At 35.5% G+C, this 144179-nt stretch overlaps 2 protein-coding genes across 2 annotated transcripts; both read right to left on the reverse strand.

The window, feature by feature from the left end:
- Positions 1-8772: 8772 nt before the first annotated feature.
- Positions 8773-9150, reverse strand: LOC148941853 (histone H4-like). The gene is given in 3 exon segments (XM_089102860.1): positions 8773-8951; positions 8954-9039; positions 9110-9150. Coding segments are annotated over 3 exon segments (306 nt in total).
- A 10721-nt stretch (positions 9151-19871) lies between these two features.
- Usp7 (Ubiquitin-specific protease 7) lies at positions 19872-121098 on the reverse strand. Its single transcript, XM_089103777.1, is given in 20 exon segments — positions 19872-20181; positions 21586-21685; positions 24936-25131; positions 29905-30134; positions 32211-32364; positions 34321-34491; positions 35715-35937; positions 42452-42740; positions 50577-50798; positions 56491-56685; positions 64427-64583; positions 67011-67203; positions 69760-69850; positions 80700-80780; positions 82534-82719; positions 88638-88781; positions 96925-97043; positions 98813-99091; positions 102462-102650; positions 120805-121098. Coding segments are annotated over 19 exon segments (3258 nt in total). The 5' UTR covers positions 102586-102650; positions 120805-121098; the 3' UTR covers positions 19872-20077.
- Between the last annotated feature and the right edge of the window lie 23081 nt (positions 121099-144179).

The raw sequence follows: 144179 nt of genomic DNA on the forward strand, positions 1-144179 counted from the left end.
TCCTACCTCCTCTAGTTGACCTGACATGGAAAACTTATTACCATTCCCAAAAAATTCTGTTTACTTTCTTTGATAGCTTGGATACACTTACACTATTTTGATTTGGTTGAATTTTAAGAGCAGAAGTAGCCTCGACAGTTTGAACATAATATCCTCAGTCGTTATTGGGATACAGCTGAGATGCCTTATTGGGAATTAGCATTATCACAGTGCATTTTGATTTAATCTTAAGGCAGCATTTAGTTTTTAAACATAATGGGCAAATGGGAGGGTGGGAGGTGAAGGGGGATTAGTTGCCCTCCAATCACTTTTGACTATTAAAAAGGGCATCATCCCTTTCTATTTTCAATCGAATGAGCCCCTTTCGAAGTTCCCACGACAACTCCTTCGATACGAAGTGCCCTGGTCTAAACAACAACAACAACAAAAAAATATTACTAATAACTTTCGACTATTAAAAAGGGCACTAACCCTTTGAATTTCAAATCGAGTGAGCCCTTTTCTGAAGTTTCTACAACGCCTTCTATAAAACCTTATGTGCCCCCAGGGCATAACTTAAAACCCTTGCCCTGAGGGCTATGGCAGAGTATCCTCCTCAAAAATATATTTTCCGTCTGTAAATCAACAACGCTGAACAAAATGGTTATCTCAAAAGTTTTTATTGGATGTGTTTGAGGGAATGATGGGCGTGGGGGGGGGAGGGGGCTAATTGCCCTCCAATCACTTTCTACTATTAAAAAGGGCACTATCCCTTTGAATTATCAATTGAATGAGCTTTTTTTGAAGTTTCTACGACAACGCCTTCTATAAAAACATTATATGTCCCCTGGTCATAACTTAAAACCCTTGCCCTGAGGGTTCTGGGGGAGTGTCCTCCTCAAAAACATATTTTATCTGGAAATCAACTACGCTGAAAAAAATGGCTATCTCAAAATTTTAATTGAATGTGTTTGGGGGAATGATGAGCGTGGGGGGGGGGCTAGTTGACCTCCAATGACTTTTGCCTATTAAAAAGGGCACTAGCCCTTTGAATTTACAATCGAATGAGCCTTTTTTGAATTTTCTACGACAAAGACCTCTATAAAAACCTTATATGCCCCCAGGGCATAACTTAAAACCCTTGCCCTGAGGGTTTTGGGGAGTGTCCTTCTCAAAAACAAATTTTCTATCTGGAAATCAACTAGCCTACGCTAAACAAAATGGCTATCTCAAAAATTTGATTGGATGTGTTTGGATGAATGATGGCCGTGGGGGGGGGGGGGCTAGGTTCCCTCCAATAACTTTCGACAATTAAAAAGGGCACTAGCCCTTTGAATTTCAAATCAAATAAGTCCCTTTTGAAGTATCTATGACAACGCCTTCTATAAAAAATTTATATACCCCAGGACATAACTTATAACCCTTTCCCTGAAGATTGTTGGGAAGTTTCCTCCTCAAAAACATATTTTTTATCTGGAAATCAACTACGCTGAACAAAATAGCTATCTCAAAATTTTGATTGGATGTGTTTGGGGGACTGATGGGCGTGCCGGGGGGGGGGGGATAGTGGCCCTCCAAACCGTTTCGACTTTTAAAAAATGCACTAGCCCTTTGAATTTACAATCAAAAGAGCCTGTTTTGAAGTTTCTACGACAACGTCTTATATAAAAACCTAAGATGACCGCAGGGCATTACTTAAAACCCTTGCCCTGGGGGTTGTTGGGGAGTGTCCTCCTCAAAAACATATTTTATATCTGGAAATCAAGTGCGCTGAACAAAACGGCTATCTCACAATTTTGATTGGATGTGTTTGGGGGAATGATGGGCGTGGGGTGTCTAGTTGCCCTCCAATCACTTTCGACTATTAAAAAGGGCATTAGCCCTTTGAATTTCCAATCAAATTAGCCCGTTTTGATGTTTCTACGATAACGCCTTCTATAAAAACCTTATATGCCCCCAGGGCATAACTTAAAACCCTTGTCCCGAGGGTTGTGGGGGAGTGTCCTCCTCAAAAACATATTTTCTCTCTAGAAATCAGCTACGCTGACAAACTCCCTATCTCAAATGTTGTGTGGTTGTGTGGGGGGAACTGCGGGGCGTGGGGGGGGGGGCTAGTTGCCCTCCAATCACTTTAGACTATTAAAAAGGGCACTCGCCCTTTGAATTTCCAGTCGAATGAGCCTGTTTTGATGTTTCTATGACAACGCCTTCTATAAAATCCTTTTACGCCCCCAGGGCATAACTTAAAACCCTTACTCTGAGGGTTGTGGGGGAGTCTCCTCCTCAGAAACATATTTTCTGTGTGGAAATCAACAACGCTGAACAAAATGGCTATCTCACAATTTTGATTGGATGTGCTTGGGGGAATAATGGACGGGGGGGGGGGGGCTAGTTGCCCTCCAATCACTTTCGACTATTAAAAAGGGCACTAGCTCTTTGAATTTTCGATCGAATGAGCCTGTTTTGAAGTTTCTACGACAACGCCTTCTATAAAAACATTATATGTCCCCTGGTCATAACTTAAAACCCTTGCCCTGAGGGTTCTGGGGGAGTGTCCTCCTCAAAAACATATTTATCTGGAAATCAACTACGCTGAAAAAAATGGCTATCTCAAAATTTTAATTGAATGTGTTTGGGGGAATGATGAGCGTGGGGGGGGGGCTAGTTGACCTCCAATGACTTTCGACTATTAAAAAGAGCAATAGCCCTTTGAATTTCCAATCGAATTAGCCTTTTTTGAAGTTTCTACGACAACGCCCTCTATAAAAACCTTATATGCCCCCTGGGCATAACTTAAAACCCTTGCCCTGCGGGTTGTGGGGGAGTGTCCTTCTCAAAAACATATTTTCTATCTGGAAATCAACTAGCCTACGCTGAACAAAAGGACTATCTCAAAAATTTTATTGTATGTGTGTGGGTGAATGATGTCCGTGGGGGGGGGGGGGCTATTTGCCCTCCAAAACCTTTAAACAATTAAAAAGGGCACTAGCCCTTTTAATTTAAAATCAAATAAGTCCCTTTTGAAGTTTCTATGACAATGCCTTCTATAAAAAATTTATATACCCCAGGACATAACTTATAACCCTTTCCCTGAAGATTGTTGGGAAGTTTCCTCCTCAAAAACATATTTTTTATCTGGAAATCAACTACGCTGAACAAAATAGCTCTCTCAAAATTTTGATTGCATGTGTTTGGGGGACTGATGGGCGTGCCGGGGGGGGGGGGATAGTGGCCCACCAAACCGTTACGACTTTTAAAAAAGGCACTAGCCCTTTGAATTTCCAATCGAAAGAGCCTGTTTTGAAGTTTCTACGACAACGTCTTATATAAAAACCTTATATGCCCTCAGGGCATTACTTAAAACCCTTGCCCTGGGGGTTGTGGGGGAGTGTGCTCCTCAAAAACATATTTTTTATCTGGAAATCAAGTGCGCTGAACAAAACGGCTATCTCACAATTTTGATTGGATGTGGTTGGGGGACTGATGGGCGTGGGGTGTCTAGTTGCCCTCCAATCACTTTCGACTATTAAAAAGGGCATTAGCCCTTTGAATTTCCAATCAAATGAGCCTGTTTTGATGTTTCTACGACAATGACTTCTATAAAAACCTCATATGGCCCCAGGGCATAACTTAACATCCGTGTCCCGTGAGTTGTGGGTGAGTATCCTCCTCAAAATGATATTTTCTCTCTAGAATTCAGCTACTCTAACAAACTGCCAACCTCAAAATTTTGTGTGGTTGTGGGGGGGGGACTGCGGGACATGGGGGGGGGGCTAGTAGCCCACCAATAACTTTAAACTATTAAAAATGGTACGAGCCCTTTGAATTTACAATCGAATGAGCCTTTTTTGAAGTTTCTATGACAACGCCTTCTATAAAAGCCTTTTACGCCCCCAGGGCAAAGCTTGAAACCCTTTCTCTGAAGGCTGTGGGGGAGTTTTCTCCTCAGAAACATATTTTCTGTGTGGAAATCAACAACGCTTAACAAAATGGCTATCTCACAATTTTGATTGGATGTGCTTGGGGGAATACAGGACGGGGGGGGGGGCTAGTTGCCCTCCAATCACTTTCGACTATTAAAAAGGGCACTAGCTCTTTGAATTTCCAATCGAATGAGCCTGTTTTGAAGTTTCTACGACAACGCCTTCAATAAAAACTTTACATGCCCCCAGGGCATAACTTAACACCTTTGCCCTGAGGGTTGTGGGGGAGTGTCCTCCTCAAAAACATATTTACTATCGGAAAATCAACTACGCTGAACAAAATGGCTATCTCAAAATGTTGATTGGATGTGTTTGGGGGAATGATGGGCTTGGGGGGGGGGGCTAGTTGCCCTCCAATCACTTTCGACTATTGAAAAGGGCACTAACCCTTTGAATTTCCAATCTAATGAGCCTGTTTTTAAGTTTCTGCGACAATGTCTTCTCTAAGCACCTTATATGCCTCCAGGGCATAACTTAAAACCCTTGCCCTGAGGGTTGTGGGGGAGTATCCTCCTCAAAAATACATTTTCTATATGGAAATCAACCACGCTGGACAAAATGGCTATCTCAAAATTTCGATTGGATGTGTTCGGGGGAATGAGGGGCGTGAGGGGGGGCTAGTTGCCCTCTAATTACTTTCGACTATTAAAAAGGGCACTAGAACTCTCGATTTCCAATCGAATGAACCCCTTTTGAAGTCTCTACGACGACCCCTTCTATATGAAGTCCCTGGTTTAAAGAAAAAAATAATAATAAACTGTACATTGTGTCAACATTGATCTTATATGCCCTCAGGGCATAACTTAAAACCCTTGCCCCAAGGGTTGTGGGGGAGTGCCCTCCTCAAAAACACATTTTCAATCTGGAAATCAACCACGCTGAACAAAATGGCTATCTCAAAATTTCGATTGGATGTGTTTGGGGAATGATTGGCGTGAGGGGGGGCTAGTTGCCCTCCAATCACTTTCGACTATTAAAAAGGGCACTAGAACTCTCGATTTCCAATCGAATGAACCCCTTTTGAAGTCTCTACGACGACCCCTTTCATATGAAGTGCCCTGCTTAAAAAAAAATAAAAAAAATAATACTGTACATTGTGTCAACATTGATCTTATATTCCCTCAGGGCATAACTTAAAACCCTTGCCCCGAGGGTTGTGGGGGAGTGTCTTCCTCAAAAACACATTTTCTCTTGAAATCAACTACGCTGAACAAAATGGCTATCTCAAAATTTAGATTGGATGTGGTTGGGGGAATGAGGGGCGTGGGGGGGGGGCTAGTTGTCCTCCAATCACTTTCGACTATTAAAAAGAATACTAGCCATTCCAATTTCCAATCGAATGAGCCCTTTTCGAAGTTTCTACGACAACTCCTTCGATACGAAGTGCCCGGGTATGGAGAAAAAAAAACAAAAAAAAAAACACATTGTGCCCACATCGTTCTTTACTTAGGCAGCGCTAGCGCGCTGCCTATGACTATTAAAATTAAGTGCTTTCAGAAAATGTAAGATAGATGCATTTGCGTTTGCAAATTCGAATTGAAATTAATTCTAAAACTCCAACTAAAAACACAGATGTAGAGCAAAAAGAAAAGCGAGGCTTCGAGGCTTGTAGGTTAAATTTGTATTTTTATGAAAATAAATTTCCTTTCCTTCTAGTATTACATTTAAAAAGACAAAAATAGCGTTTTAATGTTTGCGAGATGCGTGGGGGAGGGGAGAGTGGTTGCGAAATGGAAGTAAACTGCTTCCATTTGTTTCGATCACATTATATATAAAACGTTCAATATACGTACCGCTTGAAACACAATTATTTGAAACTTGAGAAATATTCCTTTTTAAAGTATATTTTCGAGTTTTGTCTAAAAACTAACAATAAAAATTACAAAGTGGCCTAATTAAAAAAATAAATAAATAAAAATTACAACCCTAGACATTAAAAAGCTTTACATTTATATGAATAAGTAAGTAAAGCATGACTGCCTTTTAGGTTTTTTTTTATCTAAATCTGCATTATTGGCGGTACAGCGAGGATATAAAGAGGACAGGGAGGCTTCTCAGAGCAAGCGTCTCTGACATTTTTTTTTTTTACCAGGATTCCTCTAGCACGACAGTTTAAAAAAAAGGAAAAGATGAATCAAAGAATCTCGGCTGCATTTTTTTTCGAAGCAAAGTCTTTTAATGCTTATGGAGTCTTGTATTTCATTAAATAAAAAAAAAAATAAAAAAAATTTTTCAGCTGAAATTAATGAGCGACATTAAAACTTAATACGAAAAGAAATTATTCCATATATGAAAGGAGCTGTCCTCTCCTCAACGCCTTGCTCTTTACGCTAAAGTTTGACTCTTTCTCACAAGTCTATTTTCTAAAACAATAAAAAAAATTTAGCGTAAAGAGCAAGGTGTTGAGGAGGGGACAGCCTTTTTCATATACGGAATAATTTCTGTTCGACATTAAATTTTAATGTCGCTCCTCACTTTCAGTAAAAAAAACTTGTTTTTTTATTTAATGTCTGAACATTCTTGAATTAATGCAGCTTTAATTTTGGCTCACCATACATGAATAATTAAAATCAAATTTGGATATTAATTTTACTTTTTTTGCCTAAATGGCTTTCTCGAAATTTTGATCTGGCGTAACTTACGAAATAACTTACGTAACGAACTTCTATATCCGTATATTTTTATTACGTAAATTAGGTGTTCTCCCCCTAGTCAATACCTCGCTCTTTACGCTAAAGTTCGAATTTTTTTCCAATTCTTTAAGAATGACCCCTGAATCACAAGGACCTTTAATTAGAATAGATAGCTTTTTTGAAAGTACTAAACAAACTTTAGCGTAAAGAGAGAGATATTGACTAGAAGGAAAAACCCCTCAAATACGTAATAATTTCTGTTCGTTTTAAGTTTTAATGTTGCTCCTTACTTTCAGTTAAAAAAAACTATTTTTTTAAATTTCTGATCGTTTTTTTTAAACAATGCTGAGAAATCTGGCGCCTCCTCATAGAAATGTCCCTTCCCCAATGACAATTTCCTCCATGGAAAGATCCTCCCACGTAGCCCCCTCCTCTGTCCCCCCCCCCCCCCCCCCCGCCAGAAGAAATCCCTCTTTAAATCGTCAGCATACTTCCAAATAACAAATGCTATATGTAAACAATGGGCAAAGTTCATAACTTGCAGCCCTTCCCCCGGCGACTGTGGAGGATTAATTCATCCTCAAAGACATATTTATTAGGATTTCGACTATGCTAAACAAAATGGCTGTCTCAAAATTTTTATCCGATGACTTTTGGAAAAAAAATGATTGTGGGACGGGGCCTAGTTGCCCTCCATTTTTTTTGGTCACTTAAAAAGGGAACTAGAACTTTTAATTTCCGTTCGAATGAACCCTCTTGCGATATTTTATGACCACCGGATCGATACGATCACCCCTGAAAAACAAAACAAAAAAAAAACAAATAAACACGCATCCGTGATCTTTCTTCTGGCAAAAAATGCAAAATTCCACATTTTGCAGATAGGAGCTTGAAACCTATACGACAAGGCCGTATTCAGGGGGGGGGGGTACCCGGTTTGTAAACCCCCCCCCCCCCGAAATTTTTGAACGAGTCGAAAATAAGTCGAAAATTAGTAAAACCTAGGTAAAAATCAGTAAAATTAGTCGAAAACTGAGTCAAAAATTAGTAAAACGCCCCCGAAAAAAAAGCCTGGATCCGCCCTTGCTATACGATAGGGTTCTCTGATACGCTGTATATTATGGTTTGATTTTTATTAAGATTATATCACCTTTAAGGGTAGTTTCCCCCTTTTTTTTCGAAAATAAGGCAAATTTTTCAGGCTCGTACCTTTTGATGTGTAAGACTGAATTTGATGAAACTTATATATGTAAAAAAAAAATAAAACTCCGATTCTTTTGATGTATCTGTTCGTATCAAAACTCGGTTTTTTAGAGTTTTGATTACTACCGAGCCATATCGCTCCTTGTGGAGAACTTGTTACCACGAACTGTTTGAAAAGGCCAAAAGTTGTGCTGAGACGAACCATATTGTTCAATGCTTAGAAACTCGAGTCACCCTTTTGCCACCAATAAAAGAAAAGGATAATAACTACAATATGTTCCATATGAGAATAAGTGTGTTTATGAGGGATGGGATAAGAAGGATAATGGGCTTTCAAAGACTTGAAATTTCAAGTGTGAATACCAGCTAAAAGTCCATTTATTTTAATTGACCAACCTCTAAATTAATTGTCCAACCTCTAAATTAAAGTCAGTCGGATGCCTTTTCTTATAGTTTGAAACTCATGATTTTAGGCTTCATTGCCTCAGAGTCAGTTTACAAGAAAATTATTTCGCTATCAAATATTTTTCCAGCTTTTCATACTTGTATATTAATTGCATATAATTAATGTAATACTTTTGTCCTAATTGTAAGGTCCAGCTGTAATTTAGTAAGAATAGGAACATATTTTCCTCCGTTCTTATTTGCTTTATTCAAACATTAAAGAAAGGGCTTGTGCAGTTAAATAGCAACAATTATTTCTTTTAACAATTCCATTGTGTGAATGCAAACTTTATTCAAATATGAAAGGAAAAGCTAAATACAGTAAAATAGCAATGGTAATTTCTTTGCATAATTCAAACTAGATATTGCACCTGAGACGAAAAGAAAAGAAAATATTTACTTACATTTTGAATGCAAAACAAAGAAAAGGCTCATAAAACCTGGGCTAGAACGTGTTTATAAATTTGTTGGCCTTTAAAAAGGCCGTTGGGTAGGGGGACTGGGACAGTTTTAAACGCATTTGGAAACTATTAACCACCAAATCCATACAATGTGCGACCTTGATGCTTCAGGGCGTAGACTACGTCCGATGCAGTTACAGTCTTTCTCTTGGCATGCTCTGTGTTAGTGATAGCATCGCGAATAACATTTTCTAGAAAAACTTTAAGAACACTTCTGGTTTCCTCGTAAACTAGGCCAGATATACGTTAAAACCACCTCGGCGAGTCAGTCTTCTGATAGCTGGCTTTGTGATTCCCTGGATATCGCCACGAAGAAGTTTGCGATGACGTTTTGCGTCTCCTTTCCTCCTTTTCCTCCCTTTCCTCCTGTTCCTCCCTTTCCTCCTTTTCCTCCCTTTCCTCCTTTCCTCCTTTTCCTCCCTTTCCTCCTTTTCCTGTTCCTGTCATATTTTATACGATATCGTGGTGAAATATACAGCTGTAGAGTTTTGTCAGACTTGTAAGATTTCTTTCTTTAGAAAATTATGTGAGTTAGTTTTATGGTATTGCGTACATAATTATTTTTGTTTTCGTTTTGCCAATGTTATGTTATTAACTGTTATTGGTATGTACCATGTTGTTATGAGTGTTATTATCATGTGCAATTGTTTTGTTTTTTTTTGCCATGGCCAAAAGTAGTTTGTATCAAACAGTTCTTGGTAACGAACTGTAAGTAAAGAGCGACGTGGCTCAATAGTAGCCGAAACTCTAAGAAACATAGCCTTGATGACAATAGATACATCAAAAGAATCAAATTTTGATGCTTCTTGAAAATATACAAATTTCATCAAGTTTAATGCTACCCATCGAAAGTTACAAGCTTGAGAATATTTGCTTAATTTTTGAAAGAGGAAACAGCCCCAAAACATCAAGTGATCTTAATGAAAATCACACCATCAGATTTAGCATATCAGAGAACCTTAATGGAGAGGTTTCAAGCTCCTATGTACAAAAATGTGGAACTTTGCATTTTTTGTCAAAAGAGAGATCACGGATACGTGTTTATTTGTATTTTTTCCCCCCAGGGCTGATCATATCGAACCAGTGATCCTAGGAGATCGGGAAAGGGCTCATTTGATCGAAAAAAAATCTCTAGTGCCCTTTTTAACTGGCCAAAAATATTAGAGCAGCTAGCCCCCTCCTATGCTCTTTCCTCCCAAGTTGCCCGATCAACGTTTTGAGATAGCCATTTAGTTCAAAATAATCGAAAGATCTAATATCTATGTTTTTGAGGACGACTTGACCTCCCACAATCCAAAGAGGAAGGGCTGCAAGCTATGAACTTCGTCCATTGTTTACATATAGTATTGGTTATTAGGAAGTATACAGCTCTTTGTCAGTGGGGGATTTTCCTGGAGGGGGGGGGGTGTACGTGGGAGGATCTTTCCATGGAGAAATTTTTCATAGGGTGAGGAAACTTTCGATGGAGGGGGGACGGATTTTCCGGTATTATTCAAAAAACGATAAGAAATTAAATAAAAAACTTTTTTTCAACTGAAAGTAAGGACCAACATTAAAACTTAAAACGAACAGAAATTTTAACGCCTATAAGGAGGGTTGTCGTCCCCTCAATTCCGCACTTTTTATGCTAAAGTTTTTCTTAGAATTTATAAAACAGCCTATTATTCTAATTAAATGGCCCTTTTGTTTTAGGAGTCATTGTTGAATGATTGGAACAAAAATTCTAACTTTAGTGCAAAGAGCAAGCTGTTGTGGTGGGGCAACCCCCATGGGCCCCCATATGGGGGGGCTGGGGGGGCTCTTGCCCCCCCCCCCCTGGCTGAATGATGCTGCCTTATTTTTATATTTTTGTTCTGAGATTTCTATTATATAGCATTAAAAGTAGCAATTAGACGAAGTTTGCCCCCCCTGGAATTCAGCTTATGGGCGCCCATGGCAACCCCCATATACGTAATAATTTCAGTTCGTTTTAAGTTTAATCTTACTCCTTAATTTCAGTTAAAAAAACTTGTTTTTTTATTCATTTGCATAAATATTTATCTATCTGTCTATTCACTTGACTGCATAAACGACGAGTCTGCGATAGAGTTTGTTATTCTTATCTTATTAAACGAACAATAAGTATTATTAACAATAAATTAATTAATAATTTTGATTGATTTTAATAATCTTATTAAATTTTAACGAACATGCATCTATTTATCCGTAAATGTTTTTCGAAAACGATACAATAACCTCGTCTGAAAATTGGCATGCTACCATTTACCGGCGAGGAGAAAATACGATCTAGATATGTCACGACTTCTGAAAAATTTTTTTAGGGCCTTAATTTAGAGAAAGCATTTTTCATGTGAATGACGTCATAAACATTCAGAACATTTATTATAAATTTTGCTGAAGATTAGTGTCTGTGCTAAATATTTAAAAAAGTAGTTACCGGATAAAATGAGATTAAACTTGTTTTGCGAAAGAAATTTAAAAAACAAAAAACTATTTCTTTTAAAGAGCGAAGTTCGGTCCCTTTTGTTCGGTACTTTTGTTAAGAAAGCATCTTATAATCTTTTTTGCACCCAATATCAAGCCTTTTATACGAAAATATGTCAACTTGATTTTCTTGATAGTTCATTACGACTTCGAAAACAATCGGATAATTGGTATGATAAAAATTATACGAAAGGCATAAGCGAGCCCCATTAATCCGAGCGTATTTCCCCCTTTATGATTACTTTCTACCTAAGGAGCGCCACTTCCCTTTATACAAAAAAATGTGACACGGTCGTGGAATCAAGGAGATATCTGGTAGAAGAGAGTCCACCTAGGAGTAGATACCGGAACTTAAGTAGTTCCCTCTAAGTTCATGAACCTGCTAAAAAGAGCGTCAAGTACCTTTCTTTAACGGTTTCTTGTAAAGAGACTTCTTGGCAATTCTGGAAGACTTGGCAATTCGTTAGGTAAGGTACCTTTCTTTAATGGTTTCTTGTAAAGACACTTCTTGGCAATTCTGGAAGACTTGGCAATTCGGAGTCAGGTACCTTTCTTTAATGGCTTCTTGTAAAGACTACTTGGCAATTCTGAAAGACTTGACAATTCGTCAAGTCATGTACCTTTCTTGAATGGTTTCTTGTAAAGACACTTCTTGGCAATTCTGGAATACTTGTCAAATCGTCAAGTCAGGTAACTTTCTTTATTGGGTTCTTGTAAAGACAACTTGGCAATTCTGAAAGACTTGACAATTCGTCAAGTCAGGTACCTTTCTTTAATGGTTTCTTGTAAAGAGACTTCTTGGCAATTCTGGAAGACTAGTCAAATCGTCAAGTCAGGTACCTTTATTTATTGGGTTCTTGTAAAGAGACTTCTGGTCAATTCTGTAATACTTGACAATTCGTCAAGTCAGGTACCTTTCTTTAATGGTTTCTTGTAGAGACAACTTGTCAATTCTGTAAGACTTGACAATTCGTCAAGTCAGGTACCTTTCTTTAATGGTTTCTTGTAAAGACACTTCTTGGCAATTCTGGAAGACTTGGCAAATCGTCAAGTCAGGTAACTTTCTTTAATGGTTTCTTGTAAAGAGACTTCTTGCAATTCTGAAAGACTTGACAATTCTTCAAGTCAGGTACCTTTCATTAATGGTTTCTTGTAACGAGACTTCTTGGCAATTCTGAAAAACTTGACCATTCGTCAAGTCAGGTCCCTGCCTTAATGGTTTCTTGTAGAGACAACTTGGCAATTCTGGAAGACTTGGCAATTCGTCAAGTCAGGTACCTTTCTTTAATGGCTTCTTGTAAAGACTTCTTGCAATTCTGAAAGACTTGACAATTCGTCAAGTCAGGTACCTTTCTTTAATGTTTTCTGGTAAAGAGACTTCTTGGCAATTCTGGAAGACTTGTCAAATCGTCAAGTCAGGTACCTTTCTTTAATGGTTTCTTGTATAGAGACTTCTTGGCAATTCTGAAATACTTGTCAATTCGGCAAGTCAGGTACCTTTCTTTAATGGGTTCTTGTAGAGACAACTGGGCAATTCGTTGAAAGACTTGACAATTCGTCAAGTCAGGTACCTTTCTTTAATGGTTTCTTGTAAAGAGACTTCTTGGCAATTCTGGAAGACTTGGCAATTCGTCAAGTCAGGTACCTTTTTTTAACGGTTTCTTGTAAAACACTTCTTTGCAATTCTGGGAGACTTGGCAATTCGTCAAGTCAGGTTCCTTTCTTTAATGTTTTTTTTTGTAAAGACAGTTCTTGGCAATTCTAGAAGACTTGGCAATTCGTCACGTCAGGTACCTTTCTTTAATGGCTTTTTGTAAAAGACTTCTTGGCAATTCTAGAAGACTTGATAATTCGTCAAGTCAGTTACCTCTCTTTAATGGTTTCTTGCAAAGAGACTTCTTGACATTTCTTTAAAACACTTGTTATAATCAACGCTTGATTCTCAATTAATGAATAAAGCTTTTAGCTTGCAAAAAAAAAAAAGAAAAAAAAAAGAAAGACCAAGTGAAGTTAGAAATAAAAATCTGACACGAAAGGTAAAGTTCAATAGCAATGATCTGAATAGAACATTAATATACTGTATAACTCAAAAATAAAAGGGCAGCCGTTACTGATCCTTGAGAAACACCAATATTTTCAAGGTCATTTAACACATTGTAAGCTCGCAGAAAAAAGGAGAATGAAGGGGTGGGAGAGGGGTAAAACAGACCAAAAAGAAAGAAAGTCTTAACTTTTGACGGCACCTGGCAAGTAATCGAAACAGAAAGCGATAAAAATCAAAACAGTTTTCATACTGTTATCTGAACTTTTCACTCTTTTTCTACGTAGCATAATGATGGACCGGTGATTTAAAAGGAAATGTTTAGCTAAAACTTCCTTCAAAAAGTTAGTCTCATGTGCTCTAAAATGATCAGGTTTTCGTTTAAATCACACCACCGACATTCACCACCTATCCAACCATTTTGCAACACTGTCCATCCAAACCATACGGAAAAAATAAAAGAGCAGATTCCGCAAAATTTTGTGTTCGGATTCTATGCAATGGAATAAATAGCGTGTCTCACTCCTATAAATTCTGGCCCTATTCTTGCATCTACCCAGCTATGTTCAAAGTCCAAATAATCTTAAATCCAAAAAATATAGTTTCCAAATAATCTTATAACTAAATTACTTTAACAGTTTTTACAATTAATGTATATAACTATAAATTCTACATTCCAAGAAAAAAAACATCCTTTTAAGAAAAATAAATTTTCTAAATACACAAGGAGCAGTACAGTTTCCTCTTCTTGACAGAAATGATTTCTCCTCCTTGTCCTGGGTAAAATTATAGGTACGCCATTGCTAATTAAGACTACCTGCCGAAACCCTTTATCACAACCAAGGAGGGTTGAAGTAAATATAACCTTAAAGCACTCGTGAAACTACTTGACCTAGTGCGACTACTCTGTTTGATATTTAGCTGTTTCATTTCAATTTTCCTCAACAAAGGAGAATTATTAATTAAATTATTATTATATTTCATAATGATAATATATAATGAACAAAGGGAGGTTAAGGCCTTAAAGCTAAAAACACAGAGAAAATAAAAGAGCTTTACCCTCTTCGCAAGTTATTTCTCTTCATCCCCCCCAAGGGTAAAATTAAGCCTCTGCCTATGCTGATACCCTTACTAATTACATTAGTGTTTGTTGGAATTCCTTTAATCTATTATTGATATTTAATTAATTATCTAAAGACATTTATTACTCATTCTGCATTAATTCATCTTTATTATCTATTAAGATTTATTATCGTCCTTTTGATACAACAGCTTTTCAATCGATTTTATCCTCTGTTTTTCAAAAAATAATCATCAATACAAAATAATTTAGATCATATATATATATATATTATATTTTGAAAATTTGTGTACTACCATCTTCCGGTGCAAAAAAAAATCTAGATAGGTTCTGAGGTTGGGAAGTCATATCCCCCTCCCAGTTCCATTGATATATTCGTTAATCATCTACTGACTGAAATTAGAAGCCCTAAGGGTTGAAAGCCTCGAGCACAAGTAAAAGTTTGAAAACGTAATTTGTTTTTTGACAAATTTGCTTCGACGGTATTCTCTGTACAAACGTGAGTCAATAACAATCATGTCTTTAATGTTCTTAAACTTTCTGCCCAGTTTTTCATCCACCGACTACTTAATTAATTAGCCACCTTATTTAATGCTATGTAACATAACAGGGCAACTGAACTTTTAACTACAAGAGCAAGAAAGCTATCAGTTGGAGCCATGGGCGCCCATAAGCTGAATTCCAGGGGGAGGGGCAAACCTCGTCTAATTGGCACTTTTAATGATATTTAATAGAAATATAAGAACAAAAATATAAAAATAAGGCAGAATCATTCAGCCAGGGGGGGGGGGGGAGAGGCGGGCGCCCCCCTTATGGGCGCCCATGGTTGGAGCTTTTACGTTTAGATAAAAAGTACTCACCTCATCTTGTTATCTTGGGCTGGATTTTCACCTGTCTTTCTTTTCACCGAGCGTAACTCAGTCCCACGATGTTGTAAGAATTAATGTGCCTCAATCATAGCCTATTTGTCATTGTTTTAAAGAATTATGATAATTCCGGAGACCACACTGCCTTTCCATGACGATAAAAAAAAGTTCAAACAGGGATAAAATCCTTTTAATAGAGTGATAAATTTCTCAAAATACTAGATATTTTGGTCATCAGTTTTACTACTGATGACGGTCACTGCATATGTGACCGAAATGTCTAGTATTTTTGTGAAATTTATCACTGTCTATTAAAAGGATTTTATCCCCATTTGAACTTTTTTTTTACCGTTTAAAGAATTACGATTAATGACGAATTTAAATGGTCCAAAAGCACTTTCAAGGGCCATAAAAAAGGGTTAAAATGGCGAGGGCCATCTTACGGCCCATCCGTTTTACGGAAGAAGGGTGATAGACTTTACTCTTTGGCAACCGATCGGGGCCATAGAAAGCAGGTTGTCCCCGAAAGGGATGAGTTCACAAGAAAGGATTTAAAGCAAATTGGAACTTCATCGGAGGGGGTAAAACAGACCCCCCCCCCCCAATTGACGCTACTGCGTCATTGCCCAAGATTGCATTTAGCAAACATAACCAAGTCCATACTATATTCTATACAGTATCTAACACCATGAGTTCAAAGCCTACAGATAATATTTTCATAGCCGAATATCCATTATGAGCTTCTTACTATTCGCAAGTACCAAACTATTCGCGAAAAGACGGGGAAAGACCAAGGTACGTTTCGAAAGAATATCTTACGACAAACAGCAGCAGAGAAAAAAGTAAGGGCAAAGTAAAACTGTAGATAATCAAAATTAAAAAGAACAGGATGCAAAAAGATAAAAAGAAGAAAGCAAATGAGAAAATGAAACACCATGGACACCATGCTTCACTAACCCCGTACTTTTGCCCTTCATTAACACCTTCACTAACCCAGGACAATGTACACTACAAGGAAGAAATGTATGTCTTTACTTCATAATTTGCCAGGCAATTGCAAAAATAATACCAATAGATTTTTATGCCAATCCTAATAGTCAGAACCATTTAATTGAAGTTATTCCATACCAAATAATTTATTATTTATCATAATTCATTGCCTGGTATTGACCAACGTTACAAAAACGAAAAAGCGCCTTCTAGGGCCACGATTCCGGAGGAAGAACTTTTTTGTTCGATGTTTTCAGTTGGTTATTAAATGGATTGAGAATCTCTAGGGGAAGAAGGTCGAATGACCTTGGTTGGGATGAAGCTCCTTCGTTTCGGGGTTGTTTTTACCGACAAACCATTTGTGATACCCCGTCTCAATTGCTTTACCATTCTTTAATCTCCAACAAACGTTGCTGATCCTGGTAACAGGTGCGTGCAAGAAGTTAAGGAACTAACCACGCACTCTTTAATATATATAGCATATTCACAGCATACATAATATATTTAATTATATTAAAGTTATTAAGTTTACTGTTACTCGTCAAAAGTAACGAGCCTGACAAAATTTGCCGGATTTTCGAAGAGGGGAAAAACTCGTCCTAAAAGTCAAGCGATCTTAATGACAATCACAAAATCAGATTCAGCATCTTAGAGAATCCTAATGTAGAGGTTCCAAGTACCTATCTCCAAACTATGGTAATTTTTTTTTGCCAGAAGAAAGATCACAGATAGGTATTTATTTCATTTTTGTTTTCCAGGGGTGATTGTATCAAACAAATATTCCTAGAAGATCAGGAGGGGCTCATTCGAATGTAAATCAAAAGTCTTAGTGCCCTTTTAAGTGGCCAAAAAGATTGGAGGGCAACTAGTCTCCCTCCCGCGCATTCCCCCCAGAGAAATTTTGAGACAGCGATTTGATTCAGGATAGTTGTAAGGGCTAATAACTATACCTTTGAGGATGACATGGCCCCCTATAATCCCTGGGGAATGGGATGTAAATTACGCAATTTACCTATTGTTCACAAATAGGATTTGTTACTGAGAAATATGCATATATTTTTAGGAGGGGGGGATTTCCATGAGGAGTTTCCGGGGGATCTTCCAGGAGAAATTCGACACGTAGGAGGAAGGAAGTGTCCAGGCATGATTTGAAAAACAGTAAAAAATTAAGTAAAAACAAGTTTTTCAACTAAGAATATGGAGCAACATTAAAACTTAAAACAAAAATAAATTGTTTCGTGTATGAGGGGTCCATCTTTTCTTCACCCCTCGCTCTCAACGCTAAAATTTGACTTTTTTCGAAATTATTTTAAAAATACTGCTCAAACACAAGAGCCATTGGTTTTGAATCAGAAGTATTTTTAAAGAGCTTTAAGACTTTGGCGTAAAGAACGAGGGCTGAGGAGAGGGCAGGCCCACCTTTTAATGTTGCTTTTTACTTTTATTTGGAGACTTGTTATTTTTTAATATTTAATTTGAAAATACATAAATTATGGTAACTTCTATTTCAAGAGAACCCCTTGCCATGTAGCGGTTTACAGGACAACAGCGCACTAACCAATAGCGCTATAATATTATGCTGGCACTCGAAATTGGTAAGATTACCGTGCTAAAGCGCAATCAGTATCTTCAACACGTATAATTTCTAAAATACGATTAACAGCTTATTTTTTTCTATATTGGTTAATCTCAGTAGCAATAAGAGGCGCTCAAGTCAGTTATTCTGATTCTTGCATTAGGACATAGAAAATTTCCAATCACCTCTTTACTTATTGTCACCACTACACTGTTGAAAGTAGTTCAACACTCAAAAATCACAATCAAAGCCGAGGGGTAAGGGGGGCAGGTTGCCCAAAGGAAAGCTTTTGAACCCTATTTTATTAATTTTCCCGAAAGAAGGGGGTTGTCTAGCTTTAAATATACATAAGAAAGCTCCATTATAATAATTGTTTTTTTTGTGCTTATCTTTTAAAAATCAATTTGACGCAATTCAAACATTAATGCCAAAATTCAAAATAATCTTTATGCTCCACATATATATATGAACCAAAACCGAGCCAGGAAAATAATCCCTTCCGTTGGCTGTCAAAAACAGTAATTATATTCTTTATCAATGTTCTCCTTTTTTCAAATCAGCTTTGTAAATGATTAGGATATATAGCTACGGCTAATTTGTGAAAAGCTGGTATTATTAATATGCGTTATTTATGATATAAGATATATTCATGCTTCAACAGACGTGTTGGAGGGTTAAATACATCAAAATAAAAGCACTTTTGGCCCCCTGGAACACAGCTAATTCCAATCATCAGGGTTGCCAAATTGTACACTTTTTGTGGGAAATGCACTTTTTTTTACCTCAGAGGGGATGCGGAAGAGTGAAAATCGATCTTTTTGGGTGTCAGTTTTCATTCGCTTCAAGAGTCAGTAGTTGGCATATTCGTCAAAAGTGCATTTAACCCAATGAATGGGGTCGCCGACTTGTACGTTTTTCGTGTGAAATGCACTCTTTTTATACCTCAGAAGGGGCGCAGAAGAGATGCTCAAATTTTTTGTCTTGCACTCTTTTTGAGCAGAAATCACTCTTTTTTGCCATTGATTTGCACTCTTTTTAGGCGTGGGCAGTTGGCAACCCTGCCATTCATGCATGAAACCGTGATTTTTCAAGATGCAGCTTTTGGTTATTTCAAAATTATGAAGTTTTAGGGCAGTATCACATTTTCATCAGTGTTGTTACGTTGATCAGTGAAAATATACATGCGAAACTAATTAGCTAAATTTGGCAACAACTTTTCGACCATAAAACGTAAACACTGTCGATTCTCAAAGCTCTTAATCTTCAAAGAAAATCTACGCTTTTTTAAGCTGTTTGGTGTAGTTTATTTTTTTAATGGTTTTTCAACCATGCTTCTTTTTTTTCAAAATTGACGCCCATGAATACAAATAAGCATAACGACAGCAGTACAACAGCATAAGTACAAATATACTTATTACAAACCTAATTCCTGATTTCTATATATTTTTTTTAATATATATGATTGTACAATTTTTTTTTCGTTTCACTGTTCTTGGTATTACAATTTCTTATTATTACACAGTGCTTCAAAGTGGAGGCCAGGAAAACAAGGAGAGGGCCTTATGTTATTGTTACGTGTTACATATGTATGCATAAATTATTTGTTACATTATATGTTATTGTTACCGTGAGTGCCCGAAATTGGTGAATGTCCGAAATACCTTTTTTTCTCCTTGGACTTAGTCAGCCTAGCCTGTCAACTATTTCATTTTATGCAAGGTTTGATGATGACAGGTTAGGTTTTTAACCTATTTCTAAGATTGATAACCTAATTTAACTTAACCTAACTTTTACCATCAAGCTTGCATAAGACTGAAAAAGCTGATTCGCATTATATATTTTTAGATGAAAGTTTTTTTCATTTAATTGAAACTTGAAACTATTGAACTTGAAACTTATCATAGGGAGACAGCTTCAAGCCATAGAAGACGGGTTTCATAGGATTCCTTTAGGAAGGGAGGGGGTTAGAAATGAATCTGTTTTTAGACATAATGTACTTCTTATTGTATTTCCTGGACTTCTGCACTTCCAAATGCAGAAGCTGCCAATTCAATTTTGTAATTTTTTTACGAATAGCTGTGATTTATTATTCATTCCTATGTTACAACATATTAAAAAAAAAGACAAATATTCAATACACAGCCATATATAGGCGGCTTTTTAATTCTCTAACCTATTTAAAATACAGCTAAAAAAAAGAAGTCGCAGGCTTATGTGGGAGAAACCACGGAAAGTTGATATACAAGCTACAGAGACTAAAAAAAATCCGTCATAATGTCTACCAGCGTGTTTCAAAACAAATTAAATTAAAACAGTTTTTCTCTTTTCTTCGCTTTCTAATTATAGATCTTGATAGCCTTCTCCAAGTACGAGTACCTTGACCTCTTTTGAGATTTGTTGATGTGTTCGAGTCCAAGCCAAGCACGAGTGTTGTTAGTCCCTGAGGAGAAAAAAAATACGCTAAAAACTAAGCATTTGATTCTAAAGAAAATGCCATTGTCACTAATTTTAATATCAGCTGATGGCTGATTTTAGCCTATAAGAAAAAAAGTATTTAACCTGTTTTTTTAACAGCTTGTTTAAACCTATGAAGCCGAAATTGTGAAAAAAATTAATATTAAAAATTTGAATTCATATCTGAATTTTAATATTTTTGAATCTTGCAGAAACAAATATAAAATACTAAAAACTAGGCATTTCATTATTTAAAAAAAAGCTCATAGAAGGCACATACTGACAGACTGATCTCCATTTCATGGCCTTTCAGACATGAAGTGCAATGGGGGGGTTGGGGGCCATCCATCCTTTGCTTTCGTACGCTTCCTGTTTTAACTTACCACGATTTCTCCAGGTACCCACTTAGAGCAGGGTCGACTCTGGCTGATATTAGAGTCAAGCCAGTGACACCCTATTTACGGACAAAGGATTTCAAGTCTAGCACGCAAACTACTCGGCTAGAACGGCTTAACTTTCAGAAGGGGAGGGGGCATAAACAAAGAAATTTAATTTAAAAATTTAAATAAGAAATACCCAGTAATTCTGAAGAACTAAGGATTTTCAGGGGGCTGCAAGCCACAAGGTACCTTTCCTCCTGCGCACGTCCTTGACCGATAGAAGAACAAGATATGTCGGTAGAGATTATAACCCGAAGTTCATATTATGACCTTGTGATAGTACATTGGGTGAAGCTGTGTCTGAAAACTGATCCCCCGGGCCGATTCCCTTTTGCAAGAAAATTCAAACTATAATTAGCCTAGTGGGCCAAGCCTCAACTATGGACTTTATAAACAATAGTACAAACCTGCCTGTCGCAAGACGCTCAAGGAGTGGCAAGCCTCGAGGTAAATATATCCCTGGTAAACTGACATTTACGAGGTAAATATATCGAGGTAAACTGACACATGAGTATCAAATGGTTTTGTGCTGTGGTGAGTTTTTTTTTTATATCAAGTTCTTTTCGGACACTTAAGACCCCCTTACCCGAGGATGCAAGTGAAACATTGTTGCCAACTCTGTTTTTTTGAAGATTTTTTAGGCAAATTCTGCTTTACTGTATTCTGTCCAAACTTAGCTTCAACTACCTTGCTTAATAAAATCCAATAAAGATCAAATATGCCAAGTTAAAAAAGAGGAAGAAAAAGGGATGGAAGGGAAACATTGTTGCCAAGTATGTTTTTTTCTAGGAGGAATTGATCGTTTTAGTCAAAATTTACTGTCTTCTGTCAGAGCTTTGCTTTAACCAACTGGTCAAATAGAATTTGATAAAGATAAAATCTGTCAAATTGATAGTTGAAGACAAAAACAAATGAGAAGAAGAAGAGGAAAGGATAAGAGTGAAGCAAACCTTGTCCACTGGGAGACTTGAAATCTGCCAAGTCGACTCGTTGATCTGGCTCTTCTCCAACTAAACGAGTTCTACCAAAAACAATCACAGTCATTTTGTACTAAAAGATAAGAGAAGGCATTAGAATCGACCTAAAGGAACAAAAATGAAAAAAAAACATTCATCAGGCTTCAATTACCCCCCCCCCCGAACAAAAATCCTGGATACGACCTTGGTAGGGGTCAAGTTTTTAATAGACATTTTTTGTCCATTAAGTGGCCGAGAACTTATACAGTTTTCAAATTCAAATAGACTGTTCATTTCCCGCCAATACCCCCTTCTCCTAAGTACGACCCTTCCAAAATCTTGTACCAACGTTTCGATACATAAACAGAGCAAAATCTTTAGTATAATAGCTTCGTAGTCGGTCTCCGAGGTGCGAAAGCCCCAAAACCTTGATTCGGGGGTGAAAATGTTCTAAGTGCATGTGTCTTACACCATTTTGGCTTAACACAGCTACAATAATCACATTTATTAAATTTAAACCCTTTTTTTTATCATAGACAACAACCTGACATAATCCACTCAACCTGTTTCTTTTCATTACAGCCATAGAAATAGACTTTACCTTAGCTCCTCCTGTACCTCCAGAGGCGTCCGTTAACAGCCTCCAATTATCCCGCAAATGAGCTGTGGCGTAGATGCCCTCCCACTCTGGGATTAAGGATGCATGAAGGGCTCTCCTGTCCCACTCATATGTCCTGCAAAGCGTGTTTTTGGGCCTTCCTCGTCGACGCGTGTCATCTGGTTGCCACTGGAAAAGCATATCGGTAGTCTGGATCCTGGCATGCGGATAACATGGCCAAGATAACGCCATCTTCGTTGTCTGACTACATCAGCAACATCAAGCTGGTTTGTGTTGTGGCAAATTTCCAAGTTTGTTATCCTATCCTTCCATGGAGTGTGTACTGGAGTGAATACTTCGCTGATCTCCAGACTGGTCGAAGTCGTTGAAATGCCGAGCTTGCTAGGGCTATTCGTGTTCTCAGCTCTTTTTCGGAATCCCCACTAAACGAGACGGTGCTACCAAGATATCGGAAGTCGGTGACTTGATCTATGATTTCAGTCCCCAACTGGATATTCATCGGTGAGTTAGTGGTTGACATCGCTTTGGTTTTGGGGGTGTTGATATGTAACCCAAACTGCTTGGCTCTTTCGGCTAAATTGCATAAAAAGTCTTGAAGTTTGCTTTTGTCTTTCTCCATCAACCCGACATCGTCTGCGAGGTCGAAATCTTGGACTAGTGTGCTTGCAATTTCGATCCCGAATCCATCAATTTGTCTGAATATGTAGTCCTCTATGAGAATAAAGAGGAATGGAGACAATACGCATCCTTTTTTGACACATTTCATCACTTTGAAATACCTTGTATTTCCTTCGAAAGTTCTCACGCAGCATTCCGTGTCCTCGTACATTGCTATGATAAGGTGAGTCAGCTTTTCAGGAATACCGTAGAAGATCAGGATCCTCCACAGTATTGGGCGGTCTATTGAGTCAAACGCTTTTTCAAAGTCGACGAACAATATATATAGACGTTGTCTCCACTCGTTTGATTCTTCAAGCATGGTGCGCAGTGTGAATATCAGATCGGCGCAAGATCTTTTTGGTCGGAAACCATGTTGCTCCTCGCGTAAATGCAGGTCTAAGGCAGCTTGAAGTCTTGTCAGGATGATTATGCAGAAGTTTTCCGGGTATCGAGAAGAGGTTGATGCCTCTGTAATTACCACAGACTGTCGTGTCTCCTTTTTTGAACAATTTAATAATGGTTCCTGCTCTCCAGTCTTTGGGGACGTGTTCTTTTTGCCAGAGGAGGGAAAAGAAGAGTCGCCACACCGAAAGGACCGGCGGATCGATGACTTGACCATTTCTCCAGATATACTATCCTGATATAATTTCTCTGTGATATAAAGAGCATTTTAACCTTAAGCTTTTGCGGCACTGGCGTTCCAGAGCCAAACTGTTCTTACTATTATTTCCGACATCATGATCCTAGATACGACATTACCTTAAAATCGTCCAATATTTTTCTAACTTCGAAAAAAATATATGGGAAAATGAGAATATTCTACATGGTCTCGCCAAAAATCAGTGAAATCAGTTATATAAAAAAAGTACAAAAGTTACGACAAAAAAACAAAACGAACGCCGTCTAGCCTTGGGCAACACTTGGCATTTTCCCAAGCTTTGTAATTGTTTTTATATCACGAATTGGGATCATACACTTAATCACTACACTAGTTCTACCAGCTACACAAATTAAATAAATTACTCTAATCATTGCACTAAAAATAAAATGCTAAGTGCCACCAAATACTAGGCATTTTCCCAAGGTTTGTAATCGTTTTTATGTTACAAATTGAGATCATACGCCTAATTACTACACTTGTTCTACCAGTTACACAAATTAAATAAATTACTCTAATCATTGCACCAAAAATAAAATGCTAAGTGCCACCAGATACTAGGCATTTTCCCAAGGTTTGTAATCGTTTTTATGTTACGAATTGAGATCATACGCTTAATTACTACACTAGTTTTACCAGCTACACAAATTAAATAAATTATTCTAATCATTGCACTAAAAATAAAATGCTAAGTGCCACCAGATACTAGGCATTTTCCCAAGGTTTGTAATCGTTTTTATGTTACGAATTGAGATCATACGCTTAATTACTACACTAGTTTTACCAGCTACACAAATTAAATAAATTATTTTAATCATTGCACTAAAAATAAAATGCGAAGTGCCACCAAATACTAGATGGCATTGAGGGTGCTTTTGTCGACAATAGCTCCAGTTTCTACATTTTAAGTTACCCGTCCTCTTGGGCATATACATTAAAAATTATTTTATAAGAAAAAGTTTTCTATCAAAATTTTTAAAAGATCGAATAGGCTATCTCTGAATAAATTTTTAGGAAACCAATAACACGTAACAAAAATAAATTTATTATTAAAGAAACCAATAATACAATAATTTGCTTTCTGTAAGAAATATTAGGAGTAATAGATTCTCTATGATTCTTTATAGCACAGAACAGAGAGTATGGTTAACTTACAAGAGTGAAAATTGGCACTAGTGTCGGCAAAAAACATCAACGCCATCTAGTATTTAACCTATTGTAGCACAGTGGATTGATGTTCTGCTTGCCAATATGGAGCACTAGGTTTCGAACCCCGCTGCAGCAAGGTTGGGCGACAAGCTTCCTACTTGCCCCTGTAAAAACACCCAGCAACTGACGCGTCAACTCGACGGCTCAGGAGGATCCTTTTTTTTTCTAGCCTTGTACCGAACAAGAGTTATGACTTACTTTTTCAAACTCCTTATCAGGAATGTCCAGTTTCTTCTGGATTCTCATTCGAACCTCCGAGTACAATTCCCCATCTTTGATTTTCAGGTAGAAAGGGATGCCAAAAGTGGAGAAAACTTCTTTAGTATAATGAGTCACTGGGACTAGCATCTCATCATTAGCCAATTCCATTTCCTCCTTTGGAATCTCTTCAATCCTGAAATTACAAAATTTAGTAATAATACTGCTGAAAGAGGAAAGGTCGTACCCAGACGCAATTTTATGGGGGGACAGAGGGGGCTCTGGCCCCGAGCGCAGGGAAGATAAATTTCACTTAAATAATTTAACGGATACAAAAAGAAAAAAATTATAAAGGTCACGGGAAGGAGGAAAGTTGCCCAGTTTCGACCATTAAAAAAGGCACTAAAACTGAGAATCAGATGTTAATAAATGAAAATAATTGATAAACTATTAATTAATTTTTATTAAAAAACAATTAAAGAATGAATTGCTGATTAATGAATAAACTGTAAATGATTTTGTTAATAAATAAAAATTGTGTGGGAGACAGGGGAGAGGGGGCACTAATCAAGATTTTACCCCTGGCGCAAGAGAGGCTAGAACCGCCACTGGTCATATCGGATGGAGAAAGAGTGTGCATAGCTGTGTTGGCCTCAGGTGGCTTAGTGCTACAGTGAGTTGTTCGTAGCAGTAGTATTATTCATGCATAAGTATTATCCCAAATTAGTTCCGAAATTTGCTTACACGATATGCTAATAATGTAAGAACACCGTAAGTTACGAGTACTAGGGGTCTTTATTTTATGTACGTCAAATTGGGCCGAATGTTTGGAATAATTCGCCCCAATCTTTAAAAAAGTCAGTGAATGTGTGTGAATCCCGTGGCAATCTTATAATAATTTATCTCCGGTCGTTTAATTTTTGTAGTGCCGTTAAACTGAAACTTATTTGCTCTCAAGTTCCCCATACAGAATGAAAAAAATGTGTTTTTTTGTCAGATGGAAGCAGGGGTTGCTGGGACAAGGAGCCGATTTTTTTTTTTTTTCGATTTCTTTGTTGAGGTTAAACATTTTTTTGAATAATTAATCTACTAGTTAATATTTTATAATTAATAATAGTGAATAATATTATAATAATAGTTAATCTATAATTAATAATGATCTATTAGTATTTAATCTATGTTAATATGCCGACAACCTTCGTTAAGCTGTTCATGTAGGGAGTATCAACAGAACCATGTGGATCAGGGAATCGAAGCGTGACTCAACATATATTACTCTATTAATCCCCCCTTTGAGAACGGCTTGGCAAATAATATTTGGCAACATAGGGAAAGTGTGAAAATATTAGATAATGCCTTTATAGCAACATGTACAGGTGAAATCAACCGAAAATTAACACAAGAGAGATTAAACCTATGTTTACAATATATATTTAACAGGATGAGGGGGTAAATAGGAATCTCCAATTTTAGTTAAATCTTTGATTTCAACCACGCTACAACGCCAAGTGAGAAGAAACTTTGATTCCTTTTATGGAAGAACTAATGCTCAAAGCGGCAGACGCTCAATAACAAAGAAGCTTCCACTTCAGTTCTATTTGAGGTGCAATCTTACATACATATATATATATGACGGTATTGGGGGAGGATGAAGATGCCTGGTTTTTACGACTGAAATTTGGGGAAAAACCTCTAATGCTACCAGAGGAATTTGGCGGTACCCCAGAAGCAACTCTAGCTCTTACGTACGATGAATGTCGGCTTGTACTGTTCCCGGTGGTTTAAACAACCGTCAGGTGACGAGTATACTTTCCCCGTGGTTTCCGTGTGCCACACTATTTGGCCTCAGGTACCATAAAGATCGAACTCCCCCTCAAGGAAAGATCTCTGGCTTAGTATTCGATTCTTTTTCTATACAATGCTATTCTAATCTCAGTCTCGCTGTAGGTTGCCGACCCTACCTAGGCCAAGTAAAATAGGTCAGAGATATAAAGAAAGATTTCTTATCTGTATTCACAACCACATATATCAGACTCAAAAACGGAACTAAAATCACACTTCTAATTTTCCCCCAGATGGCTCAGCCGGCCGCGTGTCTGCGATGGGTGGTAGGTGGATTTTTCCAGCCAATCCTAATGCCCAATTACTGTCTTACTTCAAATGAATCGGCTTTATGCACCTTCTTTCACCCCACGACAATTCGGACCAAACCTGTTCTCTGAAAGTAGCTTTTTAGCTATGGCGAATCATCCCTAACTGCGCAATCAAAGCCTCGTGGTTTGTTTAACCAACTACGCAATTAAAGAAGGAAAGAAAAAATGGCGCAGCCAAAATTAAGGGAAAATTAATTATTATTATTGGGGGGAAAGGGAATAATTAAGGGACCAAAAAGAAAAGAATCTGGGAAGGGCATTTATCTGAAACAAACTAGGACCAACGGTCCCAACAGACGATATATGACAATATAGTGATATATGACGATATATAGTGATTTATGACGTCAGTATCATTGCTGATCCTGTATTTACCAGGGCTATGGAGTAAGTAATTTTGACACACTCCTAGTCACTTTTATACTAATAGTCCATACATTTTATTTACGGAAATTTAGATATTTATGGTTTTATTTACGGCAAAAATAGCTGGATGGCCTAAGAATCGGTCGTGGATATATATGTTTATGACAACTAGGGATTTGTCTTGTTATTAACAGAGAAATTTCCACTCCAGTCCTCTGTGAAGTGATATCTTTAGGTTATACGTGACGTCAATCACCATAGCTGATCCTGTGTTTTTTCTAAGGTTATGGAGAAAGGAATTCTGAGCCACCCCTAGTCTATTTTATGAAACAAGTTCAAAACAACTGGAAAACTCTTTACTGTGTTTCCAGATATTCTATAAAAAGTATGCTGCCTAGTATACCACTTTCGAAATATTGTAGCCAATCTGTTGCCCCAATAGTGTGCCTAAACGTCTAAAATGTATTATCTTCTTGGATAAGTGCACTACAACACACTGAAACGTTCTCGATTAATTTTTACGAATTACACAGTATATTACGAATACCGCGGCGTTTCAGTGTTATACATATATATATATATATATATATATATATATATATATATATATATATATATATATATATATATATATATATATATGTCTCATCTAGCCATTGTTATTTCCTATCAGACTCCCTCATACTAACATATATCATCGAAGGAGTAACCTAATATTTTTCTTTCATAATGAAAATCCTTTATCTGATAGAAAAACCCGCGAGGCATACGTACAGACTGGCCCGACTGATGGGAGGGGGGGGGGGGTGAGAGGACAAGGTGGGGAGTACCAAGAAAGCATATTTATGGGCCGCAACTTACCAGGAGAGTCATTACTCGAACTACTTTTTGGGTGAGACTACCTTTTTTTCCCTGTGTAGGGTCAGCCATTAGTTCTCCACTCCTCGTGAGTGCACCCATGGTATTCATTAAATTACTTAATTGCTAATAACCAGGGCCGTATCCAGGATTTTTTTTTCGTTATTTTTTTACAAAAGTTTTTTCGGGGGGGGGGGGGACAAAAAAAAAAAAAAAAAAAAAAAAAAAAGTTTTTTTTATTCATTTTTGTTACGTCGTAACATACGTCGTAACGTTTATATTCATTTTTGTTACGTCATTTTGTGAGTCGGACAAACATTACGAGGGGGAGAGGTTCAAACCCCTAACCCCTCCGCCTGGATGTGGCCTGCTAATAGCACAAATAAATAGGAGAACGAAGATAATTAATTTCTGACGCTGACTTGTATATACTCGGCTTTTTTATCATAGTTTACAAGGCGTTATGTGGAATGTTTTGTCAAATGGAGTGTACATTAGGTCACTCAGTATGCTCTATCAATTAGTTCAGTCTGTTTTGCCATAACCTGTAGACACAATTTTTATACACTGTATAACGTTATTGCAATACCATTATTTATCTTTCTTGCTTTTCAAATGCATTTGAATGTGACGTCAGGCACACGAAAGATATTTTTTCAAAAATTTAGGCTAAAGTATAATAGGCCGAAGGGTACATGTCTTGTCCTCAAAAAATACTGTCATGCTCCACCGATGGGGCCTGCGACCCACGTTAAAAATCATGGCTGTAGATAAACTGGACGAATTCTCAATCTTTAATAGTCTAAAATAACCTTTAAAATATTGGCCTAAACATATTGGTTTGAAATATTAATTTGAAACAATTATTAACAAAAAAAGGTATTGAAAAGATAAAAAAGAAAAATTTACTTAAAAAAAAAAAAACCAAAAAAAAAAAAACAAAAACACATTGTTCCTCAAGACAAAGTCAAAGATCAATAAAAGGACATGCAATCTAAAAATACTGAAACTACTTAAAATAGCCTACAAGAAACTCATTAACAAAAAGTCAATCTCCCCTTGTGTATATCTGTGCAGACAATTTTCAAATGGTGGAGAATGTATTAAAAAGAGAACTTTTAAAAAGGAATCAAAGAAGGACGTAAATAGCCTGTTGTCCCAAGGTAACGATGTCAGGGTTGTTTTATTAATGTTTTTGCTTTTAATTTTCACGGTTTTCATCGATAGGAGTCGGATTTTATCTTTTTTACTTTACTTTACATCTTTTTTTCATCTTTTTTACATCTTTATTTTACTTTACTGTTTACTACTTTACTACTTGACATTTAACTGTGACGGTAATGAAAGTTCATATTATTTAAACAGTTAAAGGTCAGATATGACCTTTAGCCATGAAGGTTACGAAAGGTCATACTATTTAAGCAGTTTTTGAGTTTGTTTTGGAAGTGGGGAAATGTTAGATATGGCATTTAGCGGGGATGGTAACGAAAGGTCATATTATTTAAATAGTTAAAGGTTAGATATATCTTATCTTTCAAAAAATGACGAAAAACAACTGAAAATAACCTAAAAAAAAGTCTATCAGTTCTTACCTGTAGGTTTTCCCAGTGCCCATATTGATATCGTCAACGGGTCTATCAGGAGGTAGAATTCCCTGAATTTTGCAGCCATGAATCTCCAAAAGACGCAATTCTCCCGATCCGTTCTCAGACAAGGGTACCTGGCGCTTGGCCTCGTCCAGCATTTCACCAATAGTTGCCTGCTTGTTTGGGTACAACATAATCTCTCGCTCTTCTTTGTATTTTGGACCAACTACCAAACACTTGAAAAATTAAGAGAACATTAGAAGAGAAAGAAAGAAGGGGATACAAGAAGAAAGAAAGGGAAAGTAAGAGAGACAAGAAAAATGGAGAGAGAGAGGGAGAGCGGGAGAAAAAAGATAAAGAGAGAAAAAGAGGAGAAAAAAGAAAGAGAAGGAAAAAAGGCGAGTGAGAAAAAGATAAAAGGAGAAACAGAGAGGGTGAAAAAGAGAGAAGGATAGAAAGAGAGAGAAAAAGAAAGAAGGAAAAAAAGAAAGGGAGAAAGAGAAAAAGAAAGAGAGAAAGAAAAAACAGATGGATAAAAAGAAAGAGGGAGGGAGAAAAAGAAAAAGAGCGAGAAAAAGAAAGAGGGGAAAAAGAAAGCAGGGGAAAAGAAAGAGAAGGAGAAAAATAAAGAGAGGGAGAAAAATAAAGAGATAGGTGAAAAAAGAAAGAGAAGGAGAAAAAGTAACAGAGAGAGAAAAGGAAAGAGAGGCAGAAAAAGAAAGAGGGAGAAAAAGAAAGAGGGAGAAAAGGAAAGAAAGGGAGAACAACAGAGAAGGAGAAAAAGAGAAAAAAGATAGACAGCAAGTGAAAAAAAAAATGTGTAACACGTACTAAGCATTTCTTGAAGATAGTGACGACCCGAGGAGACAAACACTACAGCTAACAAGTTGTTGCACCATCAAGCGGCCTGAGGCACACTCCTCCACTCCAGTTTATTCATAGCTGAACTCTCTACCCCTTCCACGCAGTTCCAATTTCATGCAATTAATATTAATAACCTCTTCTGCCCCACTCAGATACGACCTATTTTCGTTTGTCGCCAGATCAATGGCCGAAATTTTGGCGAGGAGACTCATCACCTCGCCACACACATGTGTGGCGCCATGACACCACTCCATAGCACCACACACACCAAGGATGAATTAGGCCCTGAGGTAGCATTGTCAGTGGAAAACATCCTAAGGATAAAATGTTATTCCATTGTTCTTACTTTAATTCTGAACTACAACAGAGGATAATTTGTTCTTTTCTTCGGAAATATAATCTTTTCTTTACACAATATAATATTTTGCTCTCCTATTTCAAAGAGTAAGAATAAATTGTGATTACAAAGTAGAATTGTCGAATGGGAAGTTGTCGGAGGCAGTTTAGTTTTGTGCGGCGAAATCTTTTCTTTTCAAAATGTTGTTCTCCTTCTGTTATAAAAAGGCACGAATAAACAGTTAAATTTATAATTAAAAAGTTTAGACTTTTTTGGAAACTTGACCTTTCCAACATATGAATTTAAACAATCAAAATTTGACCTGTCGCAGCCTCCCCTCCACCCCCCCCCCAAAAAAAAAACCACGCCGCAAAAAAATGTGCCTATCATATTTGCACAGAGATAGGGGACTGTAACCACCCCCCCGGTGGGGGTTTAATGTGCTTTGAGACGGGGGGGGGGGGGCAACTGTCTCTCTCAGACCTCGGTTCTCCCTCCTTCAGGCCCCAGTCGCCCAAGATGAATTTAGTTTCTTGGAAAAATCTTGTCTAAGATAAGGTTACCTATTTCCAGCATCCATAGAAACAGGTCAGTTGTTTTTAGTATATCCTTAATTTTAGGGTACTATATGGCTCAATTTTCAGTTTTCAGACATTTTCACTTGCTTTAGGAAAGGGGGTTCCAACCTTGCCTCTCAACCCCCCCCCCCCAAGATTTTGACGAAATTATATCTCTGACAACCCCCCACCCACCCACCCCGGAGTTGATCCAAAAGAGCCCCCTCCAGAAGAAATAGAATTAAAAAATCAGATGTTTCATCCTTTCTTTTCCAAACATAATCTTTAAGAAACAAATTTAAACTACCGTAATTTATTTTCATTTTCACCTTACTACCCTAACTGCCCTTTGGCCGAAATATTCAAGATTTATTTGATGACCAAATCTGGTAATACAGCTAAATTGGGACTTTTGACACCTGGACGACTTTAATTCGTCTTCAAAGGACTGATTCTGTTCTAAATAAGTTTATTGAAACAACTGAATTGCAACATTTGTGATGTTTTGACAAGTTTGACTTACCTTTGGCTTACCAGCTTTGGCTTTAACTTACCTTTATCTGTCTCTTATTTTCAAGTTCGTTAATAGGAATAGAGAGAAGTTGGTAGTAGAGCCTCTTGGGTTGGCGTGATTTACACCCCGAAAAAATGTCTTTTAGTGTCCCTTCAAAAGTGCAACGTAGGGCGCTGCTCGATACATCACGGTGGCTGTAACAAAAAACAAATCCAAATGAACTATAAAAGAGAACTAACTAACATTGAGTAAAAATAAGGGATGGATAGAAAAGGGGACAGAAAAATTCCCGCTTGTTCATAAAATTTGGTAAAAAAGACTGAGTTTATTTTTAGTCGGGTGGGGTGAGTGGAGGGTTAAAATGGCAAAAACAATTTTTAAATTCGTGGTTTCTAAAAGTTTAAAGGGGGGGCGGGCATCAGAAGAATATTGAAATGGGGGGGGGGGGTGCCTGGAACAAAAAGTATGGTTAACTTAATATGAGTGGAAACTGGCGCTAGTGTCGGCAAGACAACTATCAATGCCATCTAGCGTCTGGCGACACTTGGCATTTTATCAAGTTTTCTAATCGTTTTCTGTCAGAAACTAAGATAAGACACTTATTATTACCCAAATTTTAACCAACTACACTAACTAAACTAACTATTCTTATTATTACAAAAAAAGGCAAGTGTCACCAAACGCTAGATGTTAATGATATTTTTTCGACACTAGGAACTCTCATAATCATTTCGACACTCTCATAGATTACCCACAGTCTTTGGGCTGCGACAAGAAACATGGATTTATTAGAAAAAGCCAAATGAAACTAATTAACCATGAGAAAATGCAAGGAAGTGAGCGCAAAGTGGACAGAGAAAGTAAGAGTTAAGGAATGAAAGAGAGTAGCAAATGCAGAAGTAGGTGGGAAGAGAGTAAGGACAACATGGATGCATATAAAGGCTAGAAAGACAATGGACGGAAAGAAAGAATGTGACTCAAAATATATCTTGTGATAAATGAGTTGCACCCGATAAGTTTAAACGAAAGAATGACAAATAGGGGAAGTACCGAGAAAAGAAAAAAGAAAAATTCATTCAGAAAATGACAATTTAAAACTACGACCCTACATGGCACAAAATCAAAGAAAAGGGTGTTATAACACTAAGTTCTTGTTTGTTCGTAAATTTAAAAACAAAGAAACAACAGTCTGTTAGGAAGGAACTGAATTCTTTTTGGTTTATGAAAATTTATACATATTTACCAATAGAACTATGAGAATACATACTGTCAAAATTGAAGCGATATGGGTTTTTAAGATTTAACTGTGATATTTTACCTTAAAAGTTGTTAGGAATTAACTGAAGTCTGTTAGAAAGGAACTGAATTCTTTTTGGTTTATGAAAATTTAAACATATTTACCACTAGAACTATGAGAATACATAGTGTCAAAATTGAAGTGATATGGGTTTTTAAGATTTAACTGTCATCTTTTACTTTAAAAGCTAAGCAACCAATTTTATAAACTGACTGAAAGCAGTTCTAAAATTTAAACATATTTACCACTAGAACTATGAGAATACATACTGTCAAAATTGAAGCTATATGGTTTTATAAGATTTAACTGTGATCTTTTACCTTAAAAGCTAAGCAACCAATTTTATAAACTGACTGAAAGCAGTTCTAAAATTTAAACATATTTACCACTAGAACTATGAGAATACATACTGTCAAAATTGAAGCGATATGGGTTTATAAGATTTAACTGTCATTTTTTAGCTTAAAAGCTAAGCAACCAATTTTATAAACTGACTGACAGTAATTCTAAAATTTAATGTTCAGAGCTCAATAGGGGAAATAAACTGATTTCAAACATTTTTATTATAATAATTATTGGTTTTATAAATAAATTATCTATGTTTCTATTTACAAATTTCATTTAGCTTGTGTTCTAGCAAAGGTTTGTTCACTTCTACAGACGTGTAACTATAACTTATAGATAACGTTCTTAAAATTATTAATTGAATATTGTAAATGAGCATTTATTGTAAAGAGCATTGGCATTAAATGAAAACCATTAATTTTTAGGGGAGATTGCAGTGAACCCTTTTTCTGTTCGAAACTCGGAATAAAGGACCCAGGGATAGGAGGAGGCACTGACTGAGACTTACTTGGGCTGACTTTTGAAAAACTGTAAGTGATAGGGATCAACACCGAGGTATTCAGCAACAGCTCTGGCTAGGCTATCGTAGTTCATCTTCTGTGACAACTCTAAGGTAAAGCCAGGGTCATTCGGATTACTCTTATCGCTAAAGGTAACATCCACTCTCAGAAACAAGTCCCTGAAAATAAGATTTATACTTCAAAATACAATAAATATTATATACAATTATATGTAATCAAATTTATATACAATCAAACAAAATGAAATGACAAAAGGAAAGCTTAACACCTCTACGCAACCAAGGACATAGGAAGAAAAGAGGTCGGTGCAGGACCTAGATACCTGGAACTCCTTTCTACATACTTTAATCTCTCTTTATTTTTCTGTTTCTCCCTATTTGTCTATTTGTCTCCATATTTTTCTGTTTCTCCCTATTTGTCTACTGCATTAACACAATTGTCTTGTTTTGTGTCGGTTTGACGACTTTGGACGATTTGACGTAATGGCATGGACCTTAAGCATAAATTTACATTTGTTGTATCTTTTGCATGCCCTAAAAACACACACGTCTCTTTTTTACTGCGAATCTATTTAAATAAATTTCATTTCTGATACATTTACAATATTTTCTTACGCACTGCAAAACAATACGTAAAGAGCTAGAGAGAAAGAGAGAAAGAAAGAGAGCATCATCCAGCAGAGAGAGAGAGAGAGAGTATAGAGAGAGAGAGAGGGAGAGAAATGTTAAGCCCAAGCCCAAGAAAATGTTAGCCTAATTTGTCCATTAATGCTTCTTGCATAATTCATTACTAATATTAAATTAAAGTATATAAAGCTGAAACAAACATTCAGTCCTCATGCAGCGAGCCAACTAGAAGGCTTGGAAAGAGCGAATTGCCAGAAGAAGAAGAAAAGGGCAAGAAAAGTCCTAAAAACAGACACCGAGAATCCATTGAAAAAATAGACGGAAAAAATGTAGTTATAACCTGGATTCCTTCCCTTACAAATTTACACGTGCCTGTGCCGAACTACATAGGACAGCACATCTCAAAATAGAGCCAAGTGTACCCATGAAAGCGTACCCATCTCTAAATAATCTGTACCCTTCATAGGGTACCGCACTTAAAATGGACCCAGGAGTACCTATACTCGCGTTTATAAATATGAGGCACAAGTCTGCAACAACTTCCCCGTGGGAGATTGGGAGATGGGAGAGCTAGTTTGAGCTTTCTACCAAATAACGTCATTTCTAATCCGAATACTACAAATACTGTACCTTTTATAGAATGTGGGTCTTCTAGGGCAAGAGGCTAAAGCCCCACGTACCCTCACGCATTTCAATTGAACCACTATATCTTACCGAAATAAATACACATTTTGCGCATAATAGAAACGACTAACCTGTAATAGTCCCTAGCAATCCCCAATTCCATTTGCATATCATCTGCGTCTTTTTTCTGATAGACAATAATGTCTCCATCCATCAGCTCTTCAAGGACACTCTCAATTGGACCTTGGAGATCATCTATTCGCTCCACTAATGATGGCCGAATCTCTTCAAATAATATTAACTCAGTATCGTATGGCAAGTCTACTCGCTCATTCAGCACTGGTACAACTGACTCTACAAAATGAAATAAAATAAGAGAATATAAGGAAATAAAAATAAGGGAAGTCATTTTGTATTTCCGTATAGTGGGAACCACACACTGAAAGCTGTCTTCAGACACGTAGTTGAAGTTGGTTCCTTAGAAATTTCTTAGAAATAGTCCGGTTACTTAGAAATTCCGACTGTAACATTACTGTGGTTAATTAAAGTACACTTTGGTATCGTACATCAGTGGCGTATCTAGGGGGTTGGGAGTGGATTACCGGGTTTGATCCCCTCACCCACAAATATTCATCCCACTCCTAACTGGTCTTAAAAATGAAGGGGAAAAAACTGTGTTTTTTCTCTTCAAAAACAAAAAATGTTTTTTCGATCCGTAATTTGGTCTAAATCATGCAGGAAAACCCTTTTCCTCCGAACAAAATCCTTTTGGCATCTCCCCTCCTTCCAAAAAACAAAAATCCTTTTTGAAAAAAAAAAAAATGTTTTTGTTTATTTATCAAATATTCATGTTATATTTCTTACCACAAGAAATTTATTGAATAGAATTTCCGTACCACAAATATGAGCTCTTAAAACGGTACTTAGAAGCACGTACATGAAATACTTTTCTGAACCCTAGGAAAGGATTATTATTGGTTAAAGACAAAAGTCTTTATGTGACTATAGAGGATTCAATACCTTAGAAAATCACATCTCGTCCATTGTAAACATTTTTAGTTTGTGAGGCCAAATTATTCAGAATTAATTGGGCAGTTTTGCCAGATTGTAGGGCTTGGATCCAGAAAGACAGAAAAATAAAAACCGATGCCTGCTTTTCCAAAAACATTAGAAACACCATTTAATTTTTCCCGTTTTGCGCCGGAGATAGAGATATTCAGTTTTAATGAAGCTTAAATCATCAGAAAGGGTGAATTTCATTTTTTTTTTATTATATTCTTCTTAAATTTCAGGGAAGTCCCTAAGAACGTCATTAAAATTTTCTAGCCCACCTGATAGGAAAACGCTTACGATCAGCCCAGAGGAAATACCATTTGAGCGATTTGGGAGTTTCCTGTGGTGTTACACACTTCGATTGCAAACCTTGATGGCACGGGGGACATAAATTTTCATTATCTTTTTAATCAAATTCCATAAGCAAACCACAGACTCGTTGATGGCTAGTCCCCTTGGAGAATTCGCTAATGTTCCCTTTGTCTTTTAGACGATCAGCTGACGCTGAGACACGCAAAATGATCTTACGGCATCAAATCCCCTTAATGATCGTTATCATAAGAAGTGGGCCATAAGAAACAATGAGCAGCGAAATGTGTCACCACACTCAAGATGTTAGTTTTTGCTCAATTAATCCTTAAAAACTCAGACTTTCTGTGGATCTCTAAGGGCTCATGAAGTTCACTATACTATACTTTGTGCCATATGCATGCATTTACGCCTCCTGGAATGATTTTGGAATAACTTGAAACTATAATATTTTTTTTTAGTTTAATCTCTGTATTAGATATTCCAGAACCATATCCAAGATTTGTTTTCTTTTTTTTTGGGGGGGGGGGATAAAAATACTTTAAAAAAGGAATAAAAAAATTATTTATATGACTTTTTGTTACATTGTTATGAGTCGAACCAATTTTTCGAGGGGCGACTCAAACGCCCTAGCCCACCTCCCTGGGTACGGTCTTTTATTACCTGACGCTTTTTATGGTTTAGAACCATGCGAATTTTTGTAACTTTGTTATGTTATTATATCTGTCAATTTTTAAAACGGTGTTGCTCATGGACAAATATTCTTTACCAAAAACTTAAAGTACCAAAAATAGTGAAAACTAGATCTGATTGAACTGGTTAAATGGAAATTAACACAATCAGAAATATCTTTAAAAAAACTTCTAATTCAGTAATGCAGTTTTTGTTAATGGCGGTTGGTAAATTTAAAAAGAAAACAACTTGGGTAAAAAAACAGCAAAAAATTAGCAGCAAAAAAACAGCAATAAAAACACATAATAACAAACAGATGTAGCTTTTCTTTGAAGATTGTTTTTAGGAATCAATATATTATTAATTTAAATCAATAAAAAATCAGCTAAAAATCGCCAAAAAATCAGCTAAAAACACGACAACAAACAAATGTAGCTTTCCCTTGAAGAGTTTGTTTAGGAATTAATAGATTATCAATGTTTGAAATTTTACGAGTCAAAAGCGTTGGCAAATTAAACTAATTAGCTTGCTAATTTATTTTCACGATTCAACGTGACAAAACAGACGAAACTTGGTGATACGCTAAAAACTTCATAATTTTCAAACAATCAAAAGAAAATTCGTAGAAAACCGCGGTTTTCAGATAGACCTATGATGGGTCCAGGGGAAAATAAACTTTTTATTTTGTATGTCCTTGGTAATTCAATACATTTTTTAAATTTTTGATTCTCTGAGAATTTCAGTAATACTACATAAAACGTGGCATCAATTAGTATCTTATTATGATAAGCCCCGAAATGCCATCAGCGAGCCTTTGAACTTCGCCAAGTCAATTCGTTGTATCGATGGATTAAAAATAAAACTACAAAACACAAACATCAAAACACAATTAATGCAAAAAAGGTTAATTAAAATCAGTGTTAATTAAGATTAAAAATTTAAATCTCAAAAATACAAAAACCTTAAAAACGTAAAAAAAAATAAAAATAAGCAAGACATGAAGAGTAACTCGCCGTAGCCTCACTTATACTGACTACATTCACAGGAAAGCTTCTTTTTTAGCATCTATGAGAAAATTTTATAAGTTGCCAGGTGGAATAAGGTTCCGGAAGAACCATTCCAGAAAAACCACTTTCGAACTACTTCAAGAGAGGTTTAAAAGTTTTATAAGTTAAGCTGAATTAATAATTGATGAGGCCCCCATCAAGAAATCTGGGAGAAAGACTCAGGAAGCGTCGGGTGATTTGCCCCCAGCCAAACTTTGCACCCCCTACCAAAGACAGGTATCAGATGATTAGCACATATGCTATGCGGACTATGTGGACACTATTTGCCAAGACTGATAGGGCATCAGCTTTCACTGGCACCAGAAACATTGTAATACCAAGTAAAAGTTTAATAGGTAACAAAAAGTAAAATAAATATTAATAATCATATTCAATCACAGATAATACATTACTCTTACAACGAATAACATTTCTAAAAAATTAGGAAAATGATAACGTATAAAGCAATAACCGTAAAAAAATTCCACAGAACATTGTACAATACTATAGTTTTAGGACAAAAAACTTTTTTTTTAGTCTCAACGAGACAAACTGAAGGTTCGTTTTTTGTAAATTAAACTGGTAAAGTCATACTACTCTATGACAAAAATTGATTTTAAATCTCATAAGAGAATTAAACGCTTATAGCCTTCAGACTAAGCGTTTCAAGTCCATGATAACAAGAAAATGTTTCTACTGAATTATTAATAAGTGAGCATAAATATTAAGGGTGCTTTTGCATTATATTGGCCTTTACAAGGAAACCAGTCACGAAAAACCCATTTTTGACGGGTTAACCGCTATAGAGTAATACAATGATAGCGTGGTTTTATTGCGTATTTGATATTTAAACTGTTGTTTTTTGGGGTTTAGGAAGGGGAAAAGGTACCTAGGTTAGGTTAGGTTACGTATTTAATATACGCTATGCTTTACTCCCCCTCCCCCTTATTGCAAATATATAGCCCAAATTTGTTTCTAAACTAATATATATTCATCCTATTTTATTTTATTTCATTAGCATTAACCAAACTTGACTTTTAAGAAAGGCCCATATAATGAAAGAGTACCATATTAAGTATAGTACTGTAAAGAAAAGCTAAGATGCCTCCTTAAAGGGGCATCTTACAAGCAACAAATTACAAGCAACAAATCGAAAAATTCAAATGGCAGGTCATATATATTTATATATATATATATATATTTATATTATATTATATATATTTATATATTATATATATATTTATTTATATTATTTATATATATATTTATTTATATATATATATTTATATATTATATATATTTATATATTATATATGTTATATATATATATTATATATATTTATATATATTTGGAATCTGAAAAAAAGAAGATGCACATTTTGATTATCAGGATGAGTTGAAAAAGAATTTACCCTGGTCCTTATTTTTATCCCTTACTTAAACTAAATCCCGTATGAATGCGTTATTATGTAAGGTTCCTGGACAAGGCCGTATCCAGAAGGGTTCATTAGTCCCAGGTCTATCCATTCACCCAGCCAGAAGCGTAATATTACTTGTACTTTTTATTGCAGAAGGATCTAAACTTGCTTAAAATATGGGAAAGTTATCCTTTTTCTAAGATTTTCAGGCAAATTTGTACTTTTTCTAAGATTCTCAGGTAAATTTGTACCTTTTCATTGACAAGGATCTAAAATTGTTAAAAAAAGAGAAAAAAATATCCTTTTTCTAAGAGTGTCAGGTAAATTTGTAGTTTTTTTGGAGAAGGATCTAAACTTGCTTAAAATATGGGAAAGTTATCCTTTTTCTATGATTTTCAGGCAAATTTGTTCTTTTTCTAAGATTTTATGGTAAATTTGTACTTTATACTGGAGAAGTTAATTTCGGAGACCACACTGCCTTTCCATGATGATAAAATAAAAGTTCAAAATAGGGATAAAGTCCTTTTTAATAGACAGTGTATAATAAATTTCACAAAAAATACCAGATATTTCGGTCACATATACAGTGACCGTCATCAGTAGTATATGTAGACCGTCACTGTATATCTGACCGAAATATCTGGTATTTTTTGTGAAATTTATTATACACTGTCTATTAAAAAGGATTTTCTCCCTATTTTGAACTTTTATTTTATTTACTGGAGAAGGATCTAAACTTGCTTATAAAATGGGGAAATCAGTCTTTTTCTAAGATTCTCAGAAAAATAAGAAATCATTTCAATATGTGAGCTATGAACTTGGAGAATATACAGCTTAAGGCTTTTTTTAAAGCTATTTCTGAAAATAATAGTCATTTTAGCCGGAAATTCAATTTTAAGCCGATTATGGATCCTTAAATATGAATGGTTTACGGTACGGTTTCCGGTACACATATTTAAATAGGAACGCCAACAGCTTAAGTAAACAAGACAATTTTTAAAAGATCTATTAATTGTCTCCAAGTTGATCATGATGAATCAATGTCTTGAACAGGAAAATACTTTTTTTCAATTTAACAAAGTTGATTTATAATCTTTTCTTCAAGATTTATAATCTTGATTTCGATATGATCAAGAAGGGGTTGATGGTCTCTGTGATATGGGGTTGTGATAAACTGTAATATGAGTTCTTTTTAATTTGTTTTGGTTATTTGTTGTATTTTTATTACTTTTACCAATCATGACTGGGCCTGATCAATTCTCTATTTGTGCATTTTTGTCGACAATTTTCTTGGAGAAACTTTGCGAGAAATTTGCTGAGTAACGTACAAATGGAACAGCTTGTGTGAGTTCAGCAGTAGTGTTCGGCTGGGAAAAAATTTGAAAATAAATACCCGAGAAAAAAAGGGAAAATATTGTAACACCGTAATAAACAAGAATACTGGAAATGGTATAGAACGCCAGAAAACTGGTGTATTTTATCTATTATTTAAGACTTTTTTTTAATGGTTGAGATCTATCGCTTAGATATCTTTCACAAAAGAGGATTATAACCAAATAGTAAGTTTTTAGCCCATATTTTAACTCTTTTCTAAAACCAAGAATAACAGAAAAAGGAATATGGGGCTTAAAATTCAATTTACGAGTATAATGACTATTATATTTGGAAAGAGCTGTGTCTCTCACTCAGACTCCCAACTGCCTTGGCTTTTTCTCCAACTAGCCATGGATTGATGGCAACTTGATTTTAGTTTAAAGATCAACGAACTCGGTCACGGTCTTCGACATTAAAATCAAGTTGTCACCATTGGAATTAAAATCAATTAGCCATCAATCTATGGATAATTGGAGAAAAAGCCAAGACAGTTGATGGTCTGAGTGAGGCACAGTTGGCATAAGCGTTTTAAGGCCTTTAAAAAAAAAGGCATCAAGTGGTATGCTCACCTAATTCACGGCTCAGTACTGAAAATGTCTCCAAATTTACCGATTTTCAACCCATATTCAACGTATTTTGAATATAAATAAACATATAAACCGAGTTTCAAAAATTAAATTCGGTAGATGGATACAGCTGAACCCGAGCTATAAAATAATAGCAAAATTATTGTCTTTCGTCATATATTAAAGCTACAGGAGAGGAGAAACATAACACGCCAAAAATTGCTAAGCATAATTTTATTAGATTTGATATTTTTATTTCTCAATGAAAATGTTTACTTTAATTTAGAGGGATTTTCAATACAGCAATCCATTCTGCGAGAGAACCAGATTTTTTCCTGGAGGAAGGAGATTCAGACCAAAATGTAGAAACAGAGGAATGTAAGAATAGCAACTCAGAAATCCATGAAGATCCGAGGAAAAGATTACTTACGTAAATTAGCTGTGAGGGGAACATAGATATGTCCAGCGTAGTGGAGCTTCCGTATCCTTGGATCATAATACTTTAAAAACAGGAGGACATCCGTCTGAGGACTGAAAGACTGGAGTCCAGTCTTTGAATCTGGAGGGGCCATTTCACAGAGCACATACCACGTGCTCCCTTGGTCACACACTTCGGACACCATCTTGGAATATTCTTCTTGATTCAGGGCTCGAGGACGAACGGTGTTATTGTTCCGTAATTGAATCGGCCACAATCGGATTTGATCCGGTGGATAATTCTGGAAATAAATAGTAAATAATTTCTTAGGCCACAAAACCTTTTCCTGCCTGACCACACTTACAATTTTCTTGCCTTTCAATCATACAGGGGTCAGCTCCCATTAATTTTGGAATAACATATCGCTAATAATTTTTTTCGGAGGGGGAGGGGGAGGGTCTAGCCATGGAGGGCCAAGGGTCAGCTCCCATAGGGTTCGGAATACAATATTATTAATCATTTTTAGGGGGAGGGGGAGTTGGGCCACGGAGGGTCATTGTATCAAATCAAACAGCCTTTCCTGTTTCACCAAACTCACGATTATGGTGAACATTATCATATTTGACACTATTAATGTGTGAGTTTTTTTATTTTTGTGTTTTTTTCCTTTCTTTATATTCTATGTTTAATTTAGTTAGGTTTTTTTTCGTTGATGAGGGCTTTCGGACGTAAGGCAGAAATACTCCGACTTTTTTGTTATTTTACATTGTTTTAATTTAAATATTATACCCGTTTTCTACATTTTCATCTCGTTTAATTTGGAAGTTAACAGCAATCGATTCAATGATTGTTTAACAGAAGTACGAAGCTTGTTCTTTCCTCTACAACATACAGTAGGGACAGAGAAAAATTAAATGTAATAGCATGGTAAAGCAAAGTTTAATAAAAAAAAACGTGAACAAAAAAACTACTCATAAGCAAAATGAATGAATAGGCATATTTACTCAACTCAAGACAATACAAGACAGTAGCAAAATAATACAATCCCAATTGAAAGATGAGGTAGTAACAGTCGGGTGTAAAAAACAGAAAAAAAAGTGTTTTTTTTGTAATGACTAAATGACACATAAAGTAAATGACTAAATAAAAGAAACCAGATAGGAGAAGAAAGACGGAGCAAGCAGTTGGCGGAAGGCAACCTTGACGTCGACAAAAATAATGTCTCGTCTCAGTTCCTGATAGAGAAACAATTACAAAACTTGAAAAATGCAGTGTCACTAAATACTAGATGGCATTCATGTTTTTCCTTGTTAGAACCAAAGCCTGTTTCTGCCCTTGTAAGTTATCCATACTCTGTGTACTGAATTTCAAAAAACTTTGAAAAATCCTCTGCGAACTGAATATAACCTTAAAAGACTTAATTTGCTGTTACTATTATACTATTGGGCAAATATTTAGCAATTGGCTTCTTCTGAATAAAAAATTCTATACCAATAAAATTAGTATTGCTATATACTGTTTTTTATGCAATTTCCAAATGTCATATATATATATATATTCTACTACTACTACTAACAACTCACTTTGCCACCTGAGGCCAACACAGCTACACACGCTCCTCCTCCATCCCAATCTATTCAAAGCCTCCCTTTTTAAACCCGCCCTTGTCACTGGTTTGTTAATAGTCAAAATTTAATATCCAGTGTTCACTCAATGAAAGCTAGATTGATACTGGAATTTTCCCTCTTAACTTGTAGCGTCATTCATATCCGACATCACTCAGGTTCAATTTCTCACACAAGTTTAGGCGAACAACTAGAGCAGAATTTAGTTTGAGACATATTGGCCCAAAGGTGTGGAATTCTATTCCCCTGGATATTGGAGAGTGCGCTGATTACCCGCAGTTTTGCAGATTGGGGAGGAAGTTTATCTCTGAAAGTTGACTTTGGTTTTACTTAACTTGTTTGTATCTGGGCAATTGTCCAAGAGGCTTGTTTTTTTTTTTTTTTCATTTAAATTGCTAACGGTCTTTAATAATTTGTTGTAATTCTTAATTCGCTCAATTATGCTACTAGGCATGTTGGCAGGTGTATTTTATAGCGTTATGTATATTTCATAAATAAAATATCTATCTATCTATCTACCTATCACTGCAGCACCAAGCCGCCTGAGGCCAACACAGCTACGCACATTCCTCCTCCATTTCAATATATTCAAAGCCTCCCTTTTTACACCCGCCCATGAAGTTCCTATTTCCTTTAAATCTTTCTTTATGACGTCCTCCCACCCCAGACGAGGACGACTTGCTTTCCGTTTAGCCCTAGACGGTTGGCCAAAAAGAACAATCTTTGGCAATCTGTCATCTTTCATCCGCACAAACCCGCACAAAGTGCCCTAGCCACCTATATATATATATATATATATATATATATATATATATATATATATATATATATATATATATATATATATATATATATATATATGCAATAACCGGACAACCTATCTAGATCGTTTTTTCACAACGGAAAACGAACAATTATCTTGCTAGGAATATTAATCATCGAATGAAGCTCGTTTTCTGGTATAAAAATTATTGTTGCAATTTTTCTGAGTAGGCAATGCGTAGCTTTAATGGGAGGCAGTTAAGAATCCGAGACTTACTTCACAGCTATCAAACGGATATCTATTTCTCTAAAAGCTTGGAATTAACTGATTTATCTTATTTATAATTTCAATCACCGGGAAGTTTTTAAGAAATTTCAAGGGGACCGGGAGGGGGAAACAATTTTTACCAAAGTCGTGACCCGCCTAAATATTTTTCACACCAGAGTTTGGAAGTATGCGGATATATAAATATACGTATATGTATGTATATGTATGTACGTATACATGTAATTATTGCTCCCCCCGTCTCCTCCTCTGAATAACCTTTGTCATTCCCACTTGAATATTTATAGTCCTATAATTTTTTGATTTATTGCTGAAACGAATCAATCATTCGATCTCACATTACTAACAAATTATTATTTTCTTAAATCCAGGAATTCGGGAAAAAGGGTCACAAAATGAAGCTACTCCAAACACAAAGCGTAAGTAAGGACCATCCATCATACTAGAAACAGCTCTTGAAATGAACAGACTCACCCCAACCCTCCCCAAGTATTTTCTTATTTTCCGAGTGCCCCTACCTGATATATACCACCTAATTTCTTCGCTGAAAAAAGTTGTATGAATCGACGTCTTTTGGCTCTTGGGGGTATATGAAGCGTCGAATTGACGTTTCAGTTCTTGGGGGTATATTACAAGGGCAGTAATTGTCCTTTTAATCCTAGGTGGATTTTTAACATCGTCTCTACAGCCATTTTAATTTGCTACATACTGAAGATACACATAACGTGTAAGTTTTTTTCACTAACTATTCATTGATAATTGATTTCTTAATCACTTTTGTCAATCCCTTCGATTACAGTAACATTACAACTAACGATTACGATTACAGTAACGATTACAGGGTTCTGATGAACTTGACTTAAATACATTTAGTTTTAATGAGTTTCCTAGTCAGGTGAATTAAAATGATGTATTTCTCTTACAGCCGCTGATAGAAATTCTTTTCATGCCAACTGCAAATTTGCAAAATTTCCAGAATTTTTTTTTTCACTAACTATTCATTGATAATATATTCGTATTATAACTATTAATTACAATAACTATTCATTCATGATTTCTTACTCACTTTTGTCAATCCCTTGTCTGTTCATTGATAATATATTAATATTATAACTATTCATTATAATAACTATTCATTCACGATCTCTTACTCACTTTTGTCAATCCCTTGTCAATCCCTTCAAACAAAAATTCTTTGATCTTGGCCTATGTACCACTCAATTTTTGTTCTCAAAACCAAATCAATTTAGCTTTAATTACATAGTTTATTTGGGCAGTTTATAAGAAAACTGATTCATCAACGAAACTTACAAGCTAATTTAATTTAGTTACACTGCAAAGTTTAGTCTGATCGATTAGTTTCGAAAACTAATTCAATGAAAGCTAAAAAATTGGGATTCAAGGTTTTTATTTACCAAATTATAGGCAAAACAGAATTAAATAAGGGTAAAAGTCACATAAGCTAAACCAAGGGTCTGAACGTTTTTTGCCATCTACAATCATAAGAATATGCAATCGCAAGGAAAAACACGGGCTACTGCTACTAAAAAAAGCTGTTCGAAAAATGGGATTCGATTCCAAATGTCTATGGCTAATGGACAATGGCTATTTTACTAATGAACACTGGCTAATGGACAATGGACAGTGGTAAATATGGCTACTCAAAAAAGCTGTTCGAAAAATGGGATTTGATTCCACTGTCTATGGCTAATGGACAATGGCTATTTGACTAATGGACAATGGCTAATGACTAATGGACAATGGACAGTCGTAAATATGACTATGGCTAATGGCAAAATGTCTACGGCTAAGATGAAATAAACCTTAAGATGGTTGGTTCAGGTTTTGCAGATAAAGGAAGGATAAGTTCCCAAAGAATATACCTCTTTACAATCCAGCTGGGGCCAAACAGAAAGTAGGTCGCCCTCAAAGGAGGGAAGGTGTCACAAGAAAAGATCTAACGGGAGTAGGAGCTTCATGAGAGGGAGTAAATAGTTAAACTGTGCAGGGTGGGGCGGAGAAGGAACGTGCGTAGCTGTTTTATACATTAGGTAGGCTGGTACTGCACAGAATTGCTAGTGTTACTAGCAGCAGCATAAGAGTATCAGCCCGCCAACCATTTCGAGTTGCAAGTGCTCAAAAATAGGTAAGAGTACAACATTTGATACAATATTGAAGTTTGGTAAAGAAGACCCCTCGCCCCTATTAGATTTTTAACAGGGCCATACCTAGGTCATACTTACACCTACAGGAGGGAGGCACACTGCCGTCCTTCAATGAGCATTCATAAAGCCAAAAGATATAACCAATCTGGCTAAAAATTAGCTGAATTTGGATTCATAAGGAATGGATCCATTAAACACAGAGATGGCCGTGTCCAGGCTACAGACAGGACCTCTAAATGACTTATAAATACATTTAAATTTTTGAATTAGTTTCACGCACTTGGCAGTAGTCTTTAAAATACCAAGGGAATCTAAATCAAACATCCCCCCCCCCACCTGGACCCCCGTAGGTCTGTTTAAATTTGGAAACATCGATTTTCTTTTTTTTCTTTTGTTGCCATATTCAATCGTGAAAATAAATAAGCAAAACTAATTAGCTAAATTTGCTAATCCTTTTCGTCTAAATATTCCCGCTAGCAATCTGTCGATTCCCAAAGATAATTAAATCTTCAAAGGAGAGGTTTTTTTCCGATTTTCCTTCCAACTTTGTTTTTTTTTTTAATTTGGCACTCACTACACCGAGACCTACATAACTGCGTGTCGAGGTCCTTTTCGTTAGAAATTGAACTGGGAGGGAAGGTATCACAAAAAAAGATCAAAGGGATGTAAGAGCTTCATGGGAGCGAGTAAATACTGAAGCTGAGCAGGGTGGGGCGGAGAAACGTGCGTAGCTGTTTTAAATCAGGTAGGCTGGTACTGCACTGAATGGCTATTGGTATTAGAAGCTGCATAAGAGTATCAGTACGCCTACCTAAGTTGCAAGTGCTCAAAAGTAGATAAAAGTACAATTTTCGATGCAATATTCAACTCAGGAAAAGAATACCCCCCCTACTATATTTTTAACACGACCATATCTAGCTCATACTTACACATAGAAGAGGGGGACACACTATCCTTGAATGAGCAACCGAGGACATCCTCCATGAAAAAAGTCAAAAGATACACCCAATTTGGCTAATAATTAGGTAAAAAAAGCAGGTTCATTCGGTGACAGCAACCCCTACTAGGAAAATGGATTTGACCATATGGGCGTAAGCCTGCTGTCGTTCTTCAACAAATCGTTCTGACCCAGGAAAACTGCAATATTCACGCCATCACCGAAAAAGCGTTTAACGTGACAAGTATCTAACTATGTCTATACTACAGCTGTTGGAGAACAACCGTAGCTAACAGAATATAGACGAGGGTTTTCTCTCTCTGTAACACACTGTACAAGATTCTTTTCAACATATCAATTTATCTGATAAAATATATCAATATACTGTTTCTAGAATTATTTCAACCTATAACTATTACTAACTATAGCTGCATCTAGAACTGCATTGAACAGAGTAAAAACACATCTCAACTAATTGCTTTGACCCAGATATTCACACCCAGCAGACAGTGTCTAATATAGCACAGAACATGGACAAAAGTCCCCTTTCCCTAAATACATTCTGAGCAAGAATTAACAAGACATTTCAAAATTGAACGACTTTAACTACTAAGACATCATTCTGAGGAGGCCCACAGGGACCACCTTCCGCTGGTTTTCGAGGAGTGGTAAGAAATTTTTCGAAAAGGGTTATTTAGTGGTCAATATGATTAATATAATTATATAATCATGTTATATAACTCTTCTGATGATGATGACCGACTGTGTCATCGAAATATTTAGAGTCTTTGTTTTATATTTTCGTTTCACTGTCTAATAAAAGGACCTATCCCTATTTGGAATTATTATAATTATAAAATAATTTAATTATAATTATATATGACTATAATTAGATTATATAATTATAATTAAATTATATATTATAATATATAAATATATATAATCTGAGCAAGAATTATTAAGGTGCCAATAACAAGACAATTAAAAACTGATTGATTAACTATTGAGACATCATTCTGAGGAGGACCATGGGGACTACCTTCCCCTGATTTTCAAGGACTGGTGAGAAAGTTTCTGAAAGGGGTTATTTGGTGGACAAAATTAATTTGTCGAGTCCTCGACAAATTATTTTTTAATTATTTTCTTATTTTTTAGTTTTTTAACGTCTAGATGAATTATTTTTAGTTTCATATTAGTATTATGATAGATAGATAGATATTACAATAAAAGCCGCTTTGGGCCATGGCAAAAAAATGGAAAATCATACAAAATAATAGCACATGATTATAACACTCATTGCAAAATATAGTACATAACAATAACAATGCAAAATTATAAAACAAAACGAAATTATAATAAAGCACATAATACCATCAAACTAACATACATAATTACGCAAAATCTCGCACACATGATATATATAGATAGAGAGATAAATATTTAATGATCTAAAGTCACAATGATGGGATGGACGTCTCTGGACCGGGTTCGACTTTTTATTCCGAGTGGCGTTTGTGCCACTGAGTGGTGTCAATGCCTTGTGCACAGCATATCTTGTATTTTATTTTCGGCTAAATTTAAATGGCGGGCAACGGTTTTTCATTTGAGTTTTTTTTTGTGTGTGTGCGTATTGATTTAGTTGTGGGACCAGATGTATGGATTTTTTTTGTATATTTTTTAATTGTTCCAGTAGAATCTGTTTTTTTTTATCTGGCAATATCATATAGAGAAAAGAGTTACGTTATGTTTTATAACTGTTTGCCCAGGCAATGGATTTTTTTTACTGAATTAGATACCAGATATCATAGAAATAAAATATAGCAACACGCCAGCAGGCATCTAGCATGTTTGATGTTTTTTTTTTCTGAAATCTTATATATTTTATCTTTTCCCCTTTCAAAGTTTCCAGTCAAAGGCGTACCTTATTATAGACATATATTTTTTTTTATTATCAAGTTTAGATGAAAAAATAAAGAAAAACCATAGAAACAAAACAGAACAAATGTGGCATTACTACAGACAATGATGAAGTTCCTTGTCATCGGAAGAATGGGAGAAAACATGAATGCATCAAAATGAGGTGTCAATCAACTCATCCCTTATCCCTCCCCGTTGATTTTGAATTTTAGTTATCAAGTATTTTGCAGTAGGTTGCATCAAGACATGGCTAATTGTAGACAGAGAAAAGCCAAGACAGATAGTCCAAGCAATTGAGAGGCAAATGTTTAAATGGCTGGGGCACGGGTAAATGGTGGGAGTAAGTATGACTCTTATTGGACACATACCTGTTAGTTAGTTTTGGAAAGGCATGACTGCCTAGAGGGTTCATTACTAAAGAGATAAAATGGTATTTGGTACTTACCAGAGTATCTGCAATAATTTTGATAGTTTGCTCCACAGTTTGAGTTTTCAAAACTCGGAACATTCTGGGATTGAGTCGCTCCCCATCATACAAATCAAATCCTTGATAGCCATTAAATTCATCTTCGAATATAACATTGACACTCATATACAAATGAGCTTCGTTCCTTTCTTTCCTTCGTGCCGCATCTTGCTTTCGTTCCTCATTTAACCGCTCCACCAACTTAAAAAAATGATATAGAATCAATAAATGGAAACATTTTACAATCCGAGGGGGGGGGTCCAAATAAATGACGTACACCATGTGGCGCGTGCCAAGCGTTTCGGGGATTGTGCCAGGCGAGGTGGAACTGTGCAGTACACATATCACTCCAAAATGTAAACAAGTGGCGAAAAGCTGACGGCCCCTCGTTCCAATCAACTACATTTGGGTGACCAGGTAGATAAAATACGCTTAAGTGATCAACAATTTTGAATTGTGACTATGAACATCTCTCTTTGATGTTGCGTAGGTGCTAAATCCAGTGTTGGCAATACAGGGGAGGACTGCGCCAGTGTCCCCTAGGTTCTTGTCCCAGCCTAAATTTGGAAAATACAATTTTTGGATTATATTTATTGGAAAAGCCCTTATTTGGTATTTTTGATGAGAAAACTGGAAAGAAACTCGAAGTTAATTTTTTGGGCTTCACATGGCACTTCGATGGTGTCATAAAGTTGAATTTATAAAGAGATTAAATGGGAAAATTAGTTTTTAAATGAGCCCTTAAAAAGCTCACCAAACTGATGGTCACCAAGACTGATCGAATAAAAGACCCAACTGACAAGCCATGACAGAACAAGAAGAAAGAAAATCTCAAAATGAGGAACAAAAGTTACAAGACTACGCCAGTAGAATGAAAAGACAAACTAAACAACGCGAATATTTTGTCTGTATAAAATAAGGTGTCTAAAATCTAAAATAATATAAAAACCTAAAATAAAAACAAATAAAATCTAAAACTAAAAACAATAAAAACATTATCTATATATATATATATAATTAATACTCCTGTGATTGATCACCATAAAGCATTTCTATAGAATATAGAGCACAGAATAGCATATATATATATATATATATATATATATATATATATATATATATATATATATATATATATATATATATATATATATATATATATATATATATATATATATATACATATAGAATATAGTATAGAATAGTATAGCATGATATAGTATAGAGTGTAGTATAGAATAGAGTATTTCTATACTATAGAAATAGTAAGGAACTATTGAGTTTCTTCTAGATTTAGAGCTGAAGACGCCTTGTTTTATACAGGCAAAATATCCGTCTTTTAGTTTGACTTTTCCTTCTACTGGCATAGTCCCCTTTCTTTTGTTCTTTATTTTCGAGATTTTCTCTCTCCTTGTTTTTTTTATTAATGTTCGATTCTCAATTGTGACAACCCGCAGGTATTTTTGGGTCACCAAGACCCCTACCCCCTGTAAGAAAAACCCTCTTACAAAGCTTCATTTGTATGCGTGAGTACCTATAAATGTTAAAACTTAGTTGCAAATCAACTGCTAATGGGAAGGACAAGCGTTTTTCTTGGAGGGGGGAGCGCTTAAAATTCCAAAAAAGTTATTTTTAGGCCCAGATTTTTCTGCCCTTTTCGACAAACTGTCCAGATCTATTTTTATCTCAGGCGTACAAACAATTGAATTTAATTCAACAGACAATCCTCGTCAAATCGTATCATAAAAAGGGGCGTGACTTCTACCAGTTTGTCAGTCTTTCAATGGTGAACCGTCAAACTTAGAGCCATAGTCAAAACGGTTTCACCGGTTTCACGGTTCACATACTCAAACACCTCTCTAAAGGAGGGCAGTTTGACTGGGTTTGGACCCACTACCTCTTCCGAGGTAGTGTTTGGTTGCCAACCTCTATCGAGATTGGCAACCCTCTACCAGAAAAAAAAACGGCGTACAGGCCTAACTATATATTTCTACATTAATTTTAAGCTAGACATATTTGTTTTCAGAATTGAGTATTAATAGATAAATCTTAAACATATATATGTTTGGCTGAGTGTTTGTGAATAGACTTACATTGGACTTATCTTAGAAAATTCCATAATTAAGAAATAATTAGCTCCACAAACTTATCCACTACCTTTTTTGTAGGGGCGGAGAGGGGGGGGGGAATTACAAAATCTCCAGAGACGGGGCTAATTATTTCCCAACACATTTTTAAATTTAGAATCCAAATCTGCCAATATAAAACCTTTTTTTTAATTTCAATCTTTTTGGCTTTTTGCCCATAAAATTTAGACTTTAGCAAGCCCTTTGTATCTCTATGTAACTTGAATTTTTATTGGATTTTTGCCAATAAAATTTTTAAGCTTTAGCGAGTTCTCCATTTGTGAGAAACACTCCAATCTTTTATGTGTTGCAATTACTAATGTGTTTTTTGGTGTAATATTTGAACCTACTTCCATCCTGCCCTTCCGTAATTCCATAATCAGCCATATTTACCCCACCAAAGTCCTCTGGGATTTAACCTTTGGAAAACCTAGAAAAAAATTTCCATATCTAAGTTTCACTGCCTCTAAGTTATCCTTTTTAATTAACTATAGATTGAAAAAAACTATTATATTTAATTGTTTCAGAATAATCTATTTAGGTTACATGGCCAGTTTATACATCCTGGAAAATAACTTTTTTCTTCGCGTTTATTTAATTGATTTAGCTTTTTTAATCTGTTTATTTTTATAACTCGGTTGAAATTATTGAAATGCAATGATTGGTTAAGAATGAAATGGCTTATTTATGCTATTAAGTAGTTTTTGGCAAAAGTCGATTATATAAGCTGAAAGTATTTTCTTCTCTTTTCTCGATATCTACACTGGTAATACATTAAGTGAAAAAAAAAAAAGTGGAAAAGAATAAAACAAGACATAATAGATATTTCAGAACTCCGCTAAACCACCATCTACCCAAAAAAAAAAAGAAAGAAAAAGTAGAAAAAAAAGAAGAAAAAAAAGTATAAACCAAAAAAAAAAACCTTTTGAAGTAAACTCCAATGCGACCAGTGGCGGTTCTGGCCTCTCTTGCGTCCAGGAAAAACATTAATCAGCCCCCCCCCCCCATCTCCCCAAGAATTTTATAGCTTTGTTTATATTATTTTATATAGTTTATATAATCTGTTTACTTTTATCACTATTTCAATTTAATGAAATGGGTACTCGTATGATATAAGCCCTAACTAATGTTCTTCTAATATGTTTTCTGCCGCTCAAATCTAATCAAATATACCAAAGTAAGATAAAAATATAATACTTTAGAAACATATTTGGGCTATATGCACATTGAGAGTGGGAGGGGGTAAAGTATAGCGGGTCTGCATGCCTAATGAGTTAGGTACAATTATTCTGCATATTGTGTAGTAAGACTACACTGGTAATACATGAAATTAAAAAGAAAAAAAAACACGAAAAAGAAAAAAAAAATTGTGAAAAAGACGCAAAAAAAAGACACAGCAGATATTTCAGAACTCCGCTAAACTATCCTCTGCCCTCAAAAAATGGGGAAAATTAAGAAGAAAAAAGAGAAGAAAAAAAGTATAAAAAAAGCCTTTTGAAGTAAACTGCAATAAGACCAGTGGCGGTTCTGGCCTCTCTTGCGCCCGGGAAAAAATATCAATTAGCCCTCCCATCTCCCACAAAATTTTCAGGCTAAATTGTGAAAAAAATCATTTATTAACAAAATTTTTTTCATTTTAGTAATATATTTATAATTTACGTCTTCATTATTTTTTAGTTTATTATCTAAATCATTTAATTATTTTAATTATTACTATTTTATATTTTTTAATTAGTTTTTCTTTTATTAAATAATTAATAATCTATTAGATTATTTTCATTCATTAATTGCTCTCCTACTTTATTAAAAAAAAAAATGAAATTAAGGGCTTTATCTATCTCAGAAGAGTCTTTTCTCTGTATCTTTCCTTTTTTTTGTTTCATATTTAACTTTTCTTTCCTTCACTCTCTTTTTTCTGAGCGCTCGGCTCGGATTGAAGAAGATCCTTGCCGGAATATCTGCTTCAAGTTTTCCTTGCTTTTTTTTAACCGACAGGAAATCATCATCATTTGGTTTTTTAATTATTTTATATTTTACATTTTTTCTCTTTCTTTTTGTCAAACGACATACAGAGTCTCTGATAGGTGAGAGTCGTGATCACTTAAAATATAACTAATCTATGTAGGCAGAATGGTTTCGTCCACGCTTTTGCATTTTAGCCAGTGTTTTAAAGAAGAAGGCAAGAAGAAGAAAAACCAAATATTCTAGTGTCAGTAGAGATATCTAGACAATACGATCATCTCCTATCTCTGCCATTAGACAAAGCCGCACCGAGATTCAGTCCCTCTGGAGAACATATAACCAAGAGAAACATAAGTGACATTACATTTTCTCATGGATAGGTATGCGTATGGCATCGGTATTCACAGCCTGGAGAACGGTAAAAGAAATAAGACGAATCGAGCGTCAATGGGATAAGGAAGAATGCAAGATGTTGAAGAGATAAAAAAGAAAAAGGAAAATAATTGGTCTGGAAGTAATAATGTAAAAGGTAAATGTAATCCAAAGCTCCAATAGTTAAAACTGAGAATTGTTGTAAGTCCTTGAAATGCCAGAGGCGGATAAGACAAAGATATTCAGAAGCAGAAAGGAGCATTATAAAATTCTGTTACCTACCCCTCAAACCCTAAACCAGAAAATTTTTCTTAAAAAAATAAGCTAATTATGTCAATACAGCTAAACCAAAAACTGAATATAAAAAAAAAAAAAAAAAAAAAAAAAAAAAAAAAAAAAAAGAAAATCCCAGAAATGTGCATAAAATCCTTTGTTTTGGCATCTGCAAAAGTCTTTTGCTATGTCATATTAAAGCTTAATAATTAAACTACAGAGAATTATGCAAGCAAGGCCATTGGCGGATCTAGTACGTAAACTCGAAAGAAACTCAGAGGCGGGCCCCTAAGATGATTTCTTATCTTCTAATCTTCATAGTACCAAAGGCTCTCGAAGTTCCTAATTCCTTCCCTCTATCTTTACAGGAGGCGCACGGATTGAATTGATGCTCGTAGGACTATTAAGGGGATTAATAATATAAGATTCTTACCTATTATACTAACACTGGTAACATCCAATATAAAATTTATCCTAATAAACCAAAAAAGACAATTGACCAGCACTCATTTGTTTATTGGGCCGTTGACATGGGTGCCCATAAGGGGGAGGGAGGGGGGAGGGTGCCCCCCCCCTCCTCCCTGGCTGAATGATGTTGCCTTATTTTTATATTTTTGTTCTGAACTTTCTATTATATAGCGTTAAAAGTGCCAATTAGACGAGGATTGCCCCCCCCTGGAATTCAGCTTATGGGCGCCCATGGCCGTTGAAGAGTGGAAGCCTGCCATTAGAGGTAGTAGAGCCCCCTAATATGCAGGGGCATCAATTCGCAAAACCGTAGGTGAGGGGGTAAAATATTTTTTCAAAGCCAAGGAAGGGGAAGGGGCAATTTCGTTTTTTTTTATAACTGTCAAAAAAGATACTTCTCAAAATAAAGAGAGGCGATTGCCCCCTGCCTCCCCCTCCTGAATTGAAGCCCCAACTAATATGCAAGTATTTAAGTGTAGACTGATCAGCACACCATTTTATAAAAGTTTGTTTACAACCCGGTAGGCCGTCAATTATATTTGCGTGTTTGCTTGCTTATCTCTTTTTCATTTATTTGGATTTTCTATCATTTCTTGTTTTGTGATTATTGCAGTAGGTATTCTTAGACAAACATTGTGCTTATTATTGTTTACATTAATCACAGATAAATTTACAAATAAAAAAAGAAATACCTCCTCAGGAATATCAGCTTCTGCAACTTCCTGGAGAACAGTTTTCAGTTCACTATCCCTAATATACACAAGCATATAGGCGTTAGTGCATTGTTTGGCTGTCAATGGACTGTCCTCATCTGGTCCACCGAAATTATTATCAACTGCTTCACTCTTAGTGCATTTGGACACGACGTCATCGTCAAACTTACACCACTACAATAAACAACTGTTTTTTAAAAATCAATATGACAGAGGCAGAGACGAATATGGGTATTAGGTATCTTAGAAAGAGAGAACTAATTTAAAAAAAAGAACAAAATATAGAACAATAGCTAGCCATTAATTTCTAGATTAAAATGGCTAGCCATTAAGCTCTAGGGAGCCTGCGAGGCTGAAAATAAGCAATGAATCAACCCAAGGGGAAAAACAAAATGGGCGAGGGGGGGGGGGGGTCAGAGATTTCTGAAACAATCTAGCATTAATAGTTGGGTAGTATCCAGGATTTTTGAGGGGGAGGGGGGTTAAAAAATATTTTTTTTAGCCACACCGGCCAGCCATAATGTAAACAACCACCTCCATTTTCAGCGCGAACAGAAAGTTTCAAGAAAATGACAATATTTCGGTTGTCTTTTCGGATACGGTCCTGATTAAAGCCATTTTTACATCACGTGGTAGCACGGTTACTCGGTTAAATATAGTATAACAGTTATAATGCCACTCTTTAGAACATGATCTTCAAACTTACATTGCTAAAAGATAAACTTTAATTAAAATCAACGTGGCAAAGACGGATAGAAATATGGAAATTAGACACTGTGAATGAGGGCTAGGTCTTTTCCGAAGCCGATTTGGTCAAGTCGATTTTTTTAGGTTTTACCATCAAAACCGTTGTTCAGCCTCGTATGGTACAATGGTTATTCAGTTTAAACATCACACCATGGTTACTTTTTTCTATATGTAAAATATAGCCTCTTGTACCGGGTAATTATCCTGATGATTTGAAATAGCTGACTGGACATACTGTTTCACATTTTTCGCTAATACTTCGCAAAATATGCAAATACTTTTTTTTACGCACAAATTGTATATAACGCACTACCAAAACTTGGGTATTCGGCTATTCATCCTTTCGGAATCATTGAATTCAGTTGGCCAATTTAAACGTGTTAGCTAAATCAGCAACTTAATTTAGTTCAAAATTAAATTTAGGTTCAAATTGCCCGATTAGGAGACCAACGTCATCTATAGCTTATCTTGGATTAAAAGGGGATTAATTCATTGCTATTCAAGGTGATTTTCCCCTTTCTTCATATTTATCAATAATGTGCAATTATTGTATACCGAATTTCAGCTTTTTCATGTTTATTATCGTTAGAAGAAAAAGAACAAATGTCTTCTCAAAATCTTGAGGGAAATTATCTTCCTTATATACAGGGTTTCCTCCTATAATCCTCCTTATATAATATAAGCTTTCGTCAGGGTCTTTTCCATTAAACATTCTGTTACTAACTTGCTTTAATAACTGAGTCCATTTTAATATTTAAACTCACTGCGTCTGAGCAGGTAATTATCCCTGTTTTTTTTTTATACTTTTATATCCCTGTTTTTTTCCATGCACCATGTTTGAAAACAATAATTTTATTTGGTTGTTTTTGTGCCTAGTCAATGTCAAAAATCTTTTGAAATTTGAGAAAATAGTGCATGTTAAAGCGTTGAACATGCTTCCACAGGAGCTAAATGTAGGAGTGCCTTTGGGTCTCTCAAAAATAATTTAAAGAAATATTCAGTTAAAGGTCAAAAAGTTGGAGATAATTTAGATTAAATAAATTTTTTAATTTTTCCTTTGAATATTAATAAAATTTTTGTTAGTTGAAATAGGCGACATGATTATACGTCCGGGGAGGAACCCTATTATTAAGGTTAAGTGAATGCTGAGAAAGCATGTGGTTAACTCAAAGAGTGAAGTGGGAGCCGTGCTATAGGTTTCTGAAGAATATTTATTTTCATGGGTTTCAGCATGTTTTTTTTTGTCACTGAGCAGTATATTTTAAGTTTTTTTTGTTATTAATTAAACTCGAGTTGTATAATATACTGTCATTATTATCAATCAAACCAATCAAGAGTTGCATTCTTTTTACAGGCCAAAAATAGTGCCAACCATCAGGCTATCTGATGCATTCCGGCAAGGTTTTTCAAAGAAATAGGTTATTTGTCTCTCCCTAGATAAGGAATTATAGACCAGCTTTTAAATTATGTCCCAGAAATAGGCCAAAACAGTTAATACAGCGTCTTTTTTAACACCGAAATATAGGATATTAATCACCTAAGCTTTGATAGACCTTGCAGTATACCTAGAAGCCCTGAGTAAAAAATCTAGTGAAATGAATAACTTGGTGAGACTCCTCAAATCTTTGTATGTAATCATTTGCAAGGGCATCTCATTATATATATTGTATTTTCTTAAACACATAAACAATTTTATTTTTGTCACAGAGCAGTATATTTTAAGTTTATTTCTTTTTCATTAATTAAACTCGAGTGTCATTATATATTGTCATTATTATTAAATATGTTAAAATTTATGTCATTAATATATTAAATTTATATTAAAAATTATTAAATTTATGACAAATAACGAGAAAGCTCATTCTTTGTTAAGACAACTATTTAAATATTTTTTTTTTTACAAATTATTTTTGGTCCAAAAACCTACAGGTTAAAGTCTCCATCATCACTGGTTGGATGACTTCAGTAATAAATTATAACTACTACTACTATAACTGGCAACTCACTGCAGTGTCAAGATGCCTGAGGCCAACTCAGCTGCGAACGTTCTTCCTTAATACCAACGTACCCAAAGCATTCCAATTTACACCCTCCCAGAAACTTCCCATTTCTTTACGTTTTCTCCGTATGGTATCCTCCCTCCCCAGACTGTTTAGCCCTAGACGGTTGGCCGAAAAGGACAATCTTCGGCAATCTGTAAACCTTCATCCGTAGAGCGTGTTCTAGCCATCCCAAACATCCCCTCATTATAGCCCTAGAAAGCAGGGTAGAACCACATTTTTCGTACAACTTATTGCTTGAAATAGGGTCAGTAAGACGGGTGTCCAAAACAATCCGTAGACAATTCCTCCGGAAAACATAATAAATCCTCCTCCGTCTTTCAGAGCAACCAAGTTTCCTAACCATATTTAACTCATGTCATCACTGCAGCTTCCAATGTTCTAATCTTGTTTCACGGACTTGTCTTCCCATTTTTCCATATTTTTTTTCAATTGTGAAAAACATAAATTGGTTATTCTGCTTTTAGATTAGACGGATTAATAGATTAGACGGACTAAAAACAAGGATACATTTTTTTTTTGAAATTACTGCAATGTGTAACATTTAATAATACAAATTGGGAGATGATGAGGGTAAAAAAGGGGAAGGGGGGACAAATCTTTAGCGATTCTCCCTTTCATCACTATCATCACTGGTTGCATGACTGTTGCAATAAATTAAAGAGAAGAAAATAGCTTTAAAGATAAAACCTTGACGAGATGTAAAAAAAAGTTTAAAAAAATACTATGTAAAAAAATTCCAAAAACGGGGGGGGCCTTTGGGGGCACGGGGGCCCTTTGGGGGCACAGGGGGCCCTTTGGAGGCACCGAGTGGCCCTTTGGGGGCTTCGGGGGCTCTGGGGGGCGCTTTGAGGGCATCAGGGGTCCGGGGGCCCTTTGGGGGCATCAGGGGGCCCGGAGGCCCTTTGGGGTTGGGATAGGGGACCTTACAACACTGTTCAAATGGAACTTGTGTATTATAACGACCACAGAGTTTCCAAACCAAAACGGATAAAACTTTAAAGACCAATAGAACTCTCCTGAAAAATGAATTTTTCTTTGACATTACTATAAAGAGTAACATTTTATTATAGGAACTGGATTCATGAGGATATGAAAACGTAAAAGGAGGGGAAGACTAATCCCAACTGATCAATCAGTGGCTCTGATCTCGAGCTTCACCGAAGTTCAACCACGAAAAGTGTCCTAGTTGAACTTCCCTGAAGTAAGGATGCTGGGACCGTTTTAAAATTTCTCATTTTAATTTTAATGGTTGAATGTTATTGTCACTCTCTTTCCTTTTATATATTTATGTTTTGCAAAGGACGACCCTTGGACGTAGGATCGAAATATTCATTCAAATATAGGATTCCCCTGTCTTGCCAAATTAATTCCCTATTGTTCTTCTTGTTGTTGATGTTTATGATGGAAAGGCAGTGTGGTCTTCGTCGCTATTTACATCACTTGTAACATAACACGTCCATTGTTTTGTAAAAAGTGACTACAGCAATCCAATACAACACAACAAATAGCACAACACACCATAATAAATATCAAACAGAGCTTTTAACGGCAGGTTCCCATTTGACTAGCCGCTTACTTATCGTGATCTACCTACCACTGGCAAATGAAGCGCATTTTTTTTTTTGGGGGGGGGGGCTTTTTAGAGCTTGTTTTTCTATTTTTTTCGATTTATTTCTGCATGTCAAAGGCAAATTAAGAATCTTTTTTATTGTCTAATTAAGCGGGTTTTTTTTGGCTGTTTTTCCAATTTGCTACTACGTAATAGTGGCAAATTAAGTGCTTTTTTTTTTTTTTTTTTTAGCTATTTTAGAGTCTTATTTGGGTTATTTTTCCAATTTACTTCTACATACACCTGATAAATTAAGCGCCCTTTTTTGGCTATTTACCGCCTTATTTTGGGTATTTTCCAACTTGTTTCTACCTGCCACAAGCAAACTGAAGGTCTCTTTTTTGTGTATTTTCCCAAAGTCACTTCTACCCACCACTGGCAAATTAAACACCTTCGTTATAGTTTTTTTTGTCCTTTTTTGGCTATTTTGCCTATTCACGCCTACCTACCACTTGCATATTAAGCGCCTTTTTGGCTTTTTAGGACTTTTTCTATTACTTTTTCGACTTACTTCTTGCCGAAGTAGGTCTTAAGGTTTTCTTATTGAATCGTTTTCCATCGAAATGACGGGTAACATTTTCAAATGGGTGACGGGTAACGTTTACAAAAAAAAGTACAAAGAAAACGCCATCTTGCATCCTTCGATGCCAGATGACAATATCTGTACTTGCTTTGGAAACAAATGATGGATGGTTCAAGTTTTATATTAATAAATAAAAAAAAACAAGTTTTTTAAACTGAAAGTAAGGAGCGACAATAAAACTTAAAACGAACAGAAATTATTCCGTATATGAAAGGGGCTGTCCCCTCCTCAACGCCCCGCTCTTTACGCTAAAGTTTTTTATTGTTTAAAAAAGTAGAGTTGTGAGAAACAGTCAAAATTTAGCGTAAAGAGCGAGGCGTTGAGGAGGAGACAGCCCCTTTCATATACGGAATAATTTCTGTTCGTTTTAAGTTTTAATGTCGCTCCTTACTTTCAGTTTAAAAGACTTGTTTTTTTTATTTAATTTTTTAACGTTTTTGAATAAATGAAGGTTTTGATCTTGGCTCACCGTACATGAATAATTAAAACAAAATTTTCATATTAATTTACTTTTATTTAGTTAAATGGCTTTCTCGAAACTTGTTTAATTATATTTACGAACATTTTTATTAGTAATAAATATACGTAGCTTACGAATTAACTTATGTAACGAACTTCTATATTCATATATTTTTAATATGTTTATTAGGGGATTCGCCCCCTAGTCAATACCTTGCTCTTTAAGCGAAGTTCGAATTGTGTTCCAATTCTTTAAAAACGACCGCTTAATCACAAAGGCCGTTAATTAGAATAAATAGCTCTTGTGAAAGTACTAAGAAATCTTTGGCTTAAAGAGCGGGGTATTGACTACGGGGTGAACCCAATCATATATGTAATATTTTCTGTTCGTTTGAAGTTTCGATGTTGCTGCTATTGCAGTTGAAATACTTGTTTTCTTATATTAAATTTCTGATCTTTTTTTAAATCATGCAGGGAAGTCCGGCGTCCCCTTCATAGCAATGTCCCTTCCCCCATTAAAACTTCCTTCATTGAAAGATCCTCCCACAAACCCCCCGACCCCCCCCCACACTACCAGGAAAAATCTCCCCTGAAAACGTCTGTATACTTCCAAATAACCAATACTATATGTTAACATTGGGTAAACTTCATAACTTTCAGCCCTCCCCCCGGGAATTTCGGGGGATTAAGTCATCCTAAAAAACATAATTATATTATTTTCGAACGTGTTGAACAAAATGGCTATATCAAAATTTTGATCAGGTGACTTTGGGAAAAAAGTTAGCGTGGGAGGGGGCCTAGTTGCCCTCCATTTTTTGGTCACTTAAAAAGGGCACTAGAACTTATAATTTTCATTCCAATGAGCCCTCCCACGATATTCTAGGACAACTGGGTCGATACAATCACCCCTGGAAAAAAAAAAAACAAACAAAAAAAAACAAACAAACAAATAAACACCCACCCGTGATCTTTCTTCTGGCAAACAATGCAAAATTCCACATTTTTGTAGCTGGGGGCTTGAAACCTCTACAGTAGGGTTCTCTGATACGCTGAATATGATGGTGTTATTTTCATTAAGGTTCTATAACTTTTAGAGGGTCTTTCCTCCTTTTTTTCAAAATTTTGATGGGTACACTTAAACTTAATTAAACTTATATATTTGAAATCAGCATTAAAATCTGATTCTTTTGATGTATCTATTTGTATCAAAATACCGTTTTCTAGAGTTTCGGTTACCATTGAGCCGGGTCGCTCCTTACTTACAGTTCGTTACCACGAACTGTTTGATTTGCCGTTTCGGCAGTTTTCGGCCGTTTAATAGGCGGTTGCTGTTTGGCACGCTGATAAAATCAAAAAGCTGTATGTCGTCTTTACAACTGAACACGAAATACTCTTCATATCGAACAGTTCGTGATAAAGAACTGAAAATAAAGAGGGCCCAATAGTAACCGTAACTCTAAAAAAAGATTTGGTAACAATTAATGCATCAAAAGAACTGGCTGAAACTAAAAGCATGAAAACATTTACCTGATTTTCGAAAAAAGGGGAAAACACCCCCTAAACGTCCAACAATCTTAATGAAAATCACCCCATCAGGTTCAACATATTAGATAACCGTATGTAGAGGTTTCAAGCTCCTATTTACAAATATATGGAATTTTGCATTGTTTTTTTTGCCAAAAGAAAGATCACGAATGCATGTTTATTTGTTTGTTTTCCCCAGGGGTGATCGTGTCGAACCAACAGTCCTAGAAGACTCATTAAGGGAGAGGGGAGAGGACTCTTCAGATTAATTTCTATTTCAGAAAATTGCTAGAACAAGCTCCAAAGGGCCGAATTCGAATTTCGGGGTCAATTAATAAAACACGGCAAACAAAAAAGCAACAAAAACTAAAAGACTGGCAAAAGAAAGCCGTAACATATTAAAAAGATATAAACAAGTAAAATTCCATAAAAAACAAAAAAAAATATAAAGAAATTTTTGAAAAAAAGGGATAATGAAAAAAGTAAGGGAAAAAAAACAACAAGGGAATAAATTAAAACATGGGCAGCACCAATTAATAAGAAAAAGGACACTAGAGGAGTGTTTTGCTTATTTTTCCGTAGTGTATTTTTTCATATCTGCAGGTAAAGCCGTGAAGGGTGGTACAAGACAGGAACAGGCTGAGAAATGGTCCGAGGACAAAATCTGGGTAGGGAGTGTCTTTTCGAAAAAAATATGCTCCGCGGGTTTTTTTTTTGATTTTTTTTTTCTTTATAACGGCGGCACAACATACCTCTCATGTAATCAAACGCTTCTTAAAGAAACTGCAATAGTATGTATTTCTCAAATTTTAATGGCGGAGCAAAACAAACTATCTTAAGTCAAAACCATCATAGCAGCTGGTATTTAGAATTTACCCTTAGACCTGGAAAGTTTCACCCTTTCAACTTAAGACCAGTACAGAGACTTACCTTCCCGTCCCCTTTTGGGTTTATGAACACAACATAATGACCCCCATGATTATCACCAGAGTGAACAAGAACTGCATGAAGAGTATATGTTGCTTTAGATTCTGGATCAGGACTCTGTATAAACTCCGTTAAATCTAACTTCTCATAAAATTCAAACCTGGAAACAATTATATTTTTATTTACATTATAATTATAAGAATAATTATATTATTGGTTTGGTACTTGTATAATATACCCACTGCCTAATATTCTTCTAATATGTTTCTCTGACGCTCAGTCCTAAAGAAATATACAAAAGTAAGATACAAATATAATACTTAATAAACAAATTTGGGCTATATGTTTGCATATGGGGTGGGGGTGGGACGGATGATACAGTATAGCGGGTCTGTATGCCTATTTTGTTAGGTACAATTATTTTGCATATTATTTACTGAGGATTATTTTCTAACTTCAAACTGTCCAGATACTTTACTCCCCCCCTAATGTGCAAATATATAGCCCAAATTATATATTTTCCATCTATTCTGTCACTTCTCTTTGTCTCATGCTAAGCTGAAAGAAACTAACAAACAAAACCGGTTCTATAATGCGTCAATGAATGAACAACTTGAGCGATATTGGGTTTATCATCCAAGTACCATTAATTTTTTGAAAAAATTAAATCCAGCACACAAAACACAAAAATCAATCGACTACTTCCACGAATAAAATGTTAAAAGCAAAAAAAAAAAAAAAAAATATTTCAAGAAAGGGGGAAAACAGACCCCAGAAGAGATTTAATCTTGTCGAAATTTACATTTTACATTCTAATAGTTATAATTCTATAGAAGTATTCTAATTAGAATTGTTTATTATTCTAATTTATTCTATACTACTATTTAAAAATTCTATACTACTATACTAAAAATTCTATAGTAGTATATAGTATATAGAATGAATTATTCTATATATTGAATTATTCTAGTTATAATTAGAATTATTTCTGTTATTGACCCCTTAGTTTTCCAATATGATACTGGTTAAGTTGTTTTTGCTCTTAGCATTATTTATTGTTTTTTTTTTCTTCTGTTTTTTTCTTCTTTTTTTTTTATTGTGCTTTGTGTTGATTATCAAACAGATGATTATGATATTGTGTGATATGATGGTCGTGATATTGTTGTGTTTGTTTTCTTTTTTTACTTTTCACAACTCCACAGTGTCATTCCCTATGTTCATTTGTGGGTTATGAATAAATAATTAAATTATCCGTATCTGAGGCAGCATTATCCACTGCGGTACTGAAGCAGCGCTGTCATAATTTGGAGTACGCTCTTACTACAGAGTAAAAAACCAAATAGAACGTAAAAAAAATCAAAAAAAAAAACGTGCCAATTGGACCCATATTCGGCCTAATTATACCTGAAAACAACCAATTTCTAATATTTTTCTTTATTATTTTCTCAAAATTATAAAGTTTTTGGGGCAGTATAACATGGATTACATTTTCATCAGTGCTGCTACGTTGAACCAAACAATAAATAAACATAACTAATCTTTTAAATTTGACACCGCTTTTCGTCGGTATAAACTAAAAAAAATAATAATCTGTTTATTCCCAAAGGCATCTACACCCAAAAGGGAAACTACATTTTAAGGTGTCTGGTGCCACGTGTTTCCCCCAATTTTGCACCTTTGTTATTATTTTTACTGCTATTACTGTTATTTTATAATATGATTTTTTTATAAATATGATTAATTTAATTAGCATAATTGGTAAAACTAATATAATAACAAGTGTCTTATCCCAGTTCCTGACAAAAAAAAAAAAAAAAAAAAAAAAAAAAAAAAAAAAAAAAAAAAAAAAAAAAAAATGAAGCTTGTAAAAATGACGACGACTGATTAACAGAAGTCGTGGTGTTTGGAGAAATGTTTGCTGCTGTGGTGGCGTCAGGTGGCTCATCTTGCGATGTCCACCCATCTTGCGATGGCTACTCATCTTGCGATGAGTAGCCAGTAGGCGTAGTATAAAGCGACATACATATGTCATATGTCATTTCCTGAACAGAAAAATGATCACGGAGCGGAAAAAAACAAGTGTTGCCAAACGCTAGGTGGCTTTGATAGCTTTTTGTCGACACTAGCACCAGTTCCAACTCTAGTAAATCACACAAACTCTTTGCATAACGCACCAAAGCAGATGAAGGGTAGGGGGGATTATGCCCTCAACTTACCTATCATTCAACTTAACTATAAACTTACCCGACTTCCCTATCATCGCTATTTTGCTATTTGAGCTTAGTTCTTAGCTAAGTGGGTTCATTTTTTTCAAAATATTTCAGCTTATATATGATGCCAAGTTAATTTTATAGATAAGGCTATAAAGCGGATGGAGGGGGGGGGATTGTGCCCCCGACTTACCTATCATTAAACTCATCTATGAACTTACCAGACTTCCCTATCATTGCTATTTTTTATTTGAGCTTAGTTCTTAGCTTAGTGGGTTCATTTTTTTTCAAAATATTTCATCTTATATATGATGCGTTATTTTATACATAAGGCTATAAAGAAGATGGGGGGGGGGGGATTATGCCTCCAGACTTACCTATCATTGAACTTAACTGAGCAATCAGTAATTGGATCGTACTGAAAGCGCATTAAATGCAGATGAAGTACAGGTGGGAAGGTTTGAAATATCACACCCTTTTCAGCCTCTTGAAGGCCATGCTCACCGGCATCATATTTATTATCCCCGTCTAGTGTTTCTGTGGTGATGTAGTCTTTGAATGACTCGTAAACTGAAAGTACGTAAAACGTAAGTTACACACATTACGTGAGTAAAACGTAACAGACTCTTTTCAAACTGGAATTACGAACAGCTAAATAGCTACGATATATTTTTTCATTGTAAAAAATAGTTGTAGACAAGTCCAATATTCAAATATTTGATAAAGGGGATGGGGGTGTCTGAGGACTTTTATGTGGCAGATATGGAAAAAAAAACATCATCTTGAGCCAAGCCAATTCTTCAAGGTAGGGGGTTCTCAAGCCCAGCCGACATGAAGAGAAGGGGGTATACCCTGTGTACAGGTATACCGTAACCGTTATTTCGATATATTGTAGCCTGATAATTTTATCTGATAATCTTAATAATTGCCTGAATATAGATGGCCGGACATGATCCTAAGGAGGTGGCCCAAAAAGGCGTTATTTTGTTTTCTTTACGCTTTTTTTTACACACTATTCTTGCGAGGTCCGCGGAGCCAACCCCAGGGGGAAGATCCTCCACTTCCCATTGTCCTGTGTCCCACTGTGTCCATTTATTTGGACACAAGGGACACCGGCTAAGCTTTTTACAACAGAGTGGGGGGGGGGGGGATTATAGAAATTATCCGGGATGGCTAAGGTCTAAAAAAAAAATGTTTAAAAAACTATCATCTTTAAAAAACAAACAATAAAACTGCTAATATTGCATTAACAAAAAAAAATTTCACGTAATTGTGCCTTATGTGTTAAAACTTATGGTACTTCCACTAGGACAAACATTTCCCTACTACCTTGCCTCAATATCTAACGGAATAGAGCCAGATGGATGAAATTTCCGGTGATATAATAAAATCACAGTTAGTGCCCCTTTCAAAGGGATCACGAGGATTTGGAGGAAGCAAGCTTTCCTCTCCTAGCCTTTTCTGCTCAGTTTCCCCTGTAAGGGACCTAAAAATTGTGATAGTCATTTTTTTTTCAAAAATTTGTTTTCAGAAAAGCATTAGTTTTTCAAAATTCTACAAATAGCCAATAGGAAACTATCATGAGTTGGCTTAGATGAACTAATTTGGCAGAAAACGCTAAAAAAGGATTGGCAGAATATACTTAAAAAGCGATAATTCTTTTCATTTTAAGTTTTTAATTATCTTTTTACTTCCATCAAAAAAGCTAGCCTAAAAAATAACAATGTAACAAGGGTTAACAAAACTTTTTAGTACCAAAATGTCAAAATGAGCAAAAATTGATATTTTTTGTATTCCATCAATCAACTGGAATCTAAAAAATATTTGACTCGTGTTGCTCCACAGCACTCATGTTTTCATCCCCCATGGCCCAATTACATGATAGATAAAGCCTTACTTTTTTCCCTTGCAGATTATATCATACATTATTTGTGTGGATTTGGCAATGTTCTCTATGTTTTCCATTTAAAAAGCAAATCATACAATAATTTGAAATAGACATTGTCAGAGCCTAGACATTATCATTTTCAATAAAATATTTCTCAAGAGGTAATGAAAAGAAATAGCCTTTCTGTATTTTATGCATAACATAAAGAAAGAAAAACGAGCAAAAATGGGGTTTTTAAAGGCCAAATGAAAATACTGGAAAAACATAAAAAAGCGAATATTTCGAGGGGACAAACGCCTCTATTCTTCAGCGCGAAACGAAAAATATAATCAATGCGAGTGCCTAAGAACAAATAAACAAATAAAACGCGGAAAGTCAACGTGAATGTAAAAAAAAAAAAAATTAAAAAAAAAAAAAAATTTAAAAGATGAATAAAAATCAATAAAAGCCAACAATATTTAAGAATTAAAACCAAATACCTAACAACAATAAAAGTGAGTCATTCACCAATATCCGTGATTTGCAAAGAAATTCAAAATTGGACCGCCTTTTTTTGTTCTTGGTTTGTTCTTTGGCATTCGCATTGATTATATTTTTTCGTTTCGCGCTGAAGAAGAGAGCGCTTGTCCCCTCGAAATATTCGCTTTGTTGTGTTTCGCAAGTATTTTCATTTGGCCTTTAAAAACCCCATTTTTGCTCGTTTTTCTTTCTTTATGTTATGTCAGCCAATGTGGTTTAAGAAATTATTTTATGCATCGTGTCATCACATTATGAAAATAGTTAGTTCAGCAGAATCTGAACTGAAATAATTAGCGGGAGGAGGGTGGGGCAGGGAAAAAAAATTTGATGTCCACGGTACTTTCAAGGGAATTTTCTCATAGATCTACAAGTCTCACAATATTTTTTTTTCTAAAATGCATGTACATTAATTATGTATTTTTTTTTGTGTTTCACTATGTGGCATTTTTTTTTTACCAGAAGTTACTTTTTTGTACTTGCGTTTATTTATGTTACCTTTGTTTGTTTTACTATGTCAGTTTTTTCTTATTCTACTATGTAACTTTTTCCTCCATTGTTTTATACGAAATACCTTCGTCACTTCATAAATTTACGTCACTCGGTTGCTTTGACGTAAAAACTTCACAAATATTAAAAGTGGAGAGAGTTATATTGACTTCAGAGGGGCATATTCCCTTTTTTTGGTTGGATAAAATCATTAAAAAATAATTATAACTTACTATTTTTCTTTCCTTTGATATTTAGTTGGATGTCATAGTAACTCTCGGCTCTTGATGACGTATAATTTACATGCTTACATTTGATGAATGACTGGAAAAGAGGGAATAAGCTATGAACAGCATGGAAGAACAAAGAAACAAAGAAATAAAACGAATAAAAAAAAGAAACAGAAAAAGAAAGATAGAGGAAGACGAAGAGAGAGGGACAAAGAGGAAAAGAGAAATTCGAGAGTGAAAAACAAATTATCAAATCGTGCAGAGAACAAAATAGTATATTTCTCCTTTACAAACATTTTTTTTACAATGGAGGGGGGGGGGGGGAGTGTAGCCTTCATACAATGTTTGAAATTAGTTATGGTACTTGTGGGATACACCCCCAACCACTCAAGTTGTTCATTCATTGACGCATTATAGAACCGTTTTTTTCCGTTAGTTTCTCTCAGCTTAGCGTGAGAAAAGACAAAGAGAAGAGACGGAATAGATGGGAATATATAATTTGGGCTATCTATTTGCATATTAGAGGGGGGGGGGTAAAGTATTTGGACAGTGTGTAGTTAAAAAACAATTCTTAATATATAATATGTAGAATAATTGCACCTAACACATGAGGAATGCAGACCCACTATGCTTTACCCCCCCCCCCCCTGATGTACAAATATATAGCCCAAATTTGTTTCTAAAGTATTATATTTTTATCTTACTTTAGTATATTTGATTAGGATTAATCGTCAGAGAAACATGTTAGAAGAATATTAGGTAGGAGGTATATCATACAAGTACCTTAGCTATTTTCCTGTTGTAAAACTTTCAAAACTAATGTCATTACTTATTGATGACGAAATTTTATCTTTTCATGTATAAACAATACAAAATTTTAAATTCGTATAATACAAAATTTAAAATTGTTCATAAAACAAAAGGGAACATCTCAATTCTTTCAAAAACTAGTTTCAATGTGATAAAGATCTACCTAATGTGTTAGCATCTATTGTTGCAATTACAAAGGCGCTCATTTTTATAGAAGGAGGGAAGGCCATCTGTGCTGTGGGGGGGGGGGGCAATGTCGACGAGATGGGGGGGGGGAGCTCAGGGTCTTGAACCTTTTGAAATCTAAGAATTTCCTAAATTTCTGGGCGCTTCTTATAGAAATTATCAAATTAAATTTGACTGAGTCAATGGGGGGAGAAAGCACAGAGTCAATAGAAATGAATTGGTCTAAATGGGGCAAATCGGTGTGGGCAATTTGCACTGTATACATAACTGAAGCCATTAGTGTGTCGACAATAATTTTATGACAAAGACTTCTCGAATGCGTCTGTATCTACCATTGCACTTGCAAGAGCATATTTATTCCCATAGAATGTATAGGCTATATGACTAACCAAAGTCATAACTATTCAGTTATACATGCTTGCTTGTACTTCAAGCAGGCCGCAAGCGTTGGCTCCGCCTGGTGTCCAGCGATTCCGACATGGCAGAGTCCCAGTTTTGTGTGAGTTTTGCTTGAACAGTCTCAGTCCAGTCCCAGGTCAGTCCAGTCCGGGTCAATCCCACGAAGTTCCGGTTTGGCTTGAACAGCTCAAGCACAGACTTATCCTCTCATGGCTTCTGAATCCACCGAGCGCTTCTAGGTCGGCTTTAACGACACTTGTTCAGGTTTTCTTCTACCTCCGATGCTCCAACTGCACTTGGGTAGGCTTTGTGGCTCCACTTAGTAGTTTTGGGGACAATTGTTTTCAGACCGTCTCAGGGCTGGGTCGAACTACCAGAGCCGTCTTTGTTTGATCACAGTACTAACATTAAGCTCAAGCTGGTATTTCTTCTGCAGCTCCGTATTTCCGGTTCGATCGTTAAGTCGGATCCCTGCGATTTGGCTTCAAAAGGTGTGCGATTTGGCTTCAAAATCAGAAATTGGATGTTGGCTGTTTTCACACTTCCTTAGCAATGCATTTATCGCCTGAATTTCTAGTCAGATTTAAGCCATCTGCTCAAATAACGATCTGCTCTTCCAAGTTTAGGTCTCGCTAGAGCTAAACAAAAAGACTATTCATTTCCAACATTGTCTCTAAGATGTTTGCATATGATAAAAAGTTAACAAATGTTTGATAGGGTGCCGTGGACTAGACACTTAAAGTTCGACAGGTTTTTCCTTACTTAAATCCTATTAAAACAAACTGTTTTCGCAATAGATTTTAGCACCAATTTTAAGTAAAGGATGAAAATTTGACATGCGCCTTTTCGTTCTGAGCACAACAATGTAATTTTATTACCTAAAATAAATAAATAAACTAAAAATGATAAAAAAAAAATGGACAAAAGCGTGAAAATTCCCTTAAGTTCTGATATGAGCATCATTATTATTAACATGTGTCTTTTTGTTTTAAGCACAGTAATATAATTTTATTATCTAAATTAATAAATAAACTAAATGTAAAAAAAAGCTGATTTGAACATGACTCTTCACAGGAATCACAGAAATACGGTAAAAAATAAAACAGATCTCAAAGTCAAATTTACGATGGTGCTTGTTAATTACAGAACACAATTAAGAATTTGATCTGAATGTAAGATATGAGAAAACCAGTTACATAGCCACAAATACAAGCGACTGGTGACAGAATGCATTGGACTTGCACAATCTGGGATATATATTTGCACATTAGGGCGGGGGGGGGGGGGTAAAGCATAGCGGGTCTGCATACAAAATGTGATAGCTACAATTATTTTGCATATTATGAAGTAAGAATTGTTTTTAACTTAGCGCTGTTCAAATACTTTACCCCCACACAGGTAATGTGCAAATATATAGCCCAAATTATATTAGTCCAATAAATTCTGTCAAATTAAATAAGTCATGTGGCTATGAAACATGAAACCGGTTTCTACAGATCTACATGTCAGAATTCTTGAATATATCCTGAATAATTAACAAGTACATATATGACAACTTATTTAAGTCATTAATATTCATAAAAAATCATTCGAAGCTAGTTGTTTTGAATGATATAATATTTTTATTTATTTAAAACTAACTTCTTTAAATTCTCATCAAGGAGGCACACTTGTGCCTCTATAAAGAGGCGACCCACCACAATGTTAAGCGATTTCAGGTCCTAGAGGTCGCAGAGAGACGGCGGTAATTGCATTTTGTAGCCCAAGCTCAAACTAAGAAACTTGTAAAATTTCATCCTCCTCCGACTTTATCTTCATGGGTTAAACTGGGCCGGAAGTTTCGACCCTCCCACCATAGCCCCCCTTTAACGTGGTTCAATTGGGCTGAAGTTTAGAAGTTGAGATTTCCTAGGGCCCGGGAACTTATCCTCGAAATTTCAGCTCAATCCGATCACTCCTTCCCTGTTTTCAAAAAACCAAATATAGCCACTTAAAATTCATCTCTTTTTTTTTTCTTAGCCACGCCTACAGGCCACAGTTGGCAACGGATCCGGTTGAATGAGGACTCATTCGAAGCAGAATTCGACCTGTTAGGGCCTTTTGATATTTTCAGACCGAAAAAATTATCCCCCGAATTTACATTTACGAAAAACCTCGTTTTCCTATATTAGCCCATGTTAATTTTTCCCTCCACAACCCCCCTTTAACGTTGTCTGATCGGGCTGAAATTTAGAGGATAAGCTTTCCTGGGGCCTGGGAGCTTATCGTCGAAATTTCAGCTCAATCTGATCACTCCTTCCCTGTTTTCCAAAAACCACATATCAAGATTTTTGGGAATTTGCTTGCGTCGAAAATACCTTCTATTTGCTAAACAACAATTACTATTGTGTTTGTATAGTCCAGCGGCTAAGACTTAAGACTTTCAGGCGGAAAACTCGGGTTCGATTCACCATCAGAGCAACTTTTTTATATACTTTGAAAAGAAACTCAGTTTCTTTTTTAAATTATTTGAAAAAAATTACGTTTTCTAAAGAGTTAAAGAGGCTGAGTTACAAGGTCGACCCTTAAAACGTACAGGGATTAGGAGGCACAGTTGGGGGGCTGTTAAAGAGGCTGAGTCACAAGTTCGAACCTTAAAACGTACAGGGATTAGGAGGCACCCTGTACGACGTGATTTGAGTATTCAGGAATTAAAAGCCTTAACACAAGAATGTTCAAGAGCGGGGGGTTTGGGGGGCGGCAGCCCCCAACTTTAACTCCTGACACGATCAGCTAACAGTTAGTCAAGCAATAATAAGTAATAAACTGTACAAAAACGTGCAGAAATTATTTGAAAAAAACTACGTTTTCTAAAGAGTTAAAGAGGCTGAGTTACAAGGTCGAACCTTAAAACGTACAGGGATTAGGAGGCACAGTTGGGGGGCTACCACCCCCAAACCCCCGCTTTCGCAGCCTTTAAATATAAAAAAAAATTTCTTTAAACTGAAAGTAAGGAGCGACATTAAAACTTAAAAAGAACAGAAATTATTCCGTATATGAAAGAGGCTGTGCCCTCCTCAACGCCTCGCTCTTTACGCTAAAGTTTTTATTGTTTAAAAAAAGAGTTGTGAGAAAGTCAAACTTTAGCGTAAAGAGCGAGGCGTTGAGGAGGGCACAGCCTCTTTCATATACGGAATAATTTCTGTTCTTTTTAAGTTTTAATGTCGCTCCTTACTTTCAGTTTAAAGAAATTTTTTTTTATATTTAAAGGCTGCGAAAGCGGGGGTTTGGGGGTGGTAGCCCCCCAACTGTGCCTCCTAATCCCTGTACGTTTTAAGGTTCGACCTTGTAACTCAGCCTCTTTAACTCTTTAGAAAACGTAGTTTTTTTCAAATAATCTATGATATAAGTCTAAAAAAAAAAAAAAAAAAAAAAAAAAAAAAAAAAAAAAAAAGCTTTGCCTCCTGAACTGGTCTTAGATTTGTTTTCCTATCAAGTCTCTTATAGAAGTAGTAAGTTTAGAGAGTATATTTCTTCATGTGGAAACAATAACTCTTTTGAGAGGAATCGGGGCTCCATCAAAATGGATCATGCTATGTTGTACTATGGATGATCCATTACTATGTATGATACATACTATGTGTCTCACCTCAATATCTGGTTAAATAATCTTGTCGTGCGGATCAAAGGCAGCGCAATAGCACTGCCTAGGTAAAGAACAATGTTGGCACAATGTATTTTTTTTCCTCCGTACCCGGGCAGTTCGTATCGAAGGAGTTGTCGTAGAAACTTCGAAAAGGGCTCGTTCGATTGGAAATTGGAGTGGCTAGTGCCTTTTTTAATAGTCGAAAGTGATTGGAGGGCACATAGCCCCCTCCCCCATGCCCATCATTCCCCCACATACATCAAGTCAAAATTTTGAAATAGCCATTTTGTTCAACATAGTCGATTTCCAGGTGGAAAACACATTTTTGAGGAGGACAATCCCCCTCAACCCTCGAGGCTAAGGTGTTGAGTTACGCCCTGGGGCCATATAAGAACGATGTTGGCACAATGTATTATTTATTTTTTTTCCTTTAGACCAGGGCAGTTCGTATCGAAGAAGTTGTCGTAGAAACTTCGAAAAGGGCTCATTCCATTGGAAATTGGAGTGGCTTGTGCCCTTTTTAACAGTCAAAAGTGATTGGAAGGCAACTAACACCCCTTCCACACCCACCAATTCCCGAAAGACATCCAATCAAAATTTTGAGATAGCGATTTTGTTCAGCTTAGTTGATTTCCAGATAAAAATTATGTTTTTGAGGAGGACACTCCCCCACAGAATTCAGGGCAAGGATTGTAAGTTATGCCCTGGGGGCACATAAGGTTTTTTATAGATGGCGTTGTCGTAAAAACTTCAAAAAAGGCTCATTCGAATGGAAATTCAAAGGGCTAGTGCCCTTTTTAACAGTAGAAAGTGATTGGAGGGCAACTAGCCCCCCTCTTACGCCCACCTTTTCCCCAAACACATCCAGTCAAAATTTTGAGATAGCCATTTTTATTCATCGTAGTTTTAAGTTCTGTAAATTAGGTCTTTAAGGATGACAACCCCCTCACAGCCCTCGGGGCAAGGGTTGTAAACTATGCCCATACAACGCGTTGTCGTAGAAACTTCAAAAAGGGCTCATTTGATTAGAAATTGAAAGGGCTTGCGCCTTTTTTAATAGTCGAAAGCAATTGGAAGGCAACTAGCACCTCCTCCACGCCCACCATTTCCCCAAACATATCCAATCAAAATTTTGACATAGCCATTTTGTTTAACGTAGTTAAAAGTTCTGGAAATTAGGTCTTAGAGGATGACTACCACCCTCACAGCCCTTAGGGTAAGGGTTTTAATTTATGCCCTGGGGGTATATAAGGTGCTTACAGAAAGTGTTGTCGTAGAAACTCAAAAACGGCTCATTCGATTGGAAATCGAAAGCCCTAGTTCTCTTTTTAATAGTCGAAAGTGATTTGAAGGCTTGACATTTTTATAGTAAAGATCGATGTGGGTATAATGTATTATTTTCTTGTTGTTGGTGTTGTTTAAACCAGGGCACTTTGTATCGAAAGAGTTGTCGTAGGAACTTCGAAAAGGGCTCGTTCGATTGAAAATAGAAAGGGCTGATGCCCTTTTCAATAGTCAAAAGTGATTGGAGGGAAACTAATCTCCCTCCCACGCCCACCCTCCCATTTGCGCATTATGTTTCAAAACTAAATGTTGCCTTAAGATTAAATCAAAATGCACTGTGTTAATGCTAATTCCCAATAAGGCATCTTAGCAGTATCCCAAGAACGACTGTTCTTGGGATGTTCGACTGTATTATGTTCAGACTTTCGGGGCTACTTCTGCTCTTAAAATTTAACCAAATCAAAATAGCGTAAGTGTATCCAACCGATCAAAGAAAGTAAACAGATTTTTTCCGAATGATATCGAATCTTCTATTTCAGGTCAACTAGAGGACGTATGAAACTAAATTAAAAACTGCTATTTGTGTCGAGATTCTTAAAAGGGTGCATGTTGTTAAAAATTGCAGAAAATTTTTCTCCAGCATACAAATAGCAGGCCAACTATAAATTCTTAAAAAAAACGAAAAGATTTAAAGTATGATTTCATTTTTCCCTGAAAAGACTATGTCAAAATAAAACGAACAGAAATTAATTAAAAAAACTTTTTCCACAAAATAAGTTTTTCAAAGAAAAGTAAAGAACTCCATTAAACGAAAAATGAGCAAAAATCAGAATCAGAATCATTTATTAACATAAAAGCTTTCGTAGTCAGGGTTTAAATCCCGACTAAATCGCGCTATTATTTACAAAGTAAACAAAGACACAAAAAATTAATACACATGTCACTTATTGTAGACAGAAACATAAAAAGGCACAAACGAATTGCTGAAGCGATTAGTGCGACACTTGGGCTGGGCTAGCTTTGTTGCTTTTGATCTTGTAGTTACTTTTTTTGTGAGCATTGAGGGTAATATATTTCTGTGTTTATCACTTGTCAGAAGAAACTGGCCAAATTTACAGATAAGTTGAAAACGGCGGTCGTGAAGTGACGGCAAATTTAGTTGACAGTGCTGATTCGTAATCGGTACATAATCTACCAAGCGTGAAACTACCACATATCAGCATCGATAAATAAATGAAACCCAAAACGAACAGAAATTACAATAAATAACCGAGTCAAACTCAAAACGAGCAGAAATTAACATAGGTTGGGCTCAAAACCCCTATGCCTTCCCAAGGCCAGAACATAATTTGCACTTTACTGTAAAAATACAAATGAATGTGCATTGTCAGTTTAATATACATATACTGATATTTAATAATCAAAATGTTAATATTATTTGATTTATTAAAGTTATAAAAGTAAAAACATTTATATTTTTTTCAGTAAAGGTAATTAATTCAGTAAAGGTAATTTTTTCAGTAATTAAGGAAAATTTTCAAAGGTTTCTTTCAAGTGTTTTGAGAGTTAAAGGTTTTTTTTTTTTAGTTGCTGCAAAATTAAATCTTTATTCCAAATGCTTCGAAAGGCAAGCATATACTTTATTTTTGATACACCGTCTTATCAACTCTGCACTTCTAACAACTTACACGTAGGAAAAACCGCGATTCTCATAATTGTTATTTGGTTCTTTCACAGCTATGATGTTTTTCAGGCAGTTAGACGTTTTTGTTATTGTTGCCACGTTGAATTGTTAAACAAATAAGCAGAACTAATTAGCTAGATTTGACAACACTTTTCATCCGAAGAAATTAAACACTAACAAACTGTTAATTCTAAAGATAACTACATCTTCAAAGGAAAGCTACACCTTCTTTCCTGTTCCTTATTTTTCATTCCTTTTCTTATTTACCTTTGTCCTTACTTTTCACCCACATGTCTTTAAATCTGACAGCCAATGCTACCAAAAACTAAATATCTGCATATGCAGATCTTTTTTCCATTAAAAATTGAACTCGCAGAATTTTCCTAATTATTAGAAATTAGGAAAATTTTAAAAACCTTATTTCCTTTTCCTTATTTTTCACCCACATGTCTTTTTTAATATGACAGCCACTGCTACCAAAAACTACATATCTGCATAAGCAGATCTTTTTCCATTAAAAATTGAAATCCAGAATTTTCCTAATTTTGTGAAGGTTTTAACGAATTTAATATTCAATCTTCACTGTACTTCACAATTTAAGGTGAAACCAAGAAAAACTAACTCAATGCCTAACTTTTTGAGGTTTTATTATGCCCTTACATCAGTAGCTGTTCTGGCCTCTCTTGCGTCCGAAGCAAAATGTTAATTAGCACCCCCCCCCTGTCTCCTGCTAATTTTCGTCGCTTTTTTACAGACCTTCTTGGCTGTCATTAACGTCCAAGGAGATCAGGTACACCAAACCTATGAACCTGGGCCACATTTCTTAATAAAGAAGTAGCCCCAAAAAGAACTTAAAATACCTTCAGAATACCAATATCACACTCTGTATATCAGTTTTATTCTGCTTTTCAGTTAGCAGGGCCGCAATTCTCAATAAAGAGATAACCTCAGAAAGAACTTAAGATACTTGCAGCATACCAAAATCACACTCTGCTTATCAGTTAAAAGGGCCATAATTCTTAATAAAAAGATACCCTCGGAAAGAATTTGAGATGCAGCATATCGAAATCACACTCTGCTTATAAGTTAGGAGGGCTACAATTCTTAATAAAGAGGTACCCTCAGAAAAAATTTAAGATACTTGCAGCATATCGAAATCATACTCTGCTTATCAGTTAGGAGGGCCACAATTCTTAATAAAGAGGTACCCTCAGAAAGAATTTAACATACTTGCAGCATATCGAAATCACACTCTGCTTATCAGTTAGGAGGGCCACAATTCTTAATAAAGAGGTACCATCCGAAATAATTTAAGACGCAGCATATCGAAATCACACTCTGCTGATCAGTTAGGAGGGCCACAATTCTTAATAAAGAGGTACCCTCAGAAAGAATTTAAGGTACTTGCAGCATATCGAAATCACACTCTGCTTATCAGTTAGGAGGGCCACAATTCTTAATAAAGAGGTACCTTCGGAAATAATTTAAGATGCAGCATATTGAAATCACACTCTGCTAATCGGTTTGTAGGACCACAATTCTTAATAAAGAGGCACTCTCGGAAAGAATTAAAGATACTTGGAGCATATCGAAATCACACTCTGCTTATCAGTTAGGAGGGCCACAATTCTTAATAAAGAGGTACCCTCAGAAAGAATTTAAGGTACTTGCAGCATATCGAAATCACACTCTGCTTATCAGTTAGGAGGGCCACAATTCTTAATAAAGAGGCACCTTCGGAAATAATTTAAGATGCAGCATATCGAAATCACACTCTGATTATCAGTTAGGAGGGCCACAATTCTTAATAAAGAGGTACCTTCCGAAATAATTTAAGATGCAGCATATTGAAATCACACTCTGCTAATCGGTTTGTAGGACCACAATTCTTAACAAAGCGGCACTCTCGGAAAGAATTAAAGATACTTGGAGCATATCGATATCACATTCTGCTAATCAGTTGTGCTCAACCAATCCCAGAGCAGAGACAAACAAAGCATATGGTAAAGCAGTAGACTGGTACAGATTAGCCACTACACACCTATTAAAATTCTACACTAAACAAACAAGTTTAGCACATCCTGCACGGATATTACTCGTGATCTGATCACAGAAAAGTAGACACATGCTTCTCAAATATTAACCGTAAGTAAAACCTAAGTAACGAAGCGAAAGACTTGACCTTATTTTTGTATAACCCTGTAAACATGTGGTACCAGGGCTTCTGGGAAGCTTACAAAACTAGTAAGGAGGCTTATAAAAACTAAATACAAGGCACTCAATTTTGATACATGTTCTTATAGGCTCAGCCCAAAGAGTATGGGTAGCTTGGAAGCGTGGAAACTGGCGTTAGTGTCAACAAATACCATCAATGCCATCTAGTTTTTGGGACATTTGCCATTTTCTTTTTATGATTATTTACAATAATTGTTTTTCTGTCAGGAACCGAGATCAGACACTTATTACTACACTAATTTAACCAACTACACACATTAAATACATTATCCTTATTATTACACTACAAAATACCAAGTGTCGCCAAACAAAAGATGGTGTTGAGAGTTCTTTTTGTCAACACTAGCACCAGTTCCCAGTATTTTAAGTTACCCCTGCTCTTTGGCCCATTTATAGCTAGAGAAAAGGTGGTCAAGGATCGACTACAGTGGAAATAAATTTTGATTTATCAGTAGGGTGTTGCCGACGTCAGAAATTGTGCTAAAATCGCAACCATCTACAAAAAGCATCCACGGATTTTTTCGTCACTGAGTCTCGAGAATACGTCCTGAGAGAAAACGAAAAAAAGTCCCGAAAAAACAACTATGCCTAATTGTAGGGAAAGGAATTAATACTATTCATGTAATGGAGGCTGTGTGAGACTTGAAATAATTAACAATTTAAATAATATCCTATTTATCAACTTATATTAATTTATTAATAACAATATAAACCTCTTACCAATGTTTTTCCTTCAAAAAGTTTGGGAACTGTTCCTTCAACACACGTACTTTTCATTTTGGACTCCAATTTATCAAGAAGCTGGAACGACAAAAATTATTTAAAATACATAGTCTTTACATTGAGTAGCCTTACTTTAAATCCCTTGTATCATTTTTTATTATATTTATTTTAATATATTTATTTTTTTTTACTTGTTTTCAAAATGGAATAAAGAGGTAAATATTTTTTTTCCCGAGAACCTACGAATACAGGTGAAAACAAGAATCACAAAACAAATACAGCTTTAAATAGCATGGACGTCAAATTGATCTAAGTTATCAATGCATCAATAAAGAGTCGGTAAGTTGATGAAAATCAGTGAAAAAGATCAAGTTATTCAAGTCCCAATCCGTTTTCTGCCCATCACTTTCACATATATTCATAGATTCTCGAGAAAAAATTACTTTATATTTTTTAGTCCCTTTTATTCAAAAAGGACCAAGTTATTCCAATCCCAATCCGTTTTGTGCCCATCACTTTCACGTATATTCATCGATTCTCGAGAAAAAATTACTATCTATTTTTAGCCCTGTTTGAAAACAAGTTTAAAAAAAATTTAATTATTTTCAACTTTTTAATCTTCTCCAAGACAAAAATTTGTCTGATCTAAGATTTGAACCTTACAGTTTACGTTTCCTGTGCTAGTTTTGGTATGTTATTTTCCTGATCTCCTGCAGTTTTAATATATCAACGGAAGAGGAAAGTTTTACTATTACTCCATAGCTGAGATTCAGTTCTATCCATCTACTGACTTAAATTCTTGAAATTCGGTGTGTGGAGTTGTTTAGAATAAAAATACACTGAAAATTGGTTTAAGATTGCTGAAAAAAGAGCGATTTTTCATTTTTTTAAGCTAGTTTACATCCCTTTATAAGAAAAAGTTTAAATAATGAGAATTTTTTTTAAAATAGTTTTAATACTGTCTGCAACTCTTCGTAAAATAAATTTTCCTTCACTTCCAAATCGTCAAAAAAATTCCAGCCTCTGTTATATCAGTTCTTATGTTTCTCCTATATCGTTTCTATCGTTTTTGTCCTTCGTCCAATAGCGTTGGACAACCCACCAAAATAGCGGTAAATCTTATTTCCATTATAGCGTCACAGAAATAATAAGTAGCTAATAATTGTGCTTTATGGCCATCCATTTCGGGTCAAACGAAAAAACCGGACGTCCGGACAAAGAGATAGTTTATAGGAAATTGGAACTTTATGAGAGGGGTTAAAAAAAAGAAGCTTTGAACAGACTGGGGTGGAGAAGCGTGCGCAGTTGTGTTGGCCCTAGGCAGCTTGGTGATATGGTAAGTGGGTACTAGAAGTAATAGTATAATAGAAACATTGAATATTAAGTGATAATGTAAAAGCAAGAATATAAAAAAATAAAATACAAAAGAAGAATAAAGAATACAAAATGAAAATACTCTTGAACACCATGTTGCATAAGAGTTTCTAAAGCTTCCTAATCTAAAGGAGCGTCCGCAGTTGTGTTAATCCCAGACAGGTCGATGCTATAATAAGGGACTACTAGTAGTATTAGTAGAACAGGAACATTAAATAAAAAGTGACAATATAAAAGGGAGAATTAAAAAGAATATAAAAGAAATAGAATAAAATTAAAAAGGAGAATCAAGTGTACTTGTTAATTAAATGAAACATCCCCAAGAAGTGAAGTTAATCCTAATGAAATATAACCTTTAGGTTTCTCAAATCTTACATTCAGCAAACTTCTCGACTTTCTTTTGTTTAATTAAAAAATACCAAAAAAAAAGAATATAAAAGAAGAACAAATGACTTACAACTCGAAGAAACTCTTGAACATCATGTTGCATAAAAGAGTCTAAAGTTTCCCATCCAAAACTTTTTGTTAATTTTTTAGTACCAACTGGCTTGTCGCTAAACTGTAGTTCGTAAAATACTCGCTGTAAAGCCAACGCTACACTTCGAGTCGAGTCATCACTCTAAGTTGGAATTTTGTAAACACCCTAAAAATACACGAAAAAAAAAAAAAATCTAAATAGACAAAAAAAACATGTTAAAAAAAAATAAATAGACATAAGGATAAATAAATAAAATAAACGAAATACAGACTTCACAGACAATAAAACATGTAGACTGAAAAATGGCAAAGTGAAAAAGAAGGTAAAGGATGCGGAACTAGACCCTTAAGGTCCGAATCGGCGGTGCTGATCTACGTCTCAGGGCCCTTCAGCCAGGAAGTGCAATAGAGGGATGGGGCCAGCCATCCAGTGCTTTCGTACACTCTTCCTGTTTATTTTCCCCGGATATTTCCAGGTACCCATTTAGAGCTGGGTCAGCTCTGGCTGAGCTTACAGAGTCACGCCACTAACCCCCATCCCAAACCAAATAATAGGGTACACCAGGATTCGAACCCTCGCCTTTTTCCTTTACAAACTCTTTCGGTACGCCGTGATGAATTGCGTTTCAAGTTTAGTGTCGGTATTTTGGCAATTCCGCGGCTTCGTGAAATTCCACCCTCTGAGTATCTCCCTTCGCGTCACGGGTTTCCGTGACAAGCACCTGAACCGGTGCCTAAAATTCAGGCGATAACAGCAAGCCATGTGCGTTACGCCAATAGTTTCGTTCCCTCGTTTGTCAAGGTTTTTAAACTACTCTCACTCGTCAATAATTGTATATATTTATTTGTTTTAGTTCATTATTCTTTTTATTCGCTGTTGATTTTAAAAGTATCTTTATTTAATTTGAGCTTACTTTTTTTTCAGATAGTTGGATATTTAAACACCCTAGGTTTTAATTTGACCCTGTTTGTGATATTTCGAGTTACCAAATAAATTTGTATGACGATGGCTATGGATGTGATTTTTATAACTTTAGTGCCTTATCTTTTATTATGAAAATGAACTGCCACCCATCGACATGACAATGTAAGGCGTTTGACAATGAAAACGTTGAATTTGAGTGCAATTATATAAACAATATACTTCAAAATCAAAACAAGTTCTTATGCGAAAGTAAGTTTTGAGCAACTGACAGCTGATGTAACAGCTGTTTGCACGGATGTAAATGCAAATGTTGTGTTTCGAACAGGGCTGAATAAAAAAAAGAAGAAATTTAGCGATTTTCCAGACGCCACCAATCGATTCAGAAGGTCAATTGCTATAAATGGTGATTCTAGCTTAAGATATCTTAATAGAGAATTTATTTTGATTTTATACAACCAAGGAGTGATAAATTGTGCTACTTTTTTCTACCACTACTACTACTAACAACTCACCACAGCACCAAGCCACCTGAGGCCAACGCAGCTACGCACGCTCCTCCTCCACCCCAATCAATTCAAAGCCTCCTTTTTACACCTGCCCACAAAGTTCCGATTTCCTTTAAATCTTTCTTTATGACGTCCTCCCACCCAAGACGGGGACGACCTGCTTTCCGTTTAGCCCTAGATGGTTGGCCGAAAAGAACAATCTTCGGCAATCTGTGATCCTTCATCCGCACAACGTGCCGTAGACACCTCAACCTTTCTTTCATTATAGCCCTAGAGAGCGGTATTGAACCACATTTTTCGTACAGCCTGTTGTTTGAAATAGTGAAGTATTTTCAGTGAAGTGAAGTTTTTCAGTGAAGTATCCAGATTAGGAGAGTTGTTTGCGATAGTTTCGTTTTTAACAAAGTAGCCCTACTAGTTCTGCCCCTTACAGCTCTGTTTTCGGGCAAACTACGCCTTACCGAAACTATGTACAGTTCAATTGGAAGGGCACGAGGTAAATGGACAGCTATGGTGAAGTATCATCTTATGTATTGGTATCAGTTTAGTGGTTGGTTGGTATACAAATTCCTTAGAGAAAACGGTATTTTAAGGCATTCCTTTAAGTTTATTTTAGCTCTTTGAATACAAGGTTTGAGTAGGGACATATGGGCATACGAGTATACAGCAATGGAAAGGACAGTTTCTCGCTCGATTTACTATTTATATGAAAACTTGGTAACATGCTTGTTTTTCGGTTGTATTTTTAATTCTTAGTGTGGGTATTTCTAAGGAATACCCACTTTCATAATTCCGTCAATTTTACCTCTTCTGCATTCAGTGTTTGATAGATAAAGCTCTTTCTTTGTGTTCGAAGCTCCAGTAATACAATAAAGTTTTCGTTTATATGTCTTTATGTGTTTTCCCCAGTCGTCTAGGAAATAGATAGTGTATAACTTCGTAACATTTATACATAATTAGAGATATTCATCTCTATTATTATGACGTTTAATAAACTAGTACTACTAACAACTCACCACAGCACCAAGCCATCTGAGGCCAACAAAGATACGCACGCTCCTCCTCCATCCCAATCTATTCAAAGCCTCCCTCTTTACACCCTCCCAGTAAGTTCTCATTTCCTTTAAATCTTTATGACGTCCTCCCACCCTAGACGACGAGGAACTGCTTTCCGTTTAGCCCTAGACGGTTGGCCGAAACGGATAAAAAAACACGAATTTTTTGATAAAAAACGAAGAAATCATAAAAAAAATAAAGAAACCAAGAAACGAGGGTGACGTTCAGCCAGTTGAAAAACCTATATTTAGAATATTTTATAAATTATCCGCTTTTTGGAAATGGTAAGGATTAACGTGATTTGCTTAAATTTGACGCGTGGGAACTCTGAACAACCGTATTCGTAATTCCCACATTTCACAATCTTCATACTTTCATACGTTATAAATAAATTTTTTTCACAAGCTTCATACTTTCATACGTTACAAATAATTTTTGTTTGTGCAAGCCACTGTATATAAATAATATACAGTAGAATCATTCCTTATCTCAACCATTACACAAAGCCGGACCGAGATGCTAGTGCTCCGTAGAACGTATAAACATAAGCGACATTAGATTTTTTTACGGGTAGACAAGTCAAATTTCTCTTGAACACAAAACTTGGCTTCAACTTTGTAAAACTAAATTTTAAAGAATTTTAAATTAATTTATTCCAATACATATATATAAATCGGTAATTAGTAGTGTAATGTTATTATTAGATGTTTTTGAAAATTGCAAGTAGTTTTCGAAGGCATTTTGAGGAAGTTTCTGCGAAAATCGGTGTTCCAGGGTTCTCATTTGATCTGCCATCAGCGGTCCAATGGACGAGGACATACGAGTATATGGGCGGAGCTTTTATACGCACAAAGACTGTAGTAGCCAAATATAGCTCAGACGCGATCCTACTGTATATTATTTATATACGGTGGTGCAAGCTCAGCATCATCTAGTCAATTTATAGCCGCTAGCATATCGTTTTGTTGTTTTTTATTACTCATACGTGGCAACTCTGAACAATCATAATCGTAATTCCCACATTTCACAATCTTCTTACTTTCGTACGTTACAAATAATTTTTGTTCGTGTGAGCTCAGCTCCTTCCAATCAAATTACAGCCACTAGTTAACAGTTTTTTTATTATTATTATTACTCATTTTTGCATTCGTTACAAATAATCATTGGGCAGAGGAAATGAAAGACATATAAAACATAAAAATAATAAAAAAAACTAATAAAATACTTAAAAAACTACAGTTTACACTAATTAAAATTTAAAATAATTATGTAATTATATTTAAATTAATTATTAATAATAAATAATTATAAATAACATAAAAGCATAAAAATCACTTATTAGCTTGAAAGGAAGAAAAAAATATTAGCGGGAAAAAAAGATATAAGAACGACTAGAAGAATAATATAAAACAACCATAAGAAAAAAAGACCAAAAACAGAGATACTGAAAAGTAAAATCAAACTATTTACTTGCTCAGAATAAAAATAGCGGAACTTAGTTTTTTTAAGAAGGGGGTGAGGTTGTGTTTGGGAGTAGGAGCAGTGACAACTCGGTGCATTATGTAGAAAATGTGTAATTCCCCTTATTGGCGTCCACGTATTGACATTTCCCTTACTTTTAACTCAGAAAAAATAAAATTGAAGAACGATTAGAAGAATAATATAAACAACGATAAGAAAAAAAACACAAAAACAGAAATTTGGAAAAGTATATTCAACATATTTACATGCTCAGAATAGAAAGACGAATGATCGGCGAACTTGAAATTGACAAAATTTTTGCTCTTGTCTTACCTTTTTTAGTAATGAGGAGAAAGGGTCTAAAAGAAAATCTTGCTCTTGTCTTACCTTTTTAGTAATGAGCAGAAAGGGTCTAAATAAAAATCTTGCTCTTGTCTTACCTTTTTAGTAATGAGCAGAAAGGGTCTAAATAAAAATCTTGCTCTTGTCTTACCTTTTTAGTAATGAGCAGAAAGGGTCTAAATAAAAATCTTGCTCTTGTCTTACCTTTTTAGTAATGAGCAGAAAGGGTCTAAATAAAAATCTTGCTCTTGTCTTACCTTTTTAGTAATGAGGAGAAAGGGTCTAAAAGAAAATCTTGCTCTTGTCTTACCTTTTTAGTAATGAGCAGAAAGGGTCTAAATAAAAATCTTGCTCTTGTCTTACCTTTTTAGTAATGAGCAGAAAGGGTCTAAATAAAAATCTTGCTCTTGTCTTACCTTTTTAGTATTGAGAAGAAAGGGTCTAAATAAAAATCTTGCTCTTGTCTTACCTTTTTAGTAATGAGCAGAAAGGGTCTAAATAAAAATCTTGCTCTTGTCCTACCTATTTAGTAATGAGCAGAAAGGGTCTAAACAAAAATCGTGCTCTTGTCTTACCTTTTTAGTAATGAGCAGAAAGGGTCTAAATAAAAATCTTGCTCTTGTCCTACCTTTTTAGTAATGAGCAGATAGGGTCTAAATAAAAATCTTGCTCTTGTCTTACCTTTTTAGTAATGAGCAGAAAGGGTCTAAATAAAAATCTTGCTCTTGTCTTACCTTTTTAGTAATGAGCAGAAAGGGTCTAAATAAAAATCTTGCTCTTGTCCTACCTTTTTAGTAATGAGGAGAAAGGGTCTAAATAAAAATCTTGCTCTTGTCCTACCTTTATAGTAATGAGCAGAAAGGGTCTAAATAAAAATCTTGCTCTTGTCTTACCTTTTTAGTAATGAGCAGAAAGGGTCTAAATAAAAATCTTGCTCTTGTCTTACCTTTTTAGTAATGAGCAGAAAGGGTCTAAATAAAAATCTTGCTCTTGTCATACCTTTTTAGTAATGAGCAGAAAGGGTCTAAAAAAAAATCTTGCTCTTGTCTTACCTTTTTAGTAATGAGCAGAAAGGGTCTAAATAAAAATCTTGCTCTTGTCCTACCTTTTTAGTAATGAGCAGAAAGGGTCTAAAAAAAAATCTTGCTCTTGTCATACCTTTTTAGTAATTAGCAGAAAGGGTCTAAATAAAAATCTTGCTCTTGTCTTACCTTTTTAGTAATGAGCAGAAAGGGTCTAAACAAAAATCTTGCTCTTGTCCTACCTTTTTAGTAATGAGCAGAAAGGGTCTAAATAAAAATCTTGCTCTTGTCCTACCTTTTTAGTAATGAGGAGAAAGGGTCTAAATAAAAATCTTGCTCTTGTCTTACCTTTTTAGTAATGAGCAGAAAGGGTCTAAATAAAAATCTTGCTCTTGTCTTACCTTTTTAGTAATGAGCAGAAAGGGTCTAAATAAAAATCTTGCTCTTGTCCTACCTTTTTAGTAATGAGGAGAAAGAGTCTAAATAAAAATCTTGCTCTTGTCCTACCTTTTTAGTAATGAGCAGAAAGGGTCTAAATAAAAATCTTGCTCTTGTCCTACCTTTTTAGTAATGAGCAGAAAGGGTCTAAATAAAAATCTTGCTCTTGTCCTACCTTTTTAGTAATGAGCAGAAAGGGTCTAAATAAAAATCTTGCTCTTGTCCTACCTTTTTAGTAATGAGCAGAAAGGGTCTAAATAAAAATCTTGCTCTTGTCCTACCTTTTTAGTAATGAGCAGAAAGGGTCTAAATAAAAATCTTGCTCTTGTCTTACCTTTTTGAGCTGATTTGTGAAATACAGTGTTTGCAGAAGACTATTCATATAACAGGTGGCTCCTTGATTTTTCAAACCTACATAGCCAGTATGCTTCTTCGAATCCCAACTGACACCATGAGGGGCTTCGGCTGCCACATGGACCTGTAAACAAGGACCTTCTCATTAATCACTTATCTTCCACTAGGAACAACTGGTCCCATCTTCCAAATTATAAGGAGTAAGATGGTATTTGAAAACACAACTTTCAAATTAGTACACACTGCTTAATATTTGTACAAAAAAAGGAAAAAAAGTCACTAGCAACTCAGTACGAGGTTCAAGGGCTATATTGCCGACGCAGCCAAATAAATATTTTCTTCCGCTTTATAGCTTTTCTTACAGATTGTGAACATTAGAAATTCGCATTATATTTGAACTATCTTGTATATCCAATAATTACAAACCATTCCTTCAGCTGAATATTTTTGAAGCTAGATTTACTCTAGAATTTATTTGTTTCCCACAAGGGCGATATGTACGAGATTGTGGGAGAGACAACGGCATTAAAAAGTTTTAAAATAATAAAACGATTGAATGACCTCTTGCATTTGACAGTTTTCCCATAAGCCGATCGGACAGACCTACAGATTGATTCAGTCAATAGCCTCAAATTGATCTAAGCGTCTAGCCGTAAGTAATACCAAGGTATTTACTCAACATTAATTTGATATCAGTTTTGAAGCCACACAAAATAGTTTAGCCCAAAACAAGAAAACAAAACACTAACGTCCTAAAGCGGGTAATTGCCCTACTCGATAATATTTTCTTTTAGATTGTCAACGTCAGAATTTCATATTAAAATTTGATAAACATCAAATTTTAATATTCGGTATGTTGCATAACTACCAGTAATTTGTTTAATTACTGTAATTAATTATAATTTGTTTAACAAATTACTGTAATTATTATATTAATATGACTATGCTAAATCTAACGAGACTATGCTAAATACGAAGGAAAATATTATTCAAATGTGTGCTCGTCAACCAGGAAGGCCTAGTCTTGGCTCAAAGAAACGAGGTATTTTCATTAAAAACCTGTCAGAAATATATCTTAATATTGCTAATATTTACTTCTAATGATTGCATAAAAAATTACATAAAACGGGGAGTGGTGAAATATGTAATTTTTTACCCAAATTGTATTCAACAGATAAGAACAACTGCTAATTTGAGGAAGATATGTTAAAGGACAACATATTGACTTACTTAAATATAATCTTGTACTTGGACAGTGTGAAGGTAGAAAATAATTCTTACTACATAATATGCAGAATAATTGTACCATTAGGGATGAAGACCCGCTATACTTTACCCCCTGCCCCCCTAATATGTAAACTAATAGCCGAAATTTGTTTCTAAAGCATTATATCTTTATTATACTTAGGTATATTTCGGTAGGATTATTTCGTATAGGTATATTTCGGTAGCTCTAGGACAATAGTATTGAGTTTATTTAGGAGTAATTTTTTACTCAATTTTTGAAACCAGGTCAAATTGTTCAACAAAAGAAGAAATACACTAACGGCCTAATTCGAATTGTAAGGGTTATATTGCCAACACTGCCCCGTAAAAATATTTTTACAAAACACAACAAAGAAGACTTTTAGGACGGACGTTTAGAGGACGTTTTAGGAGGAAGGGAAAGAGGGTGGACTTACCGCGGGCGCAGAAATTTGAGAGGCGCAAAATTTCAAATAATTAATCTTACGTTTATAATCATTTTGTGATATTCGAAATTTTATTTTATTAAAATAAAGTAGAGGGCGCAGTTGGTAATATCTTTAAGCAAATTGACTATGAAATTTTGCTTAATACAGCAGTTATTTCAAGATGACACGAATGTTGATGATCAAAGCGAATTGTCTCAAACTTGGAAACAAAAAATATATGATTTAGATCACATTCACTTGTTCCACGAACTCTAAGATACGATAAAATAATCCAGCACTGATACATTTTCTTAATGAAACCTATAGATGTGTTAAAACGCAAGAATGCGCATTGTAAACGCAAGAATGACCTACCAAACACTAGTAGCGATTGCAGTGTTTCTAACGATGAAAGGGTCTTCTTTCTTTAAGTTTAGTGTTTGCTCTAAGGTTTGTGACTTATCTGCATTATTTGATTTTGTATTGAAGACGATTGAGCGGTCTCGACCGAAATATTTGCATAGTTTTCTTTTATTTTTCACAGTCTGTTTTGTCCTCATTTTCTCTTCTTTACGAATACTTTCTTCTTTGTTATCTCTTGCTTAGCCAGTGTGGTCTCAGGAATTACATACCTTTACGCTAATTTGGGTCAAATTCATCTCCCCCTTGCCAAAAGGACACACTATGCAAAAAAGGACATGAGAACAAAGAGTAAAAGGGCAAAGCACTTAAATAAAGAAAAGAAAATATTAAATATCAAATAAATATTAAATAGAGAAAATAAAGAAAATATTAAAAAAGAAAATATTAAATAAGGAAAATTTGATGTGTTGATTTTATTTGTCGATTTTTTTAACCTTTCAAGCAAAACATATGTATCTTGCATTTTTTGAAACTACCCTATAATATGCTGATCTATGTCCTATGTTCACTAGTCTGCCCTTATTATTTTACGATCAGGAAAAAGAGCTAATTAAAAAACGTGAATATTTTTAGAGAATTTTGCCAGGGCTCAAGAAAACTAAAAAAATTGTTATATATATTTCATTTATCACATTTTTACCTTGCTTCATACGGGCTAAAAAAATGAACTATTTCTCAAAACTACAGTGATGACGGTGGGCAAATATGGTTGGGCACTCCGAAAAGCGGATAGAGATTTGCTAGATGTTTTCCAGAGAAATTGCCTACGGATTGTTTTGCTTACCCGACTGACTAACCGTAACCGCTAAATGGTCGAAGGTGCAAAATTTTTGTTCCTAAGGGAATAGGATAATTTCGCTCTAAACTAGCGTTGTGAATTGGGGCTCATGTGTATGATTGAAACCCAATTTCCCAATAGTCAAAAAAATCCTTTAAACACTCAAAGAAATACAAATTTTGAAGCATTAAATGTTTCTACTGTATAATGCAATATTCTTTCTTTATTATAAACTAAGCTTTGTTTGTCAGAATAATAAATTTTAAGAAAAAAGACCAAAATACTTGCACGGTTTTCTTCTTATTTTTCATCAGAGTCGCACCAGAGTCGGAAATCAGAACACAATAAGTGCATATTTCACAAATGATGTTTGGTTTCCATCTAAGTTAACACTCATGGATTTCTGAGCTCGCTGATTACAAATCTGAGGCCAATATTGCAATGTAGAGTTTCAAATTCCGTAAATGTTCAGTAGCTAATTTCTAAGGTTTTAAAGGTTTTGGTTTTGAGGAATTATTGATTCACTATTTGGGATTATTACTGACTTAATCAGTTGCCATCTGGAAGTTTGAAATTGTATTCAGTATTGTATTTTTTATTCAGCTACCCTTTCATCGTGCCTGGAAAGTGTCTTCTTGTTTTAGTTCTACGGGGTCGCTCGTAGAGTGATCGGTTCATTACAAACCTTCTACATTTTACATTAGCATTCACAATAACCCATCTATAAGGATATTTTCAGATTATCTTGGTACATTATTCATATATGGATACAAATTAAACTAGCTAACATTAGTCTTCTCCTTCTTCTAAGGAATGCTTTAACACCCGAAGTATGTACGCGAGGATATCGATATTTTATATCGGTTTTTATTTTTCACTGGCTGTTTTATCCTCGTTTTCTCATCTACGATTGTTATTTGTTTTGTCATGCATAGCCAGTGTGGTCTCATAAATTATCTATAGAATTTATTGATGATTTTTTGGGAACGTTGCCTTGTTCAAGAATGCCTTGTTTTATTTGTTGAGGTTTTAATATTGATTTAAATATGGTTGACAGAAATAGTATGGTAAGACATTTTGTTAACAGAATGTTAAGTTTTGATTTTTATCCTGCAATTAATGTACACAGATAACAGAGAATTCATTCTACAATTGATAATGTTTTCGTAAATCTGAGCCCTACAGTAGTTATTTAAAAGTGGATCCAACCATTTTGGTATAAAATGTATAAAAAGTGCGCCACTGCAGGCTCAGCATCTGATAAAGAACATTATAAAGCATTAAATAGTTTTTGAAGAAAAGCAAAAATGGATTACTATGCAAAGTAAAGGAAGTCCGGCTAAAACTTGACAAAACGAAAGAATCGTAAACAAGAGGGAAACGAGGATAATAACAGCCAATGACAAAAAAGGAGGACTAGATAAATATTTCGGTAAGATCTTCACTTGACCGTCTTCAGTGCAGAATAATAAAAAATATAGCGAAAAATCCAAAGGATAATATAAAAACCAAACCTCAAAGCAAACACTGAAAATGGGTAGACACTTTCCAAGCACGAGGAAAGGGTAGCTGAATAAAAAATACAATACCGAATACAATTTCAAACTTCCAGTCAGGGTTGCAACCCTGGCCTGGAAGAATTTACTAAATCTGAGAGGAAAAATTTACTAAATCACATCTGTTTTTATTAAATTCTCAAAAAAAATTATTTTTTGAGCAGTTACTAAAATGGTGCTTGGTGTGCACCACCAAGCATCGATTTTTAATATAGGGGGATAATTAATAGGACTTCCAGAATCTTTTTCCCTTTTTTCTTCTTTTTTATCTCTTTTCCTTTTTTCTTTCGTCTTCATAGTATGATTGAAAATTCCGGATAACCTAGAACTTCAAAAATCCTTTTTTTGATTATTTGGATGTACTACTGGATAGGATTCATATTCCAGATGCGGTATATTCAAGACGTCAAACAATAGTCTGGAATCTTGGATTCTGGAAATCCTGCTGGTGAAGTCCTGCTTTAAATTTATCTTAGGTCATAAAATTCAGATATATTGAAAAATTAAAAAACAATCAACGAAGAAAAACAGCTACAACTCATATTCACGAAGCAATTCAGGCGATGGTGCTTAGAATCTGAGGTGTGTTTGAAACTGACGGCTTTTGAAATTGGTTCCCTAGTTTCCGCTTTTAGGTTTGAAATCTAAACCCTTCAATTTTGCATTTTTAAGAGGAAATTTGCCAGTTTTTAAAAACTAATTGGTATGGTCTTTAAATAAGGGATAAGCTACTTACAAAGATTTCTGGCAAATTTTAAAGCAATTAATTTAGGATTTTTTTTAACAAACTTTTTCTGGATTCTCTCTCGTTCGGATTCAAGGGAATCAAAAACCAATACAATCCATGTCCCTTCAAAACGGAATTGACGTAATCAGCTACCGGTCTAGTTGTAAAATTGTGTAAATTAAAAAGTGCACCTCAAATTGGACAAGGGCCAAGAAAAAGAAAACTTGTATAACATACAATAATTAGTTTAAAAAAAAAAATATTGTGTCAATAGTCTTCAGGTCAGGCAAATCATACAAATTGAAAAGTAAGAAGAAAAATATGTAGTCACAATTAAAAAAAGTCGCACTTAAAAGGCTTTAATCGTCCTCGGCCTCACCCAAATTTAAAGTATCGACTAGTGTCGAATTCTGACTGAAGGGATCTACTTGTATCCATTTCTCGATAGCCCGAGTCAAATTGCTGGGGATCACCCAGTCATGCACTCCACTTGACGACCTGAGGACAAGTTGCTTCGTTTTCAATAGGGATCAAACATTCGAGACACTTAGTCAATTCCGGTTTCTGGTTTTTTTGACCAATAATATCAAGAACTGTCTCTTTACTCCAGAACCTGAATGGGCCAAGCAGTAGAGACTCAGAAAGTATTTTAGAAAGTGTGAAAAAAGTTTGTTTCCAGCAGCGTCTTCAAAAACGTTCAAGGCTAACTAACAAACGTAGCAGCTGTTATGAGAGTCTGTGAAAATTTTCTGAAAACAAATTAAGCCGGCATACCAGTCCTGATTTTAAATAGTTTGCCTTTCAAAGCGAGTATCAAGAAGAAGCCAAGAGAAAAGTAGAAAGTAAATTAGAGAAAAGAGAACAAGAGGTTTTTAAGCGCTAGGGTTGACGCGAAATCGCAAAAATGAGAGCAATAGTAGCCATAATATCTAAAGTAATCGAGATCAGATTTTGTATTGAATGGACCCAAATTTTTCCCCCTGAATTCATGGAAAATAACAAATGTTTTGTTTATGCCTACTACAAATCACGACTTTTTACTATATTTCGGGAAATTTACGAGATCCTTTAAATTTACTAGATTTTTTTTGCTAGATCTAGTGAAATCCTACTGACAGTGGCAACCCTGCTTCCAGTTGGCAACTGATTAAGTCGGTAATAATCCCAAATAGTGAACCAATAATTCCCAGCCTTGAGAATCAGACAGCGATGTGGCTAATAACTTGTGTACCCACTTTTCAGAGCTAGGAGTATCGACATCTGTGGATTGTGAAAGAGGTGATAATACATCCCAGTTTGCTTTCTGAAGCAAGTTTTACATCCGTTAATCTTCAATTAGTGAGATCACAGACATTTGAGGATACTTTGAAAAATATGAAAAAAATCAGGAGCTGGAATGGACTTGATATCCTTTTAAAAATTACCCAGTATTTACCAAAATTTACCCAATATGCAGGAAAAATTTACCAGTTATATCTAGTCATTTGTTGTGCCTTTTTAATCGATGTTTGAGTTTGAAGTGTACCCTAATCGCTTGAAAAGTACACTGGTTATTCCTCTGTTTAAAAGAGACGACAAAGAAAATAATTTTATAAGTTTTATTAAATAATTTATAACTTAATAGTTTATAAGTTTTATTAACAAAGGGATATAAAATTAACAAGGGATATAAGTTTTTATATCCCCCTTTTCTTTCTTCAACATTCTTTCAGCCCACTTTTGTGGAGAGCTAATTTTCCTGCTTTAAGTTAAAGGAAGTCTTGAAATCGGAACAGTTTAGAGCTTAAGGTCCCTTAGTCCCATCCCTGAATTCGATCCACATTTGAACTTGTTTCCCAATGAATAGCATCTCTTCTAGAAGTAATTTTTCCTTCTAAACTTCTGATCGGACTATTACTATTACAGATGTTGAGTTACACAACGTTGTAATTGAACTCCTGAAATCCCATACTACTAATATCACCAAATTGCCACACTTGTTGAAGTAAAATAAATATAAAATAAAATATAAAACATGAATCTAAATATATAAGATGAATCCAAATTTTCGAGAATTACACTTTTCGAGGAGCTAAGAGCCTGCTCTTAGCTCCTCCCTTTTATTGGGAGCTGAGAGCCAATCGAAAGATGGGCATAATGAAAACAAATCGAATAGTTCAATCGAATAGTTCAATCAAATAAATCGAATTGTTCAATCAAACAAATCGATTAGTTCAATCAAACTAATAGAACAAATTGAATAGTTCAATCAAACAAATTGAACTAATCGGCAAAATCGAATAGTTCAGTCGAACAAATCAAACAGTTCCATCAAACAAATTGAACAAATCGAATAGTTCAATCAAACAAACCGAATAGTTCAATCAAACAAATCGAACTAATGTGAGCATCAAAAATCAACTTATTCTTTTGTACAAAACTGTCATTGAATAACTTTACAGCTTCGGACGCTTCCTGTTGTGCTAACCACCTTGATTAAATCTTTGCCGACATAGGCAAAGACATAGGCCGCATATTATTACATAGGCAAAGACATTGGCCGCATATTATTTATGTACACTGAATAGACAGCGTTTTGCTTAACAATTATTAAGATATCATAATTTTTCTTTGATTTAAACTAGCTTCTCATTAGCTTTTCAGACTATTGACACATTTAATCTTTATCAATTTTTACCAAACTCTTTGCAAGTTTCCTATGGTGCTGGGAAAATTCGGTAATAGGCCCTTCGTTTTTGAGACAGTCAGCCGAGGCTGAGAATCGCAAAATAAAATCGAATGTCCTGAATCGTATTGTGATTTTGTAAAATAAATATTTTATTTTATCTCCTATCTTTCGGGGTAATATCTTAAGAGTTTTTTACTTGGTAAACTAATTTACTGTTGAATATAACAGTAGAATAGTAAATGGCCAAATCCTCTAGGATAACAGAGCCATCCTTAATATGCGCTCTATGACAAAATCTTAATATTTGTTTTTTATCAGACAACGTGAAATTAGGCTGACGAAGTAAAATTTGACTCCAGCCAGAGGCTTGATTTAGGGTCGAATCCTGCAGATTCTTACTCTTAACATTAAAAAAGGCTTTAAAGTAGGAAAATGACCTCACCTCTAGGATAACACAATCATCTTTAATGTAGCCTTTATCCGGATCACAGATGTCAGCCCACGACATAAAATGGCTAAACCCCCAATCGTTTTCTTTTGCGTAGAACAGGTGTTGAATTTCTGAATAAAAAAAAGTATTACAAGTATTTAAATTAAAATATCTAAATAACATATTACAATATTTAAATAACAGTTCCGTAGGGTGCTGGGAACATTTTCTTATGGGCCCTTTGTCTAGGACAGTCATCCTATTTTGAGACTCAAAAAGTGACATTTATGGTATAGAACGTCCTTAAATGATACTTGCAAATGACTATTTAAAAAAAATTGTACAAACAGTAGCGGTATCTCAAAATTGGTTCCGCTCAAAGATTTTCAACCCTGGGAAAGAAACGCCATAAAAAAAGGCTTGGCCTTAATAATTTACAAAAAAAAAAAAAAAAATGTAAACATGCAAAGAAGCACAATAAAAGAGTACTTAGTTTGGTTACTATGCGGAAGCAGGGGGAAAATTAATTGTATTAAATATAATTTAGATATAACAATATATAAATAAATTAAAAATATATTAAAATAACTTTAATTTAGCGACTAAATTGAATATTAAATACTAAATATTTAAATAATTCAGTAAATACTAAATAAGACTTAATTATTCAACTAAAGGATTTGAATTATAATAATACTTATATAAATACTTAAATATAGAAATTTGAATCAAGTATTTAAATACCAGATATTTAAATATTAGAATTAATCTTAAATGCTTTAATATTAAAAGTATTTAATATCAAATTGAAATGTATTAGAATTCAAACAAGAACACTGTGCTAATATAGCTTTATTTTTCAGGTTTTTTACTCATTTTTCGACAGCTGATTTTGAGAGTGAAATGTCATCAATATCTATCAGCTTTTAGATTTTATAGCGACTTTATTCCTTAGCCCTTATAGAAACTTGTTTTGAAGAAATTAAGTCAACCAAAGTTAAATAGAGAGGAACTTACTCAATTAAGAAGTTCTGATCACTCCAAATGGAAGTTGACTAGATTAGACAGGTGAGGATGAATTCCTCAATAAGACGTTTAAAGTTTCTAATGAAAAGTTTCGAACTAGATTAAACTTCAATGGAGGGCTTACTAGGAGTCCTTAATAAAAAAAAAGCCAAAAATCATTGCAGGACACATTGTGACCATTTGTCAACAATGGCAAGACGCCAGCTCAATTACACTTTGTAATTGCATTCCCTAAACGAGAGCCCAAGAGCTTTAAGAAATAAGCTCCCTCCCCCTTCCTGTTCCTGATCTACAAGCAGTAAAATATCATGATCCCATTTTCTTCTTACAAAAGCGGACAAGAAGGCGATATTTTGAATTACATCAGTGCTTCAAAAAAGTGTTTATCCAGCTAGAATTTCAGTAGCACCCCCACCCCACCCTCCTCTCATGGAAAGACTTGTGGGCTATAGTTCCCATAACCTTATTGTAACCCTTCCTATGCAAAGGCACAGATAGATAAAAACAGAAGTAACAATTTCTATAGATAGAAGAGAATTGTATATAGATTGTTAGAAGGTAGAATATTTATAAGTACAGAGAAAATATATTGAAATCTTATTGTCGTATTGTAGTAGCCCTATTGTCATAATTAGCCCCAATGTCTTACGTTATAATGTAGACCTGCCCTGTCCGAAAAAAGATAAATAAAAATATACAGAGATAGAATAATAATGCTATATAAATATATATATATATATATATATATATATATATATATATATATATATATATATATATATATATATATATATATATAATATATATATATATACAGAAGCGAACTTAATCATATATGTATATAAGAAAGAAATTAAGTCATTGGTCTACTTACTTCTTGTGAAACTTTCAACCCCTTCCTTCTGGCTGACAAGTCTTAGCTCTGCTGTTGCCTGACAGCTCCAGCTTGCGGAGTCACTGTCTCCATTACACTGAAGAAAAAAGCCCAAGCTTTTCTGTTGGGTCCTCTCCTGTTGGTTCAGTACATTTCTAGGCATTGCCATAATTTTCCATGGCAGATTCCTAACAATTGTGGCATCAGACAAACTGCTTTCCCGCAAACGACTAAAGTTGGGTATCACATACCTGAATGTGGCCTCTGGTCTTGCTTCATCTGTAATACAATATAACTAATACAGGCAATCTAAAAATATTTAACTGCAGTCAAGGACCTGATAAGATTTATTGGGCAAAACAAATCTTTATCAAAACTTGACAGAGCAAACTCGCATCTTCAAGTTTCAAATAATACTGAAAGAACAAAAAAAGGGAGACGATCAAAATAAATACACCAAAGTTCAGTAAGAAAAATAATATATAATGAAACTCATACAAATAAAAAAAAAGTCTACAAAGTTCGAAGTTCAGAAAAAAAAAAAAGAAAAATGTGGTAACGTCATTATAGTTAGGTAAAAGACAATGGAAATAGTGTGAATCAGACTTCAAGAAAATTTACACACACTTCAGGGCTGGACAGACAAGGCGTTTAAGCAAAGAACGATCATGTTTACGCCAGCTCTATAACCAAGATTTTTCTTCAAGATTTTGAGTGATTTTCACCCTAACTTGTTTAGAATTAAGATGCCTCTAAGACTCATCAATTACATGCAATATACCCCCAGATGCGTCAACTGTGATGAGAACCACAAATCCTAAATTGAAAATGGGGGGAGAATCCTCAAATAAGCTAAAAAAGGAAGCCTACCAGTATCTATTACAGTTAAGCAATAAAATGATGCTTCTAAGCAAATCAAGCCAATCATCAACTAAGAAACCCAAGTAACAAGCCAATCCTCAACTAAGAAACCCAAGTAACAAGCCAATCCTCAACTAGGAAACCCAAGTAACATTCCTAATTCCTGATTTCCAAATCAGGCCAGGAATTTCGAAATCCTCTTCTAGATCTTAAAAAAAAATCTTCTGCTAACAATAAACAAGCACCAGAGCTTCACCTGGCCACACCAAGGTCCCTAAAATAAAACCCAATTCCCAAACCAGTCATCTACACTAAGATAAATTAGTCTACACGTCTCCAGTCTTCTACAAAAGGGATCTCGGATACGCTGAATCCAATGGTATGATTTTCAGTAAGATTCATAGACTTGACTTTCACCCCTTTTCGAAAATCAGGCATATTTTCTAAGGGTCGTAGCTTTTGATAGGTAACACTAAACTTAATGAATCTTATATATTTGGTATCAACATAAATAGCCGATCCTTTTGATTATCTGTTAATTTCAAATTTCCGTTTTTTAGAATTTCGATTATTATTGAACCGAGTCGCAGTATGGTAGCCGTTACACTTTGGACCTCGCTAATTCAGTCATCAATTTGCATTCCTCCACTGAAAATCCGAAAAGATAATTAGCTTCAATATAGCTTCTTTCCCAATGCAATATCTCACAGGAAAATCGTATGTCATAAAACCCTCTCTCTTAGTCCTTGCGCTAAGGTTTGACTTTTCGTCACAATTCTTTGAGAAAGACTACTCAAACACAAAATCGTTGAATTTGAATTAGAGGTATTTGTAAAGAACTTTATGACTTAAACCCCTTCATATATCTTTTCATTTAAATTTTAACGTTGCTCCTTCCTTTTGGTACAAAAAAAAGCCTTTTTTTATTTAAAAAACTCTAGGATCTATCTGCTTGTATATGTTACCGTGAACGTCCGCAAATTGGTTAATATCAACATTCACTGGTGAATGTCCAAAATACCCTTTTTTTTTTCCTTGGATTTAGTCAGCGTTGCCAGTCAGTTTTTTCAATCTAATGCTAGGTTTGATGATATGGAGGTTGGGTATTTAGGTTAGATTAGGTTTGGTTAGACGAGGTTAGGTTGGTTTAGGTTAGCTTTAGTTAGGTTTTTAACCCATTTCTGATATTTAAATTACAAATTTAACCTAATCTAACGTAACCTAACCTAACTAACTTTTACCATCATAGGCTGCACAAGACTGAAAAAGCTGACTCGCAAAGCTAATTAAATCAAAGCAGAGAAAAAGGAATTTCGAACATTCACTGGTGAATGTCGACATTATCTAGATTTTGGACATTCACGGTAACATATACATTACAATAGCATAAACGTGTCTGTCTTCAGGAAACTAACTTTGTTTTATTTTTAAGTTTCCTTACCAGGCTTCATGTGTTAAAGATGACTTGAAAAGAGTGTTGAATAAGGAATTAAATGGGAATACTATTTTGTTGTTTTTCTAGCCAGTCCAGAAAATTGCACCAAGGGATTATTGCACCTTGGGAATATTGCACCAAGATTGTCAAAAAATTAATTTCTCAACCCAAAAACCTCAGTCACCTCCCATTGTAATTCAAGTGGGCTTTCCCAGTAGGCAAAGCTCATTTAATATGAACAATCTCAGTGGCCCACTTGCCAGCAAGTCCTGTGGACATAGTCAGTCATAAAGCTTTGAATCATTTTTTGGTATCCAATTGCCTTCAAATGGCTCACAAAACTGATAAGACTATTTAAATTATTCTTACTCTATACCTATCTACCTTAGTTCTACCCTAAGATAGATGATAGACTACCATTAACAAGTGAAATTAGTCATTTTTATACAACTCTGAAAAAGTTATGCCAGCTTTGCATCTCACAGACACTATCTTTCGTGGCTCAGAGAGACTATCTTTCTTGGCTTTACTCTAATAAGCCATGGCTGTTAAGTCTTTTATCACTTCCACCATGTTGATAATTCAAAAGGGCCAAAATCATAGTGAAATTATAGATGCGTTTGTCTCCTTATAAAATAGTGGAGTGACTGAGTAAAATAGGGGAGTGAGTGGAGGGAGTGAGTGAAACTTTCAGAAATGGACCCAGATCCAAAACTTTAACATGGGAAGCTTATTTGAGTTATCTACCTTCCCCCCTCCAAGGTGGGGGGGGGCAACAAAGAGTGCAAATAACAAATAAAACTAGATACAAAAAGAAAATTAGAAAAAAAGAACAAATATTATAAAAACTAATCTGAATAATAGGGAAAAACCAAAACCAATTAGAAAAAAAAAACTAAAATTAGAAAATACGCATTAACAAGGGTATATACCGTAATTCCTTTCTGCAATATTTTGTACGTGATTTCAATTCTGATTTTACTGTTGGTGTTTCCTTCAAGTGAACTAATTTAAATGACTCACTGCACATTTTAAAATTCCCAAACCCTCCAACCCCCCTGGATAATGCCTTACCTGAGACCCCTAAAAAGCATAGGATTGAAACAAAAAGTACACCATTGGAATTGCCTTGGCCAAAAACCATGTACAGGAAACTTACAATCCCTTGGCTTGAACAACAAGAATTTTTTTTTATTGCATTGGTTAAAAGAAAGGAACAGTATGTTCTCTATGAATAAAAATATAAAAAAAAATATATGTACAAAAAAAATACAAATGTATAAAAAAAATACAAATGTTCTTTTCCTAAATATCAGCTAGAACCAGCTACATTGCTAGATAAAAGTGATTTACCATCATCTGATCCAAGTGATGGCTGATCAATCAGCATGTCATCTCCATCATGTCGTTCATCACCTGAAGCATCCATTTCGATGTCCTTTGGCTGGACAGGCGGATTTGGGTTCTCTATTTCCATCCTCGCCACTTCTGGGAATTCTTCTAAACTATCGACACTAAAATCACCGTCTGGTTCGTCACTGCCTAAAACAAGAAAAAAAAAGGAAAAATACCATAACTAGCATATATAGCTACCATATACCATAGCTCTTTTTGCCATAGCTAGAAAATAGTTTATTCTTCTAATAAGTCACATAAAAAATAGAACCAACACATAGGTACAAACATGTCTGAGACTTAGCACTGGCTGGAAAGCACCTGATTTTCTTGGGGGATGGGGGGATAAAAAATATTTTCAAGTTATGCAACTTGAAAATATTTTTCTTACTTTTTTACACCCCCCCCCTTGAATCTTTTCACTGCTCCTCTCCCCTAGGCACTGGAGAATAGACAAAAGAGTCGCGCATGGACGCAGATTTTTTTTTGGGGGGGGGGGGGGGAAAGAGTGGAGAGGGTCGATTTGTCTTAAGCAAATTTTTTAGCAAACATCTTAAGCAAAAAAATTTTTCCAAGTTACCATTTTTTTTTTATCTTTACTGAGGTGTGGGAGGGGCATTTTGGCTTAATCAAGGGGTTATTTTTATACTCATAAAAGCAGACAAAGTCATTAAAAAGATAAAATCCTCAAAATGTTGTCATGTTCTGTTTCAAGATTGTTAACATGTTAAAGTATATGAATGATTAAATTAACAATCTCGCATAAAGATTTTTGGTGTTAATATGGAGAATTCTATTTAGAATTTTCAGCATAAAATTTTGCCAAACAAGATCAGCCCTACTTACAGATGACCCCCAGCCCGATTCCTCACCATCATCAATATTTGCCGAATTTTTAGAATTGTAAACTTTTTATAGTTTCTCTCAAGTTTTCCACATTTCCTTCAAGACTACCCCTAATTTTTTATACCCAAAATTTATTTCTGGCATATGAATTAATACAAAAATTGCATGACGGTACACCTAGTATATGAAAATTATGTTGCATATCTGGTCTATGAAAGAAAGTTGTTAAGTAAAAAACAGGAGATCATTAGAAATTGGAGATGATTGGAGATGATTGGAGAAATGGAGAAATTGGAGAAATTGGATCATAGGAGAAAATTAGAAATTTATGCACACAGTGGCTGATAGACTGATTTCTAAAAAGAATATTCTGAATCTTAAAATTCTATAACAAAATCATCTTTCAAGATGTCCTCTCAGTAGAGCTAGTGATTGGCATGTGTTGTTGCTAGGTATTCTTCTTGATACAAATTGCTCCTTTAGGCGTCATATTTGTCTAATTAATTCATTTATGCCATAGAAATGTTAACTAGACTAATAAAGACCATTGACTCAAGGGTTTAACTTAAGAAAAACAGAGATAATTTTTTCACGGCCTCTCCCCTTGAATTTTTTTATTGCCTTCCCTTCCCCCTTGAATTTTTTACACACACCCCCCCCGTGAATCTTTTCACTAGGGTCTCCCACTGCCTAGGGGAGACCCTAGGCAGTGAAGAATAGACAAAAGAGTCGCGCATGAATTCAGAATATTTTTCTTTGGGGAGAGGGGGGGAAGAGTGGAGAGGGTCAATTTATCTTAAGCAAATTTTCTTCTTAATTGTAATGACCTTTTTTTTGCTGATAAGGCTTGAATGCTTTGTTTAATTTTTGGCATGATATATAAACTATAATAAAGCATTTGGGGAGGGGGGCTGAAGACCACAACTCTGCATACTTTTTTGCCTAGTAGCATCACCCTTCCCTAATAAAATTCTGTTTAAAACAAAAACATAGAATCTTTCCTGAAAAAAAGTAAAAACATTTCTAATGGCAAATTGTGCATTTCCAGTTAATTGAAAAAATAATTAGCAAGTAAATGAATCTACTTAATCACAGTAAAACATTTGAAGGCAACATGTTGCTCAAACTTAAAAAAAAAATACATAAACCTGATTAATCACATTACAAATATAAAGTCAAGAGACCTGTTTTCCACTAAGCCAAAACAATGGCATAATAGAATAAAAATTATTTGATGGTAACCTTAGAATAATATTGATTTCTATCTCTATGAAGAGCCCTTAGATACAGCTGATAATCTGAAGAAGTTCTTTTCCACAGTACAAAGCCGCCATTCTCTCTTTTGATACCCTATATAATTTCACTTCTCTCAATTTCCCCTTAGACATAGAGACGAAAATCAAGAACATAAAAAACTACAGCACTTGCCCACTAGTCAAACAGACTGACCTAATTAAAGCCTTTGCTGACAATCTTTCAAAACGTTTGTCTTTACTTTTTAATTTTTACTTTTTACGTTTGTCTTTTTACTTTTACGTTTTAACTTTAAATTTTACGTTTTACTTTTTACGTTTGTCTTTACTTTTACCTCGACTGGTGAGTTTCCAAAATTTTGTAAAAATTAGGTTTAATAACTCCCATGAAAAAAGGTAATAAGGTAATGGAAAAGGAAAAAAGGAAAAAAGGTAATGGAAATGGAAATGGTAATGGAAAATGGTAATGGAAAAGGTAATGGAAAATGGTAATGGTAATGGAAAAGGAAAAAAGGTAATGTGTCCAACCAATTACACACTTGCTCCTGTTTCCTCCAATAATATGCAAGCTTTTTAGCTGAGTGGTTGAAAGTAACGATAATTCCAAATGCTGGCCCTAGCCAATTTGGTAACTTATATTTCACAACCACCACCCACTTACATTGGCACAGAAACTATTAAATGGATAGAATAGAGGTTGTCCAAAAAATATACCTAATTAATAATATTAATTAAAGAGATTAATAGGAAGTAATTAAATATTATAACTAAAGAAATAATTAAAAAATGAATTTATTAAATAAAAAATATATGCATATTAAAATTAATTGGATAATTAAATCAAATAATTTAGTTATTAAATTAAAAATTAAATAATTTAATCAAAAATAAATTAACAATTAAATAAATGCTATTCAAAAAAATACAAGAATAATAAATAAAAAAAAAAAAAAATTAAGATTAAAAAATTAATTATTAAAAGAATAAGAACTAGTCTAATTAGTAAAAAGAATTATCTTCCATGAGGATAAAGTCTATACAACCCTTCTTCTGAGAGCCAATCTGGTCACCCTTAAGGAAAGAGAAAAAAAAATCCTTGCTACACTACCCTCCATAGCCCCTAAAAAAAAGGCCCCTTCCCTTGTCAATTTCGTCTCTCTAACCTTGCTTCCTTTGTTCTGTTTCAACAAATACTTCCATTTTCAGCCCTAATAAAAATTTCCACAGAAAAAAAGAAATATTGTTCTATACTCAGTTGATATATTAAATTAGTGAATCTTCCCCACCATCACTCCCTCTTTATCATGTAATTTTTGATGGTTTTTTTTTTTTTTACAAATTTTGAATATTCTTTTCATTGTCTTTGTTTTTGCTAAATTATGTTTTGTATTTTTAGTCAAAATTTTTTATTGGGCTTTCTCCCTTTAAGTTCCCTCACTTTTGACTGTTTTTATCCTCTTGGGAATTTCTTGTTTTAGAACTTATCCTAACCAGTTCTAGTATATTTGATTACTTTTTTTGTTGCTTGTTGTAGACTCTGAAGCACAAATTCAGCTTGTGAAAGCCAATTTCTTGGAAATAAATTAATCTTATAACCAGTATTTTCTTTGTTTGGTGGTATCTTGTGATGGTTAGGTATCTTGTGGTGATGGTATCTTATTTTATAAATATTATTTTCTTTTCCTTCCTCTTTGAATTTCGGTCAGAGAAGTTTTCCTGACCATGTTGAGTCTCAAATTGTAATAAAGGTTTACTACCCATTACCAATTTTTTTCTCAGACGTTTCCTAATCATTGTGATGCTCATTCTCAGGTCTTTGGTGAATAAACTTGCCAGCCACAGCCATAGGCTAAATAAAAAGTTTCGCTAATTTTTGCATTTTTTTTTGAATTGGCATTATGAACCAATTGTTGATGAGAAATAAGGTAATATAAAAATTTGAATGGGGGGGGGGGGGTCTGTGATGCAGTTGTCATTATATATGGAAAGAATATTTAAGAAGAATATAAGTTTTACTCTTTTATTTTGTTTAGATTATAAAAGGAACAAAATCATAGGCTTCACAATAGCACTGCCTAAGTAAAGAACAATGTTGGCACAATGCATTATTTTTTTTTTCTTGGTTTTAGACTAGGGAACTTTGTATCAAAGAAGTTGTCATAGAAACTTCGAAAAGGGCTCATTCGATTGGAAATTGCAGTGGCTTGTGCCCTTTTTAATAGTCAAAAGTGATTGGAAGGCAACTAACACCCCTTTCACACCCACCATTTCCCTGAACACATCCAATCAAAATTTTGAGATAGCCATTTTGTTCAGCGTAGTTGATTTCTAGATAGAAAATATGTTTTTGAGGAGGTCACTCCCCCACAACCCTCGGGGCAAGGGTTTTAAGTTATGCCCTAGGGGCATTTAAGAACTATTTTGGCACAATATATTATTTATTATTTTTTCCTTTAGAACAGGGCACTTTGTATCCAAGAAGTTGTCGTAGAAACTTCAAAAAGGGCTCATTCGATTGGAAATCAGAGTGGCTTGTGCTCTTTTTAATAGTCAAAAGTGATTGGAAGGCAACTAATACCCCTTCCATACCCACCATTTCCCAAAATACATCCAATCAAAATTTTTAGACAGTCATTTTGTTCAGCATAGTTGATTTCCAGATAGAAATTATGTTTTTGAGGCAGACACTCCCCCACAGCCCCCAGGACAAGGGTTTTAAGTTATGCCCTGGGGCATATAAGGAATTTATAGAAGGTGTTGTTATAGGAACTTCAAAAAAGGCTCATTTGATTGGAAATTCAAAGGGCTAGTGCCCTTTTTAATAGTCAAAAGTGATTGGAAGGCAACTAATACCCCTTCCACAACCACCATTTCCCCAAACTCATCCAATCAAAATTTTAAGATAGCCATTTTGTTCAATGTAGTTGAAAGTTCTGGAAATTAGGTCTTTGAGGATGACAAACCCCCCACAGTCCTCAGGGCAAGGGTTGTAAGTTATGCCCTGGGGGCATATAAGGTGTTTATAGAACGCCTTGTTGCAGAAACTTTAAAAAGGGCTCATTTGATTGGAAATTGAAATGGTTAGTGCCATTTTTAATAGTCAAAAGTGATTGGAAGGCAACTAACACCCCTTCCATGCCCACCATTTCCCCAAACTCATCCAATCAAAATTTTGAGATAGCCTTTTTGTTCCGTGAAGTTTAAAGTTCAGGAAATTATACTTGTGAGCAGGGCACTCCCCCCACAGTCTTATAAGTTATAAGACAGAGCAAGTGTTATAAGTTATGCCCCGGGGGCATATATGTCTTTATTGAAATCTTTGTTGTAGAAACTTGAAAAAGGGCCCATTTAATTAGAAATTCAAAGGCCTAGTACCCTTTTCAACAGTAAAAAAGTGATTTGAAGGCAACTAATCCCCCTCTTTCGCCCCCCTTTTCACCTAACATATCCAATCAATAATCTGAAATAGCCATTTTGTTCAGCATAGTTGATTTCCAGATAGAAATTATGTTTTTGAGGAGGACACTCCCTACAGCCCTCATGGCAAGGGTTGTAGGTTATGCCCTTGGGGCATATAAGGTTTTTATAGAACACGTTGTCATAGAAACTTCAAAAAGGGCTCATTTGATTGGAAATTGAAATGGCTAGTGCCCTTTTTAATAGTCAAAAGTGATTGGAAGGCAACTAATACCCCCTCCATGCCAACCCTTTCCCCAAAAACAGCTAATCAAAATTTTGAGATAGCCATCTTGTTCCATGCAGTTTAAAGTTCAGGAAATTATACCTTTGATTAGAACACTCCCCCGCAGTCTTCAGGGCAAGGGTTATAAGTTATGCCCTGGGGGCATATAATTTTTTATTGAAATCTTTGTCGTAGAAACTTGAAAAATGGCTCATTCTATTGGACATTAAAAGGGCTAGTGGCCTTTTTAATAGTCTCGGAAGTGTTTGAGGGCAAATAACTCCCCTCTCACGCCCACCTTTTCCCCAAACACATCTAATCAAAATTTTTAGATAGCCATTATATTCAACGTAGTTCAATGTTTTGGATATTAGGTCTTTAAGGATGACAACCCCTCCACCCCCACAGCCCTCAGGGCAAGGGTCGTAAGTTATGCCCTAGGGGCATATAAGGTTTTTATAGAAAGCAATGTTCTAGAAACTTCAAAAAGGGCTCATTCAATTGGAATTTGAAAGGGCTAGTGCCTTTTTAATAGTTGAAAGTAATTATGCCCTGGGGGCATATAAGGTTTATATAGAAAGTTGTTGTAGAAATTTCAAAAACGGCTCATTTGATTAGAAATTGCCCTTTTTAATAGTCAAAACTGAGTGGAGAGTAATTAACCTCCCTCTCATATCCAACATTTCCCCAAACACATTCAATCAAAGTTTAGAGATAGCCTGTAAGATAACTACCTTATAGGCTATCTCTATAAGGTAGAATAGAGGTAGTTAGAGATAACTACCACAAATCAGCATCAATAAATATATGAAACCCAAAACGAACAGAAATTACAATAAATAATCAAGTCAAACTCAAAACAAGCAGAAATTAACATAAGTTGGGCTCAAAACCCCTATGCCTTGCCAAGGCCAAACCATAATTTACACTTTACTGAAAAAAATACAAATGAATTTGCATTGCCAGTTTAATATACATATACTGATATTTAGTAATCAAAACATTAATATTGTTTGATTTATTAAAGTTATAAAAAGTAAAAACATTTATATTTTTTTCAGTAAAGTGCAAATTATGTTCTAGCCTTGGGAAGGCATAGGGATTTTGAGCCCAACTCATGTTAATTTCTGCTCGTTTTGAGTTTGACTCGGTTATTTATTGTAATTTCTGTTTGTTTTAGGTTTCATTTATTTATCGATGTTGACTTGTGGTAGTTTCACGCTCGGTAGATTATTTGATTTTATTTTTGCTCATTTTTTGTTTAATGGAGTTCTTTACTTTTCTTTGAAAAACGTATTTTGTGGAAAAAGTTTTTTAATTAATAAAAGAAAAGAATAAAAGGAATCTTGCAGCAAGGTTACACCCAGCTCAACTACACCAAGATGCTTTTTGTAAAATACTATGAAACTTTGTCCAGAAAATGACTTGCACAAAATTCTAGATGTTATGCTTTTCATTTTCTTTATGCAGAAGTTGAGGAAGTTATACAGAAGTGCAGAAGTTGAGGAGTTAGTGCAGGAGTTAGCAACTCTATAAGAAAATTAAATAAATTTTCTTGTGAATTATTATCGCTTCTAATCAGCAATTGTACCAAACCAATCCTGCTCAACTCATCCTCAGGGCTATACTGTGGTGTTTCTCATCCCCATAGTATAGTGCAGACGGTTTGATATCATTCTATTTTCCCTTCTTGTTTTAGTTTTGTTTTTTTTGTTGAAAGCTTTTTCCAATAGGCAATGTTTAGAAGTCCTCCAAAAAAAAAAGTCCCCCCAGATCCCAAATCAAATTCCAGTGAAAGTGTCATAGTGAAAGATACCCATCTTGGCTGGTCAAGCACACTATCTCAAAGTTCAAATGATAGCTCCAATTTGGAGAATAGGACAATGATAAGTGTAGGGGCTAATGTAACCATGAATGATGATAATGGGTTTCAAAAGGTCCTTTGTATAAACTATAAAAAAGGAAAAAAATCTCCACAATGAAAAGCATTTCCACTCTCCCTTCCCAATATCCTCCCTCCAGAAACTAAGAAATTTACCTTAAAATTACTCCCACCACCTCCTTTGAAATAAAAATGATCACTGCAATAAGAGTTGCAATTTTTAAATTGCTAAAATCAATGTTCTCTCTTAATATTAACCGTGATGGATCTCTGCTAATAGCTGTAGAAGATCAGAAATTAGCAGATACAATAATTAACCTAAAATCCCTTCTGAATACCCCAATTATTGCATCTAATTGGAACCCAAAACAATCACCAAAAAAAATAGTAGTTTATAATGTTCCCCCAGAGATATCCACTCAGGAGTTAAAAGAAGGGCTCTCAGATAGGGCTGGAAACACAATCTCAGTTGAGGATGTTACCCAACTTGGCAAACCTAACTTTAATGGCCTGAAAACTAGTAGATCCTTCTTATTCACACTGAAGGAAAAAATTAATATCCCAGAAAAATTATTCCTATTTGGGCAAATCAAACCAGACAAGGAATACAAACCTAAGCCTATCCAGTGTCAGAAGTGTCTCGAACTGGGACACACAACAAACAAATGCAATGAAATTCTCCGAGAGTGTAGTAATTGTAAAGCTTTCCATCCTAAAGAGTTGACAACTTGCAACAACACCCAACCTACATGCATCAATTGCAAAGGCCCACATGAATCTACAAATAAATCTTTATGCCCTGCATACAAGAAAAGAGCTCTAACACTCCAAATATCAACAGAGAAGGCCATCCCATACCCCTTTGCAGCAATGGAAGCAAATGCTGCGCAACACTACCAAATAAAGCCTGTAATGAAACCAACCAAAACCCCCAAGTCAATCGCCCCCAATGCATCAAAAACCCCATATAAAACACCATCTTCTAAGCCCCCTAGCTCAAATCCCAATCAGAAAAAATCACCAAGTCAAAAAACGTCCTTTTCCTGTTAGATAAGGTCAGCCTGCCCCCCCCCCCTCCCAAGAAGAAAAAAACCAGAAACACTACCAGGAATCAATCCCTTAACTAACGAATGGGATGCACAACCAAAAATGCAATCTCCAATCAAATGCTTATTCATTCTAAACTGTAATGCAGTTTAGGCCATGAACATACATCAACTACAGAAAACAAAAATCATTGCAGAATTGGCAAAAATCTACATCCCAGATGATATGCTCATTCAAGCAAAAAAAGATCTTGCTTTTCTTTTAACAAAGCTGAACATTGATACACACTCATATGAAGAATAAATCAACAACACAACATATATCAATACTCCAATGGAATGTAAGATCACTCACAGAAAATAAGGTAAATGAACTAATATCTTTTATGAATAATAACCCCATTAATATTGCTTACCTCCAGGAAACTCATTTAACCCAAAATCAACAAATTAAGTCTCTGGGATATACTATCCTCAGAAAGGATAGATATTCAGAAAGAAAAGGAGATAGGATAGCTTTATTAGTTAAAAATAATATAAAATTTTGTGGCATCAATTTTCCAGATTTTGCACATGATGTTGATGCAATTGGTATCAGTGTTTGGCTGAATAATTTAAAAACCTACATAATAAGCTTTTATAACCCTAATGGCCAAACTACAGATGCCAAGGATTTCTTTAGTTATATAAATAATTCTAATATGTTAAAAAATATCATTATTTGTGGAGATTTCAATGCCCACAGCCTTTTGTGGGGGAGTAAACCAGCAAATAAAGCTGGTAAGTTCATTGAGCATATGACTTCAAATAATAATGAGTTGGCTGTTGCTACCCCTCCAAACGTGAATACATATTTCAACCCCAAAAGTAGTAGATTCTCCACAATTGACCTAAAAACTGTGTTATTGAATTTTTTGAATAAAATTTATTTAAATAAAACTGATAGTCTATGTACTGACCACTTTGCTGTAGTTTTCTACCTAAATGAACCTGCTGAAACTTCATCTCATACCTCCAAATATATCAACACTAAAGCAAATCGGTCTATGTTCCAAAATAAGCTAAACGATGAAATTACAAGTTTCACCCAAATTTCATGCATTTCTAACACAACAGTTGACACACATGCTGAAGCCTTGACATCTTTGCTAATAAATACAGCTAATCATGCTATCCCCAGTACAACACATAAGAAAACATTCACTAAACAAATTCCTAAAGCATGGTGGACAAATGAGTGCCTAAATAAATGGAGAATAAAAAAGGCAGCTAGGACAGATTTCATAAAAAAAACTATCACTTACTACATATTCAAAAAAATTACAATCATAATCTAATCCAAAAAGGACCATAATAAATGATAAATATAACTACTGGAATAATTTTGCAAATAATCTCTCCAGAGAAACACATGAGCCAATTATACATAAAGTCATAAGCCACATCTGTGGGAAACAGACTTCCCCCAATCCACTCCTGTATGAGCTTATACATAATAATACCCATTATGACAATGATAATGAAAAAGCTAACCTATTTGTAACTCTTTTTGTTAATAAGTTAACATCAAATAATCAAAGCAAACTGTCCCCAATTCCTATGAACCCAAGTTACCAACCATGCCCAGGATCCGAGTACATAACTAATCCATTTTCAATCCAGGAATTGAATAATGCAATACATCATATTAGGACCTAAACTAGCAGCAGCTATGACAATATACATCCTACATGGATAAAGAATCTCACACCTTCATACAAACAAGAACTGCTAAATTGTTATAATCACGCTTGGGCATCTTCTATGTTCCCCAATATATGGAAATGTTTGTCCCTCCTACCAATCCTAAAGAAAAATAAACCCAAAGATAACCCTGAGTCTTATAGGCCCATAATGATTACTCCTGTGATGGGGAAAATAATGGAGAAAATGATCTATCACAGACTCCTCTGGTTTGTTGGAAAAAATAATACGATCCCTCACACTCAAACTGGATTCAGGAAACACCACTCCTCAACAGATGCTGTCATTTTGCTAACAAATGCAATAAATGAATCTTTCTCAAAAAATAGTGTCCTAGTTGGAGCTTTTCTAGATTTTGGAGGGGTATATGACAATGTGAACCACCAAATCCTTGTAAAAAAACTTGCAAACCTTGGAGTACCCCCTAAGCTAGTATCTATTATTAAATCCTTCATAGAAGTGCCAAGTTTCATCGTTTGTGTTGGTTCAGCCTCTTCACCCCAAAAGACAATAACCAAAGGCCTACCTCAGGGAGCAGTCCTCAGTTGCCTCCTATTTGCCCTATATCTCTGGGACATGAACCTCCCCCACACGAATCTACAATATGCTGATGATCTGGTGCTATGGTCATCTGGCAACACCTTTCAGATAGCACAGTCAAATCTGCAAAAGTCACTTTTCCAGTTTAAAAAATTCTCTCAACATTCAGATTTACCCATTGCACCCACCAAGTCAAAAATAATCCAATTTCACTGGAAGCCAAACCATGTTAATGCAAAACTAACTCTAAATAAAACAACTATTCCAGAAGATAATCATATTAATTACCTAGGTCTAATGCTTGACCAAAAACTTAATTTCCACCACCACATTTCAAACACAATAAAAAAAATGCTATAGAAAAACAAATATACTAAAAAGACTTCTTTCCAGACCCTGGGGTTCTAAGGAGAAAACCTTACTCCAGTTTTATAAATCACATATAAGACCCCATATTGACTATGGGCTCATCATCTATGGTGCATGTGCAAAGGCCCATGTGCAAAATATTGAAACAACACAAAATGATACAATACGTCTCATATTTGGTCTTAGGAAACTCACAAGCACCAAGTTTCTGCTTATGGAGAGTGGTTTAACAACAATAAGGGAGATACGTAGCTTTCTCTTGACAAAACATCTTACAAAAATTTAATCAAATAGCTCACACACACTACATAATTGGTTAAGAAATCCAGCCATGTATAGAGACATTGCAGATGAGTATGCCAATATTCAGAAGAAGTTCCCCATACCAGCAAAGTCTATTGCACCCACTTTCCCCTAATCACCCCCATGGAATTGGTCAAGTCCCATAATAAATAATGACTTCTCAAAGTGGAATAAAGATTTAACCCCCATTGCTTTTGTCCAGAAAAAATTTGCAGAACTTAATACAATTACCTATAAAAATCACTTCCAGATATTTGTTGATGGATCAAAATGAATGAGTAGGTTCCAAGTGGTGTTTTCCTTCCTCACCTGAAAATTGCAATGGGCGAAAGATTATTTAGTAATTTATCTGTAATGTCTGCTGAGTTAAATGCTATAATCATGGCATTAGAACACCTTAAGGAAAACCAACCTTTGATTGCAAATTCAAATAATATTATCATATATTCAGACTCTCTATCAATCCTTGAGTTGCTGGCCTCAGCTCCTCAATATAAGTTGGACATTGACACTTATCATTGTATCAGTATTATAGATAATGTTGCTTCAAGTGGCATAAAAACTTATTTTCAGTACAGTCCTAGCCACTCTGGCATAAGTGGTAATCATCAGGTTGATGAAATAGCAAAAAATGCTATAAATATTGACCAGCCAAGTGGGAGACCAGTCCCGACTAGAGATATTTACCAATGGAGGCTATCAGATATTAATTTTAATAAGAATAATCCTATCCTTTCCCCTTTTCCAAATACGTATATTTCTCAAATTTATCATAGAATTGGTTGTGGAATAAATGGACTAAAGTTTCTTGCATTGTAATATAAGTTTTCTAATTAAAGTGGTTCAATCCCCCTGTCCCCGCTTTGCAGGCATTGTAATATGAATAATGAAACAATTAACCACTGCCTATTTGAATGCAATATGATGATGTCTGCACAACATAGCCTACCTTGCTTTGTAAACTTTTAAAATGCTTCAAACACCACAAAATCTCACTATAATCCAAGAGCCTAGCCAACTATACCTGCACACAGAGCACAGAAATCGATATCTATCATCTTATATTTGAAATCCTTGAGTCAAAAGATTTACTGAAAGATATCTGAGAATATCTAATAAATAAGAGACGACCAAGCCAGTAGCTCTGTCGCCCACAGAGTGAAGCAAAAAGAAAAGGGCTAAATAGTACTAACTGAATAGCCCGCCTGCTGTGAATTAGAAGAAGAAGAAGAGGAAATAAAATGAAAAACTTATTTTGTGGAAAGTTTTTTTAATTAATAAAAGGAATCTTGCAGCAAGGTTACACCCAACTCAACTACACCAAGATGCTTTCTGTAAAATAGCCTACTATGAAACTTTGTCCAGAAAATGACTTACACAAATTTGTAGATGTTATACTTTTCACTTTCTTTATGCAGAAGTTGAGGAAGTTATGCAGAAGTGCAGAAGTTGCAGAAGTTGAGGAAATAAAATGAAACTTTCACAATAAAAGTAAGCTCTGGGAAGCTATTTACAAAAGCCTATTACTACTTTTTTCCAATTCCTAAGACTTAAGACAATGTACAAAACACTGGTCTAGATCAATGTATGAAGAGGTGACTGTAGCTGACTCTAAACTAAACCCAAATATGTTTTGGCACCATGTCTTAGCAGCTAGCCCATTAAGACAAGATATCACAGACCTAATAAGAGAAGATGGTAAAAGAACTTCAGATACAAATTCTTTTCAAATAGAGTTGTCAGCTTGTGGAATTCCCTCAGTGAAAAAACAGTGACATCTACCAGCATGGAGGCATTCAAGTAATCAGTGGATAGGGAGTGGCTAATTCCATGGAGCACTACTTGGGACCCCACAGAGGACAAACTATCATCACTGAAGCTGGCCGACACAGGATTCATCCTATTACTAGTAAGTCTGATTTAAGGTAGTATGTTTTATTTTAACTATTCATTGATATATACAACTCTTACCAACTCCTCTTTGGTAACAAGGTGTGATGGTTTTAGTTTAACATAATTTTGCTCAATTGGATACTGGTTTTTTACTCTATTCAGAGAGTTAAGAAACAAACTTACCCCTATACTCAGAATTACATCTTGAATCCAAATTTCACATTCATTTGTGTCAAAAATGAACTTTACCCCCACCCTATATACCAATTCAGGGTATACATTTGCACATTAGGGGGTGGGGGGTGAAGTTCACTTCTGACACAAATGAATGTGAAATTTGAATTAAGGATGTAATTCTGACTGTACAGATAAGTTTTTTTTTTAGCTATCTGAATAATCTGTTAATATAAACATTACCCATTTCTTTTTCTCTGGTTTTAGATCTGAAAATGCAATTCTTTGTATTTGAGTAGAATTTAAAGCCATATCAATAAGTTTTTGGTAAAATTCTACTTTAGCTGCTTTTGGCTATCTTGGAAAGGGGTTAGGTTAGGAAAATGAACCTTTCAGGGATGGGTCTACAGGCTAAAGATGTCCCACAAAGGCATTTTGAAGTACCTACCTTAACTCCTTCTCTTTCTAGATGGTCCTAAAAATTGCCTACATGACAGGTCCTATACATATTGACATTTTGACAAAACAACATTTTACCTTAATTTTTAGTTATTAGTTTCTTTTTCTCTGGCTTTAGTTCTGTAAATACAATTCCTGTTGATTGAGTAGAATTTCAAGCCATATCAATGATGTTGTTTTTTTCAAAATTTAGGAAATGTATTTGCATATCTTTAAAACCTCATAAATTAGGATTGAGCAAAGTTGTGAAGCTGGAAACAATTTTGTTGTACTTCATTTAAGCAGAAGATCTATTTTGCAAGGTTTCACTTTTATAACACACAGATTTTTAAAGGTCATCAAAGGTTAGGACCCTCTAGAGGGAGGAATGGGGGTAGGTACTTCAAAATACCTTCCTGGGACATAATTACCATGGACCACTGCTTGGGACCCAACAAAGGACTAACTATCGTCACTGAAGCTGGGGGACACAGGAGTCATCTTATCACTAGCAAGTGCAATTTAAGGTAATTTAAGATAAATTTAGCCTGTAGACCCATGCCCAAAAGTTTCATTTTCCTAACCCCTTTCCAAGATAGCCAAAAGTAGCTAAAGTAGGATTTTATCAAGTTTTTTTTTCTAATTTTAGGAAATGTATTTGCAGATCTTTCAAACCTCATAAATTGGGATAGAGCAAAGATGAAGCTGAAAACAGTTTCACTTTGCACAAAACAGTGCAAGGTTTCACTTTTATAATACAAAGACTTTTAAAGGTCATCAAAGGTCACTGCCCTCTAGAGGGAGGAGGAATGGAGGTAGGTATGCTAAAATACCTTCCCAGGACATTCTTTGGTCTGTAGACCCATCCCGGAAAGTTTCATTTTCCTAACCTAACCCCTTTCTAAGATATCAAAAAGTAGCTAAACTAGAATTAGGCCTATACATTTTCAGCTTTAATGTCAAAATACTTCCTGAATAATTATATCAGTTGGGCTTTCCAATTTTCTTTGAAATTTCCATTAGCAGTTTTTAACCATAAAATTTGCTGAGATACCACCAGATGGATAATTTGACATTGTACATATATATATATATATATATATATATATATATATATATATATATATATATATATATATATATATATATATATATATATATATATATATATATATATATATATATATATATATATATATATATATATATATATATATATAGATATACAAATCTTTGAATTAGCCAACTGGTCAATCAGTCTTTTAGGCCTAGGAGCCCATCTGGACATAAGGAAACAATTCTAACTGCATAATATGCAGAATAATCCTATGTAGCATATTTTTTATGGGAAGATCCTTTCTCTTCACTTCTTTCCTTGTTTTTCCAGTTTTTCAAAGAAATTCATGAATTTCTTAGAAATTATATATTCACAGAATGTATACCCCACCCCCCCCCTAATGTGCAAATATAGGTAATTTTTTGCAAATCATATTATTGACTTAGGAATTAAGTAAACATACCACTCAATGCCTTTTTTTTATACTCTTTCCAAATATAATAATCATTTTTGTTGGAAATGAATTTTATCCCCACCCCTATATATACCAATTCAGAGTATATATTTGTACATTAGGGGAGTGGGGGTAAATTTTATTTCTGATGTAAATGGGATGTAAATTTAAACTTTCCCCCCATCTCCCTAATGTGCAAATATTTACCCTGAATTGGTATATATAGGTATGGGGGCAAAATCCATTTCTGACAGAAATGATTATTGTATTTGGAAAGAGCATAACAAAAGGGCATTGAGTGGTATGTTTACTTTATTCATAAGTCAATAATATGATTTGCAAAAACTTTACCCAAATATATACCTAGAATTGCGTCCTCAATCTGAATATAACATCCATTTGCATCACAAATGAACTTTAGGCTACTCCCATATTAGACATGTGGTGGATGTCCAAATGGTAAATATTTACCAAATCATATTATTGAGTTATGACTAAAGTGAATATACCACTTGATGCCATTTTTTATGCTCTTTATGAATATAATAATCATTTTTGTCAGAAATGAATTTTAGCCCCCACCCCTATATATACCAATTCAGGGTATATATTTGCATATTAGGGGGGTGGGGGGAAAATTTAAACTTACCTCTCATTTACATCAAAAATAAAATTCCCCCCCCCCCCAATGTGCAAATATACACCCTGAATTGGTATATATATGGGTGGGGGCTAAAATTCATTTACAACAAAAATTGTTATTAGGCCTAAATTTGTAAATAACAAAAAAAAAGGCATCAAGTGGTATATTCACTTTTGTTGTAACTCAGCAATATGACTTGGTAAATACTTACTGTCCAAATTTGTTGGGATACCACCAGATGGCTAACTTGAAAATGTATATATACCCAAATCTTTAAATTAGCCAACCAGTATTTTAAACCTAGGAATCCAGCTGGACAAAAAGAAACATATTAAGAAAACAATTCTTACTCCATAATATGTAGAATAACCCTAGTTAACACATTTTGCAGGGGGAGAGCCTTTATCTTCACTTCTTTGCTTGTTTTTCCAGTTTTTCTAAGAAATCCATGAATTTCTTAGAGCCTATATATTCACAGAATAGGCTATATACCTAGAATTGCATCCTCAATCTAAATATAACATCCATTTGCATCACAAATGAACTTTACTCCTATATTAGCCATGTGGTGGATGTCCAAATTTGTTTGGGGCCAGAGGATAAGGTCTGACAGAACATTGACTGAATAGGATCTCTTGGACAAAGATTAGGCTACCAAGGATACCTAGCATACCAAGGAAAATTAAGGATAAATATTTACCAGATCATATTATTCAGTTGAGACTAGAGTGAATATACCACTTGATGCCTTTTTTATGCTCTTTACAAATATAATAATCATTTGGTAAATTTCTACCAAATCATATTATTGAGTTAGGAATAAAGTGAATACACCATTTGATGCCTTTTTTTAATGCTGATTATGAATATAATAATCATTTCTATCAGAAATGAATTTCAGCCCCCCCTATATATGCCAATTCAGGGTTAGGTTAGAAATATATACCCTGAATTGGCATATATAGGGGGGCTGAAATTCATTTCTGATATAAATGATTACTATATTTGTAATCAGCACAAAAAAAAGGAATTGAGTGGTATATTCACTTTATACGTAAGTCAATAATATGATTTGGTAGAAATTTACCAATAATTTTTGTCAGAAATACATTTTAGCCCCCACCCCTATATATACCAATTTACATCAGAAATAAAGTGAATATAGCCTAGGCCTACCACTTGATACTTTTTTTAGGCTCTTTATAAATATAACAATCATTTTTGTCAGAAATACAAGGCCCGTTTTTTAGGACTAAGATCTTACATCTAAGATCTTACATCTTTCTGTAAAGATTATCGTTTTTCAACTCATCTTTGTTCTAAAATCTTACAGCTCGCTGATTTTGGAAAAATATATGAAAGACGCCATCTTTCTGCCATATAGAAAAATGATGAAAGAACTTTGATGATCCACTCATTATTTTTTTCATACCACTGATCAAAGCAGAATGATGAAAGATGTTTTAATAAAAACGGCCAAAGATGTAAGATCTTTCTTCAAAGATTTAATTTTTAAGTGTTTTTTGACAAAAGATGTAAGATCTTAGCACATTGATGAGTGAAAAAACAGGCCTACAGTTTAGCCCCCACCCCTATATACAGCCTAAATTTGCACATTAGGTGGGTGGGGAGGGAGTTTAAACTTACCTCTCATTTACATCAGAAACAAAACTACTCCCACCCCCCTAATGTGCAAATATATACCCTGAATCGGTATATAGCCTTTAAGGGTGGGGGCTAAAATTCATTTCTAACAAAAATGATTAGCCTATTAGGTATATTTGTAAAGAGCATAAAAAAAAGGCATAGAGTGGTATATTCACTTTAGTCATAACTCAATAATATGATTTGGTAAATATTTACCAAATTAAGAGTAGTCTAAGTGAAATCACTGTGAGTAGGCCTAACTTAAGTGGAGAACACATGAAGATAGCCTGGCAAAATTATTTCAAAGATTTTAACAAGTATTAACAAAAACCTTCTATTTTGGGGTTGGTTTCTTTTACTGAGTCCTGCTTATCAATGTTTTCCAAGGATACCACAGATGTAGGTCTACTTCCTTTCAAATGTTTCTTTTTATTTGCACCAGGCCAATCTGGCCCTTTTGGCTTAGATTTCTCAGATCCCACGGCTGAAATATTTTGGCCAAATAGCCACAGTGACAAAGCCTGTGAAGGCTTTTATCATTTGCTATCCAGAAATCACTACTGCACAGCAGTAAACATATAAATATGTTTCAGATAATTTACAATTCCAACTTTTGTTTACAACAGTTTTTCTTCTTTTCTTTGATAAGAAGTGATCAGTTATGACATCCCTGCGTCTTCAAAATGAAATTCCTGTATACTGACCAAATCCCTGTCAAGAAATTCAAAAAAAATCTAGTACTAGAGACGTAACTTCAGCTGGTTACAGGGGTTACCCATTATTATTTTCACAATTAACCTGAAAAATTCAAGCTTCCTTCTTGCTTGACATAAAATTCACATACAAAATTGACATCAAATTGGTGTGCACAGTAGCCAATCTCAAGCTTGGATAAAGTGAGGAGGGTTGGGCTGTGGGCTTGCGACCCACACCCAGGACCCTGAGGGGAAATCCTTTGGGGAAAAAGCCTTGCAACTGAAACATCTACAACTGCCACAGATACAACCATTATTTCATACAATAACCTCTGCTTGCCCCTCGGACTCGATTTTGACTGCGAAAGAAACAATGAAGATGGGTTTTGGGAATGTGAGAACCATTGTTGTTTTTGGCATTGTTTGGCAGTTTTTTAGTTGTTTTGCTTTATTTATGATTTTTTTTTTTTGGTTTTATGACTGTGAAATACGAATTCGGCCCTTCAAGGCTTGTGATAGACATTTTTTGAAATAAATATCTCATCTTATGAACCAGATTTCGAAAACAGAGCAAGTTATAAAAGAGATGAGACAGTATCTGATTGATATACTCATTTTCAGTGAGATAAGGTGGACTCAAAGTGGTTTGGAGAAGGTTGTTGCTGGATACACTATGGCCTATAGCGGAGACTCCTCAATGCACCGGCCTGGTATGGGAGTTATGATGTCTCCAAGTGCACACAAGGCAAAGGCGAACTGGAATTCAGTCAATTAACTTTTAATGAGAGTTCGCTTCGTCTCCAACCACACAAAACTGACTATAATCGCATGTTATGCACCCACAAATGAAGCTGATAATGACGATAAGGACACTTTCTACGACTAAGGATGTTCCCAACTACGATATAATGTGTGTCGTTGGTGACCTAAATGCCAAAGTTGGTGCGGATAACCAGTGATGCCCAAAAATGCTAGGCTGTCATGGCATAAGAAAAATAAACGAAAAAGGTGTAATTATTGTGGATTATGCCCTGATTAATGATTTTGTAATAGGTGGGACTCTGTTCGAGCACAAGCCAATGCATAAATACACATGGATGGCCCCAGATGGTCGAACGAGAAATCAAATCGATCACTTCCTGATATCAAGATTTTAGAGAAGTAGCCGGCTTGATGTACGTGGCTTTCGTGGAGCGTAAGTGAACTCAGATCACATTCTTGTGGTAGCTGAATTGCGAGTTGAGCTAAAGGCTCCGAAACAGGAAGCCAAGAAAGTTTCCAAACAATATTACAGCAACAAGTTGGAGGATCAGGATACACGCAAAGGTTTCAGCATATCTCTTCAAAACAGATTCGAAGCTTTAAAGACACTTGACAATGTCACAGATGTGGAACGTATCTGGTCCGCAATTAAAAAAACTTACCATGAGGTGGCCGAGACAACCATCGAATTCAAGAAAAGAAAGAAAGAAGAGTGAATATCTGATAAGACCTGAGAACACATAAGGAAACAAAAGTATACCGAAACAGCTACCCTGAGATCATTGATCCATCATAAAAAAGAACAGCTACAGCTTTGCTATAATAAGGAAGATAAAACTGTCATGAGAAGTGCAAGAGGAGACAAGAGAAAGATGATTGAGGAGAAAGCAGCATTTGCTGCTTTCTGCTTTCCAAAAAAGGAGACTCGAAAATGGTATATCGTTTGACAAATGGCACAGTCGGTAAGAAAGCACACCGGTCGTCTCTGACAAAGGACGAGAATGGAGAGCTTGATGAAAGAAAGTTGATGAAAGATAGGTGTTACAGATACCTGGCAAACCAGAAATAGTACCTGAAACACCATTTTTACACAATTTACCGCTACGAAGAAGCTGAAAAATGGGCGTGCACCAGGAGTCGATGGAATCTCAGCAGAAATTCTAAAGGTATCCCTTCGAGCCTGTGTTACTATATGGACCGCCCTTCCAGTGAGTATCTGGAATAGCGAGAAGATCCCAGTCGACTGGACTAGAGGAATTCAAGTTAAACTCTTCAAGAGGAGAAATGCCCTAATATGTGGCAATTGGAGAGGTATCAATATAACCACAGTCATACTGTATCATACTGCACTAAACTATTAACCATAGTCATACTGCATCGCCTAAGAGCAGCCCTTGGCTCGCATCTCAGAGAAAAGCAGCATGGATTCCAGCCTGGTATATCCTGTGCGTATCTAATTCTTATCCTCAGACTAATGGTGGAGAAGTCTAGAGAATGGAACAAAAAGCCCTACGTAATGTTCATTGATTTTGAAAAAGCGTTTGACTCTATTGACCAAGATATTCTATGGAAAATTATAAGTATCATGGAGTACCTGAGAAACAAGTTTAAATGATAATAGCCCTATAGAAACATAGAGAATGCTGTGTTCGAACTGAAAATGGGGAGACGCGGTTCTTCAGGATAATGTCTGGTGCTAAGCAGGGATGTGTTTTTATCTCCGTTTCCGTTTGTAATCATAATGGACTACGTTCTATGGCAGTCAATAGGTTCTGGAGTAAAGATTAACAGCAGACGGATCTCAAATCTCGACTTCACAGATGACGTAGTCCTCATAGAAGAAGTGAAACAACGACTACAGCTGCTACTTGACACCATAGCTGACAAAGCCGAGAAAGTGGGACTGACCGTAAGCGTGGATAGGTCAAAGAGCATGGCCACATATAACTTACCGCTGATACTGAGATGCAATCATAAAGATATTCAAAAAGCCCAGGAATTCAAGTATCTCGGGAGTTGGATTGAACATGATGGTAAAATCACGAAAGAAATAAAAAGGACAATAGGACAAGCAACTTCAGCTTTCAACAAACTGAAACCAATTTGGCTTAGTAGTAAATACTCACTACACTTAAACCTACGTTTTCTAAATAGCAATGTGATGTCCACTCTACTTTACGCTAGCGAGTGCTGGAGACTAAATATACAGCTAGAAAAACGTGTCCAGATGTTAGAGAATATGTGCATTAGAAGACTCCTGAACATAACCTGGCAGGAGAAGGTCACGAATATAGAAGTTCGCCAACGAACTGGTCAGCCTCTTATTACCGATCTCTTGAAAGCGAAGAAGATGGGCCTACCTTGGTCACATCCTTCGAATGCCTGAGAACCGGCTTCCAAAAACAGTTTACGAGTGGTGCCAGGAGGAGAGGTGTAGAAGAGATCGACCGAAACATGCCTTGAGACGACAGTACGACCAAGACCTGAGAACAACAGAACTGTCACTTCGACCGCAATTTCAGGACGTCACTGCCGCGGCTCCACTCCGATACGTCTGGCGAGGCTCTGTAGACGCCCTATATACTAAACCTGACCCTGCAGGAACTATGGTCTAAGTAAATCAAACTACTAAATATTATAGCTTCGACCCTGGTGGCGCTGGCTATTTGGTTTGGAAGGGGGGTCAGTGGTGTCGCTCTAAGCTTAGTCAGAATCAACCCAGCTTCAAACAAGCACCTAGAGGGATCTGGGGGATAAGCACAGGAAGTCTCAGGTTTACCCCTAACCACGCATTGCAATCACGGCCTAAGGCAGAAATTCAGGAAATCGATACATACACTACGCAGATCATTGGTCAGCATGTGAAAAAAAAAATTAAACATTACAACTGCAAGGTTGCCACAAGGAATACCAAAGTACTATTTTAAATCTTTTTAAATACAGGAGTGCTTTTTAAATACTTTCTGCGAAAATAATACTTTTCCCATACTTTTTGTTAAAAGAAGTAGGAGCGATTTCTTTTTTTTGACAAGTATTCGAGTAACGAGAAGTAAGACATAACATACTAACATAACACATACTACCACGCATAACATACTAACATTTTCATTTATCGATTATTCTTTTATTATGCTAACAAATATACGTTACATTATATTACAGGCTAAAAACAGATAGCATCTGGGGTTTTGTTGAGTCATTCTTAAGATAGACATCTAGAAAGAAGAATGATCGTACAGATAGACTAAACATAAGTAAATATTATTTTGAAAAGGAAAGGTGATAAAGATTATAAGAATATATTTTAAAATAAATCACTATAGTATAGGCGCTTCATTATTAAAGTACCAGGGGAGGGGGGCTTCGATGCCCACCCTCTTCCTGATATCCTATACAGGATGCCGCAGTTTTTTTCGTTGATGAATGTTATATAAAATATTTTATACATTAATTAACCAGATAAGTCCCTTCTAGTTTAGCCATTTACTTACCCCCTAGCTTAGTACTTGAATATAATCTAAGGTTACAAACAAAAGTGTGGTGTTTTTGAATGGCACAATGAACAGCTATTAGGTATAATTATAAATAAAAAGCAAGCCCATAAGAAGGTTTTAAACGTGCCCCTGTTTTAAACGCAGAAATAGGAATGTTTCAAGCGCATCCCTAGAAGACACATTCCCTGGATTTTAAATGCATCCCTGTTTTAAACGGTCAGCAGGTGTTACGTCACCAGGAGTGTTTACATTTGGGAAGGCATACCCCCAGGATTCCTACGTCAGCCCTGTTTTAAACGGTCCGCAGGTGCATGATACATCATAGGGAATGTTTACCAACATAATTGGAGTTAAGAGACATGCGTGACTTTCAAAGAGCATTTTGGCAGTTTCTTCATTTGAAAAGTATGACTTAGGATATTTTTGTAGTGTTGTGTCATGGTTTATCTTGTCTGTGTTACCTCTGTTGATGTTTCAAAGAGCATTTCTGAAGTTTCTCGTTGGAAACGTATGACTTAGGATGTCTGTGTCACCTCTGTTGATGTTTCAAAGTGCATTTTAGAAGTTTTTGTTTCAAACGTATGACTTTTTGTAATGTTTTTGTAATGTTTTGTCAGGGTTTATCTGGTCTGTGTTACGTCTGTTGATAGGGCTTTGTCGTGGTTTATCTTGTCTGTGCTACCTCTGTTGATGTTTCCAAGTGCATTTGGAAGTTTTTTTTTTGGTTGAAACGTATGATTCAGGATAACTTTGTATTTTTGTGTCATGGTTTACCTTGTTTGTGTTACCTCTGTTGATGGTTTAAAGGGCCTTTCAGAAGTTTTTCGTCAGAAACATTGACTTAGGAAATTTTTTTAGTGTTGTGTCATGGTTTATCTTGTCTGATAAACCTCTGTTGGTGTTTCAAAGTGCATTTGGAGAAATTTTTGTTTAAAATGTATGACTCAGGGTATTTTTGTGCTGTTATATCGTGGTTTATCTTGTCTATGTTACCTCTGTTGATTTTTTAAAGTGTATTTTAGAAGTATTTTGATTGAAACACAGGACTTAGGATATTTTCGTAGTGTTGTGTCGTGGTTTACCTTGTCTGGGCTGTTTCTGTTGATGTTTCAAAGAGCATTTTGGCAGTTTTTTCGTTTGAAACGTATGACATAGGATATTTTTGTACTATTGTGTCATGGTTTATCTTGTCTGCGTTACCTCTGTTGATGTTTCAAAGAGCATTTCTGAAGTTTTTCGTTGGAAACGTATGATTTAGGATGTCTGTGTTACCTCTGTTGATGTTTCAAAGTGCATTTTAGAAGTTTTTTGTTTCAAACGTATGACTTTTTGTAATGTTTTTGTAATGTTTTGTCAGGGTTTATCTGGTCTGTGTTACCTCTGTTGATAGTGCTTTGTCGTGGTTTATCTTGTCTGTGCTACCTCTGTTGATGTTTCCAAGTGCATTTGGAAGTCTTTTTTGGTTGAAACGTATGATTCAGGATAACTTTGTATTGTTGTGTCATGGTTTACCTTGTCTGTGTTACCTCTGTTGATGTTTCAAAGGGCATTTCAGAAGCTTTTTTGTTTGAAACGTATGACTTAGAAAATCTTTGTAGTCTTGCGTCATGGTCTATCTTGTCAGTGTTACCTCAGTTGATGTTTCAAAGTGTATTTTGGTAGTTTTTCATTTCTAGCGCATGACTTAGGATATTTTGGTTGTGTTATGTAGTGGTTTATCTCTACTGTGTTACCTCACTTGATGTTTGAAAGTGAATTTGGAAGTTTTTTCGTTTGAAACGTATTACTTAGGATATTCTTGTAGTGTTTTGTCGCTGTTTATCTTGTCTCTTTTACCTCTGTTGATGTTTTCAAATGCATTTTGGAAGTTTATTCGTTTCAAACGTATAACTTAGGTTATTTTGTAGTGTTGTGTTCTGTATTATCTTGTCCTTGTAACGTCTGTTGATGTTTCAAAGTACATTTTGGAAGTTTTTTCGTTTTAAACGTATGACTTAGGATATGTTGGTAGTGTTGTGTCTGCAGTAACCTGACAAATTAAGTCAGAAATTGGTTTTAATAAAAGCAATTAGAAATGAAACAACGCAAATTAAAAGTTATAAAGAAGTTTGGAAATAATGGGTTTGCGATAATGAGTTTTAAAATTGACCAGCAAACTAAGAGCTGACAGAATTTCTTTGGAGACACAGGATTTTGTAATACCCACTTCCTTGTTTTTAAACAGGACTTGTTTTTAGACGGGACTTAAACTCAAAGGACTTAAACTCATAGTTTAAGTCCTCTACTGTCGCCTGCTGCAAAGTTTAATAAAAGTTATCATATTTTACCAAATCGTCCTATACAACATTATTTAAGCTTCTCGTCAATATTCAGTAGGTACACTTCAGATAATTGGTCGGGCCAAACCTAAGCACACGCTACCCGCGTTTTCATCCCCTTAGGACCGTAGCCATACCCACTCCAAGGGCATGGTTTAATAACCCATTATACCCCACAGAACATACTTTACTACAGCTGGTGGCATGAGGTAAAACTGGGTCGAGAAGACCAAACAAAGTTGTAGCTTAAAACGAAAATGACTTTACCAGAAGACAAAATGACTTCCCTAACAACGCTACTTGAAATTGACAAAATTATACCAGAATACGCAGGAATTTCGGATGTTAATGAATTCCTCGAAAAACTGAGTATTTTCGACAATTTAGCAGACACATTTGACGATAAAGTCAAAGAACAATGCGTAGCAGCTAGATTAAGGGGAAGAGCTCTACAAAATCGTGAATCAATTAAAGAAAAAGAGGCAAAGGGCATTGACACTCTAATAGAATTCTTTAAAACGAGGTTCATATAATTGAGTGTTTCCGACAAGCTAAGAACAGAGGTAGTTACGTTTAACGCCTCAAATAGTATTTTGAAGTATGCAGAAAAGATTTCTTGGTCTGTATTCTTACAGTTGGGCAAAAGCGGAAGTGACGAGGCAGTATAAAAGGTGCAATTACATATCTTTACACAAGGGTTACCGAAAAAACTAGCAAGACTAGTATTATCACGCGAGCCAAAAAATATAGAGCAGACTATTCCCTTGGTTGAAAAGGAGGTACAAATTAATGAAGCGATGAAAAAATTTGACCATAAGAACCACACATGCCTTTAGGGCATAACATAGAACGCCTTCCCCTGTGGCCTGGGGGTTTCTATTGACACCAAATTTTTTCTTATCCGACCTTTAAACTATTTTTAACAAAATGTCTATCTCAAAATTTTCATCAGATGGGTTTTGAAAAAGAAGGCGTGAGGAGGGGGGGGGGGGGGGGCTAGCCGCCCTTGGATCTCTTTTGAATATTAAAAAGGGAGCTCGAAATTTCAATATCCAATCAAATGAGCCCTCTCTGAAGTTTATAGGAGTATCCCTTTCATACGAACAATATATGCCCCAGGGCATAACTTAAAACGCCTGCCCCCGGGCCGTGGGGGGTTGTGACGACACCTGAGTTGTTGTTATCTGACTTTTGAGCATTTTTTAAATTAATGGCTATCTCAAAATTTTTATTGGATGCATTTGGGGAAAAAGGGGCGGGGGGAGGGGGGTGGTTGCCGTCCAATCTCTTTTGACTCTAAAAAAACTGAACTAGAACTTTCAATTTCCTATCAAATGAGCCATCTCTGAATTTTTTACGAGCATCCCTTCAATAAGAACCATATATTCCCCCATGGCATAACTTACAACAACTACCCTTGGGCCCGGGGGGGCTGTGTTGACCCCTGAGTTTTCTTTATATGGTCTTTGAACTATGTAAAAAAAAGATATCTCAAAGTTCTTATCAGATGGGTTTGAGGAAAAAAGGGCATGGAGGGGGGAGGAGGGGCTAGGTGCCCTCCAATCTCTTCTGACTCTTAAAAAGTGAACTAGAACTTTCAATTTCCTATCAAATGAGCCCTCTTTGAAGTTTATACGAGCATCCCTTCCATAAGACACATATATAACCCCAGGGAATAACTTACAACACCTGCCCCCGGGCCCTGGGGGGTTGTGTCGACACCGGAATTTTTGTTATATGATCTTTGAACTATTTTTAACAAAATAGCTATCTTAAAATTTTTATTAGATTCATTTGGGAAAAAGGGTTCGGGGGGGGGGGGAGGAGGAGCTTGTTACACCCCAATATGTTCTGATGCTTAAAAAGTGAACTAGAACTTTCAATTTTCAATTAAATCAGCCGTTTCTGAAGTTTATACGAGCATTCCACAGCAAGACTGTGGGGGGGGGGGGTGTCCTGCTCAAACATATAATTTCCAAAACTTTAAAACTACGTTGAACAAAATGACTATATCAAATTTTTATTGGATGTGATTGGGGAAATCGTGGGTGTGGAAGGGATGTAAGTTGCATTAGAATCACTTTCGACTATTGAAAAGCAACTAGCCATTTAAATTTCCAATCGAATGAGTCCTTTCTGAAGTTTCTACGAGAACGGTGTCTATACAAAATCTTATATCCCCCCAGGGCATAACTTACAACCCTTGCCCTGAGGTCTGCGGGGGGATTGTCATCCTTAAAGACCTTATATCTAGAACTTAAAACTACGTTGAATAAAATGGCTATCTCAAAATTTTGATTGGATGTGTTTAAAGAAAAGGTGGGCGTGTGAGGGGGGTTAACTGCCCTCCAATCACTTTCGACTATTCAAAAAAAACTAGCCCTTTGAATTTCCAATCGAATGAGCCTTTTTTGAAGTTTCTACGACAATGCCTTCTATAAAAAGTTTATATGCCCCCAGGGCATAACTTAAAACCTTGCCCTGAGGGTTGTGGGGGACTCTCCTCCTAAAAAACATATTTTAAATCACAAAATTAACTACGCTGAACCAAATGGCTATCTAAAAATTTTGATTTGATGTGTTTGGGGAAATGATGGGCGTGGGGGGGGGGGGCTAGTTGCCCTCCAATCCCTTTCGACTATGAAAAAGGACACTAGCCCTTTGAATTTCAAGTCAAATGAGCCTTTTTTGAAGTTTCTACGACAACACCTTCTATAAGAACCTTATATGCCCCCAGGGCATTACTTAAAACCCTTGCCCTGAGGGTTGTGGGGGAGTGTCCTCCTTAAAAACATATTTTCTATCTTGACATCAACTACGCTGAACAAAATGGCTATCACAAATTTTGATTGTATGTGTTGGGGAATGATGGACATGGGGAAGGGAGGCTAGTTGCCCTCCAATCACTTTTGACTATTAAAAAGGGCCCTAGCCACTGCAATTTCCAATTGAATGAGCCCTTTTCGAAGTTTCTATGACAACGCCCTCTAAAAAACCTTATATGCCCCCAGGGCATAACTTAAAACCCTTGCCCTGAGGGTTGTGGGGGAGTGTCCTCCTCAAAAACATATTTTCTACCTGGAATTCAACTTCGCTGAACAAAATGGCTATCTCAAAATTTTTATTAGATGTGTTTCGGGGAATGAGGGGCGTGGGGGGCTAGTTGCCCTACATTCATTTTCAACTAGTAAAAAGGGCACTAGAGCTCTCGATTTCCAATCGAATGAGCCCCGATTGAAGTTTCTACGACGACCCCTTACATATAAAGTTCCTCTGGGGAAAAAAAATAGTAAAACATTGGAGCCGTATGGCCTTTATTATAGGCAACGCTGTAGCGTTGCTTCTGATATTATAGCAAGAATAAGAGCAAAAAATTTAAATGAGGAATAGAAAATACTTACGTAGATTACTTGGATTCTATACCTTACCTTTTTTTGAGTTTCTAGAGCCCCTGTGAAAACTAGGATGCACGGACTTGAATTTGAGAGGGATGCTTCGGGAAAAAGTAATTGGAAAGTATGATGATAGCGGGCAACCCCCCTTTACTATTATATGGTCTTGCATGTATAAGACCCCTCCTTTAAGGAGGGATTTTTCATAAAATGTATTTTTTATACTAAATTTTGTTTTCTTCTCTATGATTTTCCAGATCCTCCTCCACTCTAAACAGGGCAAGGGCCAGTGATTCAACCTCTCTAAAGCGATTGGATGTGCATGGGCCATCCGGGGCCATGATGCACGACCGGCAAAGGATGCCTGGTCCTTCCTTGCAAACTGTGATTCCTGGAAAATCCAGGACCGCACTATTCCAGCCTCCTGTTGCCCATCATGCGATGCCCGGGCCATCAGCTCAGCCTCGGCTCACCGTCATGCTGCCGGTTCATCGGAGCAATGTGAAAATGTAAGGCTTTATATTTTTCTAAATAGTTTTTTCTTTCTAGCTTACTATTGGAGGGAAGACCCCTCTTAAGATGGGATTAAGGCATTTCTTTCTGGCTATTAAACGAATTTGAAAGTCATATTCGTTAGTTCTGGATTAATAGCCTTATTAACAGTTTGGAGAGACTTTTCGATAAAATTTTTTTAGGTTATATGCTATTGCAGCCATTTAGTTTTGGCGTCTCAAAAGAAGTAGCTAAAACTAGTGTTTTAGTCTTGTCGCTAAGAAGGTTATTTGAGTGCTCCTTATTGGAAGGACCCAGTGTTGAATATTTTTCAAGGTAACTATGGCATTTTTCACAGCTAAAAATACTTCACTGGGAATAAATTTTTATTATTTTTTAGGCCACAGCCGACATTGACCGTTTAGTAGACGATATGGTCGCAAATTTTTATGGTGAAAAAGCTACACTGGCGGACGACACCAGTGACGAAGTCGACATCAGTAAATTCACTGGACGACACCAGTGAATCCGGACGGCATGGAATGATGAGTTTCTCGCAAAATTGCCAGACACAATCCCTCCCTCGGTAAGACCTTTTAATAAACATTCTAAACGTTAGCTTTAAAATTCTTCCAACTATTAAATTCTTAACTACCAGTGAGGGATCAAACCTTTTAGAGGCTTGTTACATTTATAGCCAGTAGTGTGGCCCCAAAGGGGTCTTGGAGGCTTGTTACATTTATAGCCAGTAGTGTGGGCCCAAAAGGGGTCTTTGAAGCCCAATTGCATTTATAGTCAGTTGTGTCGTCCCAGGGGTCACATTACTCATCTATGGTCATAATGCATCTAAAGGACCCCTATGGAGGGACCATTACATTTATAGTTAGTAGTATGATCTTAATACATCAGAAGGGTCACATTGCTCTTCTATGGTTATTACGTACTAGTGAGGTCCTTCAAGCTGATTCTTAACTATTCTCTTTCCTTTTCACAGGATGAAGTGTTCCAGTGAGCTAATATGCTTTTATTATTTTTTATGTTCACATGCCGACATCCACATCGGAATTTCCAGACAATTCGCGTACAAATCCACAAGAAATTGAACGTGGGAGGGAGGGATAATTGCGGGAGTGAGTCCATTTTCATAATTTCTCTGACATTGATTTAGACAGTTTTGTGAGGAATCTTGCCCTCGGCAGTGAATTATTCGACAAACTTTTAGAAGATGTGCCAGTAAGTAAGGTTAAGAGGGTGCTAGATACGCCCGTTCCTCAGAGTGATATGGAGGAACAAAGTGGTGCCGGCTCATCCCCTGTATTGTATTTAGCTAATACCGCTTTACACAATATTCGTATTTTTAGGGCTTAATTTAGAGAAGCATTTAATAGTCTTACAAGTGGTATTATAAATACGATCTACTTTACATTTTACACTCCTATGCCAGCAAGATTTGGGTACTTCTTGGAAACCATATTTGTGAGGTGGGAGGTTGCGATAGTACAAAGACATCAATGATAGTTAAAATAATTTTTTGAAATGCAAGGAGGGAAAATTTACACATATCACCTGCAAACGGCGGTGCAAACAAATCACCCTGACTTACGTAATTTCGAGGTTGTTTTTTCGAATTGGCTGGGAAATATTTTTAATAAGATGGAGGGTAACAATGAAACTTGGAGGAGGTTGGTTATTTTATTTTTGAAAAATTAGAAGTTAATATTACAAAATTTAAAAAGGGCTTTGTTTTAAGAGGGGGTAGGAGGGGGCAGGAGGATGCAACATAAAATGCAGATTTGAAGGGGAGTAAAGTGACAACATTTCTCTTTCGATTCGGGCTTGGAGTGTTTCACGTATTCAGTCCTTGAATTTTAATTGTTGAAAGAGGCATTATCCTGTAACACTTAAGGGGATTGACATTTTTTAGAGGGCAAATGAGCATTTAAAGATTGGGGTTACAGTTTTAGAGTATGATACAGAGTATGAAGAGGGGGAACTTAAAGATAAAAAGGGTGTTCTATATCCCTTACGGCTCCGTCCATTGATTCAGTGAAGCACTGGGTATAGCTTCTCTACGAGCCTGCCAAAGAACCTGATTCAATTGAATATTTCTTTCCAATTCCCCATATTAGTAGGGTTTTATTTGAGGGTAAGGAGAAACAACAGGGGACCTGCTATTACCGTCCAATGTGTTTATCTAGATTCAATAGTAAATTAAAATTGAAAAATCAATTGAGACACTGCAAGCGTCATCGATACGAGTCCGTGAAGACGATTTCGGGGGATAATACCATCTTGCGCTTCAAAAATTTTCAGAACCCGCTCCTGCAGAGTGACAAGGTGAAATTAGACATTTAAGACAAACTCATGGATGTGTGCGATTCATCAAACTTGAATCATGTGAAAGACCACGAACCCATTGCGGTCTCTTTTGCCCACGCACGAAGAGACTCAAGTAATATCATGCAACTGGTAGATGTAGTTGAGACATTGGTTGGGGAAGATTGTGTAGGCGCAGCTATGGTTGCACTTATTAAAACAGCTAATAAGGCAATTTTACGGCTGCGGAACAAACATTACTCAGTGACTCTATCACCAGAAGAAGAGTCGGCCGTTAAAAATAAAGGTATATTTTGGGGTTGCAAGCAAAAATTGTTGAGGGTAGTGGAAATGTGAAAGTCCGCGGCCATGATTATTTATGTAATCCTATTCAATCGGGAGGTAGTAAATTCCGAGGGCTTGCTCATAAATGTGTAATGTAAATATTGAGCAACAATACTTTCTACCTGTTTACATGCACAATTCCAACTACGATATGAAATTCATATTACTAGCGTTGACTCGTTTGCAGAAAGTTGAAATTGTAGATGGCGCATTGGTAGATGTTTCTTTTTCATATAACATCATACCCAAATCATCTAAGAATTTGCTAGTCTTAGAATTAAAATGGTAAAAATTGAAGATTATAATAAATGCTTTAATAAAAACCATTTTTTAGACTCCTATAGCTTCTTCCCAAAATCCCTTAGTCATTCAATTAGAGAAAATGGATGATTTTAATAGTTTCTCCCTCCTCAAACAGCAGTTTGCAGATGATGAAATGTATTATTTTTTAGCCTGTAAGAGCATCTACTCGCGCGAGTACTACAACTCCACCTCGCGGCTATGTGATGAAAAATTACCACATAATGAAGAGTTTTATTATTCACTTCACGATCATAAATGCACCACTGCCGATTATGAGTTTGCTTAGAGGATTTGGGCTAGAGGAGGATGTAGAAACTAATGGAATTATTGTAAATTTACCTGGCAAGTAATTCATTGACGGTGTTGGATATTGTCTGTAAAAACACGGACACAATTTACGAGGAATTTGGGTTGGATTTAGGGTAATATTTTTCAACTCCTCATCTGGTGATGGATTGAATTCTAAAAATTAGTGATGCAAAAATAGATCTGATTATCGACGTGGATCAGCACTTATGTGTAGGAAGATCCATGCGGGGAGAGTATGTTTTCTACTGGGATCGTATCATTGAAACCAACCCGACTGGACAACGCACCGGTGAAAAGTTGAAGGTGGTTTTCTTGGATATGAATTCCCTTTATCCCTCAGCAAAGTCGCACTTTTATTTGTCCTTTGGAAATTACTAATGGCTGGAGAATCCTCCTACTACAAACTTCCCCAATATTTACACTGTTGAGGAGAATGGACCACAACGATGATTTTTCGAAATTGATTGTGAAATACATTTGGAACTTGATGACTCGGTAAAGGAGTTTTTTGCCGTGCATAAGAAGACCGGTGGCTAGGGACTCTTGTAGTCCCTATAATCTATCTTTGGTAGAAGATGAGGGTATGTACTGGACACCTTTAAAACAAAAGCTTATTGTCGATCTTCATCCAAAACGGAATATTGTTGAACATAGCGTTCTTTTGCGGTTGATGCTCGCCAAGGATTTCAATGTCACAAAGATTCATAGAGCCTTTTAATTTGATCAAAAGCCTTACATGAAGATGTTTATTCACACTTTTGTCAAGAAACGATATGAAGCAAAAATAAAGGTTGAAATGAGATCTTAAAATTTATTTTAAAGTCCGCCTTTAATAAGATGTATGAAAGTGTAGACAACAGGACTTGCTGTGACGTTGTGACCGACCCAATGATTGTGGAAATTTTATTTCTGATGTAAATGAGAGATAAGTTTAAACTTTCCCCCACCCCCCTAATGTGCAAATATATACCCTGAATTGGTATATATAGGGGTGGGGGCTATAATTAATTTCCGACAAAAATGATTATTATATTCGTAAAGAGCATAAAAAAGGCATCGAGTGGTCTATTCACTTTAGTCATAACTCAATAATATGATTTGGTAAATATTTACCCAAAGGGTAAATATTTACCCTTTGGGTAACTGAAAGGGTACTTAAATGGTAAGTAAGCTCCAATGGTCGGGGGAGATGCAAGTTCAAGTGTATTATAGAGACACTGATTCACTCCTGTTGAAAGTTAAAACAGAGAATCTGTTGCACGATTTGGAAAATGGTAAACACATTAGCTCCCGAATGAATTTTACCAACTGGAATGAGTCGTTTTTATCCGGAGCTAGTGAAGCGCCGGGCCCTAAATGAGCTATTAAAGTTTAAATCCGAGACAGGGAGTGACTTGGTAGCAAAAGGTTCGTTTCCTGGTCTGAAGGTGTACTCTGTGAAAACATACAATGAGGTTACCAAACAAGTATTCAAGGGGTGCTTTCACACCATGTAAAGGAAAATTTCAACCTGAGTGTTTATAGGACCTGTGTAGAGAATATTTTATTTCCAAGAGTGATGTTCATGGCCATTTGCTCTTTAATATATAAAAACTATGCAGTTCGAGTAGAAATAATGCCATGTCCACCATATCGGAAAACGTCTGTGTACGCGCAGGCTGTATGAGGGTACTACCACACGGTCACTATCTTAGTACAGATCGAGTTGCTTGTATAGATTATCATAAACAGCTCGGTCCGGAGAAAGCCCTATAGTTAATGGGTCGGTGGGCCCATTTATCCTTCAGTTTCCAGCTCAGCAGTGTGAATGTTGTTGTGTTTTTTTTTAGTCATTTGTACTTGTTTTTTTTTGTGTGAAGTGGCATTTTAAAAGCGTTTTATATTCTCTTGCTGATACAGAGCAATTGGAAACTTCCGGTCACCGTTCTGTCCACTCCGTCCTCCGAAGGAGTCCAGTCACGTCTGGCCCCTCCATTAGGGGTCTCATTTTCTAAGTGCCTTTTAATTGTTTATGTAAATATGTTCAAGTAATTTTTTTGTGTAAAAATATAATACCTTTTAAAAATATTTGTAGTGTATATATTTACATAAGAAAATGTATATTATATTTCTTGACTATTTATTTAACAGATTGAGGTTAGGTTTGGACAGTAGTATTTTAACATTGGTGGAGCATGTATCAATTTAAAACACCATTCAGGTCATTTTTTGTGGACCATCAATGTCTGGAAAAGCAACATTATTAAGGAAAATAATTCAAAATGTTTTTAGAGAATCCGACAAATATCTATTATTGCTATAAAGTATGGCAAGAGTCCTATGACTAACTAAAGAGTATTGCACGAGGCATAAAACTGTCGTTTTATGTTGTTCCGTAACTGCTGTTCTGCATAATCTTTTTTATAACTGTAACGTATGAGAACATGTAGTAAATGTTTGAACAAATGTATGCACTTACTATATCATCTATAGGGTTGTTCTCGATTTAAGTTCTCTTATAACTCTAAACAAGCAATTTACCCTGGTGAACTAAAATTTTTACTCTCAGTGTACAATCAAGATACTAATAAACCTCATGGGTATATTCATTTGGTCTAAATTAAAACACATCCGAAGAGTAACATGTGGTCACTGATGTTTTTGATAATGAAAATACTGTATATCTACGCGTGAATAGTAAAAAAGGTCATTACTATTTACAGGTCACCATCATGACGCTGAAGAAGCTACACATAAACAGACATTTATATTCTGTTCTATGTGATTCGAAACCACTGTTTAGGAAAGCTATACTGAAAAATAATATCGACAATGAATTCATTAATGTCATATCTGAACTTTGTTTAAATTCAACGGAAGGCAATGTTCAACTGTCAGGCGGTGTTAGACAATAGAAAAAGCAACATTATTCACCTGTTGGTGCCCTAGCTTGCAAAAAGAAAGAAAACACCAAAAGAAAACGGCTTGTGCAAGTGGGTTTTAGTTTCTTTTGATTGGTAGTGCCGATTATCGCATGACGTATAAACAATATTCGCTAACAAAGGTCAAAGCCTATAAACTAAAGCCAATTGAACATGGTCACTCACCAAAAGAGCACTTTGAAGATAATCTTGATAAATTTTTTAACAATGAAACAATTGCCGATGATAGAAATTTAATGTTGCTTCAAAATACCCTTCGATATGTTGACAAACATAAACCTTACTGTGAAAAACCACTCAAAGTGAATGTCATTGATCAACTTTCTGAAAGTGCTGAAAGTTCTGAAACTTCTAAAACGTCAGAACAAAAAGAAGAAGATTTATAATAACTAACAAGGGTTGTAGACCGATTACCCCCATCCTACCATGAGCAAAGTAAAAAAATTCTTGACATATCTCGCTGAACATGAACAAATTGACGAGAAAAAGAATGAAGTTATAATCAAGGAGAAAACCTACAATTTAATTGATTTGTTATCAGATTTGATTGCAAATCACAAAAGATTTGAATGCTTTGATAGTCATTTAAATAAATTTTTTAAGTCCAATTTTTCCAAAAGCTTTTATTGGAAATAAATATCTTTTAAAACGATTAAAGGAATTTGGAGAGATATCACGAGATATAGCATTGGATAGCACGCCAAGTGGGCCTGGCAAGGGTGTTGAACAAACGTGTCTTTATACCTCATTTAGTACACAAAATGATAGCCAACGCTTCACACCTCGTTTACATTCAAAATGGGTCAAGTTTTGAAACAAGTTTATGAGAATATTAGAGAAGTGGGAAGCTTAAGCCCTCCCACTACACTTTCAAAAGTTACCAGAGTTGAAACAAGATAGAAAAATAGTATTTAAAGAAGGAACCGAGCTATACTCTTAATCCAAATGATCAAGTTCACGTTAGTCACTATCAAAAAGCTAAAGCTTTTCCCCTTCCATATATTACAAGCAGAGCTTATGACTTTAGAAGAGATTCGAAGACGTCATAATAAACCGTAGAAGTATATTTTACTTGCAACAAGTGTTTTAGTCACTATGCATATGCAGTTCCATTGCGGTCAAAGAGAGATGATGAGGTTTCTAGAGCCCTTGAAGCTATCTTTGAACAAGATTCACATACAAAAATTCAAAGAGTTGGGGGAAGGGAATTTGTTAATCCAGATGTAAAAAGGTTTTATTGAAATATAATAGAATGTTCTACAATATTAATAGTTCTATAGAGGCAAGATTGGCTGAACGTTTGATAAGAACTGTTTGCATTTTAATTTCAAGATACTGAAAATCTAAAAATAATGCTGTATTTATTCAAGATTTAGATGAAATCATTTTAATTTATAATCAAAGCCCTCATCGATCCTTGTCTAATGTTAATCCTCTTGAAGTTCATCACAGTGACAATACTTTTGACATTTTTCTTAAATAATATTCTAATAAAAAGGCTGGAAGAAAAAATTCAATGTTGGTGATACTGTTCGAATCAATCGAACAAGACATATTTTTGAAAGGGGGAATTACTTGTGCTCCACCAAACTTTTCAAAGTGTCTAAAGTCTTAGACACTAAACCTGTAATGTCTCGTCTTCTTGATATGAAAAATTACAAGATTCTTGGAGTTTTTTATGTTTATGAATTACAAAAAGTTGGAAATAGTGGAATGTCTAAAATTGAAAAGGCATTAAAGAGTCAAACTCGCAAGGGTAAGAGACACTGTTTTGTTCGCTGGGTAGGATACAACTCTGATTTTGATTCCTGGATTGCTGCTCAAGACGTTCATAATGTCTAATGATTTTAATGTGGCATTCATTTCCAATGTCTCTGAGCCCCTCTCTGACGATTTGAATAAAACGATCAATTTTTGGATAAAACTGTACTCCACCATTAAATTTGAGGGAAGATATGAAGTTGCTCTTGTCGATTGTATTCTTAAAAATATATGATTTCCTATCATAAGATCGTACATATGATATAAAAGTTTGACCAAACGATTGGCCAGTCAATTAGCCAGAGGAAGACGAATCGATAAAATCACTTAAATCCGATGCATATCCGCACCTCACCCTAAAAATACAAAGAATATAGTAGTATATCTGATTTGTGGTCGTGCAATTAATAAAAAAATCTCTGCTCGTAAGAACGATGCATTCTATTTTAACTATTCATCGGGATATGGTTGGGTTTATATTAGCTCTCCCATCGAGAATGAAATGATTCTTATCAACGATAATCTGAGAGAAGTTCCTGGTTTTAAACCAAATATAATCAATACTAAAAGTACTGGTACCATCAGTAGGATGGAACGAGTTATTTTTGCAGGCTATCCACCCGGCCTCTTATCAGACAATTGTATATTTCTTATGCATCCTTTGTCGAGACATCGAGAGTCGGTAATAGTAATATTCCCCTTTTGCGTATTCTTGAAGGAAAAACCACTCACGAACACATTCACCACTACACTATAAAGCACCTTCAATACATTCCAGTCAACTCTTTGTATTTGGAGCTCTGTCAGTTAACATTAAGAAGTGAATTGCAGGATCCTCTAGTAATAACGAAAGGTTTGGCTGTGATCACATGTCGTTTTCAACTCCTTCAGAGAGATGGCTAATAGAATTAGTTTTGTTTGTCCTAATATTGATTGCTGTGTTGCTACTCTTTGACCACGACAATTGGGTCATGGAATGGACTATTACAGGGGTCGTTCGTCAATTACCATTTACGGTCTTGGCAATTGATTTGCTAAGTTATTTCACTCTTCATTACCTCTGGCTGAAAAACATATCGCACTCTTGCCGTGGATTTTGCGTCCTCTACACTACAGGATTGGGGCTCTGGGAAGGATTTTAAATAAAGTTTTTCAAAAAGTCTTAGGCCCAGTGCGCGATCCCTTGGCGAGCGACTGAAATCACGAAAAATTGGAAAAAATTTAAAAAGGGCGAGTAAGACTTCATCACCCATCTTTCTTAAGTCAGCCCGGAAGCGTAAGGCATCAAACAAGAAAAACAAAGTAAAAATTATTAGATCGAAAAAGGATTTCTTATTCTAGAACAGGCATACCTACCACATAAAGAATATAATCCTTCAGTCAACTCATCTCTAAATCTTTTCTACGCAGTAAATTATGATGTGAGTGTAAAACATGGTTACTATCAACAATTTTATCTGCAACAGCCACTCTCTGAAAACGGCTATTTTCAAATTTATGCCAGTGAAGATTGTTTCATAGATTTGAGTTCAACATTTATAGATTTGTGTGTCATTTTAAAAAAAATTGACCATGAAAACCCAAGTGCAGCTGAGGGGCTATCCTGTGAAAAATGTGTACAGCACGATTTATTTAGACAAATCACTTTCTACATAAATGGAACATTGGTGAGAACAATCAACAATCTTCCAAATTCTGCAAGTTATATACAATTCATGTTGAAAACTCCAATGTCCTATAAGAAATTGAGAGGTTGGGCTATTGGACGTGAATATAAAATGGACACCGAAACTACCAGTACATTAGGAGAAACGACAACTGAAGAAATGAATATAATTCGTGAACGAAGCCCTGAGAAATTTGAAACACCTTAATGGTTGTTCTCAAATCCTAATACCAATATAAGGCTACATCCTGCGCCGTCCAATTTTATCTTAGAAAAATTACTTGGCACTGCACCGGATGTAACAGTCTCTCTCACATCGGAAATACTTCATGCACGAAAAAAAAAACAAGTTATGAGTTTTGTTGCCTTGACAATGGAAAAATTAAGAGACTCTGAAATATTATCAAATTGCTCGTTCCTCAAAAAATCACGAATCAACGCCATATTGCTACGGGTACGCGTACCTACACTGATTCATTATTTATCATTTGTGAACTTCCTTCAAAAATTACGTTGGCTTTTGTAAAAAGTGCTGGAACCGTTGAATCATGGGCGAGTTCTCCACATAAATGTGAACTGTTTGGACTTTCATCTCTTGTATGTAAAGTAAATGAAATTCCCCTCTACAATTTATGCTTTGATAAATCCTAGAGGACCTTATATGAGTTGACAATGCAATCCCTAAATCGAGATTGACAATTATATTAAAATGGCATAACCAAAGAAATATTTCCGAAAACTTGTGATATCATTGTATTGGATTTGTCCGGTACTCAAGATATGACTGTTGTCCAAACGGGTGCCGTACGTTTAGAATGTAACTTTGCCGAGCCATTGGAGGAGAGGGTTATGCTAATCTCGCTAAATCTTTTTGACACCTATTTGGAAATTACCCCTGACAGCGTTGCCGTCCCTTGTAAAATTTTACTAGATCTTGTAAAAAGCACATCCACCTTGTAACTCTAGTAAAATGGGGATCAGATCTAGTAAAATTGAGCGAATCTAGTAAATATATGCCAAAATCTAGTAAATTTTGTTTCCCCTCTCATCTGAAAGGATTTTGTTGGGGAAACGTACCGGCTGCGGTTGACTGTTGTCTCACTCTCCCTATGATATTTATTCTGTGGTCCCAAAACATGACAAAATGCTCAAGTCCTTTGGCGTGAAATTCAACCCTTTTGAAATCTGGTTTTTAAATCAAGATCTGGGCTTATCTGATCTGAATTTTTCATTTTATAATTACGGTAGTTAGGCGATTAGTGATGAGTAACAATGCTACGTTTATGGTAACAACTTTTCTCTCAAAATTAGCAAGTTTTTATCAACAGTAACAAATTTTTCTAATAGAACCAACTTTTTCATCGAAGATAACATATTTATCTTAAAAGTAACAATATTTGTCAATGATGATAACTTTTCTGTTAAAAATAGAAGGTTTTCTGTCAAAGATACAAAATTTTTCTTAGAAGTAAAAATTTTTTCGTTAATGATAACAAGTTATCTTTTAGAAGTAGCAAGTTTTCCTTAACGCTAAGAAATTTTTTTATCAAAGTAACAACTTTTTCCTTAATACTAACAAACTTTTACTTAACACACTCAAATTTCTCTTAGAAGTAACACGTATTTACAAATTTTTTTAATAGCATCAACCTTTCCGTCAGTGATAACAAATTTCTCTTAAAAGTAACAATTTTTCGTCAATGATAACAAGTTATCTGTTAGAAGTAACAAGTTTTCAGTAAAAGATACAAAATTTTTCTTAGAAGTAACATTTTTTTGTTATGATCGCAAGTTTTCTGCCAGAACTAGAAAGCTTTCCTTTACATTAAAAAATTTTTCTTCGAAGTATCAACTTTTCCTTAATACTAACAAACTTTAACCTAACATTATCAAATTTCTCTTAGAAGTAACATTTTGTCGCCGGTGAAAACATGTTTTCTGCTTGAATGGTTTTTAAACAATACTGGGAAATCCGGCTCTCTCCATGAAAAATTCCAGTACTCGTGCATTATACGCCACCCACTCTATGTGTAAAACTCGAGTACAAACCGGTTTCATCATTATTGAAAAAAATTGGGCTACATATTTACACATTAGGGGGATGGGTTAAGTATAGCGGGCCTGTATGCAAAATGTGTTAGGTACAATTATTCTGCATATTATGAAGTAAGAATTGTTTTCTGACTTCAAACTGTCCCAATACTTTACCCCCCCCCCCCTTATGTGCAAATATATAACCCAAATTATATATTTTTCATCTATTCTGTCACTTGTCTTTGTCTTGTCTCGTGCTAAGCTGAAAGACGGAAAATGAAAAAAAAAACTCAAATAAAATTCTCAAATTTGGAAAACCTTATTTTCCGGGGAGGGGGTATTTTCCATCGGGGGCGGGGGGTATTTTACGTGGGGGTAAACGCCAGCCACCGTTATTGTCATCCCTGGAAGCATGTTTACGGGACCTTTTTACTATTTTGGGAAAGTGAATATTCAGAAATGTTGATCTCCAATGTCAAAGGAGGAGCCAGTGGGGGAAAGAAAAGTCACAGAAGGGAGGTTCATCTTATTTTTACCCTTAAAAGTACTAGAACATTCAAGGCTGGAAGAAACTGTTTGGACCTAAAGAATAACTGGGAACACATTTCCTAAATATTTGAAGGAAAATAAGCCAAATGACCAAAAGAAATCATATGAAGATATGGCACAAGCAGAAAATTACGCACTAGTTACATTTTAGTTCTGTTTTCATTTTGATGACAAAAGGTATTTACTAGCTTTCTCACGCCAATGCGGGTGTCGTAGCGAAAGCCGCGACACGCACAACTTTTTGGCAACATCTATTAAAACGGAAGCCAATCTAGTAAATTTTCCCCCCCAAAACTAGTAAATCCCAAATGGTCGGAGTGGCAACGATGACCCATGACGGCAGTGTTCT

This window comes from Artemia sp. Qi Xiang Cuo, chromosome 17, assembly GCF_049724085.1.
Source record: "Artemia sp. Qi Xiang Cuo chromosome 17, ASM4972408v1, whole genome shotgun sequence".
NCBI classification, from domain to species: domain Eukaryota; kingdom Metazoa; phylum Arthropoda; class Branchiopoda; order Anostraca; family Artemiidae; genus Artemia; species Artemia sp. Qi Xiang Cuo.